At 35.0% G+C, this 144,179-nt stretch overlaps 1 pseudogene; it reads right to left on the bottom strand.

Annotated features, from left to right (window-relative positions):
• Window positions 1-45,398: 45,398 nt before the first annotated feature.
• LOC137765961 (ubiquitin-conjugating enzyme E2 J2 pseudogene) lies at window positions 45,399-112,695 on the bottom strand (annotated as a pseudogene).
• Window positions 112,696-144,179: the final 31,484 nt, after the last annotated feature.

Raw genomic sequence — 144,179 nt, forward strand, 5'->3', positions numbered from 1 at the left:
AGAAATTAAAATATATCTAAGGAACCACATAAATTCAAGGCCTTAGAGAAATACGTTGGGCTGACAGCACAAAATTTGATTGCTTTTTTATTAGGAGCTAGACTCTCACTAAAAGACAGTGAGTTTATGGTAAGTGTTACTACATCAGATTAATTGCAGAGGAACTCAATTCAAAACCACATATACTTGAGGATAATGTGCATACAGCAGTCAGAAATCATAGGAGGTTTACATATTTAGCAAAGACAAGGTCCAAATTCATTTAAAATGCCTTGTCAGTGCTCAGATGCAATAATCCCTCATGCACATTGTAGGGAAGGTCATTGAAAAGAGTAGCTCCAATTGCCTTATTAAAATGGCAATGAAACCAGTCAATATTGCCAGACAAATGAGAATTTGAAGAAGTGTTTAAACTTTCACTGGAGCATGTCCAGATGTTATGTGCCTACCTCAAATAGCTTGTGTTCTGATTTCATTTCATTGACCCCCGGGGGTATTTTCATTTCACCACAGCTCTTACATTTCAAATTGGCACAATGTTAATTTGTACTTGACTTCAGTTAATTGTGTGGTTTCTCTCTCTTAAATCTCTCTCTCTCTCATCTATTATCTCTAATTCCTGCTTATATTGTTATCATCTTATCCTTAATTTTTTTGATTCAGTGGATTATTTCTTGTCAAATATGTACTTTTTCAGGAAAAACATGCCACTTTGTGAAAAAATATATAGTTCTTCAGTATATGAAAGAGGATATTTTTTCTTTGCTACTTGCTCTTTAAAAATTAAGTCATTGTGGTTTTTCTTCTCTATTGAAGCTCACCTTGTTAATTTCTGTATTTAAATTTCTATATTTACAAGTAAGATAATCTAGGCAAAATGATTTGCTATGAAATCTTCTCAGTGGACTAATAATGAAAAGGCAAATTGAACATCTATCTGATTTCAGAAAGTTGAAGGATGAATGGAGCATAAAACGAATTAAAAATATATATTGGTAATCATACAATATAAATGTTTTAAAGTATTTTAGGAAACAGTAATATAAAATATAAACATTGTTTCTAAAATGAATCATTTTCATAATTGTATCATATAGTAAAAATTATAAAAACAAATAATTAGTAATAAATATTAGGCCTATAGTTAACAAGGAGAGACAACAAGTTATCAAGAAAATGAGAAGAGGTCATTCTAAAACAAATATGAGAAAAAGGAAAAATGGCTGATTATCTTCTGAAAACATATTTAACCTAACTAATAGTTTAAAAAATAAAATTATAACAACAGTGTCACCTAAACTTAGAGTCCCTTTGAAAATGATAACCCTCCACTTGGGTTTTTTACAGTAAAACAGTCATTTGTATGAAGCTAGTGGAAATTTAGATTTGCATAATCTACCTGGAATGATATTTGGCAAAGTATATTTTTTACTTCAAAGGCATGAAATAATTTATGGTACGTCTATTGGCTGCAGTATAATTCAGCCATAAATATTATCCTCTGTACAATGGTTGATTGACATGGGGAAATTATCACCACATAAAGTTTATTAAAAGAATAGCTACATTATAGTAAATATAACATCATAAATATATAAGAAGCCTTTGTTCATCTCTGTCTCCTCAGCCATCCATCCATTCATCTATCTATTTATCCTCCATCTGTCTGTCATCAAGATAGAAGAATTAACCCCAAGGCATTCTTTTTTTTTTCAGATGGTCATGCTGCATTCCTTTTGTTGCATTTGTCTTTTCTAGAAAGGCATGCATTTTTATAGCTTTTTTTTCAATTAAATTTTATTGTGGTAAAAACACTTAAAATGAGATCTACCTTCTTAGCTATGTTCAGTGCTGTTCAGCAGATCTGTAGAACTTACACATTTGTGTGATTGGACTTTGTCCATTGATTAGCAAGTTCCCATTTCCCCATCCCCAAAAGCCCCAAACCACCATCCTATTCTCTAATCCTATGAGTTTCACTGTTTTATATACCTCATATAAGTGGAACTATGCAGTGTTTGTCCTTTTGTGACTGGCTTATTTTACTTAGCATAATGTATTCAGGGTTCATACGTGTTGTCACATATTGCAGGATTGTATTCTTTTTGTAAGACTGAATAAATATATATATATATATATATATATATATATATATAAATATATATAAATCTCACTGTATTTTTATCCATTTAGCCGTTGATGTGCATTTACATTGTTTCCACATCTTGGCTATTGTGAATAGTGCTTAAATGAACATCTCTTTCAGATCCTGATTTCAATTCTTTTTGGATAAATACCAAGAAGTAGGATTATTGGATAATATGATAGATCCATTTTTAATACTTTGTAGGTATTTTTTAATTCAAAAAGAGATAACTGTACCCTAAATATGTTTAAAAGTTAAGCAGCAAAAATACATTTAAGAATCTTCCTCCGAAGCTAAAATTTCTAAAAGTGGAATTTCTGAAAAAAAGAGGTATTACAGTTTCAATTTAGAAAGATATTGGTTATTTGCCATCCAGTGAAGCTTCACTAATTTAAACTTGTACAGTGTGCGCTTGTATCTACCTCTTATTACCCATGCTAACATTATTTTCAAACTTTTGAACTTTTCTACTGTGGTAGGTAACATTTCTTAAATTCATTATGTCTTTAATAATGTATGAGGTTAAGCACTTCATGTTGTTAGGCTTTTAAATATATTTTTCTTACATAATGCCTATTCCTGTCTTTTACCACTTTCAAGTTGGCTGCTACTCTTTTAAAAAATTGATTTGTAAGAATTGACTTGAGGACTTCTTTCCAGCATGTGTTCTATCTCTGCTCAGTCATTAATTTCTCCTTCTCTACAGAATTAATACCACTGGCATCTAACGTACTTCGGTATTTCTCTTCAAAAATATTTTCTCAACTTCACATTCCATTAGATTTACTTTCCCGTCAGCCACCATGTTTATGGTGACATTTATAATAGGCATTTATAAATCCTGTCTTTGCCTTCCCATCACCCATTCTGTCCATATGTAATTCGATACTGTCTCTCATACCCTCCAGTCGACTGAAATATCCCCTGTCGATCAAACCAACTTTATCATGGCTTCTTTCTAGATATCTTATTCCAGTTTCAGACAGTCTTCTTCTTAGAGGACCACTCCTTCTTCCTAAACATTTTCTTAATTTGTGTTTAATGTCATATTTTGTTGGTTTGCTTCCTACTCCCAAACTTTTCAGTCTCCTTTATTGGGTCTTCCCTTTCAGACTAATCTCTAAATATTTCTTGATCAAGACTCAATTCTTATTTCATCTATTCTCTTTCTAGGTGATCCCTTCTACTGCCATGAGTTTAGTCTCCATCAATATGCTGATAATATCCAGGGTCTTCTGTCCATGCTGACTTGATATCTCCACTAAGATGTCTAAAAGGCACCTTAAATTTAGCATTTCTGAAATAAAACTGACGCTGCATCCAAACATGCCCTAGTCTTCCCAAGCTGAGTTAATAGAATTACCATATATTTGCTTGCTTAAGCTCCAGAGACAAAAAGCTATCCTTGAGTACTCTATTCATCCTCTAAGCCAAAATAATTACAATAACCTGAGAGTCCTAGCAGTATTTTTTCCAAAATATGATGTGACTTCAAGCCAAGCAACTACCATAGCTGACTGGTATCCTTGTGTTTTAGTCTGCTTGGGCTTCTGTAACAGAATGCCATAGACTGGGTCAAGTAAACAACAAATTTTTATTTCTCACAGTTCTGGAGGTTGAGAAGTCCAAGTTAATGTTAAGTGTCTGGTGACGGTATTGCTTCCTAGTTCATAGACATCTGCTTTCTCACTGTAACCTCACATGGCCAAGCAAGATAGGGATCATCTCTATCATATCTTTTTTTATAAGGACATTAATCCCTTTAAAATGTCTCCATACTTATGATTTAATTACCTATCAAGTGTTCTACCTCCCTTGGGTATTTGGAATTCAACATATGAATTTGGGGAGGACACAGATATTCAGTCCATAGTGCCTTGCTTCTACTTCTAAACCCTGTAATAAACTCTTCTTCATATAGCCTTTAAGTGGGTTTTGTACAACTTAAAAGAAGACAGCATAGCACAGTGATTATACATGCAGCATTTGGACACAGACTGTGGTGTTCACACCCTGGCCATTTACAGAGATGTGCAACTTTTGGTGAAATATCTTAATCTTTCAAAACCTCCATTTCTTCACCCAGAAGTGATAATAGTAACTTTTAATGGAGATTTTTGAGAAATACTTTAATGTGGGTCAAGGTCTTGGAACAGTGTTTGGTAAATGTTACAGGCTTAATTAAAGTTAACTTTTGGGGAAGTTTTGAAATATTTTTACTCCAGCAAAAATCCCTCCAAATGTCTTACCAATAATTTCCTACCGTAACCACATCCTGTATCACTCTCAGTCATACATATTCCCTTTGTGTGCCACAAATACTTTAGGAATCTTCCTACCTGAATACATTGCCCTTTCAGTTCCTTCTGTCAGGAACATTTTTCCATCAGTTCTTTGCATGGCTCTCTCCTTTCATTCAGGCCCCAGCTGAAATGTCATTTCCTCAAGTGGTTAAGTCTTGACCTCCATTTCTAATAGTCATATCCCATGACACACTATTATTTTACACAGTTTCATGTGTAAAATAAATCATATTACCATCTACAGTTAACGCTTATTAATCTGGTGATTGTTTTTTGCCTGTGTCCTGTAAGAGTCTAAACTCCAAAGACAGCAGGACTTGTCTACCATCTACGTCATCTGTTCCCTGGACTAGAGTGGTGCATGTCATATTGTACAGCCACCATGGATTTTTGTTGAAAGAATTGATATATGAATGAATAGCTTGATGAATAAATAGATGAATAAATCTCCTCTACTAAAACCTTGAAATGAGCCTTTATGACCACCTTGTCCAGTTCTCTGAGATCATATTCCTTTATTCAGGGGTTCTGCTACACCCCACAGTTTCCCTTTTTCAATTATTTAGAACCATGCCCACTTCTAAAGATGATTTACTGGATATATGAGAGATTTTATCTCTTTTGGTAAATTCCATGTTAGCAGTATACCTATAAAATTATGCTATATGAACTTTAGAAAAGTACTATTGATAAAATAACTAATTTACCAATCTATTTACTTGAACAGAAGTGTTTCAAATAATGGAAATAATTTTTAGATGAATTCTTTCTTCAGTTACTAATTTGTTGTTTACAGAAAAGAAAGCCATCTATTTATAAAAAGAAGAAAATAAAAATTCCAAGGAAAATACATCATGCTGTTGTAAATTAATCTTAATGTTTATTGGTACAAAAGGTCAGGTTTTACGCTGAGAGACAGTATACTTTTATATAGAAAACATTTAAATATTCTGCTTTCTAAAATATGCAGAAATGTCAACTTTTCATTCAACAGGAATAGAAGGCTAAATATTTCTACTGGTTATGGTATTTATTCAACTGCTAATCTGTTAAAAAATATCTGTGTTTATGCATATACAGTTGTGCAACAATTTGCTGTACAGGTTAGCCTTTTGAGGGTGGGATTCTTATGTGCTTTGCAGAGACTATTTTAGCATACCTAGGAGTTTCAAAGAGTGTAAACAAAGAAAGAAAATGTGTTCTCTCTAAAGAAATTAAAATTTCCATAATCAAGTAGCTTCAGAAATAGACATGAGATTAATTTTCCTTACCATGAGATTGCTTTGCCAGGGTTCCAAAGGACACGTGTCACTTTGCATAATAACTTAAGTTCAGAAGCACTACAGAAAAGGTAACACATTAGCAAACTTTCATGTTTACCTTTCTATAATGTTTCTCCATTTCTAACAGTAACTAGTTCTGGGCTCCTGTCATACGTTTAAGTTTTCAATAGAAATAATGCCCTGCAACTATGTCCTTTTCTGTTGTTCTCTATGCAGTATAACTTGCTTTACTAAGAAAAATAAGAGTTAATTATTTAGAAAGAATAACGTATTCCTTAGTATCTGGATTTGAAAACTAAAATATGATTATGTAATCTGTCAATATTCTTGGGAATCAATTTACTTAATAAGTTTCCAGTATTAAAAAATATAAAAGAATTACTGGCTTGCGAGAACAATATACTGAAGGTGTTGCTTAGTAATTTGAATTACTGAAATAGTGGGATGAGTTTTAAAATGGCATACTATGCTCTTGTGTTCACTAATTGTAGATATTCTGTTAAATTATTTTCTCTTTGTTTTAGGAATTTAAAAATCAGTAAAAGAAGTGTATTGAGGTTCTTTGTCGGGGTACTATATTTTAAGGTTATAAGTGCTATCAAATTACATAGAACAAAGGATTTGTTTTTATATGTTTATGATTTTTAGTGCTTGATTCATACTTTGAAAAATCATGAAATGTTTTTAAAAAGAAATGATTGTCCAAAATATCCACATTACTGCACTGTGACTATTTATGAAATAACAAACCAAATAGACCCTACTGTTTTTCTGAAGTGCTTAGTTGGAAAGGAAATCAACGGCAAAAAAGCACTCATTCTATACAAAATTCATATTAAGCATGGTAATTTCACAACAGTGTTGTGAGTTAGATGCCATTATTATACCCATGTAAACATAGGGAAACTGAGGTACAGTTACCTAACTTTACCAAGATGATATAGCTTGAGTTTAAATAGGGTTGGAATCTGAGCACAGTCCTCAATGTGTATCTGGTATAAGCATATGATATAGAATATTTATATTTTATCTATTTATTATATATATTTCTCTAAAATTGTACACATGCACATGCATTTTCTGGGATATATATATGTATATATATATAGAGAGAGAGAGAGAGAAACATAATTTTGAAATTATGTGTACATATTTAAAAATAAAGGCAAAAATAATTGTTACATTTTACAAAGTTTAAAATGATTATTTAGTTATTACTCTGCAATGGAAGATAGAATATTATGGTTATAAGCTTCAAATTTAATTTTCAAATGAACTACAATTTAAATCAATTATTCAACAATCTATTGATTAGCTTGTCAAATACTTTTAAATTTTAGCTGTCCATGATAATGCTATCTACCCTAGAGTAATGGCTTTTCAAATTACTGTATCAATCAGAAGTTAGCTGGCACAAATCATTTGGTGGGGCGTTCTAACTGCTACTTTTCTTTCTTCCTTTTTTTAGGATAGAAAGATTATTCAGCAAACCTATCTATACTGAATATGCTGGATGGAAAACTGAAAGGTTTTCTTTATATATGTATTATTTTATTACATAATTCAGCAATAATTATTAGTGATGGCAGGTAGAAAATAACAGATATTTTTTCTTTAAATACTTCACAGCCACATGTTCCTTTTAAGCTTTTTCTACTTATATGTTTAGATTTGTTAATATTTCCTCTCAATCCCTTCCTTCTTTTCTTCCTTCCTTCTTTTATTTCTTTCTATCCCTTTGTTTTGTTGTTTCTGCATACTTTGCATGTTTGGTTATAGTTCTTTGTTACAATTTGTTTTTAATTTAAAGAGAAGTATGTATTCTCTGAGTAGTATTTTAGATTTTGAAAGCACTGAAGCTTAGGGGCTAGTAATTTACAGGAAGAGAAGATACTGGAAATTATTTATCACATATATAGAGAATTAAAAAAAATACTCTGGGATCTTAGATATGATTCCAGTGAGTTTTTATTTTTTTATTATTTTTTATCCGAAGAAATAATAACAAACATATTTTTAAAAGGTGCACTATAAAATGTTACTTTTGAAGTTTGATGATTTAGGAAATCCTTACAAATAATGTTAGATAAGCATGCGGATACAAATGTAAATGTACAGATTATACACAGTTTTATAAAATTATTTTACTTGCTTTAATTCTTGTCCCCAACCTGCCCCTAACCCACTCTCCCACTACCAAACATGACCCATTCATTCTCTTAATCCATAGAGGAAAAAAATCTTGATATAAACTAAACTAAAGATGCTAACAAAGAGTGAATTTATTATAGGGATGATATTGAATTTAAATTTATTTTTTAATTTGCAATATGCTATCATTGTTAGCCATTACAATATGAAAGAAATTTAATGAAAATTAAGAAATGAGATATGATTGATTGACTTTAAACTGTGTTCTTATTCTAACTATATATTTAATGCTTCTCTCTTTATTAAGGTAGTTTGTATGGTTTAAATGCATAATCAACACTGATACTTTGTTACATAGTGTGTGTAATATCTAAGAACTCAAGCAAAATGATAAACAATCAAGTTACTGTTATCCTTATATAGTGCATTATTGTCAAACAAGATACAAACAAAGTAAAAATAATTGCTATCATTCTAAGGATTTCTATTTTGGAATACAGATAAAAATTATGGGTATATGAGAGTATTTTTTAAAATATATGTTACAGGAACCCTTAAATATGTTTGTTTCAGTAATGATTCATACACACACACACACACATGCATATATGTGTGTTTTGTTTCTTTCAAATCTGACCTCAATGGTATAAAGACTACCAGTATAAATCAGATATATTTTTGGAACTCAAAGAAATTATATCCTAGTAAGAAATCACACAATATATCTATGAAAAAGAACATTAAATGTGCACGCACTCACACACACACGTATGTTTTATTAACCACCTTGATGGTGCTTTCATGTTAAAAGCATGGTGTATCTCATGATTACACAGTAGGATCTTCTTCCATTATCACTCTCTTTAGGGCTGCTATGAGCTCGTATGTTATCTCTGGAGAAAAGTCTCATCCCTTGCTTCTAGGACAGCCAGAGGGACTCTTGGTTTGGAGAGGCCCTTACATTTAAAGAAAAGCCATAGCTCCATGCCATGCCCGGGCACAGGCTTCATTTCAGGCACCCTGCTTCCTGAGTGTGCTGATGATGGGTTATTACTCAATACTTCCAGGACCTACTGTACTCCTGATTCTAATACTTTGTGAGATTATTAACTCCATGTTAATAAAGATACAATTTTAATTTTAAAGAATTATTTTCAAAATGTTTCTTTGATATTATAGAAATAAGTAGGATGCAACTGCTTCATTTGGGTAAAATGATGTAACCACAGTATTTGACTTAGAAGCAACTGAAAAAGTTTCTTTATTTTGTTAATATGAATTTTAAAATGGAAGGGATAATTTAAAGTTAAAAAACAACTGTTTCATAATCCAGTTTCCTAGATTGTTTTTAATCAGAATTTTGAAGGGCATTGGTTACAGTGAATGCTTATGTCTGTTAGGATTTGCACTAGTATTTGTTCTAATTATACCTGAGGTTTCCTGTCATATCCTGAGCTTTCTCAGAGGAGAAAATTAGCAGATTGTCTTCTGGAACAGAAATTTGCTCAGCATTATTGTATTTTCCTAAATAATCATTAAGGAATATCCTAACAATAGTTGGAAGGAATGGTAAACACAACTACCCAGTAGCATTGTCAGTGTCAGTATTTAATTAATTATTACATTGGAAGTTTCATTGGTCTTATGAAAAATATGCCTTATTAAAAAATAGAAAACTTAAAGAAAGGATGCCATCATTCTTTCTCATCAAAATATCACCAATTTATTTTCTTATATTGGGTATTGTACTATGTTCTGTATAGTTTTTATAGGCTTAATGTTATTTAGATATAGTATATGAGTTTAACTTTAATGTATTATTTAAACCTTACAAGAAATTTTAATTTAAAAATCATTCATGGATCAAAGAAACTAAAGAAGTCAATCTTTTTTTAAGGAGTCACTTGTAGTCAGTTGCTAATTCACCTTTATTTCACTTTTTTATAAATACATAATTTTTAGAATTATCCACTTCAGATTTTCCTTTGAAAATCTTTTGTTAATTGTCAGAATTTGATTTACTGTAAAGAAGATGCCTATCAATTGGCATTGCTTGATTGATGAGACATAGGAATGATCTTAGATGTTGCTTAAGGTAGTGGTATAATTTTCAGACTCCCTTAAGATAACTAGAAAAAGAATAATGTAGCTCTCCACTTATACGAATGAGAAAGGATTGCTGGAATTGGTCTAGTATGTTGGCTTTTTTAGCATGTTTATGTGCTGGAATAATTTCACCATGATGTTACTTTTTCTTCCTGGAAAGGAAAATCATTGTATTTTAAACCTCAAGTGGCAGACTATAAAAATGGTTACTTCAAAAAGTAAGGGCTTAATGAAGGTGTAAATTCTGTTTTTGAGCATGGAAACCAAATTTAATATTAGGCATCAGGCATCTGTGAAATAAAATTTACTTTTATGTAATTTTACAAATGTACTTTGCCAGAGCTGTGCAGTCTACCTTCTGCCACTAACTCAGGCCCTGTGAAGGCATATTCAACGTTGGGCCAGCAATTGCTCTCTTGACCTTTTTGTGCAATTGCCCTTCCATCAGGAATCCTTCCCACCACCCCGTCCACCCCTGCTGTGTTCCTTCACTACCACCCACTCCTCAGAGGTGCATGTGCGTGATGTGCCAACCTGTTATCTAAGCAGGCAGGCAGCCCTGGTTCTCTTGGCAGCAGGCAGTTGAGTGAGGAGGTGGATGTGTCCTTTTCTTTGATAGTTAGCTGTTGTTCTACCAAGTTTTGGGGTGGGTGTGTTTTTTATTTCAAACTCAAATCATCATTTTACAAGTATATTCAATTTCCCCTGATATTAATATGTGTGAGTAAAAAATAGATCAAAATGAAATAGTAAACAGAATCAAGAATGGGAAATGGAAATTTAATTATGCAAAATTGTCATCTTTGATTTCTTAGCTACACTGTTAACTGGGCCTTTGTGATCCCAGCAGTCACAAAGATTGCACAGCTTTTTGATATTATGCTGAATAAATACCCGTAAATAATCAGCGTGTGATCTTGAAACACTGTTTCTGTTAGATTATAAATTGTTAGCACTTTGACACAAGAGGTACTTGATATTTCAGTCAATGACCGGTTCACTGAAGACTATATTTTTCATCTTCTCATCATGTTGTAAACTGTTTACTAACTCAGGCAATAGTTGATCTCAGTAATGCGGCTATACACTTAACCACTGAGCAGCAACCAGAACTGAGGGTATATTTCTGTAGAAACACTTGAATGTTGCTCATGGAGATCCACCCTTGATGTAACAAGTGCTCTTTGGTGAGCTGAACTCTTTTAATGAGATTATTTGTAAGCATAATGGGGAGTATGGAAATGTGCCAATTGAAGAGTCCGTGGGAGAGGAAAAATAGGGGTAATGAGTGACAGGGAGAGAAACAGGTAGGCCAAGCAAATCAGGCACATTGAAAACCTGTAACATCAAGTGGGTGAATTATAGCTGTAAGAGGATGTCTCATGGTAATTATTGATGTGTTTTATGCTCAAGAGTGTGAAAGTCACTTTATGCATTCTATTTTTGATAATGAAGAGATTACTCTTATAGGTTTGCCACCTTTCCTTTTGCAAATGCCAAGCCTCCAGATCCTTTCTGTACTATCACACTGTAGAGGGAAGTGGCAATAGAACAAGCTCTCAATAAGCATACTAAAATTCCTAAGTTATTGCTATTAAATAAATATTTTATAAAATAACTCTGTTATATTTTTTCCAAATTAACATAGTTCTTTTTAACAGAGACACTGAAGTTACATTTAAACAGAGTTGAAAGTGGTACAGGAGTGAATCATGTAGCTATCCAGATATAGAGAAGAGCAAGTACAAAAGCCCGGAGGAGTGGGAGAGTGGTTAGCAGGTTTGAGGAACATCAAGGAGACCAGTGTAGCCAGAGTGAATCAGTGAGCAAGGGGAAGAGTAGTGGAAAGCAAGTAGTCGCAAGGGGGCACAAAGCCAAGGCCTTCGTCATAAGAACTTTGTCTTATACCCCCAATACATTGTGAAGCCATATTTCTTTATGAAAATATAAAGAGAAATCTAACATTAAGAGAGCTGGGGAATGGATATCTGAAATAATAATTTTACAATATATATATATGTTTCTCTTCCTATCTCCTGGATGCCTATGCAAATATATTATTGAGAAATATTTATTGGAGCATCTCCTCAGCACTTGTATCTCTTCTAAATGATTTTTCTTTAATTGTTGTTTGTCAAACTATGATTCCTTTCCCTTCCTACAACTCCAAGTTATGGCATGTTTTAAGCTGTTGATAATTAATATAGTTTTATATTTTAAGCAGGAGACAGGAGGAGGTTTAATTGACAACAAAAATCAGGAATAAAACATGTTAGTTGACTGCTGTTGAGAAAATATGGAAGATGTGTCTAGGGTAGAGAAGCAATGCCGACGTGAAGGAAGATCTTGTTGTTTTTGTCAGTTTTTAAGCTTCTCTAAATATTTGATTACATTCAATGGAGTCAGATGTTAAAAAGTTAAAATCCTGCTTTTGATAGTATACTAGAAATTTAGATGAATGGCTTAATCTTCATGAACTTTACTTCCCTTTTCTTTAAGATGAACATTATACCTATATTACAGATTTGATACTTGAATATAAAATGAGGTCCTTGACTTCCATCCTTCTCCATATACTTCCTTCTCTCTTGCCCTGCTTCCTCTGTGACCCATCATGCAATGACCCTAAAGGAGGTTGCCCATAATAATTTGACAGATGTCATCATCATTACCTGTGTCCCATGCTCTTACTGAGTTTGATGCTCAATTTATAATAATGTATTTCTATCAACATGTAAAACATCACATTATAAAGGGATCAGCCAACATAGACACGCACACGCACACACACACACACACACACACACACACACATACATTCTCTTCTACATGTCTTTTTCAGAAAAAAAAGAAGTTTCTCTCTCTTTTTTTTTTTTTAGTTAAGACCATTTTCAACTTTATTTAAGTGGAGTTATAATCTATGTATTCTTTTGTGTTTGGCTTCTTTCTCCCAACATGCCATGTTTAAGATTCAGCCATTTTGTTGTGAGTAGCTATAGTTCATTTATTTTATTGCTGAATAGAATTTTATTATAGGAATATGCTCAAATTTATTTTTTTGAATTTTATTTTATTTATTCTTTTAATACAGAAGGTTCTTATTAATTATCTATTTTATACATATTAGTGTATATATGTCAATCCCAATCTCCCAATTCATCCCCTGAAGTGTTTCTCTTAGAGTATTTCACCTAATATCTTATTAAAAGCATAAGGGTGTGATGATAAAAATGGAACAATACAGAATATGTGGAGTGAATCTTACTCTAGGGTTCACAAGAACAATCTTGAAGTGAGGTGAGTCCCCATATACAAATGACTCTTGTATTTTTTTGGTGGGGCCCTTACATTTCTTGCTGCTGTTATTTAAATCAAGTGTAAAGGCAGACCTTCTCAATTTTAGTTACAGTTTTCATTTGGAAGCCACTTATGTAAAATAAGACTTTAGTTTCTTAAGTTAGTATTTGAAAATCGGAAGTGGTAGACACCTGGGGAAACTACGTTTACATCTAGGGAATTTCAGAAATGCGTCCCTTTAAAATATCCAAAATTATTAAAATACTCTATGCTATTCATGTTTGAAATACACTTCTCTAATTGGTTGCTTTTGAATAATCCCATTAAATATATGCTGGTTTCATTATAAATATTAATAATCTGTATATACCACCTTAAATGAAGTTAGTTTGTCCTGTTGCTGTTAAATTTGGATTACAGTTGCACTCTGTGTTTGTTTTTGTTTTTTTCCTCTTCTCTTTCAGTATTCAACCCTCTCAAAGAATGACTGTATGTCTGTTTGTTTTTAAAATGCCACCTGTAGACATTCATTTTCTTTCAAGATAGAGGTCAAATAGCCCAAAAGTATTTTAGCACAACAATTTAAGAAGTTTTTTAATTTAATAAAATTGGGAGGAGCACATGGCATCTTTATACGTATAATATGTCCTATGTTTTAAAGATTAATTTCACATGTTTTACCACAAATTCAGTGTTTTAAACCCTATAAAATGATTTGCAATATAAATTAAAAAATAGTTGAACTTTCAGCTTTTGAAATAATACAAAATACTGTTATTGACAATGAAATACAATGATAATTTAATTTTCCTGTCTATCCATACAACATTTCATCCATCTTTAAAAGTACTTGAAATCTGAATGTAATAGTTTTAATTCAAAGGGATAAAGCATATTATTAAGTCTGGAAGACTGATTTATCATATGCAGTTATAACAAGCATATCAGATCATTTCATTCTTTCAACCTGTTCAAAACAACATTTTTCATAAGTTCATTATGCTTCCTTACATATTATTTTTCTGAACAGCCAGTGTGAGCTTAAATCTCAAAACAAACAAACAAAGAAAAAAGAATGTGGTGCCACAAAAGGATGAAGGATATTTGAACTGTATCAGCTACATTATTTAAAAAGCCTTTAATTAAAATCATCTCTCAACTTTTGTAAAATTATCATTCTGAGCTTAAGTTAACATAAAATATGAGATCTTAATATTGAAAACTCTTTATCACATAAAAATGCCCTTTAAAACTTTTAAAGTGACATCAGAATCCTTATATATTTTCTGAGGAATAAAAAGGTCAGAACACCTGTATCTTTTTTTTCCATTGGCATATATTGCTATAAACTTTCCAATTAAATAAATCATTTATTTAAATATCACATAAAGTCCATTACCTAAATTGTGGAAGAAAATGAAATTTTATTAAGGATTGGCATGATTGCAATGACTGGAGATAATAATGAGACCATCAGAATAATTTGTCATGAAATGTCATCATCCACCTTCATGTTCCTATTTATTCCCCTTACCATTGCCTCTTGGTATATGTGGGAGGACAGTCCCTACATGTGGAAAATGCCAGTGTAGGTGGGCAATGGCTGCTTTACAGTTGCACAGAATCATTTCATCAAAGAAAATGATATAATCATTATATTTAAGTATAGTTAAATGTAATATCTAAAATGCCTGTGTTTGTTCTTTTCATTCATTTATTCAGATAACTTATTCAAAATTATTATTTTCCTGAGCACTCTTGTAGATGTTTGATAGATAATCAGTAAACTGAGGCAAAATATCCATTTATATGGAACATCTGGTTGACTGCTGTTTACATGTATGCTCACTCATGTTAGAAGAAGGAAAATCAATAAAATAGGTACTTTTTCTGGCTGTATAATAATATAACTTTTAAGGAGCATTAAATGAGTTTATTTAGATGAAGCATTTTAATTCCTTTCTTGGTACATGTTAGGTGTTAAAAAACAATGTTTTATATCATTATAAATATTCATCAAAGATTTCTTAGTGAAGATAATGAATTATTTGAAAATTTATTTTTGATAACCTGTTAATTTATTTCTACTATTTTTCTGCTTTTGATTTTCAAAAAGCAAAGTTGGTTACCAAACTTTAGTCTAATACTCACCTTTACCATCACTGTTATGTGGGCAATTTTCTAAAAAAGACTCTTTCTCATCACAAAGAAAAGAGCTAGGAGTTTCAGATTCTCTTAGAGTTAATTGGATAATAAAAAAAAATCATATCTACTCCAAAATGTTTAATCTTTTCTACTTTGAACCTGAACCAAAATTCAGGGCACACCCTCCCAAATATTTATTTTCTTAAATGACTTCCTCAATATTTTTTCAGTTGGTGTTTTTTCAAACTATTCAAAACCGAACAAGTAAATCATAAATTGAATTAAAAAAATAAACTCCAGCCACGGCAGCAACATCTTCACACGCACTCACTGACACACAAAGATTTGAAATGTAGAGATTCTACCATGATTGAATAACTTTATAGACATGCAATATCAATACTAAGAAATGATAAAACCTGTTCTTCCTTCCTCATACATTATGCATCTTAAAAATGAAGTGGAAAACCGAGTATTTAGTCAATCAATTTTATCAATAGCCTTAACCTAAGTAGATGACTCAGGCTTTAAAGACCTCTCTTCAATAACAGATGGCCAGTTGTAGTCTGGGTGAAACAGTTAAATTCCCCAAGCAGTGCTCTTGGCTTAGCCAGTGTATAAACTGTCTTAGTTTCTTTGGAAGAAAAATGTACCAAGTGCAATTTACAAGTCTACAGATAAGTGGATTTGCTAAGAGTACCATACTTTCCTGATTGGATCCAGAGCAAAGGAATCAGATATAGCTATAGGGATGTTGCATATATAGTCCTAGTCCTTTATACCTCAGTTATCACCCAGGAGTTGTGTGACTTTATTTGGTCAGATTTGGCAACTTTGTGAGAACTTATCCATGGATTTCTACATGAAAGCAAGAAAAGGGAATTATTGGAATCACTTTATAAAGTTGTGACTTTTCCATAAGCAATATTATTTAAAAGTAAGTGTAATTCTCCCTGGAGCCCTCATGAATCAATTATGGGTATGAAGGAGTTCAAATGAGAGCCAAGCATAAATGTACAAACCAAAGTATTAAGGTAAAGAAAAATTACCTGGGTCATAAAGAAAGGACAAGATTTAAGTTTGGGGATGTTTAAAATTTAAGAACAACTGTTAGAATGTTCAGAAACCATCTTGTCTTTAAATATAATATTTAATCTAGACATAATCCATGATAAATTTTAGCATTGTCTTTAAGGTGGATAATATTTATATTTTCTTCTATTAAATAACTTTTGTTTTAAGATTCAAATTATGAGTACTAGAAAGTATGATAGTATTGCTCATTTCATTCTATATAGCAATTCTAGATAGTTAGATAGAAAAGGTCAGGAAAGTTGATTTACAAAATGAAATACCTGGGAGACCAGGTGGAAGGATACATAAGTACAATATGGATTTTAATGTTTTATGATAAGTTTTGTAAAGTGAGCTATCAATATTTGTATTTAGTTTGTATTCTAAACAAATGCTATAGACAAAAGTGTAGGTTTCTACCAAAACGCTACTTATATTTTTGTTAAAGACCTGATAATATCAATTATTTTTTATGTTGGAAAGGAATTAAAACAAACTTCCAGAAAAATTTTTTTTGCTTAATTCCTCTGAGTGGATATGCATAAAACCACTGAATAACTGAATAACATGAGTGTGTTAGAATAACATATAGCATCTCAAGGTCTCATTCACAGATATCTTTCTGCCCTCCAGCAAGACTGCTGTTCTTCCCTAGGCATTGAGTTCAGCAAACTATATATTTATATGGATCAAGGAGCTAAAATCTGTCCTTTGTTGAGGACAGATTTCAATTTCTCTTATTTTCTGTGTATACTTTATTTTACCTCATTATAACAAAGAATATGGTCTTGGGCAACATATGAAGCTTTCTGACAATCTCACTATATAATCTATAGTACCATAATTTTTCCGCAGTGCTATTTCAATCTTTCTCTCATAGATTTTCTGGGAATGTAGTCACCTGTTTGAATGAGTACTTCAACAATAAACAAACACTGTGGTTCTAAATTTAGCCATGAATCAAAGAAAATAATAAGAATTTGAAGATTATTTGAAGATTTAATAATGATTCAATCATAGATATTAAATAATTAAAATTTAATAATAAATAAAGTATGCATGTGTAATAAACACGCAAACACACAAGTGTGTCCGTATGTATATAAACAGAAAAACAAGGCAAAATGTCCTTTTATATGGGACATCCCTGCCTACTGCCCACTTGTACGCTTACTCTCTCATGTCAGAAGCAGGAAAATCAGTAACATAAATACTTTTCATGACTTAATAATAATGTAATTTTGACTACATGTATTCTCCATTCCATTGTCCATATGTGGTTTATAGATTATGAAGAAAAAAGTCCATTCAATACTTAGGTTACTAACAATATAGTCATTATATCTGTGTTCGAACAGATGTTCTTGATTGTCAGCATGACCTTTGCAATGATATTACCTTTCCAATGATCTTGGTAATATTATCACACTGTGTATGGGAAGAGATTCAGGTGGCTTGAGATCTGCTCCTAGTTCAGACATATCACTTGTTCTCTTTAAGTATCAGGCTTAATTCACATCATCAGGCAAAGCATAAGGAAAAAAAATGACATGGAATTAAAGATCTGGGATCAAGACTAATGGCAGGGGACTTCCCTGGTGGCGCAGTGGTTAAGAATCTGCCTGCCAGTGCAGGGGGCACGGGCTCAATCCCTGGTCCGGGAAGATCCCACATGCTGCGGAGCAACTAAGCCCGTGCACCATAACTACTGAGCCTGCGCTCTAGCCCATGAGCCACAACTACTGAGCCCACATGCCACAACTACTGAAGCCTGTGCGCCTAGAGCCTGTGCTCCGCAACAAGAGAAGCCACTTCAATGAGAAGTCCGCGCACCGTAACAAAGAATAGCCCCCACTCACTGCACCTAGAGAGAGCCCGGGCACAGCAAAGAAGACACAGTGCAGCCAAAAATAAATGAATTTATTAAAAAAAAAAAAAAGACTAATGGCAGAAGTTAAATGGGGAGGGGTGAAACAGTGTGCCTATGTTCACACATGATAATATCTGAGAATAGTTGTGGACAAGACAAGCTAAACTGGTTGGTGGTGGTAGAGGGCAGTCAGTTCTGAATTAACCAGTTGTGATGGTTAACTCTATGTGTCAACTTGACTTGGCTAAGAGATGCCCAGACAGCTGGTAACACATTATTTCTGGATGTGTTTGTGAAGGTGTTTCTGGAAGAGATTAGCATTTGAATCAGTAGACAGAGTAAAGAAGATAGCTCTGCCAATATGGTAGGCATCATCCAACTTATAGAGGGCCTGAGTGAGTAAAAAGGTAAAGGAAGAGTGAAGTCTCACTTTCTCTTCTTAAGCTGAAACATCTACCTTCTCCTGCTCTTGGGCATTGGAGGTCCTGGTTCTCAGACTTTTGACTCAGACTGAATTATGCCACCAGCTTTTCTGGTTTCTCAGCTTGCAGGTGACATGTTGTAGCATATCTCAGCCTCCATAATTGCTTGAGCCAATTCCCATAATGAATCTCCTCTTATATGTTTCTCTATACCCTAATCATCCTGTTACTCTGGAAAACCTTGACTAATAAAGATATTGCTACTGAGAAGTGGGGGTGCTGCTGTAACAAACACCTAAAAGTGTGGAAGTGGTTTTAAAACTAGGTAATGAGTAGAAGCTGGAAGAGTTTTGAAGTACATGCTAGAAAGAGTCTATATTGCCGTGAATGGACCATTAAAAGCAGTTCTCGTGAGATATCAGGAGGAAGAGAGCTACAGAGAAAACCTACGTTTTAAAGAATGCTTAAGTGTTTGTGAATAGGATGTTAGTAGAAATATGAACTGTAGAGGCTCTTCGTACGAGATCTCAGGCAGAAATGAGGAACATGTTAATGAAAACTGGAGGAAAGGTGATCCTTTGCTATGAAATGTCAGAGCTTGGCTGAATTATGTTTGTGACCTAGTATTTTATGGAAGGTAGAGCTTGTGAGAGATGAAATTGGCTATGTGGCTGAGAAAATAACTAAGCAAAATGTTGAAGGAGCAGCTGACTTCTCCTGAATGCTTATAGTAATGTGAGAAGAGAAACGATTTTAAGATGGAATTGTTAATCAAAAAGGAAGCAGAACTTAAAATTTTGGAAACATCTTGGCCTATCCATAGTAAAAGGAATTAAAAAAAAAAGTTTGTGAGTGAACATGAAGGTTGTAGCCAAATTTGATAAGAATCTTCTGGATTGGCCATCTTAACAGCAACTAGGAGCTACCTCAAGAGAGTGGGAGAGATTGGTCAGCCATGTAAACAGAAGCCTGGGCCTATTGTCCAAGACAATGGAAAAATGGGCCCAAAGGCATTTCAGAGATCACTGGGCTGCCCTTCCTGTCACAAGCCTAGAGCGCTGCAGGGGTTTATGGACACAACGATTTTGAAGGAGGGGCTGCATCTGTTTGATGCTTGCTCACGTTGTGAACTCCACTCCCTGCATTCCAGGACCGCACTCCTTGGCCACTGCAGGTGCAGCTCCAGCGAGTCCTGGTGTGGCTTGTGCTGTATCAAGCAAAGTGGGGGGGACCTGACTGCCTTCACCTAGGTTTCAAAGGTTGGAGAGAATCCCCACTGGAGTAAAACTAGTGGAGCCTTGCAGATGGGGCCACCGCCTCAGCCCCAGACCAGTAGAGCCACCAGCTAGTGATTCCATCCTGGGATAGCTGCAGAAATTACACTCCAACCTGTGAGAGCTGAGGAGTGGACTGTACCCAGCAAAGCTGTGGGGGTGGGAATGCCCAACCCCTGCCCAGTGTGTCCAGAAGGTGGGTCATTGAGCCAAAGAGCATTGTTCTCAAGCCTTGGGATTTAGTGTGGTTTGTCCCGTTAGATTTTAGACTTACCTTAGACCTTTTACTCTTTTTTTTTTTTTTTCTTTCTGTTTCTCTTTTTTGGAATGAGAATGTGTATTCTCTGCCTGTCCCATCATTGTATTTTGGAAAGGCACAGCATGTTTGATTTCACAGGTTCACAGCTGGAGAGCAATTTGCCTTAGACTCAATCATACCTTGAGTCTCACCCATATCTGATCTAGACGATATTTGGATGAGGCTTTGGACTTTAGACTTTTGAGTTAATGCTGGAACAAATTAAGGCTTTGGGGGCTATTGACATGGAATGAATATATTTTGCATATAAAAAGCATGAATTTTGGGGGCTAGGGGTAAAATATTATGGTCTGAATGTTTGTGTTCCCTTAATTTTAATCCCCAAGGTGATGGTATTAAGAAGTGGGGCCTCTGGGAGCTAAATAGGTCATGAAGGGGGAGCCCCTCATGATTGAGATTAGTGCCCTTTAAAAGAGGCCCCACAGAGCTCCCTAGCCCTTTCTGCCATGTAAGGATACAGTAAGAAGTCTGCAACTTGAAGGATGGCCCTCACTGACCATGCTAACACCTTAACTTTAGACTTCCAGACTCCAGACTATGAGAAATGAATTTCTGTCATTTATAACCCACTAAGTCTGTGGTATTTTGTAATAGCAGCCCCGACTGACTAAGAAACCAATTGGATCCATGTTTGTCTTAATACACTCAGCCCTCCATATCTGCATATGCCAAACGCACAGGTACAAAGGACCTATATATGTTATTTTATATCAGGACTTGAGCATCCATGAATTTTGGTGTCTGTGGGAGGTCCAGGAACCAATCACCCCCTGCAGATACCAAGGGACTACTGTCCTACAATGTTTACCTATAATAAAGGGCCAAAATATCTCAACTTACTTTTAGGATATATCTCTAAAAGATCATCACTATACCTAAGGTCATCTAGATTTTATCCTATGTTATTCATAAAATAACTTGCCGGGATTTTTATTAGGATTGCATTGTATCTATAAATCAAATTGGGAACAACTTGACATCGTGACTATATTGAGTCTTCCCGTCCACGGACATGGAATATCTCTCCATTTATTTGAGTCTTCTTTGATTTAGTTCATTAGAGTTCTGTACTTTATACAGCATTTTATAAGAAAGTCCTGAATGTCATCAGTTTTATTTTGTATCATGCAGTGGCCAATTGAAAACATAATACCAATATATTGTTTGGTGTTTTATTGTTCTTACTTTTGTCTCTCCCCTTTCTCTCATTCATGCCAGGATTGCTTTGCCTAATAAAGTACTAGAACATACACATTTTTCTCAGGCTCTACTTTCTGGAGAACCCAAGCTCAGACAATTGATAACTAAGTATGGCCCTAGAAAGCAGACCCTCAGATTAAGAGCAAGGAGCTTAAATGCTCATAGTTCTGATAAAGACCACATTGCTGATAGTAAATATAGTGATTATAACTCCTGGCATTCAGTAGCACCAAAAGTATTAATAATGCTTTGAACGAGTTACAGGTGGAATCTAGGGCATTAGGATATGTGATGTTTGTGGTGTTAGGACTGCACCGGGCAATGGCAATTATATGAATGAGGGCACTCTCAACAGGTAACTCTTCCAGTACCTGGGCATCAAATAATACCTCATGGCATACTGTGAGTAGCTTCTATAAAATTTTTCAGAAGCTGCAGTATCAGGACAGAGCCTAATTGTAAGGCTCTGTATAACATAATTAAGTGTGAAATCTCAACAAGGCTCATTTGTCAATGTTAGGACTTTGATAGGAGAAGAGTAGAACTGTGAAATTTATGATGAGGAATATGGATGGACAAGTCTGATAAATTTGAATTCCCGAATTCCACTGAATGCATTATTTCAGCGGAAGCTGTCCCCATCCCCTTGTTAGAGGAAAACAGCCTCCCCTTGAATAGTGACTTTGAAATGACCTCACTTGAATCAGATGCTTACAGAGATGAAAATCGTTTCCATAAAATAAATTTCCCTGACTCCCTTCATTGACACTAAGACAATTACACACATCAGATTAAGCACGGTCCAAACAGGGAAATAAAATCCCTCTTCCATAAGGAAGAAATAAGGAAATAGTGTACACATTAAAGGAAGGAAAGAACCTAGCTAATTTTTGCTGGCAGGAATTATTGGACAATATTTAGGCATAGATCTTGAGTGTATGCATCAAAGGGTTGGAAAATATGGTTTAAAAGGAGACAACTTAATTACTTTTGAGAGTTTATTTCCACTGTAAAATATCCTAATAACCTGTTAATCTGGCTACTTAAATCCTGCACTCAATTACAGTAAATTGGAAATAAATGTTGTTACTTCTTTGACATAGTAGTGAGAATGAAATCGGAAGACTCAGAGAATATGGGAAGGTAAAATGGATTTAATACTTAAGAACCCAGAATAGCCTAGATACTACTCTCTTCAATAAAGCAATAAGAAATGAATTTAGAGGGGGTGTTATGCACCTAGTAAAGACTATTCTTTGCCCAGGGGGTAGGCACAAAGCATGTGGATCTTTATTTTCCATGACTGGAACTGTCCATTTTGAGGTGTGTTTTAGCGTATTCATTTTGGCATAATGCCAGGTAGAATAGGAAGGGTTTATTGTGAACTTAGAATGTCACAGTAGAGACTTGTCTCAGGCAGATAAAATACATATTTAAAATTACATGAACAGGTAACCCTGCTGCCCAAGTTACCTGTCTTTTTGTGCAAATGAATTTCCTTCAACTCATGCTATGAGTTGATGGGGTTCCCCTTGACCAACTGATGGAGTAGGATAAACCTCAGCTCATTCACAGATGGATTATTGCAGTATGTTTGTGTTAGGTGAAAAGGGACTGTTGCCTCACTACAGCTCTGTATTACAAAGGGGTGGTACTAAAGTACAGTTATGAGGGACATCATTCCAGTGGGCAAAGATGTGTGAGGTCACCTTGTTGTCACTTTCTGTGGATGAGAAGTGGCCAGAAGTACGGGTATACATGAAATCTGGGACAGCGGTAAAAGGTCTGATAGGTTGATCTGGATTTGGAAATTAAAAAAATAAAGAAAACTGGAAGGTAAAGATTTAGAGTTCTGGGGAAGAGACCTGTGGGTAGACACATGCGAGTGGGCACACAGCATAAGGATCTTTTTTTTCCATGTTAGTGCATACCAGAATGACTAATACTATGATTTTCATCAGCCTTTCTTATCCCACCCAAGTTTGGGCAGTAGTCCAGGAACAACAAAATTATGTGAATGATGAAATCAATGCATGGGAGTCATAATATATGCGCTAGTGCTTGTAGGCTGATCTAGCTAATTGCTACTGCTGCATAACCACACTGCCATTAGCAGAGACCAGTGATGGGTCTCAGGATGACATCATCCCTTGGAAAGACTAGTTACATGGTTAGTGCCATGTCACCTATCTTAAATACCTTCATGCTCTGAAAAGGGCAGCAGTACATACTCACTGGTATCTCTGCTTACTCTGGATATGTATTCATCTTCTTATCTCATAGTCTCTCTGTCAGCACCAGCACACAACCTGATTATTAAAGTGCCCTCTTATTGGCTCTCCTTCTTTCTCTCCTGTCCTCTTTTTTTCCCTCAACCCAGAACCCTAGGACTGCACTACCTATAAAGTAGTAGTGCATAGCTTTTACTCAGGTTCTGTGTCCTGGGGAACCTAGAGTAAGACAATGAGTACATAATAATTTTAATCGTTCTTTATCTGACATCCATATCAAAATCTTTTTTATGATATATATCAAAGTCTTTTATTTAAAGCCACCGTTTTTCTCTTTTATTTTGACAACCCTTCTCTGTAGTCTTTATTTTGCATTCAAATTTATCTTCCTCTAACTCAGATGTGACAGTTATCCTACTCAAAAACCTTAAAATCATTCTATGATTGCTCATCACTGCAGGTTAAAATCCAAAGTTCACAGCAGGGCATGCATAGTCATCCAGCCTTCAGAACAAGTGCAAGCTAACCTCACATACTCTTTTCCCCTGTCAGTGACTCTGAGCCTTACCCAGTTTTAAGCCTTGTCAGTGATACTTCCTTTGTCTAAAAAAGCCTTTATACTTACAATTCCTGGTTTCCTACTCTGTGATCTTCACAACTCAGATATAAGAAAAAAGAAGGAAGTGCTGAAAAGACCAAGTAACAAAATGTGACACAGACAAAGAGATTATAAATGAGGAAGATCACAGAAAATTGAGAAGTGTAATATATACACTTCTCAATATATCTTATTGCCTTACAGATATTTCAAGACTGGCCTAAGATTTGGAAGTACTTTAAATTAAGTATATCAAGGCTTACACTAGGGGGTATGTACTAATTATCTGTATAGGTCCCAGAGTGTTTAGCTCTGGTCTGATACATAAAATACTTTTTGAATGCCAAGATTTTAGTCAACTCAGTTTACAAAATAAAACTCAATGATAGTTATGTAAACTGTGTATTGGTTTCTGTAAAATTATATGTATAATTTAAATGTATTTATTGCCTCATATATATTTGTGTGTGTGTGTATATATATATATATATAAATAGAGAGAGAGAATATGGTGGAAGTTTTTGCAAATAGGAAGCTATGTAAGAAAAATATGCATTGCCTCTCCTGATAGATAGCTCTAGGAGACCAGATAATCTCTCCATCTTCTGTCATGATTTGTTTGTGGCAAGAAGCCTGAGACATTTCTTTTTCAGACATACCTTCTGAATCAGTCTAACAAATAGTCTCACAGATTATGTGTACCAACCACTGGTCACTCTCAAAGAAAAGGAACTTGACAATACACATTACTAGAAACATTTACATCTTTCCTTTTAAAACAAACAAAACCAAAAAGGCAAAACAAACAAACTCTTGAGCAAAATTTCAGAAATGAAGACCTGATTGAAATAAAGAGATGTTTATTTGGGGTTTGTTAGGACTGTATCTCGAGAGACAGATTCAAGAAACATTTGAATTGTGTTCTGCCAGACTATAAAATGAAGGAAGCTTACAAAGGCAAAAACTGAAAGGCCACAGTTAGTTACAAAAGTTGTTTGTCAAGAATTGTAATTGGAGCTGCCAAGAAGCAAGGGTGCTTGTTAAGCAAGGATTGGTTGGGGTCTGAAATGGTTGCATAGCTACAAGGGGGGGCCTTGAGACCATAAAGTTGCAGCTGACAGATGTTCCAAAACACTTGGTGTTGTCCTTGGGTTTGATATAGTTCAGAGAAAATTCGAGTTCTCACTGGTGCAGGAACATGTCTGAGACCAGATCCTCAATGGCTACCATTTTTGTATGCCTGAACTACAATTACTTTATTATAATTTCAGTTTGTCATTAAAACAAATGTCTATTTGAGCAATTCCAGTACTTCACTCAGGAAATAAAATAACAACAACAACAATAACAGTAACAGTAGTGTTAGTAGTAGTCTCAGTAGCAGAACCCACAAGAACAGTAGCATCTGAGGAGTGCTGCACCCACAGGCTGTGTGCTCAGGAGATAGGGCTTGGGGAGTTGGACAAGGGAAAGGCTGGCGCCACCACGTCGTCTGCCTGCTCCCCGCATGGAGGGCCCAGCCTGGTCAGCCACCCCGTGGTGGCCAGTGAGCATCGAGGTGAAAACCCGCCTGTTCTGCTGCTCCAGGCCTCGGTGTCTCCCCACCACCTGGAATGCAACCCGCCCCAACCTTGGCCTTGAGCCTCTGCAGCTCCCTAATGGCCCCCAATGCTCTTTAGCCCGCAGCTGCCTGCAGACCTGCACCTGGCCTGTTCCTCCCCTCCTGGGCGTCTTTCTCGCTCTCACCCTGGCTGGCCACCTGGCCTGGCCAACCCTCCCCACCCTTGGGAAGGCCCCCCTGACCATCCAGCCCTCACTGGGCGTCACAGCCCCCCTCGTCTTGGTCTCTTTGCTGGATGCTTGTTTGCTGCCCATGCCTTCCACTTCTTCTAGACTGAACCCCAAGGTGACAGCCAGAGCCGCCATGCTGACTGTTACTCTATCCAGTCTGTCTCCACGCGTGGCACACAGTAGGTGCCTAATAAATTTGTGTAGAAGAAGTAAAAAGAAAAAAAAAAAAAAGTAGTATTCATAGTAAGGATGTAGTTAGTGGCAGTAAATTACTTATATGTGGAAGACATTTTAGGTCTCTTACAAAATAGGAGATAATATTTCTTTCTGACCTTCAGCAGTCACCCATTTAGTGAGTGAGTGGGAGGAAAGGAATGATTATTTATAGTGGAGACATTTATTACAGAAGTTAATTGTCACAAATTAGTTCACAAAATGTATTAATGGATAAGTCCAAGAAATAAAAAGTCTCACAAATTATTAAGTCAGATGCTTCAAGAATCTTTCATCTCCATAGAATGAGTAGTTAGTGCTACAGTTAAAAAAAAAAAAAGGGAGAACAGTTAATCAGGTTATTAAGTGGAGAATTTGGCTCTATTCAGTTTATTCTGAACAATCTACACTACATTAAATACCTTAATCTTTGTCACTATTTAGCCCTGTTCCTGATTCTCCAGGCATCCTACAGATCCATCAGTCAAAAAGTTACCAAGATTGCAAGTAAAATTAACTGGCAAGTGTATTCAGTAGCTTCTTCCACATAATATCCAAATTGAATTCATAACTTGAAGAAACAATGCCCTGAGGTTTTCACTTCAATTTTAAGATTGAAGGGAACTTGGCTAACCTCTCTTTCTTTATGGGTAATCCATTCATACACTCTCATACTGTATTGAAGGAGTACTTATTTGTTTGCTTGTTTACTTATTTATATACTACTTCATGGGCTTTTTCAACAGGCTTCTGTTCCCAACCCATTGATTGGGACACTGTAGATATGAATTAAAGTATTTTTTTATAAATAGCTTAATCTGTAAAATACCTGTACTATCTGCATGACACGATGATACAGGAAGACTAAGGACACTCACAATGATCATTCCTGAACTCCCTGTGTCTCAGTCAGAGACCAGATCTCATTTCCTGAAGGTCAATTCATTTTTCTCAGCTTGGAGTGCTATTTCTCCATAATCACTTTCAGCTCTTTCAAGATCCTTTTAAATCCTGTTGATGTGGACTTAGAGAAACAAATTTCTTAGTGTCTACTCTTCAACCATAAGATTTTCCTTTTTGAGTGGTCATATCGCTTCGAATATTTAGGCTATGAAGTGAAATTATTCTATAAAGCAGCTGTACTATGGAGCTGTACTATCTACGCTGTTTGAAATTTTGAATGATTCTGGCCAACTTCAGTGGGCTGATGCCAGTTCACTGACTCTTAATTGTGTTGGGTGGAGAAAGAGGGTAGAGAAGAGAAAGGGTCAAAATGCAGTTTCCAGATTCGCTCAGAGGCTAAAATATAGCTCTCATTCTCACATTCTGGCAATTGTCAAAATAAATATCTGGAAGCATTTCTGGAGAGAACAGGGCATTTTGTCTCCTAATCCCAAAGCACCAGAGAAAGCAAGTTCTATTTGCAGTTCTTCAAGGTACTTATGAAAGGTACGTTTAAGAATAGCTCTGAGTTATCCAGGTGTGCTCCCATGAGGTATGATTGTGAGCAGATCACTAACTGATTCACAGGATGGGGTTAATACCTTACTAATGACTGAAAACTCTTAAACAACCCTCAGGGTGTTTCGAGTCTTTCATCTGGAAGCATTTAAACATGAGATGAAGTTTATTTGCAATTTTAGGTGACAAAAAATACATCAGTATTCTTTTGGGGAAGATGAGATACAGAAAGACTAATTATTAGAAGAAATGACAGGGGGGTGGGTAAGGGTGTTAGTAAGGGTAAGACCAAGGCCACCATAGTATGCATAGGCAGCCATATGTTTCAAATCACTTTTGATGCCCTTGCTCCATGTTAATGCTTCTTATCTCAATAAAACCATAATAATGATAAAACTCATAAAAATGTTTTATCCTTTTCTGAAAATTGTAAGTGAACTTTATTTAATGTCCATGTTCTTTTTGTTGTGAAGAGATTATTGGGTAGCTGTAGCATAATTCACTCAACCCAGCGTTTGAAGAGGTTTCTTTTCTTCACTTGGGCTGTAAAGTGAACATGGTGAAGGAACCTAGTGATATTCATTTGGAAAAGTGATGGGGATGTGCTCATTCCCTCTCTCAATGAAGTTTCAAATTTCAGGCTTCCTCAAAGATAGTTTAAAATAGCACTTCAATGAAATGATTTAGCAAACATTGCTGTAATATTTTATGGTTGACTAAAAATTTGAATTTGAAATGGAAATCAAGTTTATTCATGATATCCTCTTACAGTAATAATATATCATTTTAATAGCAAAGTGTCTAGACACCTAATGTCAGACGAGATGATGATAATTTCAGTGCTTTATATCTGTCATATCCATCAGTATAATTATACTTTTTCTGGCCATAATTGAGTATGTTAAAGAAGAAATCTGATGACTTAAAAGGAAATATTGGAAAGGGGCTCAGGTGAAAAGACCAGTTTATAACCTCTATTTTAAGGATATATTTTTAAAATCTGGAATAATACCTAAAATATTTTTACACACACTGATCTACCTAATATAATATAATTTTAACAAGTGTTAGTTCATTTGCCATACTTTCTTCAGAGTGTATTTCCTAGTAAATAAAATAAAACTAACACAGTTGGAAGTCACCTTTGCATCCCAGGCTGATCCTGTTCTTCCCTCTGCCTTAGAGTAACTGGTATTTAGATGTTGCTATTTATCTTTCCAGACCATTTATTTAAGTTCCACTATGTATGTATGTATGTATGTCAGTCAGAATATCAGAATCACCAGCAGGTGGTATGTGAGTGGACTTTAATACAGGAAACAAGACAGCTGTGTGGGAAGAGCTAAAGCCAGGGAATCAGTGAAATAACCATTCCATGGAACTTACCCTTGATTTTGGTGTGAACCTTAAACTGCTCTAAAAATAAAGTCTTTTTAAATTAAATTATTATTAAGTTAGCCTGAAGCACTGGAGTGAGAGTGGTGGTGGAGAGGTTGCCAGTCATGGGAAAGACCTAGGGCAGCCTGAGATGTTGCTGGCCCTCTGGTGGTCACTGGGAACTGTGTATCGACAATCTGAAGCTACTGGTTACCACTTTACTTCCAGCTTCTAAATCAGTGAGCTCCTTTCTTTGGTAGACTTATTAAGAGGACACATTAAGAAGGTTATTCTAGGAAATGTAGTCCCCAGGTTTCAATAACACGATGGTGGTGCCAAGTTGACAATGGAAAATACAGCACAAAGTGCATCCACAAAATAAATGCAACATGGTTTGTTTTAAAATTTTACATAATTGGTCTCATAATGTTCATCTTACTTTCTTTAGTTCTTTTTTAACATCTTCATTGGAGTATAATTGCTTTACAATGGTGTGTTAGTTTCTGCTTTATAACAAACTGAATCAGCTATACATATACATATATCCCCATATCTCCTCCCTCTTGCGTCTCCCTCCCACCCTCCCTATCCCACCCGTCTAGGTGGTCACAAAGCACTGAGCTGATCTCCCTGTGCTATGTGGCTGCTTCCCACTAACTAACTATTTTACATTTGGTAGTGTATATATGTCCATGCCACTTTGTTACTTCGTCCCAGCTTACCCTTCCCCCTCCCCGTGTCCTCAAGTCCATTCTCTACGTCTGCGTCTTTATTCCTGTCCTGCCCCTAGGTTCTTCAAAAACATTTTTTTTTTTGATTCCATATATATGTGTTAGCATACGGTATCTGTTTTTCTCTTTCTGACTTCACTCTGTATGACAGACTCTAGGTCCATCCACCTCACTACAAATAACTCGATTTCATTTCCTTTTATGGCTGAGTAATATTCCATTGTATACATGTGCCACATCTTCTTTATCCATTCATCTGTCGATGGACACTGAGGTTGCTTCCATGTCCTGGCTGTTGTAAATATTGCTGCAATGAACATTGTGGTACATGACTCTTTTTGAATTATGGTTTTCTCAAAGTATATGCCCAGTAGTGGAACTGCTGGTTCATATGGTAATTCTATTGTTAGTTTTTTAAGGAACCTCCATACTGTTCTCCATAATGGCTGTATCAATTTACATTCCAACCAACAGTGCAAGAGGGTTCCCTTTTCTCCACACCCTCTCCAGCATTTATTGTTTCTAGAATTTTTGATGATAGCCATTCTGAACAGTGTGAGGTGATGCTTTATTGTAGTTTTGATTTGCATTTCTCTCATGATCAGTGATGTTGAGCATTCTTTCATGTGTTTGTTGGCAATCTGTATCTTCTTTGGAGAAATGTCTATTTAGGTCTTCTGCGCATTTTTCGATTGGGTTGTTTGTTTTTTTGTTATTGAGCTGCATGAGCTGCTTGTAAATTTTGGAGATTAATCCTTTGTCATTGCTTCATTTGCAAGTATTTTCTCCCATTCTGAGGGTTGTCCTTTTGTCTTGTTTATGGTTTCCTTTGCTGTGCAAAAGCTTTTAAGTTTCATTAGGTCCCATTTGTTTATTTTTGTTTCCATTTTCATTTCTGTAGGAGGTGGGTCAAAAAGGATCTTGCTGTGATTTATGTCATAGAGTGTTCTGCCTATGTTTTCCTCTAAGAGATTTATAGTGTCTGGCCTTACATTTAGGTCTTTAATCCATTTTGAGTTTATTTTTGCGTATGGTGTTAGGGAGTGTTCTAATTTCATTGTTTTACATGTAGCTGTCCAGTTTTCCCAGCACCACTTATTGAAGAGGCTGTCTTTTATCCATTGTATATTCTTGCCTTCTGTATCAAATATAAGGTGACCATATGTGCGTGGGTTTATCTCTGGGCTTTCTATGCTGATCCATTGATCTATATTTCTGTTTTTGTGCCAGTACCGTACTGTCTTGATTACTGTAGCTTTGTATTATACTCTGAAGTCCAGGAGCCTGATTCCTCCAGGTCCGTTTTTCTTTCTCAAGATTGCTTTGGCTATTCAGGGTCTTTTGTGTTTCCATACAAATTGTGAAATTTTTGTTCTAGTTCTGTGAAAAATGCCATTGGTAGTTTGATAGGGATTGCATTGAATCTGTAGATTGCTTTGGGTAGTATAGTCATTTTCACAATGTTGATTCTTCCAATCCAAGAACATGGTATATCTCTCCATCTGTTTGTATCATCTTTAATTTCTATCAGCAGTGTCTTACAGTTTTCTGTTTACAGGTCTTTTGTCTCCTTAGGTTTATTCCTAGGTATTTTATTTATTCTTTTTGTTGCAGTGGTAAATGGGAGTGTTTCCTTAATTTCTCTTTCAGATTTTTCATCATTAGTGTATAGGAAAGCAAGAGACTTCTGTGCATTAATTTTGTATCCTGCTACTTTACCAAATTCATTGATTAGCTCTAGTAGTTTTCTGGTAGCATCTTTAGGGTTCTCTATGTATAGTATCATGTCATCTGCAAACAGTGACAGCTTTACTTCTTCTTTTCCAATTTGGATTCCTTTATTTCTTGTTCTTCTCTGATTGCTGTGGCTAATAGTTCCAGAACTATGTCAAATAATAGTGGTGAGAGTGGGCAACCTTGTCTTGTTCCTGATCTTAGTGGAAATGGTTTCAGTTTTTCACCATTGAGAACAACGTTGGCTGTGGGTTTGTCATATATGGCTTTTATTATGTTGAGGTAAGTTCCCTCTGTGCCTACTTTCTGGATGGTTTTTATCATAAATGGGTGTTGAATTTTGTTGAAAGCTTTTTCTGCATCTATTGAGATGATCATATGGTTTTTATCCTTCAATTTGTTAACATGGTTGATCACATTGATTGATTTACGTATATTGAAGAATCCTTGCGTTTCTGGGATAATCTCCACGTGATCATGGTGTATGATCCTTTTAACGTGCTGTTGGATTCTGTTTGCTAGTATTTTGTTGAGGATTTTTGCATCTATGTTCATCAGTGATTTTGGCCTGTAGTTTTCTTTCTTTGTGACAGCTTTGTCAGGTTTTGGTATCAGGGTGATGGTGGCTTCATAGAATGAGTTTGGGAGTGTTCCTCCCTCTGCTATATTTTGGAAGAGTTTAAGAAGGATAGGTGTTAGCTCTTCTCTAAATATTGGATACAATTCTGTGAAGCCATCTGGTCCTGGGCTTTTGTTTGTTGGAAGATTTTTAATCACAGTTTCAATTTCAGTGCTTGTGATTGGTCTGTTTATATTTTCTATTTCTTCCTGGTTCAGTCAAGGAAGGTTGTGCTTCTCTATGAATTTGTCCATTTCTTTGAGGTTGTCCATTTTATTGGCATATAGTTGCTTGTATTAGTCTCTCATGATCCTTTGTATTTCTGCAGTGTTATTTGTTACTTCTCCTTTTTCATTTCTAATTCTATTGATTTGAGTCATCTCCCTTTTTTTCTTGATGAGTCTGGCTAATGGTTTATCAATTTTGTTTATCTTCTCAAAGAACCAGCTTTTAGTTTTATTGATCTTTGCTCTTGTTTCCTTCATTTCTTTTTCATTTATTACTGATCTGATCTTTATGATTTCTTTCCTTCTGCTAACTTTGGGGTTTTTTTGTTCTTCTTTCTCTAATTGCTTTAGGTGTAAGGTTATGTTGTTTATTTGAGATGTTTCTTGTTTCTTGAGGTAGGATTGTATTGCTATAAACCTCCCTTTTAGAACTGCTTTTGCTGCATCCCATAGGTTTTGGGTCATCATGTTTTCATTGTTATTTGTTTGTAGGTATTTTTTGATTTCCTCTTTGATTTCTTCAGTGATCTCTTGATTACTAAGTAGTGTATTGTTAAGCCTCCATGTGCTTGTATTTTTTACAGATTTTTTTCCTGTAATTGATATGTAGTCTCATAGTGTTGGGGTCAGAAAAGATACTTGTTATGATTTCAATTTTCTTAAATTTACCCAGGCTTGATTTGTGACCCAAGATATGATCTATCCTGAAGAATGTTCCATGAGCACCTGAGAAGAAAGTGTATTCTGTTGTCTTCGTGTGGAATGTCCTATAAATATCAATAAATCCATCTTGTTTAATGTATCATTTAAAGCTTCTGTTTCCTTATTTATTTTCATTTTGGATGATCTGTCCATTGGTGAAAGTGGGGTGTTAAAGTCCCCTACTATGATTGTGTTACTGTCGATTTCCCCTTTTATGGCTGTTAGCATTTGCCTTATGTAATGAGGGGCTCCTGTGTTGGGTGCGTAAACGTTTACAATTGTTATATTTTCTTCTTGGATTGATCCCTTGATCGTTATGTAGTGTCCTTCTTTCTCTCTTGTGATAGTGTTTATTTTAAAGTCTATTTTGTCTGATATGAGAATTGCTACTCCAGCTTTCTTTTGATTTCCATTTGCATGGAATATCTTTTTCCATCCCCTCATTTTCAGTCTGTATGTGTCTCTAGGTCTGAAGTGGGTCTCTTGTAGACAGCATATATACGTGTCTTGTTTTTGTATCCATTCAGCCAGTCTATGTCTTTTGGTTGGAGCATTTAATCCTTTACATTTAAGGTAATTATCAATATGTATGTTCCTATTACCCTTTTCTTAATTGTTTTGGGTTTGTTACTGTAGGTCTTTTCCTTCCTCTATGTTTCCTGCCTAGAGAAGTTCCTTTAGCATTTGTTGTAAAGCTGGTTTTGTGGTGCTGAATTCTCTTAGCTTTTGCTTGTCTGTAAAGGTTTTAATTTCTCCATCAAATCTGAATGAGATCCTTGCTGGGTAGAGAAATCTTGGCTGTAGATTTTTCTCTTTCATCACTTTAAATATGTCCTGCCACTCCCTTCTGGCTTACAGAGTTTCTGCTGAAAGATCAGCTTTTAACCTTATGGGGATTCCCTTGTATGTGATTTGTTGTTTTTCCCTTGCTGCTTTTAATATTTTTTTCTTGTATTTAATTTTTGATAGTTCGGTGAACTTGTGTCTTGGCATGTTTCTCCTTGGTTTTATCCTGTATGAGACTCTCTGCGCTTCCTGGACTTGATTAACTATTTTCTTTCCCATATTAGGGAAGTTTTCAACTATAATCTCTTCAAATATTTTCTCAGTCCCTTTCCTTTTCTCTTCTTCTTCTGGGACCCCTGTAATTCAAATGTTGGTGTGTTTAATGTTGTCCCAGAGGTCTCTGAGACTGTCCTCAATTCTTTTCATTCTTTTTTCTTTATTCTGCTATGCAGTAATTTCCTCTCTTTTATTTTCCAGGTCACTTATCTGTTCTTCTGCCTCATTTATTCTGCTATTGATTCCTTCTAGAGAATTTTAAATTTCATTTATTGTGTTGTTCACCATTGTTTGTTTGTTCTTTAGTTCTTCTAGGTCCTTGTTAAACGTTTCTTGTATTTTCTCCATTCTGTTTCCAAGATTTTGGATCATCTTTACTATCAACACTCTGAATTCTTTTTCAAGTAGACTGCCTATTTCCTCTTCATTTGTTTGGTCTGGTGGGTATTTACCTTGCTCCTTCATCTGCTGTGTGTTTCTCTGTCTTCTCATTCTGCTTAACTTACTCTGTTTGGAGGTCTCCTTTTCACAGGCTGCAGGTTCGTAGTTCCCGTTGTTTTTAGTGTCTGCCCCCAGTGGCTAAGGTTGGTTCAGTGGGTTGTTTAGGTTTCCTGGTGGACGGGACTAGTGCCTGTGTTCTGGTGGATGAGGCTTGATCTTGTCTTTCTTGTGGCAGCACTGCATCCGGTGGTGTGTTTTGGTGTGTCTGTGACCTTATTATGACTTTAGGCAGCCTGTCTGCTAATGGGTGAGGTTGTGTTCCTGTCTTGCTAGTTGTTTGGCATAGGGTGTCCAGCACTGTAGCTTGCTGATCATTGAGTGGAGCTGGGTCTTAGCATTGAGATGGAGATCTCTGGGAGAGCTTTCACCGTTTGATATTACGTGGAGCCGGGAGGTCTCTGATGGACTAATGTCCTGAACTTGGCTCTCCCACCTCAGAGGCACAGGCCTGACACCCGGCCAGAGCACCAAGACCCTGTCAGCCATATTGCTCAGAAAAAAAGGGAGAAAAATAGAAAGAAAGAAAAAAGTAAAGTAAAATAAAGTTATTAAAATAAAAAAATTAGAAAGTAATGAAAAGAAAGAAGAGAGCAACCAAAGCAAAGATCCACCAATGATAACAAGCACTAAAAACTATACTAAAACATAAATAAATAATTAAAACGGACACTCAGAACCCTAGGACAAATGGTAAAAGCAAAGCTTTACAGACAGAGTCACACAAAGAAGCATACACATACACACTCATAAAAAGAGAAAAAGGAAAAAAATATATATATCGTTGCTCCCAAAATCCACCACTTTAATGTTGGGATGATTCGTTGTCTATTCAGATATTCCAGAGATGTAGGGTACATCGAATTGATTGTAGAGATTTAATCCGCTGCTCCTGAGGCTGCTGAGAGAGACTTCCCTTTCTCTTCTTTGTTTGCACAGCTCCTGGCTTTCAGCTTTGAATTTGGCCCTGCCTTTGCATGTAGGTCACCTGAGGGCATCTGTTCTTTGCTCAGACAAGAGGGGGTTAAAGTAGCAGCTGATTAGGGGCCTCTGTCTCACTCAGGCTGGGGGGGAGGGAGGGGTACAGATGTGGGGTGAGCCTGTGGTGGCAGAGGCCAGCGTGACATTGCACCAGCTTGATGCGTGCCTTGTGCTCTCCCGGGGAAGTTGTCCCTGGATCACGGGACCCTGGCAGTGGCGGGCTGCACAGGCTCCCGGGAGGGGAGGTGTGGAGAGTGACCTGTGCTTGCACACAGGCTTCTTGGTGGCTGCAGCAGCAGCCTTAGCATCTCATGCCCGTCTCTGGTGTCCGCGCTGATAGCCGCGGCTCGCGCCCGTCTCTGGAACTCGTTTAGGCAGTGCTCTGAATCCCCTCTCCTTGCGCACCCTGAAACAATGGTCTCTTGCCTCTTAGGCAGGTCCAGACTTTTTCCCAGACTCCCTCTCGGCTAGCTGTGGCGCACTAGCCCCCTTCAGGCTGTGTTCATGCAGCCAACCCCAGTCCTCTCCCTGGGATCTGACCTCCGAAGCCCGAGCCTCAGCTCCCAGCCCCCACCGCCCGGGCGGGTGAGCAGACAAGCCTCTCGGGCTGGTGAGTGCTGGTCGGCGGTGATCCTCTGTGCGGGAATCTCTCCACTTTGCCTTCTGCACCCCTGTTGCTGCGCTCTCCTCCATGGCTCTGAAGCTCCCCCCCCACCATCACCCTCGTCTCTGCCAGTGAAGGGGCTTCCTAGTGTGTGGAAACCTTTCCTCCTTCACAGCTCCCTCCCAGAGGTATAGGTTCCATCCCTATCTTTTGTCTCTGTTTTTTCTTTTTTCTTTTGTCCTACCCTGGTACGTGGGGAGTTTCTTGCCTTTTGGGAAGTCTGAGGTCTTCTGCCAGCATTCAGTAGGTATTCTGTAGAAGTTGTTCCACATGTAGATGTATTTCTGATGTATTTGCGGGGAGGAAGGTGATCTCCATTTCTTACTCTTCAGCCATCTTGAAGCTATCCTTATCTTACTTAAAATATTTTCTGTAGAGTCTCTTAAGAATTATCTGTATGCATTTTAACATTTGCCAACAAGAATGTTTTTGCTTCATTTCTTTCAGTTTTTCTGCTTTTTTATTACTCTTCTTTTGTACTACCTAGGGTCTATATTATACATTTGAATAAAGTACTTTATAGTAGCCCTTTTTTCATACATACTTATAAAGAAAATGCTTCTAATGTTTTTCTAGTGATTTTTTTATGGAATTTATTACTTACCCGTAGTAAAATGTTTAAAAATCTTTTAAAGTGATCTAAAATTATTTTATTATATATTAGAGTAGAATAATGTCAAGTGTACATTTGTATCTATTGAGATAATTATTTTCTCCTGTAATTTATGCAGTGCATTATGTTAACAGATGTTCTGATGATAAAACGTCATTGCTTTTTTTGGATAATCCTAATGATGAGAAGATATATGGCACATGCACACACACACTAGACATATACATGCACACATGTTGAATTTATGTTACACACACATGCACACATATATAATTTAATCATACGGATTTAGTTAGGGAGTATTTTTATCCAAGACATTTACGTTTTAATGAGATAGGTTTAAATTATATTTCTGAGTTCTTATACTATGTTGTTATTGTGAATGCTCTTATAGATTGCCCTCCTTTTCCATTTGGTAAGATAGACAGTATAAGATAGGTAATACACACTGCTTAAAGAGTTGTTAAAACAGTGCTTAAATTGCCTTCCGGTGGTGCCCTTACTGTGCCTGTATTGTGGGAAAATTATGGACTTAGATTTCATTTTCCTTAAATTTTTCAGGTATATATATTTTAAATAATTTTGGCAATTCATATTTTCCAAGATTGAGAATTTAGTATTTCTTTTAGAATATTGGAATAAATTTAGTGTATTACTTTATTCTCTTCCATATTGGCCATTTGTTCTCTTTTATAATTTCTTACATTATTTAAGTGTGTTTTCAATTTGCTGTTGAATATTCTTTCCTGAGGTTTTCCCTTGGTATTAATTTTTTTCAAAAAACTATTTCAAATTTTTCTTTATTATCGCCATTATATCTTGTTCTTCTCTTTTTTCTCCTATTTGTTCTTTTTGTTCAGTTTTGCCATTTTTCTATTTTTTTAACTGAAATACCTTTTTTTTGGAATTCAGAAAATATCTGGCTCCAAATTTTATATTGAACTTATAAATTTCCATCCATTTAGTGCATTAACTGCAAATCATAATTAGGGAATGAAGGATTTTATATGCTGTTTAGTTTTAAATATTTTATAAATATGCAATGTGATTATCTCTGACTATGGAGTAGCAGGCACTATATTTTCTAATTCTTGAAAAAATTAGATATCTTTTAGTGTTTTTGGTTTTGCTTTCTAATATTTTAATATGTTTAGAGAAATATGACCATATATTATCATTTTGTATTTTCCTCTTATATTTTACACATATATTTCTTGAGTATAGTTATTGATTAAGTTTTTTTAATGTATTATGTCTGCTAGAAAAAGTATGCTTTTAAGTGACTGTTGTACTAGACTAAGCTTATACTATGTTGTTTGAATCATATGTCTGTTCCTTAGCTGTCTCTCTACTCTTTCATTTTCTGCTTAATACATCAGTCTACAGACTAAGTGCAGTGTATAAACATTTATGGTGTTATTTTCTTAGTGATTTTTGTCCCTTTTATAATTAAACAATGACTATTTAGATCTCATAAAACATTTTTATTTTATAATCTATTTTCTCTGATATTAATATTTTGATACCATCTTTTTGTCAGTTTGGAGTTTGGTTGTTAATTTTTATGCATTCATATCCAGTTTTACTATATCATCATGTTTTTGGAGATGCTTATAGCTGCATTTAAAAATACCTAAATCAAGTCCTTACATATATTATAGTTACTGATCATTAGACTAATTACTGCAGACTTATTCTGAGTCTTCTAATTTTGTCGGTTTTTTCAGCTTCTACTTTCAATCATTTTTATATTTTGGAGGAGTCAATGTGGTTGTGGTTGTCTCTTCCCAATTTTTTAATTTCTTCCTGTTTGAATGGTTTACTTTTTACTTCTATATTTTTACACAGATTTCTGCCCTCCTGCCATCCCTAATGAAAAGAAGCTATTATTTTACTTCTACCTGTCTTTTATTTTCTGCACTTAAGTTAATGTATGTAATTGTCAACACTCAACACTTTTTTATCTTTATCACTCTGTTTGGCAGTGTCTTTGCTTACCTTTGCATCTTGCATCTCACTTCTCTTTTTCTCAGCTCAGTGTTCTTTTTACTGAAAGCTAAACTTCTGTTTCTTTCAGAAATTAAATTCTAGGTCCTTTCATGATTTATCTAATTAATGTGTTCTTATTTCATCTTCATGATTTTTAAATAATTTTTATGTATAGGACAATCTACTAACGCACTTGGCTCTGTGTATAATCTCTTTTCCAATTCCTAGCCTCTCCTAAATCATAGATCTTATCTTGTTTCTTTGACAGTATTAAATCCCCTGTCCTTTTTTCAAAGTTCATATTTTAATCTTTTACGTTCACTGAAAAACTGAGATTTGAATTCCTACTTGATATTTCCCTTTTATTTACATTTCTTGAAATGTAGCAAATTCCCTCATTTTAAGATTTAATATTAAATTTTGAAACCATAGTAACTTTTCCCATGTTTCTAGTTGTTTGAAAGGTAGAGAAATCCTAACATAACTTCATTTTCACCAGAGGTTTCAATTCCTCATTCTTTCACCCCTGCTCTTATACTTCCACCCAGTTCTTATATTAATTTTAAGACTTTCCACTTTAATTTTATAAGGCAGCAGTCCTTATCTTGAATTAACTTGGGAAATGAATAAATTATTTTTGTCCAATTATCAGAATGTAGTTGAATCTACCTTTTCTTTGTGGATAGTTGTCAACTAGAAATGATACATGGTTTATCTAATGTTAACTTCTACTCGATGTTCATCTTAAATTTTAACATCGGCATAGAAGATAACATATAAATGAAATACTTATGAAAATACTTTATTATTTGAATTTATTTTGTTAACTTTGTTTTTTTAAAATTATGAAATAAATATAAACCCCACCTAAACTACTTGTTGAATTAAGGGTTTAATTAATTAAACCCTTATTCACTACGTTTTAATGCAGTAAATACAAGAGCTCAAATTATAATCTTAAGATCTGGTTACTCTCTAACTCTTGGCTCTACTCTTATCCAAAGTGGTTTATTCTCAGGTCTGTGTAGTGGCCCAATAGCTGCCAGCAGACTCAGCCCCATATCTTCCAACATTCAAGTCCAGTTAAAAAAAAAAAAGTTATCCACCGAAAGCCATCCTTTTGCTTACCCAATATTTTTATCCTCATTTCATTCTATACATAGATTTTTTAAGATAGCCCAAATGAATGACTAAAGCACATTCTAGGCAATAGAGGTAGAAAGTACCAAGGATGTGAGGAACAAGTTTCCCTTGACTGTCAAGAGCTTGGAACAGAGGAAAGAGTAGGAAGTTGGAGGAAAGGACAGTGATGTAATGTAGGTCTAGAATATGTATGCTTTTGGAACCATTTAAATGGCATTGGTTTTTATCCAGAGTGAAACGTGAAGCTGCTGGAGGGATTTAAGTAATGTGATAATAGTATTCTAAAAGCGTTTTATTCTGGCTGCTTTCTTGAATATAGACCATTGGAAAGGGTAGGATCAGGGAGGTCAGTTAGGAGGCTTTGGCTTCTAGGCAGGAGAGAATGGTGTCTGTAATTGGAAAAGGTCTTAAATTCTGGATATTATTTAGGACTAAAATGACTTTGCAACATATTGAATGTGTGATGCAGGAGAAAAAAAAGAAAAAGAATTCTACTTCAGGACATTTTGAGTGAGTTGGAGTCACCATTAACTGAGATGGGAAAGACTGTCCGCAGGCAAGTTTTAAAGGAAGGTACTTCTGATATTCTAAGTATTATGCCATTTTGACTGTAGCTCAATCTGCTAACGGAAGCATGGTTAATTGAGTTTAGCAAGTTTATAAATTATCAGGAACAGCATCTTTGTAAGAGGCACTACAGTATTGAAAAGAGCCTTAGAGTAAGCAGAAAAATAATGGCAAAGCAGATGTATGGATTCAGACCACAACAAAAGAATGTTCTTTCTCTCCTACTTAAGAAAATAAATTTAAACTAGGAAACTGGATTTTAAGTGTCAATAAATGTGACAGCCTATTTCTTTAATTTTTTTTCTAGGTTTGATTTTGAATATTAGTAATGGGACTATCTTGTGGCTTAATTTTATAAAATAACTTTTTTTATATTTAACAGTGTGTAACACTTGCCTTTCCGCCTAAATCAGACACAAAATTTTCTATAATATTTTGTATAACTTCTATTTATAAAATCTCTCATAAAAATGATGATGATTATGTTAATGATAATACCCTTCTAGATACTTATCTAGTTAATTATTAATGTGAACTTAAACTAGCAATTTGTTAAATGTGTCTTCTTATGTTCTGATTTACTGGTAAATCCCACAATGTAGAAGGACTAACTATATAGCTTTTATAAGCCAATGATTGGCCCACTTATTTTAAGCCTAAATTCCCATGATGCACTTGGACTGGTCTGTCTCACCCCCTTGGGACAAATGGAACGTCTGAGAATACAAAGTTAATGCTGCTTCTATGTTATAACAAAGTTCTTTGTAGTTGAACCAGGAATGCCATGTTTTTTCTCCATATCCACGAATATTTGGCAGGCTAACTTGAAGCATAATATCTCGGATGCTTAAAACTTCTTGACATTGTATACATAATATTTCATCTAATACAAATACCCTTATTTTTCTCTGAGGAAAGACTTTTCCCCATCAATTTGTTTATATATTCTTCAGGTGAAAAAATTCTATGCAGCTAAACAGAAAACATACATCTCAGCTGTGGGCATGTAAAGTATTATTTAACATAGAAGTTAAACTAATGATAGAATTTTGACACAATTTGAACTGTTGAAAATGAGATTTAAGACTTCTGTTTAAATACTTTTGCAAGAATATAATTTTTTCTATTAGGTCTTTATTAATTGTAGCTATTATGAGGCACCTTAATATCTATGCATTTATTTCTTTATAAAATAAGGATACTATTAGTTTCTATTTCATGGAATAACTGCAAAAATGAAATGAGTTAATTCATGTAAATTCCTTACAGTGTTGTCTGGCACATTGAAAGCATTCAAAGATTGACTATTACAATTGTAATTGTACTTCTGAAAAATATGAGCCAAGAGTAGTTGGCAGCTACCATGATGCCACATGGATCTTGAGAATGAATCCAGAACAGAATAGGATTAGAGAAGAATTTGTCCTGGGGAAACTATCTGAATCTCAGATTTCACTTCTGCTTGAAGCTCATGGATTGTGAGTTATGTATATCAATAAATTCCACCCACTTTTTTTCAAAGTACTTTTGGCTTAGATTTTCTGTCACTTGAATCCAAAAAATTCAGTACTAAGGCCAAAAATGAAAATAACCATTCTAACAATTCAGAATAAACCGAGTAAAAGTAGGGTGAATTAAAGTAAGAACCCCTGTATCCTGGTCTGGAATAGTGAAACATGTGTAACTTCTCTGATTTTCATTTTAGCAGTTCTATCATCTATGATTCACCTAGTAAATGACTCCAAAATCGAAGTGGCTTATAATGACACATTTCTTGTTCACATTATAGATCGATGATCAAACATGAGCTTTGACTCAGTTTAGCTCAAATTGTCTCCATTCCAATATTCAACGTGAAGAACACCCCCTTTTTGTGGCAAAGGGAAAGAAGTTAAGAGGGTGAGTTGAACCGTGCAATTCCAGTGATATCTTCTGCTCTAATTTAACATATAACTATGGCATAAAGCTTAATGACTCAAATCTCATGGGCTAAAGCAAGTCACAAGACTGAGATGTCATCAGTTAGACAGAGCAGTATAATTATTCACCAAAAGCACAAGTAAGCCATTTATAGGTGGTGGCATGCATGATCCTTTAGAGCAGCGGTCCCCAACCTTTGTGGCACCAGGGTCTGGTTTCGTGGAAGACAATTTTTCCATGGACTGGGGATGGGGAGGATGGTTTTGGATGATTCAAGTGCACTACATTTATTGTGCACTTTATTTCTATTATTATTACATTGTAATATATAATGGAATAATTATACAACTCACCATAATGCAGAATCAGTGGGAGCCGTGAGCATTTTTCCTTCAACTAGATGGTCCCATCTGGGGGCGATGGGAGACAGTGACACCCGAAGTGTGTTGCTTAGGTCCAGTCCACTCCATGATCTCGTTTTGGTTGCTGTCACTGCAGAAAACCGTGCCTCACAAAGATAGGATGTTGGACATGGAAGCAGGTTTTTCAGTGCTTTTGTGGCAATCTCAGGATATTCCACCTTGACTTTAATCCAGAACGTATGGAGATTTGAAGTTGTCTCAAACATACGTCTAAGGCCACCGTCATATGCGATCTCAAGCAGTTGATCCTCTTCTAGCACGGACAAAGTTGATTCACCTGGCTTATTCACAAATGGGTCACGGACCCATTCCTTCCCAGTTCGGGGGTCTTTTGTGGTTGGGAAGTAATGCTCAAACTCTTGCAAGCTGAGATAGGTGATCATGCACCAGCTGTGAGAAAGAAGGCCCTGGCTCAGTCTCTTTCAAAATCTCTGCTAATGTTTGAAACATGTCAAAAATCCCAATGTTCACTCGTCACCCCCATAATTCCAGTTTGGCTTTGAATGCAGCCACTTTATCTGCTGACTTCAACACAGTTGTCATTCTCCCCTGAAGTGACAGATTGAGTTTGTTGAGCAGGTTGAATGTGTCACACGAGTAAGCAAGTTGTGCAACCCATTCTGTGTCACTGAAATGTGCTGCCAGTGGTGACTGCTTTTCTAAAAGAAATCTCTGGAGCGGCTCTCGTAACTCAAAAACTCTGGCCAGTGCTCTACCTTTAGAAAGCCATCTCATTTCTGTGTATGAGAGAAGACGTGTGTGCTCTGCGTCCATCTCCTCATAGAGCTGCGCAAACAGACGTGAGTTAAGGGCATGTACTTTAATGTGGTTGATAAGTTTAATCACATCCTGGAAAACGTTGTTAAGTTCAGCTGACATTTTTCGGCTAGCCGGCATTTCCCTATGGGTGACACAGTGCGTAGACTCACATTCAGAAGCGACCTCTTTGACCCGAGTAGTGAAACCAAAAAGCTGTCCAGTCATGGCAGCCGCTCCACCCAGGCATATACTGACACAAAGTGACCAATTCAGTTTTCCTGGTATGTAATCATTCAAAGACTTGAATAGTTCTGCAGCTGTGGTGTTGGTTCGCAACAAAAGTGCACATAACATATCCTCATGCACATCTTCCTGAAAAATATATCACACAAAAACAAGCATTGTTGCCTGTTGTCAACATCGGTAGATGTGTCAACCTGGATTGCGTACCACGGTGGCTCATTAATCCTCTCTAACAACTGTGCCTCAGTATCCTCTGCTGTTTAATCAATTCGTCTAGTAATGGTGCTAGCCGAAAGAGGAACATGCGCCACCTTTTGAACTGCACCCTCTCCTAAAAGTTCACAACAAATGTCCTTAGCAGCTGGCAGGATCAACTCTTCACCAATAGTAAAGGGCTGCTTAGCTTTAGCAATGCTGTTAGCCACTAAGAATGATGCTCTCAGTGCAGACACATTTGATGAAGTCGTGGCCTTCAGTAATTGCTTCTGTTCTTCGTGTTCACGTTTTTTCTTTTGAAAAACTCCAAAGGCTTGTCTTTTAATACAGGGTGCTTGGTCTCCACATGGCGAAGCAGTTTTGAAGGTTTCATGGCTTCGTTGGATAGCTGGTTGACACATATTATACAAAGTGGGCTTGGAGAATGCCAATCACTGGTTGCAATGAACTCGTAATTAAAAAGGACACAGTATTTTCTTTTAAATGCAGCTTCCTTTTTTGTTGGCAGTCTTAGAGTCTTCTGCTGCCTCGTCATTGGGTCTTTCCCCCTTTTTAAAGAAGCTCTCCAGCAACATTTGGTTTTTTACTCATTTTGTCTAGGGTTAGCTTGTGGGCTTACCAGAACTGTGACTGAGACAAGTGCATAGTGTGGGAAAGAGGCGTGGATGGAAGTGGTAAGTAAAATAATGGGTGGGCCACGCACGGACCAAAATAAGTGGGGCATTCTGACTTAAAGCCTGCCACCAGATGCAGCTGTACAATTGAAGTACATCAACTCACTTGCCACTATAAAGCCTGCCACCAGATGCAGCTTAATTGTCACTTGCCACTCACTGACAGGGTCTTGATAAGCGTCTGCAAGCAATTGATTTATTATGGTCTCTGTGCAGTCAAACCTCTCTGCTAATGATAATCTGTATTTGCAACTGCTTCCCAGCGTTAGCGTCACCCCCTCAGCTCCACCTCAGATCATCAGGCATCAGATTCTCGTAAGGAGCACGCAACCTAGATCCTGCACGTGCACAGTTCACAGAAGGGTTCGCGCTCCTATGAGAATCTAATGCCGCCGCTGATCTGACGGGTGGTGGAGCTCAGGCGGTAATGTGAGCTATGGGCAGCGGCTGTAAATACAGATGAAACTTCGTTCACTTGCCCGACGCTCACCTCCTGCTGTGTGTCCCGATTCGTGGCCCTGGGGTTAGGGACTCCTGCTCTAGAGAGGTATAGGGAATGAAAGTCTGGCTCAGTAACATCTGGAACATTAAAGTACTTATTAGGAAAGAAGATTTTTGGTGTAATGTTTTTTACTTTCAGTTTCAATAGCATTATATTAGAAAGATATTATATCAGACTTAAGGTATCCTATTTAGAAGCGGGTGGGTTTGGTGGGAATTCCTTTCTACCTATTGCCTGAAATTTAAAATGGATGGGAGAATGATTTTCTAGATGGAGTTTAGTTTGAACTGTAGTAAGGAAGTAAAACTGGGGTAGATTGGAACCTAGAAGAAATTTTTCCTTTTTTGTACTTTGCAGCTTCTCTTTTAAACACACTTTCTATGCTGAAAAAGGAATACTTTTCTCTATTTTAAGAAGCAGCCATGAGGCAAGGGCCAGATTGAATTTGCTTCCTCACAGTCATTTTTATGAATTATCCAGAGGTAGGAGCCAGGTAAGACCTAGTAGAATGATCAGTCTAATAGCTAATGGTTATTGGGCGTTTAATATTTGTTAGACAGTACACTGTTCTAAACACTTGATATGCATTAAATAATATATTTAGTACTGCAACTCCATAAGGTAGGCACTACTAATATCCTCCTTGCGTGGATAAGGAAAATTGGTACAGCTTGTTTAAGTAACTTGTTCAAATGTACCCAGCTAGTAAATGGTGGCGCTAAGATTCGAGCCTACAGGCCGGCTCCTAATCTAAGTTATTAACCAGTGAATGCACTACTATCTTTCGGGATGAAGGAAGTATCAGTAGCTTTTATTGTTGAGGAAGGAGAAATTTCCATTCTACCTCTCTTGAGTTCTTGTGGCTGGACTAGTAATAAAATTGACACAAGACAGATTAACAGGAGAAAAATAAACTTAAATAAATGTTACAAATAACACAGTTGAATTCAGGTTCACTTAGATGAAACAGATTAATTTACTTGTATAATAGGGAAAACATTAGTCCTAAAGCCTAGAGAATGAGAAGCATAATCTTCGTCTTTTAAAAAAATGTTATTACTATTTCAAGTCCTCATTTTACTGGAGTATTGAAATCTTAATTTGCCTAAAATCACTATTCCCATTTTTCTTACGGATCTTTTTTAGGGCCAGCATAGCTTTGCTCTCCATTGCGTTGCTTTTTTAATCTGATAGCTTTTCAGTTGCCCCTCGTCCTCTGGAGGACATGGGATTTACTGTGATCACTGAGGTCAGGATGTAGTTCAGGAAACCACCATCTCTCTAAGACTGCATATCTACATGTCATCTCTGTCCCCTTCCCCAACCTACTACTTCTCTGATTCATCCCTTCTCCCCTCAGATGTGGAGAGGATGGTGAGAGAGAGGAGAGCACACTGGGAGGCCTTTGCTCTTATTGATCATTTACCTTTCCACATCTTTTTAAAAAGTTTTTTGTTGTTGTTCTTCTGAAAGAATCTAGACCTCTGAAGAGTAAAATCCAGGCTACACCTGATTTTTCCCTCTTTAATATCTGCTGTCACATCATTTGTCTGAAAAAGGAAGCTCAGAATAGCCTAATGAAGATCAACAATGGAAACTAAATACTGGAGAAGGATAATTGTTAATGTTTCAAAATATACTTTCCTGCCACACACATTTGTTACAGTTTGAAAATCAAAGCAGCAGATTAAATAACAAATAAACAAAACCATGCCAAAATGGTCTGAGAAAAATATGGATGTTCTATTTTTTTTTTTTTTTGTGGACCATTTTTAAAGTCTTTATTGAATTTGTTACAATATTGCTTCTGTTTTATGTTTTGATTTTTTGGCCACGAGGCATGTGGGATCTTAACTTCCCGACCAGGGATCGAACCTGCAACCCCTGCATTGGAAGGCAGAGTCTTAACCACTGCACCGCCAGGGATGTCCCCTGGATGTTCTATTTTAGAGAAAGAAATATCTAAGAAATAAGTCTTAGAGTCACTGAATACACCTTCCTGTTGACACTGGGTATGGTATAGGGAATAAACTGTTCAAAATCACTACAAATTATTCTCTTAGAAGATTAGATGTGGGATAAAGACCAGAAAAGTAGAAATTTTTTGTAAAATCTGTATGTACTAGCATGAGAAAGTTTTCATAAAACATTAAATTAAAAACAAATTAAAAGAGGTTGAAAAACAATATAAATTTATCTCACTTTTATGTTACTGAAGTATTTTGCTATATAAGTTGTGAATTTTATTTTTAAAGAAAAAGTATTAGCTATGTGAGTTTTAAAACTTTGTGTAAAAACTTGCTAATGACATAAAAAGAGTTAACACGTGAAATCTAGTATAAATGTCAGCCCTGATCAATAACTTTGAGGTTATTAAGACTTTCTTACATAATATATTTGTAAGCATTTAATAAATATAAAATATTTTAGTACCTATAAAACTCCCTTAATCACTCCTGGCTAGACACACAGGTACCTTAGAGAATAGAGGAGAGTAGGAGTAGTCATGTAAGTTTTATAGTCTTTTGTTTTAGGTACCTCCTGGGTCTTTAATTTTTTATTAGCCTTTTACAATGAATCATTCAATGAAGCTGTTTTGGAATCTTGAAGCCTTTTGACAGCTTCTGCATGCCAATTAAAACAGGTATCCCATTCTGTTTGATTTGGAAGCCCTTGCTTTTAAGTATACTTCTTAAGTGAACAATCTTGTCTAATTGCAACATTCCCATAGTGGCTATTGTAATTCTAGGTTACTTTAGTAAGACTTTGCCATTTCTGTAGATATCTGCAGCTTCCACACCACAGTTCTTAGGCATAAGCAGGTGTTCCAGAAAATGGTGTACTCAGTTATTTGAAACTTGAGGATTCCATTTCTTTAGCTAAGCCTTGGGCCTCTGGAGCCAAATGAATACCTAAGAGGGATGTGCTGCTGGATTGGGGGTTTTGTGGGATTTTGCAGTGTACCTCCTTGCACAGACATTTTCTTGAGGTTGGCAGGTGACCTAGTGTGAAACTAACCTGTTCTGTGACCACCTTATCCTAGCAAGAGAGTCTTAGCATTAGATGGTGAGTGCTCTAACATTTTTTAAGTGCTTGATCCCTGCCCATCAATTTTGTGGCTCTGGTTTGCGAGATTCCCATTAGCAATAGATTGAAATATATACCTCCAAAGCGTTAAGAATCACTGTTTCATGGCTTGAAATTTAGTGTATTTCCCATTATTTATATGACAATCTACATTAAAAACTATTAGAAATTTAGTTAATTGGTCTGTTGCATGTATAGAGGTGCTCCTATAAAGGTGCTCCTATCATCTGGTGCTTTTAATTGAAACTACAGATGGTAGTGAATCAGCACCTCTTTTAGACTAATGGTGGGGCTTCCAGACTAAGAAAATCATTTCCAAGAGGGACTTGCAAAGTCCATTCAGGCATAAAGAAATCTAACAGCTATATATTTACAATTTGTTCTCTGAGAAATCTATATATTTGCAAATTTGTATCTACTATCCCTCTGAAAAAAGTAATGTATCTATATTGCGCATACAAGACTCTGTATCTCACAGAATTAAAGTAGTTTCCAAAGTCTGATAGCTAAGTGACATCAGATAGTTAATATAATTTATCCTATACTCCACTGATAAACTGGGGACTCAAATATAAGAGCTGGAGTGCAAATTCGATAAGAGAATATTAATTTTCTTCCTCTCTGAGGTAAAGTTTGTTACTACTAAAAGATAAGTTTAAACTGCATGTTAAGTTTTCTTATTTTCCCAGTACTACCCTCTTTTTCATGTTTCTTCCTAGAATACTTGACAGTCTCTGACGAACTATCCATCCAGTATCCAGGTCATTTTCTTAGAAATATTCTAAAAAAAAAAAGAATAGATGTCTCAGGTGAGAAATATATTCCTTTCTCATTGGGAGTGCCTCCCCTTTTTATCATATTAGATAAGAAATAGTTCCTTGCCATTTTTAAGAAATTGCTTAGTGCAGTTCCACTAAGACCTGTATTTATGCAGGGTTTGGATCTCAGACAGCTTTCTTCAGACTCTCATGCTTTTCCCTGAACAGTCTGGCTGGCACTGTATACTTCTGCCACAAACAAGGGTTCTCAAGACTCTTGCTCTGCCGCAATCACCCTTCTGAGCAATTGGCAGTGGCCACAGAAGAGTTAACTAGATATAAAAACAGCCTTTAATTATGAAACTTCCAGAGGTTTTAAACTGCTTTGTCTCCCCACACTTGGCTTATTCGAATTCATTAAAATATCAGCTGAAAAGAAAAGGAAATATAGAAATACACAGCACCTTCACAGTTTAAGACAAAACCATATGTTGATTTTAATTCATGGAATAAAATAGAATAGAATTAACATGTAATTTGCCTTAAATTATTAAGCCTTTCTATATGTCTTCACAGTATGTGTGGTATAAACTTGTTACTTTTTCGGTGAAAATATATTTGATCGTATCTTCTGAGGCAAAACATGACTTTGAAATGTATAAATCTCTAAGAAATCAAACATGAGTTAGCAGTTTTGTAGCTAACAGAAAGTTTGTTTTACGTATTACTGTTCTTACTGTATGTTAGTTGATTCTGTTCTCTTAAGCAAACTTCATAAATTCTGTGAGTTGTTTTTTTTTTTTAAATGCCATTGATAATTTTTTTTTAATTAATTAATTAATTAATTTATTTTTGGCTGTGTTGGGTCTTCGTTTCAGTGCGAGGGCTTCCTCTAGTTGCGGCAAGCGGGGGCCACTCTTCATCGCGGTGCGCGGGCCTCTCACTGTCGCGGCCTCTCTTGTTGCGGAGCACAGGCTCCAGACGCGCAGGCTCAGTAGTTGTGGCTCACGGGCCTAGTTGCTCCGCGGCATGTGGGATCCTCCCAGACCAGGGCTTGAACCCGTGTCCCCTGCGTTAGCAGGCAGATTCTCAACCACTGCGCCACCAGGGAAGCCCAATTCTGTGAGTTTTATCTCAAGGAAAATAGTTTATTTTGTCAGTGTTTAAAAAGATATTATTAGACTTGCTCTTTTCTTTTCATTTCCTTGTGTAAATAGGTGAGAGATGTGTTATAAAACTGTTGTATAATAAAACAGTCATCCTTATCCATTCTTATGAAAGGAAGAACTCTCTTTAGGAGTTCCATTGCCATATCTTTAAATGCTTAACATTATCCCTTCCAAATGTTGCTAATCAATTTGGAGATGTATAACAAAGAATTAGTTCAAATATCAAGCATTGGTGGATTTCTATTAAATCAATAGGAGCTTTGAGGATATAAGTATCTTGTCCTAAATGTGCAAATATGCCTCTCTTTCACCTTTAGCCTTCTGTGGATTATTAGTGGTAACATAAGTATTATTGTTAAGGATGAGTGTTAGATGCTATTAGTGATACTTTCTATGTTTATATGCTTTTATTATTCTCTTAAATTGTAACGCTGTTACTATCAGCTTGCAGTGGCAAGAGTGGCATCTCAGTTACTGCAGAGTTGTATCTGAACATGGATAATAAAGTAGAGTATAAGGTAAACAGGTTGCTATTCTTCAATGTGTTTAAAGCATTAGTTAATAAACACAAAAATTTTAATGCAATTCAGGTTCCTTTTATGAGTAGTCCCCTGAAGTAAACAATAACAAAAAGTTACATGGATGGCAATTGACAATAGTAATTATAATACTATTAAATACAGTTAAAAATTTCTACCACATTCATGATTTTATTTACTACATTTTGGATAATAAGTTCAGTTGATTGAGAATTACATTATGAAAGTAAATAGTGCTAGTTTTTCCATAATTGGAATTAATTTTGTCTTGTTGTCTTGATAGCTCCTTGAAAACATGAGACCAGAAATTAAGTGTACATAAGAAAGAACAGAATAAACATGAGGAGGCCATTTTTTTCTCTACCTTTACCATGTTAGTTTAAAAAAGTCATACCATGTTTTCCTTCACTGTATTTTCTCTGTGTTTGTTCTTCACTGTATTTGCTCTATCTGTTCTATGGTGATTGGTTTACTCTTTATTGGTGGACTACTTAGACTTTGTCTACCTGGTGTAGAGAACTCTGGGAACATTATTAGTGGCAGAGCTGGATACTGTAGATAGTTGAGTGCCCTTCAGAATGTGTCTGAAATACCTCATTGAAGAATCCTGGGCCCCACCTCACATTTTCTGAGTAAGCATTTACAGTGATGCATTTTTTAACAAAAAACAAGAAAATTATTTTAGATATATGTGTCTAATACTGGGTGCCTAGTGTACAATGAGCTGAGAGCAAGCTGGGGATGGATCAAGATGATAAATAGACATGAATAAGCTAACAAGGGGATATGTGGCTGTGATCTTATTTCTTTGGCGACAAGAGAGCACCTGTTACTTGTGTCCTTAGAATTTTAAGAGTAATTCTAAATAGTGCATTTGAGATCATTCAAGGAGGATACTGAAATGCCCCAAAAATCAATATTGGCCCCTCTTAGTTTAGAGAGTTACGTAGAACAAGGTGCTATTAAATGGCTAAATCCTTCATCTAATTTCCATTTGCAAATAAATAGAGATTTGTTTGAAGAAATACTAGAATATGACATTGTGGAAACTACACAGTGACCATCTATTACAACTAGTAGAGGGGAAAACAAATCGCAAAGTAGGTATGTGGCTAGAAAATATGTTAAGATTTTAAAAAAATTGAACAGATACAGTAACTACAGAATTTAAGAGAGACTTCTTTTGCATGTACTGATTGAGCTTGGTTAAAAAGATAATTTAGAAAAGTGATTGGGCTATTTTCTGTAATTTATTGTGAAGAAATATTACAATGGTTATTATTTTTCTTTATGATCATAATGTAGTAGCAACATAATATATGAGAAAAATAAATGCAATAAGAAATATAGATGAAAATATTACAGAATGACTTATTTTATAAGATAAACTCTATCTTTAGAAAAATATATGTAAAGAGAGAACTTTTTGAGAGGAAGTACTGAGTTGAAATTGGAATTTGAGAGCGGGAGCACTGATCTATGATAAAGGAGAGGATGGCACAAAAAGTTAAGTTAAATTTAAAAGAAACTGGAAAAGACATCCAGATTTTGATGAGAGAGAATTAGACGTCAACGGGGTGAGATAAAGAAAAAACAAAAAGAAAAAAGCATAGTTTTAGACTGGTTTTCATGTGTTTAAATATCCCGAGAGCAAATAAACCTATTATCACAGGATGAATCTGACCAAATGGAGTTAAGGTCTGTAAAAAAATTATACTATGACACTACTGTCTATAATGATGGCATTTTAATCTGAAAAACTACAGGCAACTGGTGTGACCTGTATCACATGATTAAGGAAAATCTAAGGAACTAGGGGAGTAGAGGATGAGTCAGAAAAAAAGGTAAGGAAATAAGAAAAACATAATTTGAGTTGTGTGTAAAATAGTATCCTTGCCCAGACTACTCCAAAGCTTTGCATCCCTGAATAAACGGTATTTTTATGATAATTTTCATGTCAAACTTTCTTGATTCGGAGCACCTTAGTGTTTCAGTAATTTTTTCACATGTCTCGTGGGCAAAAAAAAAAACTTATAACTGAAAGACGTTAGGTAACTTAAACACTGTAATATGTATAGTTTCAAAAAATATCACTGTGGTTCTCTCAAAAATTTAAAATAGCCTGTGAGTCTTCTGTGATGTCCTAGGGTGCCTTGGCACATAGTTTGAGAACCATGTGCGCAGTTACTTAATCTGGTAGTCATCTCTACATGTCGGCTTACCTATTTTATTCATTAGTATTGATGTCTCAAACAAACCATTGGTTGTAGCCCTCTGTGATTTGACCAGAGTTTGGAGCAATCCGGTAACTTGCCTTTTTTGAACTCTTGCTCTACCATCTCTCTAGTGTTTCAGCCTTAACACAGTATTGTATTCATGATTATGGTCAAGCCTTTAGGATATCTAGAGTTGATGATATGAAGTAATTTACGAGGAGATAAAGCGTTACAGAAAATGTTCATGACACTCATGTAATTCTTTGTTTTATAAGAGATACATGTTTGGATATAAGATGTAACATGAAAATAACACCTTAAACCTACATGGTGTTGCACTTTGTGATTGCGTTTTCTCATTGAATTCTTTAACTATTCAAAGAAGGTTATATCATTATTCCAATTTTTCAGATAAGAAAACTGTAGCTTAGAGAGGCTATGAAAACCTTGCAAAGTACGACAGGTGATATGAGATTTACATCAAAGTTTTTTGATTCCAAATTTCATAAGTTTTCTTTCCAAGTATATACATACACACACACACACACACACACACACACACAGAGTATATGTGTTAGTGTTATAAACAGTAAAGGTTAAGGTTAAGAATATAGTAACATTCTTTACAGAAATTTTGAAATTTCAGAAAGAACAGATAAGGTTATAAATTAAAGGAAAATATCAATAATTATATAATTATATGTGTATGTGGATAGAAATGTAGAAAACTATTGAGTTTTAAATTCTCAAGTGACCACATTTATCAATATTTGTGTTGAGTTTTGCTTTTCATAAATTGTCTAATAAATTCTTTCCAAATACAAATGCAGAAATAAGCTATATTATTTAATTTTTACTCTTATCTTTTATTTTAAATAGTTTTAAAACTTTGTTTTTCAAATATACAATTAAAATGCAGTTTGAATTTATGACTGTTAGACAGTAGGATCCCAACAGTAGGATCGTTGTCCCAATGTGATTTAATGTAGAGTCTGTTTTTCTCCCTCTACTGTGTAAGACTTACTATATCATATACTAAATTTCCATTTGTGCCTGAATCTTCTTAGAGGCATTTTATAATTAAATATAAAAATAAAGACTGAATAGCTATATGTAAAATTATTGATAGTAATTGTTTCTGGTAAGAAAAGAATGTAAAAGTTTGAGAGATTCAAGCAAAGTGGACATAAATTTTACCTGTAAAGATTGATCTGTTAATAGTTGAAGAGAGATAATGGAAACGTTATGAGTTAATACTGGATGGTTGTTCCACAGTTGTTGGAAACATTATTCTCCAGACATTTCTGCGTCATTTTTTTCACTATAAAATACTTTGTAATAAAAGCTTAGTATTTAATTTTCCTTTGTGTCATAATGGGAAAATTATTTGGCTCTTTACTTATAAGGAGGTTTTAGACAATAATAATTGCATTACTAAATTGAACTTGAGTGATTTCTATTAAATACATCCCTGAAAATGACTTCCAACTTCCAGTAACTGCTCTTGCTAACTTATGATCCATGCTTCATCTTATTATTAGGAGTGACCTTAATAAGTAGGCAGGACTCAGAAACCATCTATATGGTGCTATTTTATGGGCACCAGGAAGGCAAACTACCCAAAATTTATACCTTGCAGCATGTTATGGTTTCTGAACTCAATTAGTTGAGATGTATTCCTGTATTTCTCAGACCCTTTTCCGTCTTCTGAAACACTTTCAGAATGCGAATAGCCCTCAGATTGTAAACTCTGAAACCACAGCATTTACTTTAAAAAAAAAAAAACTGATTTAATTCAGAATTCTTAACTTTTCCAATTATGATAACTGAATGTAAGTGATGTAACTAGTGAATTGTATCTAGATCAAACCCAAGACTCCTGATTCTCAGTCTGGACCTCTTGTTTTACAATAAATCAATTTCTACCAGATATAGCCAAAGGATTTATACATTTTTCTGCAGGAACATCTGTTTTACATGATTCTCTCTCTAAAATCTACAAATCAACTCTCCTTGAATAGAAATAAAATTATGGAAATGAAACACAAATTTGTTTTAAATGTATTTTGCATTCTCTGCATGCTCTTATAATATCAAGGAGAAGGCTCACACAAGAATCTCTTTGACTTCTTAACCATCTTCTATTTCCTTTTGACAAAACCTACAAAACAAAACAAAAAACAACAAGAAAATATTTTTTTATTTATTAAAAGGTATTAAAATAACAGAAAACTGATGAAGCAATTATTTGCTATTTATCATTCATTTGCTAAGAAACAGCAAATAAATATATCCCTTAAATGTGGTACTTATTTCAGTTCCTCTTCACTTCAAACTTCCTATTTATTTAGTAATCTTATATAATAAAAATAAGATATGTTACATAACAAAAATCCTTATGTATGTTTAGCAGCCACTAATGACTTCAGAATAACGTGTCTTACAGTTTCAAGAGGGCATTTTTCCTTTTCTACCTCATACTGGCCTTTAGATTCATGACTATGGTCGTCTACCATGGTTCCTGATAACACCTCACCCCACTGCCTCATTCAAAAACGTCTGTCTCATGTCTTATTGCTTACAAGACATTAACCACTGATATTTATTTCCTCTTTTAAATGAATTGTCCATTGATAATATATTTTTACAATCAGGTTTCCAAGCAATTTTCACAAGTCTTCCCCATTACTTACTTAATATCTTGTAGTGGCTGGTACAGTCAGCCTTCATTTATTATGGCATCTTGGTGCTTTCAATCTACATTCCTCATGCTTCTCACTCTACAGGTGACAAAGAGATCATATCTTGCACATTTGATTCATTTGTGGGGAGAATGTGTTGGGACCTGGTCTGAGACCACATGTCTGAGGCAGCAGGGTGGACACTGGAAAGAGAAGGAATGGCACAAAGTTGTGATTCTGCTATCTCAGATTGAATCTTGCTTTAACCTTTACTCTTACTCCTTCTGCGGAAGACTCAATTCTCTCCTCCACTGTGTATCCATTGCACTTTGTGTTTATCTCTGATTCAAAATTTGATATTGTATCATAATTCATGGTTTGAGTGTCTGTTCTAGTAAATGTTTAGCTCACTAAGCAAATAGTTTTATTAATTTTTATATTTTCACCACCCAAGAAGGTGTATAGCATAAAGCATAGGCTCAATAAATATGTTGAAAGAAAGAATGAAAAAAATGGGATTATATTAAATTAATTTTTGTGTAGTAAAAAATCATTAATTTGAATGATAGAACTAAAGTGCAGCATCCATCTGAGGATCAGCAAATCTTAGGGTGTTCAGGTTGAGAATGCCTAGAAAATGCAAGTATATGTGGAAATTAAAAATGAGTCAAACACTAAAAAATTGTGTCTGTTCATATATTTTTAAGTAGAAATATTGTTCAAGTGACAGTTTCTGTGCCAAGAATCATTAGCAAAAGAAATGGATGGCTGAATTAATAGATGAACCTTTGAGATTATATATATCAGGTATGGAAAGGAGAAGAAGCTTTAGAATATTACCTCAGTTTGCAGTTTTTAGTGAATTCTTCATGCTAAGTGAATTTAACAATACAATTTGGTATGTTGTATTATTAATGATCCTAGAAAATAACATTTTGGCTTTAAAAAGTTAACAGTGTAGAAAGAGTAGTACCAATTACAGACATAATATGTAGCGAGAATCTATTTTCTGAAAGTCAGCTTTTTGCATTGAAATCAAGACTGTGAATTATAAATATAAGTGCATCTAAAATGCATTAAACATGATTTCTTTTTAAGGGCATAATTCTATATATTTAAATATTAAGTACTTTTTTGATTTTTATCCATCTGCTGTTGCTTCATTTTTTTTTCTTCACTCAGCTTTCTAGTTAGATTGTTGTTAGTATTTTGATAAGAAACACTGAACTGAGTATAATCTTTCTTAAAGTAAATATGATTTTACTTCTCCAATAAGAATGCTGAAAACTGAATAGTTATATCTAAATCCTTTAAGGGAACTCATTCAATGTGAAATTGAATAGATGTTCTGATAACTAACAAAACATATCCTCTCAGGAACTGAATTCAGTATATCCAAACTTGAACCTCTTCTCCAAATCTTCATCCCTGTCAATGGCAAGAGCATTTATCTGATACCATATAGACATTATTCTAGAAAACTTTTTTATTCCTTCTTTTCTTTTTCTTTGTGCTCTTGCATATCTGAGTCTCAGTTTCCTTATCTGAAGTAATAAGATACTAGAAATAAAGCACCATATAAAACCAACTCTAACATCTTTTGCATGTGGTAGATATTGATAAATGTCAATCTTCAATATCAATATCACTTTCACCATCATCAGCTAGAACCTTCCTATTCAACACATGTCCATTTACACAGACCGATTTTTCCAGCTTATTTTAATTTCCTGTCTGGATTTTTGCTACTATATGTGAGTTAATAAACTCTTACGTCTGTCTTTTTCATTTTCATTGTACATCAACTTTACAAGACAATATGTCTCGCACTTTTATATGTTTTATGTTTATATCATATAAGTCAGAAACCTAGCAGCAAAATCTAAATTTATAAACCTGACATTAAACACATTGCATTAATTCACCCACCATACCTACATTACCTTTTTTTATTCACAAAATTATTTTACCTTATTTTAATTGGAATTTACTTAGAAACTACTCTGAGATTGTTAAAACCTGATATAATTTACATTGAAATTGGAAATGAAAATATTATGACTAGAAATCAATTTGCCAATGCTTAGTAAAACTGAAAATTTGAACATCTGCATTTTACCTAAACCACTCCTAGGAAATGTGTTCTTGGCTATTCATTGGAGAATTGTTTGTAATAGGAAATAAATATGGATACATTCACACAATTACAGGTTATAAGGAGATATCATCACCATGTAGTATCTATACTGCAGCATTGTTTTGGGAAGTGCCTTGGAAGCTGCAGTGAGCTGCAAAATTGCCCCCGCCCCCACAAATTCATACGTTGAAACCCTAAACCTAATGTGATAGTATTTGGAGGTGGGACCTTTGGGAAATGAGTTAGGTCACGAAGGTGGAACTTCCATGAATAGTATTAATACCCTTACAAGAAAAGGCCAGAGAGCTAGCTAGCTCTTTCTGCCATGTGAGGATACAATGAGAAGTCAGCTATCTGCAACTCAGAAGAGGGCTTTCATCAGAACCTGAGCATGCTGGCACTCTAATCTTGGACTTTCAGCCTCCAGAGCTGTGAAAATTAAATTTCTGTATATAAGCCACTCAGAATATAGTTATATTATTTTAGTCATCCAAAATGACTATGTGAGGGATATAAGCAAACATGGTGTAGAGTCATCTACTCTGTGAGTCTGACTTTAGGATTATTGGAATGGAAAGAGAGAATTCCCACAGTGGACTAGAGTAGATTAGGAAGTAGCAGAAGTTGGATGGTCTTAGTGGCAACACGAAGGTTGAAGAGCCCATGACAGTTCACGAGTAAATTTTCTGGGCACTAGGGAAAGCATCAGACATGCAGATATACCATGAGCAGTCAGGGTACCTTGTATCAAATGAAGAAGTAAGATAAAGTGCCAGTTTTAGACACCCAAGGATTTATTCTTCAACCCTACAACCTGCCATGACAATAGTGCTACTTACTTCTTTTTCCAGCCCTACTGTACATCAGATATTGTCATTGAAGAAAGTTGTTGATATATGGTGACATATACAGTTGATATCATGATAAATAATAACAGAATTTATTAAATAATATATAAAAGTAATGACCAAATTTAAAAATAATGATAATATCACAAATTGCTAAAATTTGTTGAGAGTTGTTGCAGACTGAATATTTGTGTCCACCCCCCACCCAGATTTGTTTGTTGAAAACTAATTACCAATGTGGTGGTTTTAGAAGGTGACTTTTAGGAGGTCATTAGTTTATGAGAACAGAGCCCTCATGAAGGTGTTAGTGCCCTTATGAAAGAGACCCCAGAGGGATCCCTTGAGGGATCTGCCATATGAGGTTAAAGTGAAAAGATGGACATCTAGGAAGCGAGCTCTCACCAGATACCAAAACTGCCCACACATTGATATTGGACTTTGCAGCCTCCAGAACTATGAGAAATACATTTATATAAATCATTTATAAGTTACTCAGTTTATGGTATTTTTGTTATAGCAACCCAGACTGACTAAGGTGAGGGTTTACTATGTGTCAAACACTGTTCTTGTCTCATTTATTGAAATCAATACATTCAGTCCTCAAAACAACCATAAGAGAAAGGTATTCTAAAAATTACTGTTTTACAGGTGAGATAATGGAGGTTTAGAGAAGTTGAACAGTTCTTCCAAGATAATACAACTTGTTGGTGGTGGACTTAACCTGTAATTTCAAATCTGTCTGCCTTGAGACCATGGATTTAAATATGATTCAAATCAAGTTTCTATGTAATTCTACTTTCAGAAGCTATATATTTTTATGTATTTACTTATAAGTATTTATGTGTGTATGTTTTGTGTCACTTAAATTCAAAATAATGGTAATAATGATATTTGATTGTTTCATTAATAGTGAAGTGACAGAGATTAAGGAATAGCAAATTAGAGATGGGGGGATAGCATCAGATGAGTTCAATACCATTAAGATGTCTAAAGAAAAATTGAGTGCCAGTACTCTCCTTGCGTCTTACTTTCTACTCACATCAGGTTTTTTTTTATATATGTTAATGAGATGTACTTAAATTTTACATATGGATATTTGAAATGAGAATAGCAGTATTTAATGTACTTCTTGATTTTGAGATATCTGATATTACTATACCTTATATATAATTTAACTTAAATCTTTTTAAACTTTATGAGGTTGGTTATTTAATTTTTTAGTTTTTTTGTTTGTTTGTTTTCCTGCTAGATTAACTGTGAATGAATTGTCTATTCTGCCTAAAATATATCTTCTTATGTGTTCAGGTCTACTCTATGGGTCCATGTTTGAAACAGTTTACTTGTTTCTGGGGCAATGAGCACTTTTATCTCATGCCAAAGCCTACCTATATATTGGCCCCCGGTTTGTTCAGACTTACCTAAAAGTCTCAGTCAATCCTCATCCCTCATTTGTAAATGGTTTCTTTATTTTTGTTCATGTTTATTTACTTCTTAGTCTAAGCATATGAACCTAGCAGTGTAATCTATTTGCCTGTGTTTGTTCATCCCATTAAACTGCCTTTTAAGGGCAAGGAGCAAATAAAAACTGTAAATCTCAAACCACTTATTGCAATGTCAGGCACCTGGGAATGCACGATAAATATGAGTGGATGACAAATAGTGGAGAGTCAAGAAGCATAAATAAAGACAAGGAGAGTGGAAATCTAGTACCACGCAACTCTTAGGCAACTTGTCTTGCCCTGAAAAACCTTTAGAGATAAGGTGAAAACATCACCAAGTTTTGTGTAGATAAGCTCTATCCTATCCACTCTCCCTTTTACAGAGCAGGGAGCATAATGCTTAGTATTGACTTTACTCTGATGATTGCTTAACAAGCATAGTTTTGCCTAAGTGACTGATGAGACGAATGACCTGCCAAAGTGGCAATGGGAGAAAAAAAAAAAAAAAAAGTATCCACTGTAAAGGTAAAACAATTAGAATGAAATATACTGACCAGGCTTTGCCAGTGTTGACTTGCTGAGTTAAACTTTAAGTATGTCTTTTCTTAATAGGAGGAGGAAAATGAATTACATATGGATATAGGCATAGCTTTGCAGAGTATCTGTTTGATTTCTGAATTTGGTTCCAAAATAATTATGCTGAGTATTCTTGCATAGTGAGGTTGCAATCATTTACCTTATATGGCATGATCATCATTATGTTATTAAAAGTTCTGCCTTACTGAAACATTTTTTAGTAATTAAGAAAAATAGTCTCTGTATTAGACAAAAGAACAGTTATATTTTTGCCCCAGAGTGATATTTGAGCATTTACATCTATTTTTTTCTTAACAAATGTGACACACACAGCAGTGTCACTAACTCTGGTGACATACAAAAGCATTTGAGAAAGTTTCCGTTCTCTATAAGGAATAATCTTCAGTTATCTGAGTGTTTGCATATCAAGCTGTCCTTCACTACATCTTATTATATCCTGGAAACACATGTGAAAAGTGACTAAAATACCATATTCTTTTGCCTGGAATTTTTATGCCATTTCAATTTTATCTTGTGTTATCATTAAAGCATCTTTTCTATAAAGGCTCAAGCTAAAATTGAAAAATAATTAAAGTCCAAGTTCAGCTTACTTGGGTGATTAAATAAATTACATGGATAGAAAAAAATGACTAAAGTAAAGGATAACTGCAAAACTTAGCCCAAAGTGGAAGATTCATATTAGCAGTAGTCTCTACATTTTCTGAATTTCATTTTCAGACTTTAAAGTTCAAGTTGATATTATCCATTATTTCATCCATGATGCCTCTAAACATTTATTAATTTTAACCTACAGCCAGTTAACTTATGACCTGCAACTACTGAAATGACTTTTAGGGAAGTTTAATATTTACTTTAGAAAGTGCACAAGAGCAGGTTCAAATAAGAATACGGTTGATATTTTTCATTGTTTGGTATTATCAGAATTAATTGGGCTCAATCAAATTACCTTGATAACTGAGAAGAGCTAAAGTAGGTGCCAGTGTTTGTTACCTGTAGTTTCCATTACTTGCAGAAAGTTCTATGGTATGCCTGGCTAGAAAGAACATCCTGGTTACACAGAAAACAGAATGTGAAATTCAGGAGTTATAATTTTTTTAAAAAATAGTAATAATAATTAGACTTCCATGCTAAGGACAGGGGATAAGCAATGCGAGTGTCCAGTACTTCATTTGACAAATAAGCATTTTTAATTACTGTGCACCTGGCAATGGGCAAAAGAGAGAAAGTGAGATTCATGATCAGAAGAAGGAAACTAGTAAAACAAAAACAAGTAAACTGAGAAAAGAATGAGAAATTAAATGTTACAGCATTGAATTCATGAATGCAGGGCTTTCTTTCAGAGTTGAGTCCTACTGTGTGTAACGTGGAATAATGTTAAAAGAACAGAAAGGTGTTGAAAATCAGTCATGTCGATTACTCGTTTTCCCAGTTACTAACTCACCTTCATTTTTTCCCTCTTTCTTTGTTGCGAGTAGCTGGAGGGCATTTTCATTTGCAGAAAAAGAGATGATAAACATTAGAATAATCAATATGAGTTAATTATTATGTGTGTCAGGCAATCTGATATTCCTGAGATATGTTCAAACTGAGAAGGCAATGGGCAGATGCAATAGCCAGGAGACTTAAGTCAAGAATGTTCACTCTCCTCATCTCTCTTTACTGACAGCTCACTGATTTCCTTTTTTTTTTTTTTTTTTTTCATGAAACCAGGTGGAAATATTAGCAAAAACTATGGAGAAGTACAAATTTTTCACTTCTTTTCAAACAAAAATAGTGGCATTATTTTGGTTTTATCATATGTGTAGAGCACTGGTTAGAACCACAATATCATAAGATGGTGGTCAACTTTGGGTCAGTCAGCAGGAAAGGAGTAAAGCTCCTGTTACTTTAGGAAATGTTAGCAGCACTGACAGTTCATTTCTTCTAGGCCGTAGCCACTGAAATGGTGGAAAGCAAACATAAAAATGCTTCTCACATGAGAATGTTATCTATTATGTATGTTAAAAAACATTTGAGTGTGTTTATATAAGAAAAACAAACATACATAGCACCTGCATGCAGACACACCTATGCGCACACCACAACTCTGTACAAATTCATGTAAATTGCACAGCAAAATATCTTCAGATGATTTTTTGCTTTCCTTTTTTGCCCTTATAAAATAAACTGCATTTCCCGTTGCTCACTACTTCCCCACTTCTTGGTGATTTAAAACAAAAACAAAACTATATATATATATATATATATATATATATATATATATATATATATTTATATATATATATTTATATATTTATATATATATGTATTCACAAATGTGAAAGCATAGCAAAACAAACCTTATAGGATAACACATACGATGAACTGAAGTAGCTGGTAGACGTTTGAGTTGTGTGCATTTTTATTTTCCTACACAGTTTGGTTCAGCTGAGTGCAATTTTCTGTCTTCACCTAGTTATTTCTCACAAGTTAATTCATGCATAATCAAGCACAGAATTCCCATTGCATTCAGAGTTTTCACTAATATATCAATCATATGGGAAAAAAATTGTGGTTTCAAAAAAAGCATTTTTGTCAAACTGACTATTTATGTATCTCGATTCCTTCCATGTAGCCTCAAGTATGTGCATTTCTAAAGCAATTCTCAGTACATTTCTTATTTGCTTTTGAAATTCTCTTATTCATAACTCTTTTATGAGAGGTGGGAATTAATGGTGATGGAAACAGAATGAGAGAGAGATGGTTCTGGAATAATTACTACATATATTTCATTGTTTGTTCATGGAGCATCTATGCATGCAGTTGAAAATCTTCCCTCATTCTTGAATGCAGTTTAGAACATTACATTTTTATAATAAATGTATGAGCAATTCCTAGTTGGCAACATCCAGTTATTTAGAATTTAGGCAAAACACACATACACACACACACACACACAAACACATGCACGCATGCAGTAAAAGTCAGCATCCTTCCTAAAAGTATTCTCCATGACGCAAGTTCCTGGGTGACCCCCAAAATGTCCTTGATGTCAACAACCACAGACGATGAATCTCCACTTTGAAGTCAGTTCTGACAATGTCCATGGAAAAGGTTTAGGGTGTTGACCCAAAGGTTATTGGACCACTTCAAGCATGTTAGAGATTGAAAGCTGAAATACATTTTAAAAAAATTAAAATGAGGAAAGAAAAATAAAGAAAAATAGCAAAAAGAGAATGATGTACTGTTATAAATCTGAGGTATCAGAAGTAGAGACTTATAGAGTACCTCAAACTCAAAACTATTTGCATAGTGATGCTAAGACATTATTCACGCTCATTATCTCAAGAGAAAAAATAAGGTTTTCTAGAGGTTCTACATGACTTGTGACATTATAAAGTTAAAGTAGGATAGATTTGATAATCCTGTTGTTTGCTATTAAGCCAGACAATGTGAAAATGTAAAGTGATGTCACTCTGTTCATGAATATTTTTATTGGAAAATATAATAATTTGCATATATATACATTATTTATATTAACATGTAATAATTGTATTACTATTATTTGTTAAAGTAATATGTCAATATTTTATAAATTTTAATTTTTATATGGTAAATAGTGATAGATATAATCCATATAAAAAGTTATTCTATGCCTTCAAATTTTTAAAAATTAAAAATTATCTTGACCCACAAGTTTGATAGACAATGTTATTAATTAACCTAAAAAGTCTATTGTAGAAAATAAATAGCTAGAAAAATACTTTTGAAACAAAATTTCTAAAGGTAATTTGATTAATGTCTATATCATAAAGTTTATAATCTCATAAAGTGATCTATTTAGTAATGATGGGTGGATATTTCCTGCTTTTTATTTTAAAATTTACCTGTTAGTTCTGAGTCACAATTAAAATGAATTTCTCTAAAAATAAATGATAAAATCACGCACAGATTATTATCTATTGCTATTGTTAAATACGTCAGGTCAAACTGCTGGGTTCATAAACAATTTTAACTTTATCAAATCAGGAAACACTGTGAATTTAAATGAAAACTTCACAAAAGCAAAACACTTTAAAATCTGAAGTGATAACACGTATGGGTCACATTCTGAAAAATAAGATGTGTTAATTAAAGAACCACTAGTTGTTTAAAAACAACAATGGCTTCTCCCCTGAATTTCAGACTCATATATCCAACTATCCACTTAACTTCTCACGTTGTTCTTTACTAGGCATCCTTAACTTGACACAGACAAAATAAAGCTCTTTGCTTTTTCACAAACCTGGATGGCCTCTATGTAAAACAATCTAAATTTTACCACCATGAACTGAGTAGCTCAGGGGAAAAAAAATTTAGATGACAAGCTAGATTTGCCCTATAGGCTGCAGTATGCCAAATTTTCTATCTCCTAATGTTATATGATCTCAAAAACCACCCCCCAAAATTGAGGATCTGAATTATTAATCCATTATCACTAAGTAAATTCCATAGAAGTAACAAGTGTTTTGGAAGTGGTGTTTCTGGTTGTTTTTGAATCATCTTTTGTTTGTGCAGATACTGTAATCAATCGGTTCTTTGTTTTACTTGGTTTGTTTGAGTTGTTATATATGGGTTTCTTTGTTTTATTGGAGGCATTCATGGAAGTGATATCACCTTAGTTCTTTAATTCTTGAGAACATTTTTCATTTGATTACTGTATGAATGAGGATGCAAATTGAGTAAAAAATCATCTGGCATTTTAAAGTCTTCAGAAATGAGCTAAAATCAGAGATATTTCACCCCATTGATCCTTTCAATCTTGCTAAGCACTTGTGGATTTGATTTGGTCCATTGAACTTTCAAACCAAAAACTTTGGTTTAGTTGATGTTTTTCCTCCAGGATTTTGTTTGGAACAATTATTTCCAATATAAGATTAAATTCTCCTGTTGTTAACTTCTGTGATCTGCCACCCCCTTTCACACCTCCAAAACTGGGCTGGTTAGTCTATCGATCAGTGATTCTAACTGAAAACTCTTTGGCTCTTGCTTTATAGTAGATGAGCACAGTTTGTCTCATTGGCTTTCTCTACTCTTCTTAGAAGTTCTGGGTGTGGTCCTTTGATAAGATATAATAAAATAAAATAAAGAATTATAATCTACAGATCTTAATGTGTTCTGACATTGAATGTTATTTTTGAGAAATCTGAAGCTAGCATTTTACTTCATGGGTAATCCACCTATGAAGGTGATTTTATTTTCTTTCCCTATGCAGATGAGCAATATCAGTTCTTTAGAATTGTTATTAATATGTGTATCTTTTTAAAAAATATAATTGAGTGTTCCCTATAAATCTTTAATTCAGTCTTCCTTTCAAGAGTGTTTTCTTTTAATATTTCTTCAATATAAATTTTCTTATATTTGTAATCATTTCTTCTTCAGGGACAGCACTCCTTTTTCTCTTTTATTTCTTTCCCATATCTTTCAGCTTCTTTCAAATCAGTTGTTATTTACATTTTTCTATATTTTGATTTATACAGTTTTCTGTCAGATTACTGATTTTGTTACCAGTCAGCTTTCGTCTCATCTTCTGTGGCTTCCAATTAAATTTGGTTTCTGTAAAGGAAATTTGTTGTCTTCTATATTATCTTTCTTTCTGTAGCTCTATCACTTACTTTGCACTATCTCTATACTTTTATGCACTCATCTTTATTTTTGATATCATTTGACTAACATAAATTTTTTAGAGACTATGTACAAAATAGGAATGATAGCTCATATTTATTGAACACATGCACTATTTCGTCAAACATAAATGAAACCATTTCACTATTCTGGGAAAGTTTCTTTCTTTTTCTTTCTTTCTTTCTTTTGTTGCACAGAGTCTCAAGTTGCAGCAGGCGGGCTCCTTAATTGTGGCATGTGAACTCTTAGTTGCAGCATGCATGTGGGATCTAGTTCCCTGACCAGGGATAGAACCCAGGCCCCCTGCCTTGGGAGCACAGAGTCTTAACCACTGTGCCACCAAGGAAGTCCCTCTTGGACAGTTTGGGATTCATAAATATTAAGAGTGTATCTGGGATTTAATAACAAATACAATTATATACTAGCTACTCTGTTAGAAAATTTGTTTGTCTCATTCAATTCATAACACTGCTCTGAAATATTAATTTTATGTATATAGATGAGGAAACTAGGAATTATATAGTTGAAGAAAAATAATAAAAATTACAGTAAAGACATGGAAGATGAGATGCTAGATGCTAAAGTGTACATGATGGCTAATCCTCTTATGTGGGAGAGAAAGTAACTCTCCTTCTCCAGCCTGCCCAGAAGCTGGTATAATCATGTTCTAAACAAGTCAAGTCTCAGCTTTATAGGTCTGTGAGATACTTATATCTGCTTAGAAAAAATCAATTCTAATGTCAAAAAATGCTGAAGAATGTTGAAGAATAATAAAGGTATTTTCAGAATCTCAAAAGTGATAAGGACCTAGGTATATGATTCCCATGTGCCTCTGTGCTAGGAACAGTGAAGACCAGAACCAAATCTTAAAAGCTATTCTAGACCCCAGTGATCTCTCAGAAAAAATATATTTTTGGATAATTGATAACCTGTGAGACTGAGGAAAGAGAGAAGCTAATGTATATGCATGAAAAATGAAAAATAAATTGAGGAGGTTTTAGTGACATAAGCAGTCCTAGCATTAATGAGAAATTAGTTTCCTGTAAATTAGGTGATTTTCAGTGATGGAAACTGACTCTGAATTATTCAGAAAATGAATGTAAGGTTTTAAACCTACTTTTAGATTGTGTAATTAGCACTGGAAGACTTTTACAGCTTCCTGTCATTCATGCAAACTAGATATGATGTATGTGCACTATTTCAAACTATGTATCTTTGATCCAAAATGATACCTTCAAGTCCCCCCCATATCAGGGTTAGATAATACCATTACAGTTTGATTTACTACAAAAATCTTGTTTTCTTTCCTTAATTAATTTATACTGAATTCAGAGTTTTTATAGTATTTTAGTTAAAATAATACTGTTTTAAGAGACGATATGACTAATGAATACATTGATCTTTCAACAGGTCCTGTATAATGGGTAACATAAGAAAGAAAAGGCTAGTAGGGCAAAATGAATATTGAAATAAAGGCATGGAATTGTTGAATTTATGAATCAGGAAGAATTAATTATCACTTTTTTCAAGTGCTCAAAGTCGAAATGATGTGGATTGAGTTCATGGTCTTTACTATTATTTGTCCAAAGTCTCAGGGAATTACAGGAAGGCAGTTTAGCAGAGAGTGACAGAGGAATGGCTTTGAAAACAAGTGGGACCAAGTATGGGCATTGCAATTTATATCTGGGAGTACCAAGCAACTTGACTTATAATATGTATATTATAAATCATTATACATCATTTAAATATTATACATAATTTGGAGAGACCTTCAAGATGGCGGAGAAGTAAGACGTGGAGATCACCTTCCTCCCCACAAACACATAAAAAATACATCTACATGTGGAACAACTCCTACAGAATACCTACTGAAAGCTGGCAGAAGACTTCAGAGTTCCCAACAGCCAAGAAACTCCCGACGTACCTGGGTAGGGCAAAAGAAAGAAAAAACAGAGACAAGAGAATACAGGTGGGACCTGCACCTCTGGGAGATAGCTGTGAAGGAGGAAAAGTTACCACACGCTAGGAAGCCCCTTCATTGATGGGGACAGGGGGTGGGCGGGGGGGAAGCTAATTTATTATTTTATTTTTTAATTTTATTATTATTTACATTTTTTAAATTTACTTATTTGTTCCTTTTTTCTCTTTTTGTCAGTGTGTATGTGTATGTTTCTTTGTGTGATTTTGTCTGTTTCGGTTTTGTTTTTACCATTTGTCCTAGGGTTCTGACTGTTCATTTTTTTCTTTTTTGTTGTTGTTTCTTTGTTTTCTTTTTATGGGTGGGTATATGTTTATTTGTGTGATTTTGTCTGTTAAGTTTTGCTTTTACCATTTGTTTGGGGGTTCTATCTGTTCACTTTTTGTTTTTTTTCCTTCCTTTTCTTCTGAGCTGTGTGGCTGGCGGGGTCTTGTTGCTTGGCCAGGTGTCAGGCCTGAGCTTCTGAGGTGGGAGAGCTCAGTCCAGGACATTGGACCACCAGAGACCTCCTGGCCCCAGGAAATATCAGTCGGCAAGAGCTCTCCCAGATCTCCATCTCAAGACGAAGACCCAGCTCCGTTCAATGGCCAGCAGGCTCCAGTGCTGGACACCTTATGCCAAACAACTAGCAAGACAGGAACACAAACCCACCCATTAGTAGAGAGGCTTCCTAAAGTCATACTATGTTCACAGAGACTGCAAAACACACCACCGGTCGCAGCCCGCCCCACCAGAGGAAAAAGATCCAGCCCCACCCACCAGAACACAGGCACCAGTCCCCTCCACCAGGAAGCCTACACAAGCCACTGAACCAACCTCACCAACTGGGGGTACACCCAAAAATAACGGGAACTACGAACCTGCAGCCTGCACAAAGGAGACCCCAAACACAGTAAGTTAAACAAAATGAGAAGACAGAAATATGCAGCAGATGAAAGAGCAAGGTAAAAACCCACCAGACCAAACAAATGAAGAGGAAATAGGCAGTCTACCTGAAAAGAATTCAGAGTAATGACAGTAAAGATGACCCAAAATCTTGGAAATAGATTGGAGAAAATACAAGAAACGTTTCACAAGGACCTAGAAAAACTAAAGAGCAAACGAACAATGATGAACTATACAATAAATGAAATTACAATTTCTCTAGAAGGGATAAATAGCAGAATAACTGAGGCAGAAGAACGGATAAGTGACCTGGAAGATAAAATAGTGGAAATAACTACCACAGAGCAGAATAAAGAAAAAGAATGAAGACAATTGAGGACAGTCTCAGAGACCTCTCGGACTACGTGAAATGCACCAACATTCGAATTATAGGGGTCCAAGAAGAAGAAGAGAAAAATAAAGGGTTTGAGAAAATATTTGAAGAGATTATACTTGAAAACTTCCCTAACATGGGGAAGGAAATAGTCAGTGAAGTCCAGGAAGCGCAAGAGTCCCATACAGGATAAATCCAAGGAGAAACACGGCAAGACACATATTCATCAAACTATCAAAAATTATATACAAATAAAAAATATTAAAAGCAGCAAGAGAAAAGCAACAAATAACATACAAGGGAATCCCTGTAAGGTTAACAGCTGATCTTTCAGCAGAAACTCTGCAACCCAGAAGGGAGTGGCAACATATATTTAAAGTGATGAAAGGGAAAAACCTACAATCAAGATTACCCAGTACGGATCTCATTCAGATTCAATGGAGAAATTAAAACCTTTACAGACAAGCAAAAGCTAAGAGAATTCCACACCACCAAACCAGCTTTACAACAAATGCTAAAGGAACTTCTCTAGGTGTGAAACACAAGAGGAGGAAAAGACCTACATAACAAACCCGAAATGAATAAGAAAATAGTAATAGGAACATACATATCAATAATTACCTTAAATGTAAATGGATTAAATGTTCCAACCGAAAGACACAAACTAGCTGAATGGATACAAAAGCAAGACCTGTATATATGCTGTCTACAAGAGACCCTCTTCAGACATAGGGACACCGACTGAAAGTGAGGGAATGCAAAAAGATATTCCATGCAAATGGAAATCAAAAGAAAGCTGCAGTAGCAATTCTCATATCAGACAAAATAGACTTTAAAATAAAGACTACTACAGGACACAGGGAAGGACAATCCATAATGATCAAGGGATCAATCCAAGAAGAAGATACAACAATTGTAAATATTTATGCACCCAACATAGGAGCACCTCAATACGTAGGGCAAATGCTAACAGCCAAAAAGGGGAAATCGACAGTAACACAATCATAGCAGGAGACTTTAACACCCCACTTTCTCCAATGGGCAGATCATCTAAAATGAAAATAAATAAGAAAACAGAAGTTTTAAATGGCACATTAGGCCAGATGGACTTAATTGATATTTATAGGACATTCCAATCAAAAACAAGAGAATTCCTTTCTTCTCAAGTTCTCATGGAACATTCTCCAGGATATATCATATCTTGGGTCTCAAATCAAGCCTTGGTAAATTTTAAAAAATTGAAATCATATAAAGTATCTTTTCCGACCACAATGCTATGAGACTAGATATCAATTACAAGAAAAAAACTGTAAAAAATACAAACCTATGGTGGCTAAACAATATGCTACTAAATAACCAAGAGATCACTGAGGAAGTCAAAGAGGAAATCAAAAAATTACCTAGAAACAAATGACAATGAAAACACAGTGTCCCCAAACCTATGGGATGCCACAAAAGCTGTTCTAAGAGGGAAGTTTATAGTGATACAATCCTACCTCAAGAAGCAAGAAACATCTTAAATAAACAACTTAACCTTACATCTAAAGCAATTAGAGAAAGAAGAACAAAAAATCCCCAAAGTTAGCAGAAGGAAAGAAATCATAAAGATCAGATCAGAAATAAATGAAAAAGAAATGAAGGAAACGATAGCAAACATCAATAAAACTAAAAGCTGGTTCTTCGAGAAGATAAACAACATTGATAAACCATTAGCCAGACTCATCAAGAAAAAAAAAGGAGAAGACTCAAATCAATAGAATTAGAAATGAAAAAGGAGAAGTAACAACTGACACTGCAGAAATGCAAAGGATCATGAGAGACTAATACAAGCAACTATATGCCAATAAAATGGACAGCCTGGAAGAAATGGACAAATTCTTAGAAATGCACAACCTTCCGAGACTGAAGCAGGAAGAAATAGAAAATATGAACAGACCAATCACAAGCACTGAAATTGAAACTGTGATTAAAAATCTTCCAACAAACAAAAGCCCAGGACCGGATGGCTTTGCAGGCAAATTCTATCAAACATTTAGAGAAGAGCTAATTACCTATCCTTCTCAAACTCTTCCAAAATATAGCAGAGGGAGGAACACTCCCAAACTCATTCAACAAGGCCACCATCACCCTGATACCAAAACCAGACACAGATGTCACAAAGAAAGAAAACTACAGGCCAAAATCACTGATGAACATAGATGCAGAAATCCTCAACAAAATACTAGCAAACAGAATCCAAAAGCACATTAAAAGGATCATACACCATGATCAAGTGGGGTTTATCCCAGGAATTCAAGGATTCTTCAATATATGCAAATCAATCAATGTGATACACCATATTAACAAATCGAAGAATAAAAACCATATGATCATCTCAATAGATGCAGAGAAAGCTTTTGACAAAATTCAACACCCATTTATGATAAAAACCCTCCAGAAAGTAGGCATAGAGGGAACTTTCCTCAGCATAATAAAGGCCATATATGACAAACCCACAGCCAACATCGTCCTCAATGGTGAAAAACTGAAATCATTTCCACTAAGATCAGGAACAAGACAAGGTTGCCCATCCTCACCACTATTATTCAACATAGTTTTGGAAGTTTTAGCCACAGCAATCAGAGAAGAAAAAGAAATAAAAGGAATCCAAATCAGAAAAGAAGTAAAGCTGTCACTGTTTGCAGATGACATGATACTATACATAGAGAATCCTAAAGACACTGCCAGAAATGTACTAGAGCTAATCAATGAATTTGGTAATGTAGCAGGATACAAAATTAATGCACAGAAATCTCTTGCATCCCTATACACTAACGACGAAAAATCTGGAAGGGAAGTTAAGGAAACTCCCATTTACCATTGCAACAAAAAGAATAAAATACCTAGGAATAAACCTACCTAAGGAGACAAAAAACCTGTATGCAGATAACTATAAGATACTGATGAAAGAAATTAAAGATGATACAAACAGATGGAGAGATATACCACGTTCTTGGATTGGAAGAGTCAACATTGTGAAAATGACTCTACTGCCGAAAGCAATCTACAGATTCAATGCAATCCCTATCAAACTACCACTGGCATTTTTCACAGAACTAGAACAGAAAATTTCACAATTTGTATGGAAACACAAAAGACCCTGAATAGCCAAAGCAGTCTTGAAAAAGAAAAACGGACCTGGAGGAATCAGGCTCCCTGACTTCAGACTATACTACAAAGCTACAGTAATCAAGACAGTATGGTACTGGCACAAAAACAGAAATACAGATCAGTGGCACAGGATAGAAAGCCCACACACATATGGCCACCTTATTTTTGATAAAGGAGACAAGAATATACAATGGAGAAAATACAGCCTCTTCAGTAAGTGGTGCTGGGAAAACTGGACAGCTACATGTAAAAGAATGAAATTAGAACACTTCCTAACACCATACACAAAAATAAACTCAAAATGGATTGAAGACCTAAATGTAAGGCCAGACACTGTAAATCTCTTACAGGAAAACATAGGCAGAACACTCTATGACCTAAATCACAGCAAGACCCTTTTTGACCCACCTCCTAGAGAAATGGAAATAAAAACAAAAATAAACAAATGGGACCTAATGAAACTTAAAAGCTTTTGCACAACAAAGGAAACTATAAACAAGATGTAAAGACAACCCTCAGGATGGGAGAAAATACTTGCAAACGAAAAAACTGACAGAGGATTAATCTCCAAAATATAGAATCAACTCATGCAGCTCAATATCAGAAACACAAACAACCCAGTCCAAAAAGGGGTGGAAGACCTAAATAGACAGTTCTCCAAAGAAGACATACAGATTGCCAACAAACACATGAAAGGATGCTCAACATCACTAATCATTAGAGAAATGCAAATCAAAACCACAATGAGGTATCACCTAACGCCGGTCAGAATGGCCATCATCAAAAAATCTACAAACAGTAAATGCTGGAAAGGGTGTGGAGAAAAGGGAACCCTCTTGCACTGTCACTGGGAATGTAAATTGATACATGGAGAACAGTATGGAGGTTCCTTAAAAACTAAAAATAGAACTACCCTATGACCCCACAATCCCACTACTGGGCATATACCCTGAGAAACCATAATTCAAATAAAGTCATGTACCACAGTGTTCATTGCAGCACTATTTACAATAGCCAGGACATGGAACTAACCTAAATGTCAATGGACAAATGAGTGGATAAAGAAAATGTGGCATATATATACAATGGAATGTTACTCAGCCATAAAAAGAATCGAAATTGAGTTATTTGTAGTGAGGTGGATGGACCTCTAGTCTGTCATACAGAGTGAAGTAAGTCAGAAAGAGAAAAGCAAATATCATATGCTAATACATGTTTATGGAATCTAAAAAAAAAAAAAAAAGTGGTGTGATGAACCTAGGGGCAGGGCGAGAATAAAGGCACAGACATAGAGAATGGACTCGAGGACACGGGGGTGGGCAGGGGAAGCTGGACGAAGTGAGAGAGTAGCGTTGACATATATACACTACCAAATGTAAAATAGATAGCTAGTGGGAAGCAGCCACATGGCACAGGGAGATCAGCCTGGTGCTTTGTGACCACCTAGAGGCGTGGGATATGGAGGGTGGGAGGGAGGTGCAACAGGAAATGTATATGGAGGTATATGTATATACGTTGCTGATTCACTTTGTTATACAGCAGAAACTAACACACCATTGTAAAGCAATTATACTCCAATAAAGATGTTAAAAAAAAGAAAAAAAATAATATACATAATTTAAAGCTTTCTGTCAAAATTAAGTGAGATTACAAATGCAAGGTATTTAGGCTGGCACATAGTGTTCAGTATATATTAGTTTCCTTTTGTTGATTATTTGCATACTTTTCTATTATTTGCATGTTAATATTATATGGCTGATCATATTGGCAAACATTAAAAAGGTATTAAGGCTTTCATTTTACTTTAGTTAATGGCAAGCTCTGTGATACAAAAGAACAGCTTTGCATCATTTTTTAAGAGTTTATTCCTTGAGTATTTATGTCATTGTTTTGGAACATGCTTTCATTGCATTAGACTCATTCAGTTTTCTTTTCCTAGATTATGTATTGCACATTGCCTCCACATTTACTATCTAATGGAGAGATCTTATAGTGCAACTTCATTACTCAAAAAACTCACCCCAGTTTCTCGGAGCATATAATTTGAGGTTTAAACTTTTTTTAGATCGAATTTAATTATCTTCCCAACATGGCCCTCATTTAGCATGCCTTAGATTCTACTACAGCACTACGGCCCGCAGCTCTTCATAATAAGAATTTTATTTCTTCTCTTAACATATGGACAGTAGAATTTTAGTGGTTGAGTTGGGAAGATTTAATTTGTTCAATATAAAAATGTCAATGAACATGCTCAAAAGTAGAGCCTATGAATAAATATCCCTGATTGTTTAGAAAAATGTAATGTGTGTATCATATTTTGTAAGCTGTCGAAATATCAACTAAGTGTTACAAAAATTTTTTATCATTTTATTTCATGGATATTATCCTCTAAAATTATAATGAAAATCCATGCACTTAGTTATTAAATAGTTCTTAATCCCACTCAGAATCTTTCTATATTTATCATTTAAGGCTGGATTATAACTTAAAAAAATTGATTTAATGTGTGATTTAATGTATGTAATATGTCTTCAAAATATTAATATTTCAACCTAAATAATAATTGGCAACTTTGTATCCTAAAGTAGAGCCAATTTTATTAGTCCATAAGGTCTTTAGTTACTTAATTTTGTCAGCCAAGAGAAAGAAATTCATGGTGTCGTATAAGTTAAAATGGGAATCTTGAGTTTGATATTTACATAACAATCTCTCATTACTGTATCTCCTATAAATTATTGAAATTCCTAAAGATCTGGAAACTATATACTTTCTGAAAATTCTGGAAATTTTTGATATGTGTCATAAAATTACATTTATTCACATCAAAGATCCTACAGTCAGGACAGGATTATGAAAACCAATATCCAATTTATGTTAAAAAACATGAACAATAAAGCACAACTTGCTTGGAGAAAAATAAGTAAATTGATTAGCAGAATTTAAATAAAACACTCTGCCACTATGCAGAAATGGACTGAAGACAGCAATGGGGTAGAGAGCAAGTGATGGCACAAATATCCAGTGGTAGCCCCTGGAATTTGCACACACAGATAGATTTTGTACTATGGGAATATATTGTGGAGCCAGTGGGCTGCCCCTAGAGTAGACTGTGTGTTGAAAAGAATGAGAGAACCTCAGATGGAGCTTCCAGGGATGGTAATTATGCAAATAGAGATTGAGCCTCTACTCAAATAGCTCTCCCTATCACAGTAAGTCTAGAAAATAAATATCACTGGATAAGTGAGATACATCATTATTACAGGTGCATAAATATTTACATATACATACTTTCCCTAATAAATATACATGTCAAGTAATTTTAACTTAAGTATACTTACTTTAATAATAACTGTACATAGTTTATATCAATTAAATCATCTTGTATCAAAGATATTAAAATTTATAATATTTAATTTATATGTTGCTTTACAAGCTGACCGTTCCTATGTATATTATATACATAAAAATATACAAATAAGTGCATATTTAATATCTAGTATCACAAATATCTTTTTTCCTTCTTCCGAAATCAAAATGTCGAAATGTGCTCGTTCTGTAAATGAAAATACCCAAGAATGTATTGTATTCTAAAAATCAGTGATAAATTCTAGAGCTAAACTTTATGAATAATCTATTTCATAGAAGTTATTTCTTCCAGAAGTAACTGGAATTTTTTATCACAGAAAAGCTCTGAGTCAAGCAGCACTATCTGTAAACATCTTTCATTCTCTAAAGAGGAAATTTCTGAAATTTTAAGACCTCATTGTTTGGTATCCCTTTAAAAAGTGTTAGAAATTTAAAAAATAGCTTAACAATGATTTTAATTTATCGTTCTTTAAATTATGAATGTATTTTATTTTAAGTGTTATTTTCACAGTTCAGTATATGCTGAAAATAGTTCAACAAAGATGGGGAATGGCAGGGTAAAGGAAAAGAGTGCCCTCTCTGTAGCATTCCGCCAAAGGCAAAGGAAAGAGAGGGTGTTTTAGTTTAAAAAAAAAATCATTTGTGGTAGAAACCAACACAATCATCCTTCTATTATTAGGTGTTGAATTGATGACAATTTTCAAGTGTCAGTAAACATGAACACAAAGTCATCTATAGCCCTCTACAGTGCTTACAGGTACTGTAGTCTCTAGGGACTCCATAACTGAGCCTAAGGCTATTACTTCTTCCATAATGATTTTTCCTTTTTTTTATTATGTTTGGGCTTTGACTGAGTTTTCATCAAAGGTCAAAGTATAAGTTTATTGCCTGAAGGCCTGCTTTTTGAGTCCAAAGAAAGTGTCAGCTAAAATAAAGGATCTTCCACTAACATAGCCTCTTCTACCCTCAAGTTCACCAATACTTTTACAATGAAACTAAAGGTAAATACATTCCCTAGATGGGAAGAGTAAAATACAAGGCTAAATTGATTATTCCTATGTTTACAATGATATAATAATTGATTAAAATGCTTTTAAACCACTACCATATGTACAAATCATTACCTGAAGAACCTTAAGCTCTGTTGCCGTAAGAATTTATGTTACTTCCCTTTCAAACATAGTAAATTTTGTTGCAACATACTGCCTATTATTCAGTCTCAACTCAAACCAGATAGTTTTAAAGGCAGGGCTGGTGCAGTTTGATCAAGATAGCAGGGGTACCATCTTCTCTCTCCAGGTTGAGGAAATGCTTCAAATCTAAGTCCACAGAAACAAAGAAACAAAAGGAACTAAAGTTACAAGCAATGTGCTCGTCAATTTCCATACACATTCCCCTTTTTTTTTTTATTGTGGTAAGAACATTTAAGATGATATCCACCTTCATAATAATTTTTAATTGCATGATATTGTTAACAATAGACATAATGTACAGCAGATTTCTAGGTCTTATTCTTCTTGCATAATTGAAACATACAGTTGAACAGCAACTCAATTCCCCCTTTCTCCATCCCTCCAGCCTCTGGCAACCACCATTCTACTCTCTGATTCTAGGAGTTTGATTATTTTAGACCCTCATATAAGTAGAATCATGCACTATTTGTCCTTCTGTGACTGGCTTATTTTGCTTAGCATAATGTCCTCAAGGTCCAACCATGTTGTTGCATATTATTATATTATAAGGCTTTATAATATTCCACTGTATGTGTATGTATATACCACAGTTTTTATCCGATTATTCGTTGATGGACATTTAGGTTGTTTCCACATCTTAGCTAACATGAATAGTGCTTTACACTATAAGGCTTTATAATATTCCGCTCTATGTATATGTATATACCACATTTTTTATCCAGTTATTCGTTGATGGACATTTAGGTTGTTTCCACATCTTAGCTAACATGAATAGTGCCTCAGAAAGTGGGACCAGAAACACTTGTTGACTGAGTCAGTCCTCCCAAGATTATCAACTGAGGTTCAGAAATAAGCCAGAATCCTCATGAAAAAATTATCATAAGAAATAAATGTAGAGTTACAGAAAGATAGAGAAGATGAAAAGGCAGAGGGCTATGTACCAGATGAAGGAACAAGAAAAAACCCCAGAAAAACAACTAAATGAAGTGGAGATAGGCAACCTTCCAGAAAAAGAATTCAGAATAATGATAGTGAAGATGATCCAGGACCTCGGAATAAGAATGGAGGCAAAGATTGAGAAGATGCAAGAAATGATTAACAAAGACCTAGAAGAATTAAAGAACAAACAAACAGAGATGACCAATACAATAACTGAAATGAAAACTACACTAGAAGGAATCAATAGCAGAATAATTGAGGCAGAAGAACGGATAAGTGACCTGGAAGACAGAATGGTGGAATTCACTGCTGCGGAACAGACTAAAGAAAAAAGAATGAAAAGAAATGAAGACAGCCTAAGAGACCTCTGGGACAACATTAAACGCAACAACATTCGCATTATAGGGGTCCCAGAAGGAGAAGAGAGAGAGAAAGGACCCGAGAAAATATTTGAAGAGATTATAGTCGAAAACTTCCCTAACGTGGGAAAGGAAATAGCCACCCAAGTCCAGGAAGCGCAGAGAGTCCCATACAGAATAAACCCAAGGAGAAACACGCCAAGACACATAGTAATCAAAGTGGCAAAAATTAAAGACAAAGAAAAATTATTGAAAGCAGCAAGGGAAAAACGACAAATAACATACAAGGGAACTCCCATAAGGTTAACAGCTGATTTCTCAGCAGAAACTCTGCAAGCCAGAAGGGATTGGCATGATATACTTAAAGTGATGAAAGGGAAGAACCTACAACCAAGATTACTCTACCCGGCAAGGATCTCATTTAGATTTGATGGAGAAATCAAAAGCTTTACAGACAAGCAAAAGCTAAGAGAATTCAGCACCACCAAACCAGCTCTACAACAAATGCTAAAGGAACTTCTCTACGTGGGAAACACAAGAGAAGAAAAGGACCTACAAAAACAAACCCAAAACAATTAAGAAAATGGTCATAGGAACATACATATCGATAATTACCTTAAACGTGAATGGATTAAATGCCCCAACCAAAAGACATAGACTGGCTGAACGGATACAAAAACAAGACCCATATATATGCTGTCTACAAGAGACCCGCTTTAGACCTAGGGACACATACAGACTGAAAGTGAGGGGATGGAAAAAGATATTCCATGCAAATGGAAATCAAAAGAAAGCTGGAGGAGCTATACTCATATCAGATAAAATAGACTTTAAAATAAAGAATGTTACAAGAGACAAGGAAGGACACTACATAATGATCCAGGGATCAATCCAAGAAGAAGATATAACAATTATAAATATATATGCACCCAACATAGGAGCACCTCAATACATAAGGCAACTGCTAACAGCTATAAAAGAGGAAATCGACAGTAACACAATCATAGTGGGGGACTTTAACACCTCACTTACACCAATGGACAGGTCATCCAAAATGAAAATATATAAGGAAACAGAAGCTTTAAATGACACAATAGACCAGATAGATTTAATTGATATATATAGGACATTCCATCCAAAAACAGCAGATTACACGTTCTTCTCAAGTGCGCATGGAACATTCTCCAGGATAGATCACATCTTGGGTCACGAATCGAGCCTCAGTAAATTCAAGAAAATTGAAATCATATCAAGCATCTTTTCTGACCACAACGCTATGAGATTAGAAATGAATTACAGGGAAAACAACGTGAAAAAGACAAACACATGGAGGCTAAACAATACGTTACTAAATAACCAAGAGATCACTGAAGAAATCAAAGAGGAAATCAAAAAATACCTAGAGACAAATGACAATGAAAACACGACGACCCAAAACCTATGGGATGCAGCAAAAGCGGTTCTAAGAGGGAAGTTTATAGCTATACAAGCCTACCTAAAGAAACAAGAAAAATCTCAAGTAAACAATCTAACCTTACACCTAAAGAAACTAGAGAAAGAAGAACAAACAAAACCCAAAGTTAGCAGAAGGAAAGAAATCATAAAGATCAGAGCAGAAATAAATGAAATAGAAACAAAGAAAACAATAGCAAAGATCAATAAAACTAAAAGTTGGTTCTTTGAGAAGATAAACAAAATTGATAAGCCATTAGCCAGACTCATCAAGAAAAAGAGGGAGAGGACTCAAATCAATAAAATCAGAAATGAAAAAGAAGTTACAACAGACACTGCAGAAATACAAAGCATCCTAAGAGACTACTACAAGCAGCTCTATGCCAATAAAATGGACAACCTGGAAGAAATGGACAAATTCTTAGAAAGGTATAACCTTCCAAGACTGAACCAGGAAGAAACAGAGAATATGAATAGAACAGTCACAAGTAATGAAATTGAAACTGTGATTAAAAATCTTCCAGCAAACAGAAGTCCAGGACCAGATGGCTTCACAAGTGAATTCTATCACACATTTAGAGAAGAGCTAACACCCATCCTTCTTCCAAAAAACTGCAGAGGAAGGAACACTCCCTAACTCATTCTATGAGGCCACCATCACCCTGATACCAAAACCAGACAAAGATACTACAAAAAAAGAAAATTACAGACCAATATCACTGATGAACATAGATGCAAAAATCCTCAACAAAATACTAGCAGACAGAATCCAACAACACATTAAATGGATCATACACCACGATCAAGTGGGATTTATCCCAGGGATGCAAGGATTCTTCAATATACGCAAATCAATCAATGTGATACACCATATTAACAAATTGAAGAATAAAAACCGTATGATCATCTCAATAGATGCAGAAAAAGCTTTTGACAAAATTCAACACCCATTTCTGATAAAAACTCTCCAGAAAGTGGGCATAGAGGGAACCTACCTCAACATAATAAAGGCCATATATGACAAACCCACAGCAAACATCATTCTCAATGGTGAAAAACTGAAAGCATTTCCTCTAAGATCAGGAACGAGACAAGGATGTCCACTCTCACCACTATTATTCAACATAGTTCTGGAAGTCCTAGCCACGGCAATCAGAGAAGAAAAAGAAATAAAAGGACTACAAATTGGAAAAGAAGAAGTAAAACTGTCACTGTTTGTGGATGACATGATACTATACATAGAGAATCCTAAAACTGCCACCAGAAAACTGCTAGAGCTAATTCTTGAATCTGGTAAAGTTGCAGGATACAAAATTAATGCACAGAAATCTCTTGCATTCCTATACACTAATGATGAAAAATCTGAAAGAGAAATTATGGAAACACTCCCATTTACCATTGCAACAAAAAGAATAAAATACCTAGGAATAAACCTACCTAGGGAGACAAAAGACCTGTATGCAGAAAACTATAAGACACTGATGAAAGAAATTAAAGATGATACCAACAGATGGAGAGATATACCATGTTCTTGGATTGGAAGAATCAACATTGTGAAAATGAGTATACTACCCAAAGCAATCTACAGATTCAATGCAATCCCTATCAAATTACCAATGGCATTTTTTACGGAGCTAGAACAAATCATCTTAAAATTTGTATGGAGACACAAAAGACCCCGAATAGCCAAAGCAGTCTTGAGGCAAAAAAATGGAGCTGGTGGAATCAGACTCCCTGACTTCAGACTATACTACCCACTATACTGGCACAAAAACGGAAACATAGATCAATGGAACAAGATAGAAAGCCCAGAGATTAACCCACGCACCTATGGTCAACTAATCTATGACAAAGGAGGCAAAGACATACAATGGAGAAAGGAAAGTCTCTTCAGTAAGTGGTGCTGGGAAAACTGGACAGCTACATGTAAAAGAATGAAATTAGAATACTCCCTAACACCATACACAAAAATAAACTCAAAATGGATTAGAGACCTAAATATAAGACTGGACACTATAAAACTCTTAGAGGAAAACATAGGACGAACACTCTTTGACATAAATCACAGCAAGATCTTTTTTGATCCACCTCCTAGAGTAATGGAAATAAAAACAAAAATAAACAAGTGGGACCTAATGAAACTTCAAAGCTTTTGCACAGCAAAGGAAACCATAAACAAGACGAAAAGACAACCCTCAGAATGGGAGAAAATATTTGCAAACGAATCAACGGACAAAGGATTAATCTCCAAAATATATAAACAGCTCATTCAGCTCAATATCAAAGAAACAAACACCCCAATCCAAAAATGGGCAGAAGACCTAAATAGACATTTCTCCAAAGAAGACATACAGACGGCCACGAAGCACATGAAAAGATGCTCAACATCACTAATTATTAGAGAAATGCAAATCAAAACTACAATGAGGTATCACCTCACTCCTGTTAGAATGGGCATCATCAGAAAATCTACAAACAACAAATGCTGGAGAGGGTGTGGAGAAAAGGGAACCCTCTTGCACTGTTGGTGGGAATGTAAATTGATACAGCCACTCTGGAGAACAGTATGGAGGTTCCTTAAAGAACTAAAAATAGAATTACCATAGGACCCAGCAATCCCACTACTGGGCATATACCCAGAGAAAACCGTAATTCAAAAAGACACATGCACCCGAATGTTCATTGCAGCACTATTTACAATAGCCAGGTCATGGAAGCAACCTAAATGCCCATCAACAGACGAATGGATAAAGAAGTTGTGGTACATATATACAATGGAATATTACTCAGCCATAAAAAGGAACGAAATTGAGTCATTTGTTGAGACGTGGATGGATCTAGAGACTGTCATACAGAGTGAAGTAAGTCAGAAAGAGAAAAACAAATATCGTATATTAATGCATGTATGCGGAACCTAGAAAAATGGTACAGATGAGCCAGTTTGCAGGGCAGAAGTTGAGACACAGATGTAGAGAATGGACATATGGACACCAAGGGGGGAAAACTGCGGTGAGGTGGGGATGGTGGTGTGCTGAATTGGGCGATTGGGATTGACATGTATACCCTGATGTGTATAAAATCGATGCCTAATAAGAACCTGCAATATAAAAAAAAAACAAAACAACTAAAAAAATAATAATAATAAATGTAAGAGAGTGGAGCAGAGAAGCCAGTCAGACAGCTTGGACACCATCAGTTTGGGTAACATAGAGAGGTTGTTCCCTGATGATCATAAAAGCATCCCAGGGAGATAAATGTTTCTGAAAGACTTATAGGCACTATTGTGGGGGAAAGTATGAACAACAAAATCAGTAACAACAACAGCAGCAACAACCATAAGCAATCCACATTGCCCAAATTCCTGGAGATTTAGAGAAAACACAAAACTGAAATGAAAAGACCTCAACTAAAATTTTGCTCCATCTCTTAGTAGCAATGTCATATGAAACATAGGTCTATAACAGTTATAATTATTATGTGCTATTATGGCTAGTAGTCTACAGTTTGCTAAGTCATGTTGTAGAAGATAGTAAACAAGAGGAAAACTGTTAGGAGACAAAGTTGGAAAGACATGGTGATAGAATCTTTCTCAAATACTTCAAACTCTTACATATCCTACTGCCTTCTCCACATTTCCATTTGGATGTGTGATGGTCATATCAACTATAACATCTGCAAACTGGAGCTCCAGAACTCCTCCCTGAAACCTGCTCCTTGACAGACTTTCTCAACTCAATTATTGGTAACCCCACATTTCCAGGTGCTCAGGCCAAAAACCCTGAGGTCCACCGGAATTTAAATGTATGTCCTTAGAAAGATTTCAGGTGATGGCAGACACTTTTTACTTGAAAGTGAAAAATTGCAAGATCTCTTAAGAACTAGGCTGAAAACTGGCACCCTGTCAGACCTGTCTCATTTTAATAGCCCAAGCTGCATACCAAGTTGAACTGCCCTTTTCTAAGGAGGGTCTACATGGTATCATGGCAAAGAGTGGTTACAGGAAGATAAATAAGTGAAGATAATAATGCAGTCCACTAAAGGAATAATTTCACTTTCCCCTTGTGTACTTGTGTTTATTCATGGAACAGGATATACCAAGTGTCTACTCTGTGCCAGATTCATGTATAGGCAGTGGGGAGATACTCTTCCTCCCTTCTTTTATAAAGATATGTTTAGGTGGAAAAGTTGAATCAAACAATAAGTAAGGATAATATAAGAAAAGTACAGTTCATGATGAGTATTATGAAAAAATAGGAAGGATGTTGTGATTTTGTTTAGCCTGGTAGGTGACATTTAAGTTGAGATATATAAAGAGAGGATGTGTAAGAAAGACCCAGAGATAATTTGAGGCAGAACAGTACAAGTATGTGTGTACTTGTATACAAATGTGGCCGTGTATGTATTGGCTATGGCATGAAATACTGAATTCAAATTCTAACCCCAACTCGCCAAATGTGTGACATGGGGAATTTATTTCAGCTCTTTGTTGATGCCTAACAGATACATAATAAAGTAAAATAACACTGAGAGCAGACACCTACTTGGGCAGTAAAGGACAACTTCAAATGAATTTTTAAAATGATAATAGGCTTCAACATTCAGAATTGTACTTTATATATTACAATGTTAACATATTGAATACTTATTTACATGAAAATTTATACATTATAAATAACAATAACTAACATTTTTGAATATTTGTTTTATATTATATTCTTCCCATGATTTACTGATTTAATATCCAGGTCATCTGAGAAAAGTGTGATTATTATCTTTATTCTATAGTTGAGAAAACAAAGATTTAAAGATGCTGTTTGCCTACAGCAACAAGGCTAAGACAGTTGAAACTGGAATTTATGTCTATTCAGTCTAAAACTGTATGCTTAGCTACTGTAGTCAATGCCATTGTGCAATGCGTTAGAATATTTTAAAACCCTTTTGTATTTGTGTAATTTGTGTTACACAAGTAGCAGGTAAATTTAAAAAGAAAAACATACAGAATCATTGTTCTTAGTTTTGTTTCTCCACATTTAAAATATTCCCTTACACACCCCCACTTCCATTTCCCTACTCAGAGGTAACAACCCATAACAGCTCAGTGTATACCTTTAAAATTTTTTGTTTTAATTTTTAAGACTTTATTTTTAAAGCAGTTTTAGGTTTACTATAAAATTGAGAGTAAGGCACAGAGATTTACCATATACCTCCTTCCCCCACACATGCAAAGCTTCCCGTTACCAGCATCACTCACCAGAAAGGTTCATTTTTTTACCAAGGAATAATCCTATATTGACATCGTAATCACCCAAAGTCCATATTTTCCCAAAGTCAGGGTTCACTCTTGGTGTTGTACATTCTAAGGGTTTAACTAAGTGTAAAATGACATATACTTTTCATTATAATATCATACAGGGTATTTTCACTGCCCTAAAGCACCTCTGTGCTCTGCCTATTCATCCATCCCCCAACCGCTGGCGACCACTGATCTTTTTATTGTCTCCTCCATAGTTTCGCCTTTCCTAGATGATGATCTACAGTAACTTCAACAAGGCTAACAGAGTGGCAGTCCCTTTTCCTACTAAAAACTGTTCTTAATTCTCAATTTTCTATCCAGTTAAAAATATTAGTGCTGATCCTATTATCCAATTTTAGAGTTATCAACTCACAATTATTCTTTTCTATCTATAATGCCATTTTCTGCCTGACAATTTCCTACTGATAGCAATTTGTCATTTATTATTTTGAACACTTATTAATATTGCCATATTCGTAGGCCTTTCTTCCATTTTTTTCTGACTCCTGTTTCTTCCACAGATGGTACCCTTGCCACAGATCTGATCATTTTATTTCTATGGTTAATGTTTTTTGATGATATCCACTTTTAAATGCTTACTGGTCAGCAAACAAATAAAACACCCTAATATATGATACATGACTCCCAAACTTTCTTTCCTGAAAATTCATACCGTGTATTTTCTAGTTTAACACTAAAATCAATTGCTATTAATTGTCCTAGTGAATTATTACACACATCAAATTCTTTTATTCTTCCAACCATTTATACAGCTTGTTAGAAATTAACCTTTCAAAAATGAGTGTATATTTTTGATTTTATTTACTAGACGTCAAAATTTTTCTATCAATAAAATATTTTTTGTAAAATTGAGCTTTTTCCTAATATTATTGAACATCTTCAAGAGAGGCTTCAAATTACCTGGCTCACATTTCAAGTCAAGTTTTGTTTAGATATTTTCATTTGTATGAATATTTTCTCAATTTTGTTCTGCTTTGCATTCTGTTATTTCAATAAATAATGTAGCTATCTAAGGGGATGATTAACAGCATTTAAGAGTAAATGTCATGGCATTAACTAAACTATATCTTTTCGAAACTCTTTGAATGGCTATGTTAATATTTACATGTTTATATTCATACATTTTAGTTATTTCTGTGCATAAAGTATGTGTGTGTATGTATGTGACATAATTGGTCATTATGTTTTATGTATGAGACATCAGTCTAGTGGTAAATGTTCTGGTACAAGTCCTTTGCTGGCCAGTTTTACTTTAACTTTTCATATATTGGTATGAATATTCATAATATGTAGCAATTTTACAAATGTGCTTGAGTAGGCAGCAATAATTGCTGCAATATGTTGAGAGCTAAATTAACTGAAGGAAACAAAAGTGGCAGAACTAATTAAAAACCTGGAACAGAATGAATGGGGATTTTTTTCCAGTGGCTTATAAAATGTTTTGTAGCCAATTCATTTGTGGAAAAAAAACCATATTCTAATTAAGAGATTATTTTTGTTCAGGATGCATTGAATATTTGTTATATTTTTACTAATTATTTTGTCATTAACAAACATACAAAAATAATTAATTGAAACAAAGATCTCTCTGATATGCCTGGAAAAATTCTGCTTCTAGGGAAGAATAATTAATAATTAATCAATAAGCATTTTTATTGTATACCTACCATGTATAAATAAATATAGTAAATAATGTGTGAGATTAACAACTAGCTAAAATACAATACTTGACCTAAGGAATAATACAATTTATTAGGAAAGATCTGATGCATACAAAAATAAATTTCAGTTAATCTGTTAGAAGTATCAAGTTCGATTTATGAAAGTGATGAGGTTGGATATTGAATCATAGAGAATATAAGGGGAAGATTTAGGAGGAAGCATATTTTATGGAGAGAACATATGAACATGGCACTGTGGTACAAATGCAGTGTGTTCACAGAAATCACATTCTTATTCTTCCTTGGTACCCAACAAGAGGAAACCACACTTCAGCCTCCTTGGCAGTTGACTGTATCCATATTACTGAGTTTTAGCCTGGGGAACATATCCAGGCCCTTGCATAAAACTGTCCTTCTACTTTCCTTCAAGTTCTTGCTGGAAGCAAAAGATTCAAAGCCGTAGAGACTGTGGAACCGTGTAATGGAAAGATCCTGATTGCATGATGCTTCTGCTTGGAAAACACCATTTAGTGAATATCCATGACAGACAGTTATATGAGTGAGACATAATCTGTGTGTGTGTTAAACCTTTGATATTTGAGATTTAATCTGTTATAGCATCAGATGTTGTCCAACTCTAGTAAAGGGAGCATATTCAATTTTACTCCAATTTGCACACATCATAGGTAAGATGGAGGAGTATAGTGAAAAGTAAAAGTAGGAAAATGGGAAAGCAGGTTGAAAGCTGATTATGAAGAGAACCAAATTCAGGAAAAGATAATTTTTGAATTTATTTTGCAGAGGACAAGATAAGGTGAGATGAGGTAGGATAAGATGAGATAAACAGAACTGGTGTAAGCAAGATTACTCTGGCAACAAAATAAATGATAGAAGATGAAGGAAGGGGAGATCACCAAGCAGATCACTGTTAGAAGAACTAACCTACTTTAATTCCACACAATGGAAGGATAGGTATAAAGTAATTTTAAGGGTAAAATTCACAGGCTTTTATAAAGGAACTTCGTAAGTTAGACAAAAAGAAAATCAGTCTGGCAAAGACTCAAGGCAGAACTTGAGAAAAAGGTAGAGAAGCTTGATGTAATAAATCACATTCAAGGTTGAAATCTAGTTTTGCTAAGGAATGGCCTAATGAAGACATTGACCTTTGATTCTCCCAGGCTCATTGTAGACGCTCAGAAATATTTTCATAGTGACAAAATTATGTCCATTGAATAGTCCAATGTCAATCTTGCTTCAGTGTTTTGTATAAAATAACTATTGATAAATATTTGCCAATGATAACTATCTTGTTTGCCTTAAAAAAAAAAAAGAAATGTGTTAGGGTCATTTTTGGCCAGTTACTTGTGTATGATGAATAGGTAACATGTGGCCAGAATCTCAAGTGTAGGGTGACTAAGAGAATGACCCTGGCTAGAATACCATGCATGGGACATCTCTATTTTGAAAAATGGGCTTTTTCTGATGGGAACCATTGAATCTGGATAGCGTGGAACATTTGAATTCTGATTATCTAAAGTCTGGTTTGAGTCAAAATCTTTAAATATTCATATAACTTAGCATTAAAAACATATCGTGTCTTTTGACAGTTCCCTCCCTATCAATCTCATCATCATGTGGTAGGAAATCTGCATAGAGAAAAGGATAAACAGAAATTAGGACAATAAAGATGTTCGTGAGAAACAATGGAAAATCTATTATTAGTTCTGTTTTCTGGTTTAATTGAAGATACTAGGACAGACAAGTTTTGTCTTCTACTTGGAATATATAATTCATTGACATACATTGTTATCTTTCTTATATTTGGATTTATGTCTACTGTCTTACGTTTTATTTTCCATTTGTCTCGACTTTTTGCATTCTTTCTCCGCTATATTAACTCCTTTGGGATTAATCAAGATTTTTAAAACTCTTATTTTCCCCTCTACTAGTACTAAGGTACACTCTTTACTCTTTGAGTGTTACCCTAGCAATGCGAATTCTTGACATATTAGATCCTCATTTAAATGAGGAATTTTACCACTTTTCAGATAATATTATTACCTTAAAACATTTTACCCCCTCAACATTTATGTGATTGTTTTAATTAATTCTATATCTCTGTATATTTAAACTGTATACAACATTACTTGGTTTTAAGTGAATATTAACTGTGTAGTTACATCCCTGTTGCTCTTCATTTATTTCTACATTACTGTGTTTCCCTCTGGGACCATATTTCTTATGCCTGAAGCACTACTTTAATATATTTTTAAAACAGGTCTGCTAGAGCATTGCTCAACATTGTACTCTTCTATACTACAAGATTTATGAAGGGGCAGGGTTCTTTCCTCTTTTGGGGAGAGACCAACATTTAACAGATTACAGGTGAATATTGAAAATTAAACAGGAAACATAATTGCTAGTACCTTACTTTTTTTCTTCAGTGTTGTGTCTCCTCAAACAACCAAGAGCTCCTCTCTTATACCACTCTTGGTTGATAAACTTGTTTTTAATTTACTGATGAAAAGTTAAGCAACAAGAGGAAAAATAGTAGAAATAATTTAATCATAACTGTGCATTTACTAGCATCTACCCATAAAGGTAAAAATTTAACATAAAGGTGTTACACTTTGACCTTGGTTGTTCTTAGAGAATTCTTTGGCCTTCTTTGGATTGCTGTCATATAGAGAGGTGACTAAGTTTTAACATAGTATGGGTCTTGATCTTGGTCTGCTATAGAGAGGGACCTATTCCCAAGTCATGTAGGCCTTAGCAATGGCTTGAAGGCCAGATGAGTGACTGTAGTAGATGATGGCTGTGTAGAGTATACGAAGCTAACATTCTTGACATCGTTTTGTTCTTGGAAGCAAGCTATTTGCAGAGAAAATACATTCTGCTGATCCTTTCAGGAAAATTCTTCCTCTGAAGCGTTGGGAGTTGAAGAGTATAGAGGTTGAATTACATCCAGGTCCAGTGTTGTATTTCCTGGGGAAAAAAGTCTTTCTTTTATAATAAACTACATAGACAAATTAGGTAATTATCAGTAATAAAGGTAATACCTTGGACTATTTTTGCAACGTAGGCTGCAAAGGAATGGAGAGTCAACCAATGTTTGCCTTATTTCTCAGTTAATTCAGAACCTGACCAGTTACAGTTACAAAATATATGTTATGTGTTGGTGGATACATATAACAGAGTGAAAAGGAGAACTAGTAAGGGATGAGATTCATTTTATTTGAAGTGTTAAGATAGGGGAAAAAGATTTTCAGAGGAGATTATGTCTTATTGCTATTTTATAAAATAAATAGGAGTTTTTAAGGAGGAAAAGGATAAATGCGGAGGAATTATGGCCGAAGAAATAAAAATATGAAACAGACCTAGATGAAATTTGGTGTTATGTGTATCTCAAGGCAGCTATGCCTTCTCTCTGCAAGAAAGTCCATTTTCTACCCCCATTCTCAAATCAGAAAGTGTATACTTTTTCAAAAAAATATATTCAATGATTTTATTTCTGAAAAGTCTTTTTTTCTTTTTTTTAATGGTAAGAAATCTCTTGTCCCCTCTTATATATACCTGAAGCACTTTCTCTTCTCATTTCTAACAGGACCTTTCTCCAAATGTCAGTTTACATTTGTCTTGTGTCTTGAACTTCATTCTCTGTATGGTCACTTTAGTCATTTAAATTATGCAGGAGTATCACTTTTCACAATACATACGTACAAACAGATAAGCCACCCTCTCCTTAGTCTGGCAACTTGTCTACCTCCCTGCTTACCCTCACACTCACACTTCTAGAAAGACTACTTTATACTTGCCGCCTCTACTTCCTCAGATACGGAAACTGGTCAGTGCATTGTTTTTTGTATCTTTTTGTTCTATTAAATTGCTCTGCAAATATATCCAATATCATGCCAGTAGCAAAATAAAAATGGAGATTTTCCTGTCCTTCTATAATTGTACTCTTCTAGAATTAAACACTATTAGCCATTTGTAGAACTTTATTTAATGTGTCTATTTCCTTTCCAGGTATCCTGCCCTTCTCCCTTCACTTGCTATGTTTTATATATTTTTTAATAATAGTGTTCTCTTTTACAGCTTTTCAAATGCTGTAATTTTCAATATTCTATCTTTAGTCAATCTACATCCCCAATACCCATTCCACTTCACTCTTATAATGGTAACTACAACATAAGCCTTATGAATCAAAATCAATTTTAAGGCCTTTTATCTTTTGTGAATTTTGTGTCCATGAAATTAACTCAAATTCATATGGGTATTTATGCTTGGATTTGTTGTATACATATCCAAAATTAAACTTGTTGTCTACCTGATTTGCCTTGCTTTTCCTACTTCTATATCTGTAAATGGCACAAATTTCTTACCTGTTGTGACAACTTCATTCAAATAGTTTCTCTACACAAGGGGGAAGAGATATGGGGACATATGTATATGTATAACTGATTCACTTTGTTAGAAAGCAGAAAGTAACACACCATTGTAAAGCAATTATACTCCAATAAAGATGTTAAAAAAAATAGTTTCTATATATAAAATATGTAGATATATAGTATTATAATGTGTGTATATATATAATGTGTAGATGTATATATAATATAATTTTATATATATGTGTGTGTGTGTGTGTATATATATATATATATATATATATATATATATATATATATATAATGTGTATATAACACACACACACATATATCAGTAACACGTTGGGTCCATTCCTGTGTCTATATTTATTATGGAGAGATCAAGTACTATCAGGATGTACTGGTTCATTTTCACTCTATTCTCTCTTACCTTCCACAAACTCCATTCAGTACACACATGTTACTGTCATATAGAAATTCTTGATATTGTTAGGGACAAGGAAATAGGAAAAGAATAAGCACATTGCATTAAAATATTCCCTGGTAATAGTGTTGTAATAAAGTTTATCTGTTGTTAGATATAGAAACGTAATGCAGAATAAAAGCAAAATTCTCGTATTAACAGTCACATTGTCTTACATTGTGTAATAGTTTTAATTGATGCTCTTGAGACTGAAAAACAAATACTGCCTTTTAACTGTAACTAAAATAATTTAGTTGTGTTTGCAAGTTAATTTTCCTTTTTTCTTATAATTTGAAATAGTCCATTAGAATAAGAACTTCCAACTGAGGAAAGGAATGTACACATTGTCCATTGGAATACAGTTGTACATTCAGCCATCTCTAGACGTAAAATGCTGGAAAATGAAGATCTAAGAACCTCATAGACATAAGACCTATCACCTTCCAGAATGCTGTAAAATTTAGTCAGTCATTATGTTTATTATTATTTTATGTTCTCTTGCAATAATGTAAGCTCTATGACTTTGAGAATTTCTGTTTTGTTCTCTGATGTAAAACTACTGTTTTACAGAACAGTGGTGGATACGTAGCGTATGTGTAACTTTTTCGAAAATTATTCGGTTATTGCAAACTGTACTTTTTAAATAGTTTGTTGATAAAAAAGGATAATTTACAAAGTAGACATAAATTTTTCTTAAATATATCTCAGGATTTTTCATTTACAGTTATTTAATGTTAAGACTCATTCTGACAATCTTATTTTAAATTTTCCATTTTACCATCTAAACAGAAATTTACAAATGTTAAATCAACCATTCGTGTATCAGTCCACACTTCATTTTTATCTATATGTGTGTATTGCTAATTCAAAAAAGCTAAAACCATCAATGGTATTCTATGAAAATAGAAATTCTATTACTAAAGCAGCTTGAAGTCCATGATTCTAAAAAAAAATGAATTTTCAAGACATGTGTTACCTTCGAACTTGGGAGAATCTGTCTTTTAATCTCAAGCGGAACAGCATGGTGAAAAGATACTAAAGAAAGATTCACTAGATGATTATTTTACTGTATACTTCAGAGACTTTAACAAGGAAACAGCTTAGAGTTTGGTTAGCACTTACACAGCCAGGATTATTTAAAAATATAAAATAACATAAATTCCTTTATAATTAGATGGACTGAAATATATCAGTTTTTAGTAACTTCTTTAGTTATTAAAAACTAGACACCAAAATTTATCATTAGCTATACAACCATATATAAGAACAATAACTATGTCATAGTGATGTGTACAAATTTCAAAATTTTTATTTTGAATATACCTTAATATATGTGAGTGTGCACACACACAGGTAGGTACTTATTTTCTTCCTTTAAAATTTATTCTACGTTTTGGAAAAGTTTTAGGTTCACAGAAAATTTGAGCAGAATGTAAAGAGAATTCCCATGTACTTTCTGTTCCCCTCTTCACATACACAGCCTCTCCCACTATCAACATCCTGCACCAGAGTGGTACACTTGTTACAATCCATGAACCTACATTAACACATCTTTTTCACCTAAAGTCAGTAGTTACGTTAGGGTTCACTTTTGGTGTTGTACATTCTATGGGTTTTGATAAATGTATTGACATTATCCATCATTATAGTAGAATAGTTTCACTGCCCTAAATCCTCTGTGCTTCCGTCTATTTATCTCTCCCTCCTCCCAACCCCTGGCAATCACTGATCTTTTTATGGTCTCCATAGTTTTATCTTTTTCAGAATGCCATGGAGTTGGAATCACACAATATGTAGAATTTTCAGATTTGCTTCCTTCACTTAGTAACATGTGTTTAAGTTTTCACCATGTCTTTTCATGGCTTGATAACTCCTTTCTTTTTAGCACTGAATAATGTTCTGGTGTCTGGACATGTCACAGTTTACTTATTCATTCACCTACTGAAGGACATCTCGTTTGCTTCCAAGTTTTAACAATTCTGAATAAAGCTGTTATACACATCCGTGTGTAGATTTAAGTTGCAACCCTTTTGTGTAAATATCACAGAGTGCAGTTGCTGGATTATATGATCACGAGCATGTTTAGTTTGGTAAGACTTCCAAACTGTCTTCCAAAGTGACTTTACCATTTTGAGTCCTTACCAGCAATGAATGAGAGCTTTTGTTGCTCCAAATCCTTGCCAACGTTTGATGATGTCAGTGATTTGGATTTTGGCTATTTTAATAGACGTGTAATGGTATCTTATTTCTGTTTTAATTTGCATTTCCTAGTGACATATGATGTGAAGTATCTTTTTATATGCTTAGTTGCCATTTAGATAGATAGACAGATAGGTAGGTAGATGATAGATAGATAGATAGGTAGATGTATATGTATATCTTCTATAGTGAGGTAGGTCTGTTCATGTCTTTTACCCACTTTTTAATAAGGTCATTCATTTTCTTATGGTTGATTTTTAAGAGTTCTTTGTATATTTTGGGTAACAATCCTTTACTACTTATGTCTTTTGAATGTATTTTCTTGTAGTATGTGGTTTGTCTTCTCATTCTCTTTGTCTTTCACAGAGCAAAAAATTTTCATTTTAATAAAGTCCAACCTATCAATTCTTTCATTCATGGATAATGCCTTTGAGGTTGTAACTAAAAGTTATCATCATGCTCAAGATTGTTTATATTTTCTTCTGTGTGTTATTTTCTAGGAGTTTTACAGTTTTGTGTTATACAGTTAGGTCTGTGATCCATTTTGAGTTAATTTTTGAGGAGAATGTAAAGTCTGTGTTTAGACTCTGTTTATATTGACCATTTCTTTATTGAGAAGAAATACATAAATTAATAGATTTTAAATAGTCTTTAAGACAGTAACTGCTTAATTTAGGGGAAACATTTTTAGTCAAATAAAGTCCTGGCATGTAGGGTGGCTGTAGTAGAAAACTAAATAAAACTTCCTTGTTTAACTGTTTTGCCACATGTTATATTTATACAGAATGATCTACAATATTGAAAATGAGCATTTGGGACAAATGTTTAATAAACCAACACACTGTCAAAGTAAAAATTATAATGTTATTTGATTAAATTCTAACCTTTTAAAGTGACATTTATATAAGTGACTAAATAAAAAGATAGTATTTTCATGTGACTTTAAGGCCTAGCAATTGTTTTACTTTGTTAGGGCTGCCATGACCAAGTATCACACAATGGGTGACTTAAATAACCAAAATTTATTTTCTCACTATTTTGGAGGCTAGAAATCTCAGATTAAGGTGTTGGCAGGATTGTTTCCTTCTGAGGACTGTGATAAAAATTTTGTTCCATGCCTCTCCTTAGCTTCTGGTGGTTTTCTGACAGTTTTTGGTATTCCTTGGCTTCTGCTACATCAGATCAGTCTATGCCTTCATCTTCACATGGCATTGTGTGAAGCCTAATGTCCCCTTTTTATAAAGACACCATGTACACAGGATTAAAGTCACATCCTAATCCCGTATGACCTCATCTTTACTTAGCTAACCATATCTGCAGCAACCCAATTCCTAAGTAAGTTCCCATTCTGGGGTATAGGACTTCAACATCTTGAATTTTTGAAGGACACAATTCAACTCATTGTGACAATAAGGACAACTTTGCCCCAGATACTCTCCTTACAAATCCCTGTGTAAAGTTGTGGTTAGAATATGAAATGGGGCTAAAACATATCTTGTGAAAATGATAAACTGAAAAGGTCTGCGGTTCATCACATTACTTCTTTAAGGAGAAAATAAAGATGTTAAGGCATTAAAGAGCAAAAAATACAAAATACTTTGTTTCATTCAATTGAATATATTTCTTTTAAAATTAATAGTGTATTTAAAATATATTGTGTCAGTGTACCACCTGAAAACCGAAGAGCGCTGAAGAGTTTGTATTTCTTGCTGATAATAGCCAATGATAATAAGTATTAAAAAAGCAATATAGGGGAAATGGTGCTTTGTGCTAGAAGTGAAAGAGGAATAATGCAGAGGACTTCTGTAGACAGAGTTGAATTAAGAATGTCTCCCAGGAAAGTAGTTTCAACCTCAAAGTGAAGGAAGAAACTAGCAATTGAATGAAAATGACATTTTATCCCAGATATCTACTGCTAAATGATGGCTTAGTTTTTATAGAGAAAGAGTACAAATCATCAAAACAGTTATCAAAAGTGGCTGCTGGAATAGAACTTAATAAAAGTAGAGTGAAAGAGGAATTTGGAAAGAGAAACTTAATGTCTCAAAATTCTACAAAGTTAATGTAATGACTATTAAGTAAGATATTATTATCACATTTAAATTCAACATTAAGAAATTTGATTTTCCAGTTAAATTTAGTAATCTGCAGTTAGGTACCTTGTCTAAGTTTTCTTGAATTCACTACTTGCAAGTCTATCTAAAACCATTTCTGAAAACAGAATTAAACTTTTCAAAAAGTTGTTTTTATTTTAGAGTAATATTTCAATATGTAAAAACATTTTATATAAATGTTTTATTGTTTATTTTATTTGTATTTACAGTTTCTAGGTAAATTATTTGCTCTATATTCTCTCCATATCAAATATATTCAAACACAGGACAGTATTTCCATAAAAATAAAAATGCTGGTGAAAAATGTGTCTATTTTTATAGTCTATTCATTCAGCATTGTTGTTTATTCATATTCATTTATATGTTATTTTCCTGCATTTTCTGGGGTGGTTATCATGTCTCAAACCAACAGCTTCCAAAATTAATACTGAGTCCAATTCTTTTTTGTGGACTTAGGTGGAATTGATTATCATCCCCTTCAATACTCAGGGGTTTTTTTCCTGAATAAAATGCACATAAGCAAAATATTTAATGCCTCTGCATATAGGGCTAAATAAAGAATAGACGCTTAAGAAGTTTATAAGATAAATGAGTGTGGCATGGAATGAATTAAGAATTTTAAGAATTAAGAAATAAGAGAGGGCTTCCCTGGTGGCTCAGTGGTTGAGAGTCTGCCTGCTAATGCAGGGGACACGGGTTCGAGCCCTGGTCTGGGAGGATCCCACATGCCGCGGAGCAACTGGGCCCGCGAGCCACAACTACTGAGCCTGCGCGTCTGGAGCCTATGCTCCGCAACAAGAGAGGCCACGATAGTGAGAGGCCCGCACACTGCGATGAAGAGTGGCCCCCACTTGCCACAACTAGAGAAAGCCCTAGCACAGAAACGAAGACCCAACATAGCAATCAATCAATCAATCAATAAGTAAATCTTTAAAAAAAAAAAAGAAATAAGAGCAAATGGAAGAATGAATGTAGGAATCAGTGAATAACATATACAAGGCCACCTAACCACAAATTATGAATATTTTCATGTGGATCTACCAATTTTTATCGACTGGAATCATTACAATGTATACTAATGAGGTGATCTTTAATGTGTGTATTGTTTAATTACTCAGAATATTACTCTTGAAGAAGTTAACATAAAGGATAATATCAGGAGAGCAAGACCATTTTCAAATATGAAAACGCAGAGATCATTGTGATCTATCCCTCACTCAAAATATGAAAAAGAAAATTATACAGGAACGAGTTTATTTTATTTGAAAGATAAAAAAGATTTATATTTAATTAGCTTTTTGAATCACACCTAAGAAATGTTTGATTCTTGCCTAAGATCAAGTCTCCAGTTTTTTTAATTCTTCCTAATACTTTCCGTTTTGTAAACTTTTCAACAAGTAGACACACATTATAAAATGTGTTGTAATTCAAATTCTTTACAGCTTGATAGAGCCATCCTTTCTAAACAACTTCAAAGGTGAATTATTAGAGATTTACATATTTCAATGGTATCTGATGCATATTTCAGTAAAAATTATATGGCCCTTTTATTTTGTCTGATATAACTGTTTGTTTGGGGTTTTTTTTGTATATTGTGGATGACTTCTAGTTTAATTCTTGAGCAAATGCCTTTTATTTCCTGGTTGTTTTTCTTTGTTATTTCTGCTTTACTTGTTTATTTTTCAAATTTTATCTTGATAACTTACCTGAAAAGAATCACACTTGAATAAAATGTTATTTAATTGGTAAATGAAATATGAAGTTTCCTAATTGCCTTATGCAAAACAATGTTTACAAACAAATTTAATAGTTTTCATTAAGAAATAGCCACTTTTGGGCTTCCCTGGTGACGCAGTGATTGAGAATCTGCCTGCTAATGCAGGGGACACGGGTTCGAGCCCTGGTCTGGGAAGATCCCACATGCCGCGGAGCAACTGGTCCCGTGAGCCACAACTACTGAGCCTGCGCGTCTGGAGCCTGTGCTCCGCAACAAGAGAGGCCACGACAGTGAGAGGCCCGCGTGCCGCGATGAAGAGTGGCCCCCGCTCGCCGCAAATAGAGAAAGCCCTCGCACAGAAACGAAGACCCAACACAGTCAAAAACAATATAAAAAATAAATAAATAAATATTAAAAAAAAAAAAAAAAGAAATAGCCACTTTTCTTTTTTGGTTCATTTTTACAGTATTACTTATAGTTAATGGTTTTATGATGTGTGGATTACAGAACCTTCTTAATTCCTTAAATATCGCCCTTCGTAGTATGTATGTATGTATTTATTTATTTATTTATTTATTTATTTCCCTGAAAAGAAATCAACCTGATGTTGGAGAGAGAGCTCTATGGGAAAAAAAAGGGAAACCCTAAGTTTTATCACGTGACAATTTTTAATGTTTATTTTTTTTTATTCTGGGAAATAACATTCAACTGGAAAACATTAGTGAGTAAAAGAAGAAATAGAAGCAGAAAAACACCAGAATGCAGAATTTTATTATCTAATGTTAGAATAATTAAGGACATGTGTAACCATGTTGTTAATGATTTTGAAGATTTTTTAATACTTTGAATCCTACTGTAAAGACTTTTTCCATTATATACTATTTGTTTTATTAAATCATGATGATATTACTGATTTCATTTTAATTCTTCTTATTATTCACAATAGATAAATTATACCCTTGAGTGGTCAAAATGATGTTATAATATTAAATCATTTAGAGATAATTTTAAATCACCAAATTTTATATATGTAACCAATATTAAGTATTAAGTTCCATAGGCAAAGTTAGATTTTTACTTGCACAAAATGTGGAATGTTAGTGAATTAGAAAATTATCTTATTATGAAAAATATAATGATGGTTTCAAGAAAAGAAGTATATTAATGGCAATTCAAGCATTTTATTTTTTACAATTTTTGCGAGTAATGACTCTAAGGCTCTCTTTCAAGTATGAGTATATTTATAATAGACTATTTGTATGAAAATTATTTTCCCTATTCTGATGTTTCCTGAATGATATTTCAATGGCTTGGCTGAGTCAAATATAAAACTCAAAAATATTTATCTATATCTTTTCCTACTTATGTTTATGTTGCCTTAGGCTAGAATTTGTCAGTGTTGTTGTGAGTCAGAGACAACTAAGTGAACTCTAATAAAGGTGTTCCCCTTTATATGGTAAGAGAACTCTTTAGCTGTAAATATAACCACCAAAGATTAGAAATATATAGTATTCAGTCTGTCTTCATGAGATCTGGCCTGTTCTAGCAAATGAGAAGTGATAGAAAGTGTCACAAGGAAATTTCTGAGAACACTCCATGAAAGACAGTTCAAATGAAGACTTTATTTTCCTTTCTTCCTATTGCCTGGAGCTGTGGACAACATCTTTAATGAGGGATGAATTGTTGAGCACAAAGGAACCTCAGTCTCTAAAGGCTTCTGGACTTAGACACTTTATCACCATTAGGCTGTCTAGGTCTTGCCTATTATGAGGGAAAAATAACTCTGTCTTGTTGATGTCACATATTTTAGATATATGCAACTGAGGAAAAAACCTAACTTTAGCTTCTACACACTTGGAGTACACAATCTTTGTTATAGTTTACTATAATATATCTAACAAATATAACAGTAATCTCTGTTTCTAATTTATAAAAAAATGTTAACAATTAGAATCTTAGATGAAACAATCATGGCAGATACTGGATAGTGGATACGGGGTATTTCTATTAATGGCTCTTCTCTATAGATAGCCTCAGGGTACTTCACCATTCCTGCCTATACTTTTATAAACCATCTCTTCATTAAGGTATTTTAAATTACTCCTTCTGAGTATACTGCCTGTTTCTTATCAGATACTTGTCTAGCACACATGGATAACCTCTATGCCAGGAGCAAATGGAACACTGATAGTGGCAGCATTGATACAAAAAACATCACTACCGTTGGCATGGAATGGAGTGTAGGTGGAGGCAAGGAGTTAAAAGAAGCAGTAGTTGTGGCAGTTACAAACATTCTACATGGTCTAGCTTATTTTAACTTTCCTAAAGGGAGTGGAAGAGAATCAGTATAAAGGTCTTGAATACAAAATTTAGAACACATATGAAAAATCAGAAAACTTGTTAATTGCAGCTATGAACCAAACCAAGAGACTTATTTTCAGCGATGCAGAATTGAAAGTCCATTAAACTCACATTTGAAGATAAATAGGGGAAAGAGTAGAATACTGAGATATTGGATAAAAACATTTGGGCAGACACAGATGAAGGTGATAATTTTGATCTCCAAAATAACTCAGTGTTTCTTGTCTTAGAAATAGTTTACCCTTCTCTGTCTGAGGAAATTGACTTTCTCTTCATAAAATCCTTCCAGTGGCTTCACAAGAGAGAGTTTCTTCATGAGGAGTTGCTTAGTCTACTCAAAATTCACAACTATAATTATTCATTCTGCCGTCGGCCTTTAAGACCTTTAAGAATTGGAACCCCAGCATAGCCCAAATGGAAAAGTACAAGAAGTGGTCTGGGACAAAGTAGACTACACACTAAAAGAATAACATGGCCTTGCCAATTTGTACCAGCAGGAGTTACGGGAACATATATGGGGGTGGGCTAAGAGATGTTTGACCAAAGAGGACAAAATATGAGACTAGGCAGGCTGAATGTATTGATATGGATACACCAAATCAGGATTAGGGATGGGTTTAAGCAGCAGGTAATTGTGTGAACTAAGTTGGTTTACATCCTGAACTCCAATATGACCTTTAGTCAATGAGAAAGATACTATAAAATATTTCTGGAGTACTGAAGAAGAAATCCAAAGACTCAGGGAGAATAGAAATTTTATAGTGGTCATTTATGAGTAATCTGTGGACATCTGTGTGCCCTTTTCCGTAGGTGCTCTAATTTTTACACTGTGGGTCCATGTACAAACTGACCATGGTGGCAAAGACAGAGGCAATTCATTAGCACTAAAACATGGATTTCTCCTTGCCATGAATGATCTGTTTACCATCACTAATAAGTGCCTAAACTACTAACATCCAGCCACAATAGAGGATCTTTCCTCAGGGGTAATAGCCAGCCACCTGCAAGAAAGCTGAATATATTGGACTATTTTATCATGAAGGGAGTACAGGTTTGTTCTCATGGGTTTAGATATATTCTGAATATTAAATCCCCTTCCTGTCTGCAATGCTTCGGCCGTCATCATCATTCATGATCTTACAAAGAGCTTTATCCATCAACGTGTAATCCCATAGAATATCTCTGCTTAGTTATGGTAAAGTGAGTACAACAATGGGGTCAACCTGTACAGGATTCATTAGTTTGAACACAGAGTTAGAAGAAGCAGGTTTAATAGAATAATGGAATACACTAAATACTTAGTAATAGGACCCATGCCTAATAGGTTAGATGTGATGACGTCTACTCCTTAGCCAAACAACATGGGTCCAAGAACCAGGCAGAAGACAGAGATGTGGTCCCTTTCACTGTTACAACTAATTATCTACTTAAGATATTTTTCTTCCAAATCCTGAATCAAATTGATTGGACTGTTTGGATGTTTTGGTGCTCAATGAACAACTATTTCCCTTAGGAAAAGTTTCATATCTCCAGTGCTTTGGAAACTGATGCTGACTACTCACTCACTCACTAACATTTTTGAAATCTCACACCACTGAACCCACAGGCAGAAAAAGGGGTCATTGTACTTTCTAGCCAAGGTGAATAATTCTGATTACCAAGCATGAATTGGGATGCTGCTTGTTGAGAAAGGTCATCAAAAAGACATGACCGCCAGTTTGACCTGCAAGCTGGACCAGAGCATTTGGAGGCTGTTCATACCACCATCCCCACCCCCCCCCACCTTGAAATGTGTGCTCTGCTTGTCTTCCCCAAGCTGGAAGCTACCCAAAGACACAGCTTTGAGATAATGGTAATATGGTGTTGAGACCATCTGGACTGTGTACATGATTGAACCCAGTTAAAGCGTCTGTATTAACTTTTAAGATTTGGTGGGTAGCTGCAAAAGTTACTGGTCTTGCAGCTGCCCAAGACAAGCCTTGAAAGTTCCCTTGCTTCTTGAAGCCGCCACCTACCAATCTAGAGTGGGCTGCCTCTTTCTTAGGTCTCTCCCTGCCTTTCATGTACAGGGCAGGTTTCAGATTACACAAGGGAAGCTCCTGAAGAGGTTACAAAATGGGAGCAAAGAGGACCAGTAGGGATCCACTGGAATTCTTAATATTCCTTTGCTCAGTAGACTTGGCCAATGGAAAATTACTTCTATTAAGGCAGTAATGAATTAAACCTAGATAATTCAGAAAAACATAATTTTTGATTAGTTGACCATAGGTGCGTGGGTTAATCTCTGGGCTTTCTATCTTGTTCCATTGATCTATGTTTCTGTTTTTGTGCCAGTACCATATTGTCTTGATTACTGTAGCTTTGTAGTATAGTCTGAAGTCAGGGAGTCTGATTCCTCCAGCTCCGTTTTTTTCCCTCAAGACTGCTTTGGCAATTCGGGGTCTTTTGTGTCTCCATACAAATTTTAAGATGATTTGTTCTAGCTCCGTAAAAAATGCCATTGGTAATTTGATAGGGATTGCATTGAATCTGTAGATTGCTTTGGGTAGTATAGTCATTTTTACAATGTTGATTCTTCCAATCCAAGAACATGGTATATCTCTCCATCTGTTGGTATCATCTTTAATTTCTTTCATCAGTGTCTTATAGTTTTCTGCATACAGGTCTTTTGTCTCCCTAGGTAGGTTTATTCCTAGGTATTTTATTCTTTCTGTTGCAATGGTAAATGGGACTGTTTCCATAATTTCTCTTTCAGATTTTTCATCATTAGTGTATAGGAATGCAAGAGATTTCTGTGCATTAATTTTGTATCCTGCAACTTTACCATATTCCTTAATTAGCTCTAGCAGTTTTCTGGTGGCAGTTTTAGGATTCTCTATGTATAGTATCATGTCATCCACAAACAGTGACAGTTTTACTTCTTCTTTTCCAATTTGTATTCCTTTTATTTCTTTTTCTTCTCTGATTGCCGTGGCTAGGACTTCCAGAACTGCGTTGAATAATAGTGGTGAGAGTGGACATCCTTGTCTCGTTCCTGATCTTAGAGGAAATGCTTTCAGTTTTTCACCATTGAGAATGATGTTTGCTGTGGGTTTGTCATATATGGCCTTTATTATGTTGAGGTAGGTTCCCTCTATGCCCACTTTCTGGAGAGTTTTTATCAGAAATGGGTGTTGAATTTTGTCAAAAGCTTTTTCTGCATCTATTGAGATGATCATATGGTTTTTATTCTTCAATTTGTTAATATGGTGTATCACATTGATTGATTTGCGTATATTGAAGAATCCTTGCATCCCTGGGATAAATCCCACTTGATCGTGGTGTATGATCCTTTTAATGTGTTGTTGGATTCTGTTTGCTAGTATTTTGTTGAGGATTTTTGCATCTATATTCATCAGTGATACTGGTCTGTAATTTTCTTTTTTTGTAGTGTCTTTGTCTGGTTTTGGTATCAGGGTGATGGTGGCCTCATAGAATGAGTTTGGGAGTGTTCCTTCCTCTGCAATCTTTTGGAAGAGTTTGAGAAGGATGGGTGTTAGCTCTTCTCTAAATGTTTGATAGAATTCACCTGTGAAGCCATCTGGTCCTGGACTTTTGTTTGTTGGAAGATTTTTAATCACAGTTTCAATTTCATTCCTTGTGATTGGTCTGTTCATATTTTCTATTTCTTCCTGGTTCAGTCTTGGAAGGTTATACCTTTCTAAGAATTTGTCCATTTCTTCCAGGTTGTCCATTTTATTGGCATAAAGTTGCTTGTAGTAGTCTCTTAGGATGCTTTGTATTTCTGCGGTGTCTGTTGTAACTTCTCCTTTTTCATTTCTGATTTTATTGATTTGAGTCCTCTCCCTCTTTTTCTTGATGAGTCTGGCTAATGGCTTATCAATTTTGTTTATCTTCTCAAAGAACCAACTTTTAGTTTTATTGATCTTTGCTATTGTTTTCTTTGTTTCTATTTCATTTATTTCTGCTCTGATCTTTATGATTTCTTTCCTTCTGCTAACTTTGGGTTTTGTTTGTTCTTCTTTCTCTAGTTTCTTTAGGTGTAAGGTTAGATTGTTTACTTGAGATTTTTCTTGTTTCTTTAGGTAGGCTTGTGTAGCTATAAACTTCCCTCTTAGAACTGCTTTTGCTGCATCCCATAGGTTTTGGGTCATCGTGTTTTCATTGTCATTTGTCTCTAGGTATTTTTTGATTTCCTCTTTGATTTCTTCAGTGATCTCTTGGTTATTTAGTAACGTATTGTCTAACCTCCATGTGTTTGTCTTTTTTATGTTTTTTTTCCCTGTAATTCATTTCTAATATCATAGCGTTGTGGTCAGAAAAGATGCTTGATATGATTTCAGTTTTCTTGAATTTACTGAGGCTTGATTCGTGACCCAAGATGTGATCTATCCTGGAGAATGTTCCATGCGCACTTGAGAAGAACGTGTAATCTGCTGTTTTTGGATGGAATGTCCTATATATATCAATTAAATCTATCTGGTCTATTGTGTCATTTAAAGCTTCTGTTTCCTTATATATTTTCATTTTGGATGATCTGTCCATTGGTGTAAGTGAGGTGTTAAAGTCCCCCACTATTATTGTGTTACTGTCAATTTCCTCTTTTAGAGCTGTTAGCAGTTGCCTTATGTATTGAGGTGCTCCTATGTTGGGTGCATATATATTTATAATTGTTATATCTTCTTCTTGGATTGATCCCTTGATCATTACGTAGTGTCCTTCCTTGTCTCTTGTAACATTCTTTATTTTAAAGTCTATTTTATCTGATATGAGTATAGCTACTCCAGCTTTCTTTTGATTTCCATTTGCATGGAATATCTTTTTCCATCCCCTCACTTTCAGTCTGTATGTGTCCCTAGGTCTAAAGTGGGTCTCTTGTAGACAGCATATATATGGGTCTTGTTTTTTGTATCCATTCAGCCAGTCTGTGTCTTTTGGTTGGGGCATTTAATCCATGGCAAAGGAGGCAAAGATATACAATGGAGAAAAGACAGTCTCTTCAATAAGTGGTGCTGGGAAAACTGGACAGCTACATGTAAAAGAATGAAATTAGAATACTCCCTAACACCATACACAAAAATAAACTCAAAACGGATTAGAGACCTAAATATAAGACTGGACACTATAAAACTCGTTGAGGAAAACATAGGAAGAACACTCTTTGACATAAATCACAGCAAGATCTTTTTTGATCCACCTCCTAGAGTAATGGAAATAAAAACAAAAATAAACAAATGGGACCTAATGAAACTTCAAAGCTTTTGCACAGCAGAGGAAACCATAAACAAGACGAAAAGACAACCCTCAGAATGGGAGAAAATATTTGCAAACGAATCAACGGACAAAGGATTAATCTCCAAAATATATAAACAGCTCATTCAGCTCAATATCAAAGAAACAAACACCCCAATCCAAAAATGGGCAGAAGACCTAAATAGACATTTCTCCAAAGAAGAGATACAGACGGCCACGAAGCACATGAAAAGATGCTCAACATCACTAATTATTAGAGAAATGCAAATCAAAACTACAATGAGGTATCACCTCACTCCTGTTAGAATGGGCATCATCAGAAAATCTACAAACAACAAATGCTGGAGAGGGTGTGGAGAAAAGGGAACCCTCTTGCACTGTTGGTGGGAATGTAAATTGATACAGCCACTCTGGAGAACAGTATGGAGGTTCCTTAAAGAACTAAAAATAGAATTACCATAGGACCCAGCAATCCCACTACTGGGCATATACCCAGAGAAAACCGTAATTCAAAAAGACACATGCACCCGAATGTTCATTGCAGCACTATTTACAATAGCCAGGTCATGGAAGCAACCTAAATGCCCATCAACAGACGAATGGATAAAGAAGTTGTGGTACATATATACAATGGAATATTACTCAGCCTTAAAAAGGAACAAAATTGAGTCATTTGTTGAGACGTGGATGGATCTAGAGACTGTCATACAGAGTGAAGTAAGTCAGAAAGAGAAAAACAAATATATTAACGCATGTAGGTGGAACCTAGAAAAATGGTACAGATGAGCCGGTTTGCAGGGCAGAAGTTGAGACACAGTTGTAGAGAATGGACATATGGACATCAAGGGGGGAAAACTGTGGTGGCGTGGGGATGGTGGTGTGCTGAATTGGGCGATTGGGATTGACATGTATACACTGATGTGTATAAAATTGATGCCTAATAAGAACCTGCAGTATAAAAAAACAAACAAACAAAACAACTAATACTAAACTTTCATAGGGTTACTTGTATGGAAATATGTTAATATAAATGTTTCAGACATTACATGAAATTCCTAAAAATCTTATATATTCTGGTATAATGTTATAAGTAATAATCCTAGTTATTACTTTAAAATGTATATCTCAGAAATAACTAATTTTCTTGTCAACTGCATTATTATGAACTTTCATCAAATCTTTAACTGTGGTCATTTTTAAGTCTTTTGCCATTTACAGACAGTTCTGGGTGTACTCTGATGCTTTTGCAAATATGTTCCTATAAAAGGGTTTCATCTTCAAGAAATTCATGGAAAAGACTCTGACAAGTACAGGTTTCTGGTAACTGACTGTACTGCTGAACTGAATGAATAAGCATTTTCAGAACTCTAATGAAAAACTGATGAACTCATAAAAGTGCTAAAAAAAGATCAAGATAAAAAAAAATTAATTACATGGGACTGAGTGAACTGATGAGGATGAGTATAATTTTTGTGACTTTCTGTCTGAATTAAAAAAAAAAAAAAAATCCCACAAGGTCTCAGAGGCAAAGAATATACAAATCAATTTTCAATGCAAAGTAAAGGAGCTGTTACAGTGCAGGATTACTGGACTGAATGTCAATATTATGACATAGTATGAGTGTGTTTCATGTTTGGTAATTGCAATCATTGTTGCTTTTGTTGTGGTCATCCATGTACAATGCTTGGTGTCAGTCTATTTATCTCTTGTAAAAATAAAATACAGTGTGTGTGTGTGAAAAAAAAAAAAAAGATTGTTACTCTGTGACACAAGTCTGAAATGTGTCACAACCATCTCCAACCCTCAAGTCGATTTTTCCTTCCGAAAAAAAAAAAAAAAAAAACATAATTTTTGGTCACCTTCGCCTCAAGAAATAACTCATTTTATCAGGTTTCCAGCAAAGAATTTTAAAAATGGATAGATGGTTAAAAAAAATAAAACTATAGTTATCAAATTAAGTCAGGTTAAGCTACAGATGTGTGGTTATGAGGAGTGGAAGAGTTAAAAACGCCAGCTGTATTTTAAGTTAATTGTCTTTGTTCTTACTTTTCCCAACGATTTAGAAGTCTTTGGAAACATGACAAAATTGTATCAGCTTCACAAGGATAAGTAAGCTATGGTGCTTTATGCATCCTATTTTGAATATAGACACATATACAATATATTATATATAATATATGTTTCTATATACAGGTGATATATAGCATAAATGTATGTGTATATATATATTCCATATATATTTATATAATATTTTAGTTCAATGTTTAACCTAAACTCTAAAATACAACAATAAAATGAGGGCTCTGGCTACCTGATTTTCTTTCTTCACTAAGAAATGTTTTATAACATGCACTTTAGATAAAAAGTATAATACTAAGAGAGATTTTAACCAGAAGAATAAAACAACACATATACACTATTATATTTTACTGAAATTAAAATAAAACTGTTAAAACAATATTTATCAAAGTTCTCTTAAGTTCAAATGAATAAGGTTTTCATCTAAATGCCAACTCTGAATTTTTTATATTTCTATCTATAGTATTATGTTAAGAAAACTTTTGAAATTACAACTAGGCTTATCATCAAAATATGAAAATTAGTCATAGGTGATGGAGAAAGCAAAGGTATTTACATTTTTACAGGTATTTTTGATTCCTGTCTTTAAGTTTATTTAAATATTCATAGTTATGTGATATTTTTTACCCAAAACTAAATCTAAGTATAAATATCCTAATGTACAAACAGATTTGAATATACTTTCTGTTGTCCCAAATAGTGGGAACAACAGAAATGGCTTAAACAACTTTCAAATAAAACATGTTAAAGATACAATAGGGGGTTAAAAGGTAAAAAAGGTTAAAAATTTCTAAAAATAAACAACAAAACCTCATCAATGAGTCCAGAAATTGGATTTGAAACCTAAGCATATTTCCCATAATCTTAGAACCACAGGGAAGTTCTCAGTGGGTATATATAGAGAGTACATGCGCTGAGATCAAAAACATACTTTTAGTAAATGAATGTATGTCAGTTTCCCAATATTTAAAAGCACTGTTTCTTTGTAGCCAAAAAGTGAATTCATTAAAAAAATGATACAAGATAAAGGAGTGAAAAAATTTGAAGAATTCATGTGTGAAATTGTATGTTTTTTATTCCAGTGTTTCTTGCAATTAAAGCACAAAAATTATTTAAAAAGAAACATCATATTTTGTTTTACATGTTTGTTCATCTTTTTATTAAAAACAAGTTAATTCATTTTAAACACAGATTTATTCTTCAACCAAATATATAGGAATATGTCATTTATCCTGTGATTCTTTTGTAAGTGATTTTGGATATTACAGTAGATAGTAACTTTCCATTATTTTAAGTAATTCTTATTGAAATATAACATTAATACAGAAACTGAACAAAAATCATAAATATACAGGTGGATGGATTTTTATAAAGTGAATTCTCTATATAACCAGCAGTTCGTTCATGAAATAACACATCATGAGCTCCCAGAAGCCACTCCCAGGCTCCCTCCCAATCACTAACAATTCTCCACCAAGATAATAACCTCTCTGATGTTTAACACCATAAATAGCTTGGTCTGTTTTTGTATGTTGTACAAATGGAATTTTACTGTATATATTCTTTTGTGTCTGGCATCTTTTACTCAAACTTGTTTGTGAGATGCATCCAAACAATATTTATTTATCTCCTTATTATGATATACTTCTTTATATAAATCTACAAAAACATATATAAATATGCGAATATGTATACATATATAAATACACACACACAATCACACTTAATGGTTTTTTTTAAGTTTTTATCTATTTCAAGCAGTGCTGCTACAACACATACTGGGGAATGGAATTGTCGAACACTTAGTTCTAGTAGAGGATGCCAAAGAGTTTTCCAAACCAGTTGGACTGACTTAAACTACCATCATCAGCATATAAGACTTCCAATCTGATATCAATATTATCAGTCTTTTCCATTTCATCTATTTTAGTGGTGGTATACTGAAATTTAATTTTATTTTGCAGGTTCCTGCTGACTAAAAAGTTGAGTACTTTTTCACATGTTTATTAGCTGACTCATTTTATAAGAATCTCTTCCAGTGTTTACATGTTTTGATCTATTGGGTTGTCTGTTTTGCTTTGAATTGTGTCCCGCAGAAATTCATATGTTGAAGACCTAACTCCTAGTACCTCAGAATGTGTCCTTGTTTGGAAACAGAATTCTTGCAGATATAATTAGGTGAGATGAGGTCCTACTGGTTTAGGGTGGACCTTAATCTAATATGCCTGCTGTCCTTATAAAAAGGGGGAAATTTGGACATACATACAAGGGAAAATTGTCATGTGAAGATGAAGATTGACAGCAAAGCATCAGAAGCTAGGAGAATGATATGGAACAGAATTCTCCCTCACAGCCCTTAGGAAGAACCAGCCGTACTGACACCTAGATCTAGGATTTCTAGCCTCCAGAACTGAGACGATATTTTTCTGTTATTTAGGCTATCAGTTTATGGTACTTTGTTTCAGCAGCCCTAGCAAATTAATACACTGTCTCATTGATTTGAAAGAGTACAATATATACTCTGGGTTTTAGTTGTCAGTAATACGAACTGTAAGTTAACTTGCCTATTCATTCTCTTAGTATCTTTTGATGAATAAAAGTTGGTTAGATTAATGTAGGTCAAATTATCTTTTTTATCCCATATAATGCATATTTCCTTATATTTCCTTACCTCAATATCATGAAGATCTTAAATATCAAGGTATATATTCTTCTAGATAATATGTTATATCTTTAAATCTACAGTGCACCTAGAATTGATTTTTGTGAATGTAGTGAGTAATTAGGTATACATTATCCAGGTTATGAAAGTGATCTTATTTATTTTATATACTTCTCTAATTCAGAATACTCTTTATTACATTTTACTATATTGAAAATTTGGTATGTATGCATCTATTTCAGTGCCTTAAAATATTTTGAAAGCAATATTTTGCTAATGGTTAATGAACTTCTTTTTTTTTGGCCACGCCACAGGGCATGTGGGATCTTATTTCCCCGACTAGGGGTCGAACCCGTGCCCCCTGCATTGGAAGCACAGAGTCTTAACCACTGGACCACCAGGGAAGTCCCAGACTTTCTCTTAAGGATGAAATATTTAAAAGGATCTTTGAAATAACTTACACTTGTTTGTTATAAAATAGTTACATACAGGTGCATTTGTCATTTTAGTTTGGCAAAGTCATTCAGTTTGAGAAGCAACAAACATTATTAGGTGCCTTTAGTTTGCTAGGTACTTTAACCAATGTTACTTTCATTTAATACTCAGAAATGTTTATATCTGATATTTTGATAGGCACCAAGTTTTATATTTTTTTAAAGATATTTTTGATGTGGACCATTGCACCCCCTGCATTGGAAGGTGAATTCCCAACCACTGGACCACCAGGGAAGTCCCAAGTTTTATATTTTTAAGTGACTAAATCTGATACAATGAAACAGGTTTACTAAAACAGGTCAAAAGATAATACAGGAGATGAGGTATAAAACTAAATCACGAGGAATGCTCATCATTTACACCTGATAATGTACACCCAAGGGCTGAGAATCTTGCATCTCCTTCACATTCAAACTGCACACTTTGTTTTTGCTTTTGTTGCTGTTGTTGTTTAAGGTTTTTAATAAGCTAACCCCAGGAGTCTGGTGGGTCTGCCCTGCACTGGGTAGTGCGTGCCGCCAGTCTGTGTCAAGCTGGGACCCAGCATCGCCAGCCATCTCTGCCACATCTGGGCTCCTCCTGCGCTGTCCCTTCTCAGCATGTAGTTAACTTACTTGACAGTGTAGGCAAGGCTGCAAACTCAACGATAACAAACAAGGTCACCAGGGTGCCTTCCAGGACCTTGGTGCAGATTGGCCTGCTTTAGCCCAGCAAGGTTAGGCCCACCCAACCACATGGAAGAGCTGAAGCCCCTTCTGGCCATGGTGTGTGTCCCTGTCTGGAACCATGTCTTGGAAGGGGAAAGTCTGGGGTCTGCTGCTGAGTTCGTCTTGTGCATTATGTTTTTAATTTCCTACATGACTTCAGCAATAATTCACAAAAGACTTTGTCTTTTAGTTAAACATTAAACTTTGTGCTGCCGGTTGTCTTTTGCTGAAGTCCCACATTTCTGTACTGCCCAGACTGGATGGTGGAGATGGACTAGGCTAGGTTGTCTGTGGGGAAATCCATGATGAAAAGACTCAGCTTTGTATTGCACTTAAATTTTCCATTGGGAGTTGTATAAATACTAGGAGGTTTACAAGAAAATTCTCTGGAAAAAAATTAGTTGTCCATGATAATAGCTACTTTCACAAGGAGTCATCTCAGGACTTTGACGCATATACAGTAGTCCTTTGGTATCTGCCAAGGATTGGTTCCAAAACCCCACAGAATCAGGGGATGCTCAAGTTCCTTATTTAAAACGGGGTAGTGTTTGCATATAACCTATGAACACCCTCCCCTATACTTCAAGTCATCCCTAGATTATTTATAATACCTAATATGATATAAATACTGTGTAAATACTTGTAAATACAATGTAAATACTATGTAAATAGTTGCCCCCATGGTGGCAAATTCAAGTTCTGCTTTTTGGAATTTTCTGGAATTTTTTCCCCAGCATTTTTCATTTGTAGTTGTTTGAATCTGCCATGCATAACCTTATGGATGCAGCTGAACTGTAGTGCCATTCAAGAATATTGGAAAGGAGGAGCTCAGCACACATGTAAGGTACCAGTCTTTCTAAATTGGAAGATAGTCTTGTTTCAGTCTCTGGGTTGCTGTTGTTGGAGCTCTCTTATTGCTGTATTGCTGTCTTTGCTCATCTCTCTCCATTGCCACTGTGCTCAGGCTGTCAGTGGTAGGGCTTGGAACAGGGCCCCAGCTGGAGAGCCTCACAGTGCTGGGAGCAAGTCCAAAGCATCACTGCAGTGCTGCCACCTCCAGATTCATAGTTTGCAAATGGGTATCCAATGGACCCACTACACTACCAAAGCCAAATTCTTCCCCATTTCACTGTATATCAAATTTTTAATGTCAGATTTCTGGGCACTTTATTGTATTCTTCTTGTCTATTTCTGAGCTAATTGTGTTACAGAACCAAATTTGGTTCTCATGCCTGCACGCAATAAAGTCAATCTACTGACACTGGGTTGTGCTGAAGGAAATTGCAGCATTTATTACAGGGTGCCAGTCAAGGAGTCCAGGCAGCTAGTGCTTAAAAGACCAGAATTCCCTGATGGCTTTCAGGGAAAGGTTTTTAACCAGGGTGAGGGAGGGGTTTGTGGGGCACACGATCAGCTTGTGGACATTTTTCTGATTGGTTGGTGGTGAGGTAGTCAGGAACCAACATCATCAACCTTCTGATTCCAGCCAGTCTGGGGTCTTTGTGCTTGTGGTCAGAATACAGTTAACTTCTTCCACCTGGTGGGGGTTTCAGTATCTGTAAAACAGCTCAAAGGCTATGGCTCAGAATATTATCTATAGCCCTTGAGGAGGAACTAAAGGCCCTTGACTTTGTAGAGTGGCTACACTATTATTATTTTGTCTTGCTTGACTGTTTTCCTTTGCTTCTGCATTTTCTCACTTCTCCAATTAAATTTATTCTTTGGAACTTGAGGAACGCCTAGGGGGCTAAAGTTTTTCTACAAATAAGAGGCAGGCGGAGGACATGGGTTGGGGGGTGGGATCTGTCCTGGGAGGGCCCCATAGGGTCCTGCTTGTTTACAATTGTATTCTGTCATATTTATCATATATTTATAATTCATCTGTATATCTGAGAACAAAAGTTCCTCAGATTGTTTTAATACTTTTGCAAGATTGCCTAAGCTCTTCTTGACTCTTTTATTTTTCATGTAATTTTAGAAACAGCTAACCAAGTTTTGCTAAGACACCTGTGGGGATTTTTATTGGGGTTGCTTTGAGTCAATATATTAATTGGGAGAGAATTTACATGTCTACAGTATTGTTTTTTCCAAACCTTGAACCTGGAATATCTCTATTTTTGTTGTTCTTAGGGGAGGGCTAATGTTCCTCTTCTGCTAGATTTATTGCTGTGCATCTTATCTTTCTTATTCTCTCGGAAATGTTATCTTTTATTTCCTGATTGCTTTTCCTGATACTTAGAACTTGGTTTTTATAAATTGCATTGCTAAATTCTGTTATTTTGATTTGTCTAATTGTAGTTCATATATATATTAGTTGTAAAAGAAATACACTTTTATTTGTTATTTGTAAAAGAAATACACTTTTATTTATTACCTTCCAAGTCTCCAATTTTTATATCACATTTTTAAAAAATGTCTTTCCTTATTGCACTGGCTGTGACCTCCAGTATGATAACGACAGATCACAGTATCATTTGTTAAATACCCATAACATGTTCTCAAATGAAAAATCCGTGTAATTATTTTTAATAAGCATTCTCTCATTTTCTTTCTTTCGTAGTGGAGTCACTCAAAATAGCACACTTATTATCCCTTGTTCCTCACTTCTCTGTCATTTTACAACTGAACACATACTGATTTCCTCCATCCTCCTTCTATGACACTGTATATGCCATCCGTCACTCCCTCAAATTGTATAATTTTCACTTCACTCCTCTGTTGTATCTATAATTCTTTTGAGAGTCTTTGTTCATTGCCTTTTGTGAAGCCACACTTTTATAATGCTTATCAAGTTATTAGAGAGGAATTTTAAAATCAGGAAAGTCTTATTTGTGTCTATCAAGAGTAACTTATTTTACCATTTTAAATTCTCTAAGCCTAATTTCTTTATCTTGACATGAGATAATATCTATTTATAATAATTTTGTAGGAAAAAAAATACGTGTGAAAGGCCTAGTACATAGCCAGGCACAGGATAAATGAGTGTGTACTTTTTTATTCTTTGAAGTGTCTACTTCTGTTCTTGTACTCCTTAAAATTAGGTTTTCCTACAGGTGTCATTTAGAGCTTTGTTCTCATTCCAATCACTGGTCTTGAGTGATGTGATCTTATTGTCTTTTAAAATTCAGCTTGAGCTTTACCTCCTTCAGTCTTCCCGACCAAATCTAACATATTTTCTTTGTGTTCTGATGATATTCTTACATATCACTTGCTGTACTCTAATAACAAACACTTCCTATTATCTCTAGCTTGAATGTTACTTTGTTTTTTGAAGGAAATTTGTGTTTCATTTCTTTATCTGAGAATTTGGGGACTTGAGGTTTCATGAAGCCATTCAGCTTTTCATTTGTAGATAAATTTTTCAGATTATTACCTATGTATATGGCTTCTTAAATTCATTACAAGATGTTCACTATTATTATTTACTTTTAAGTATATTATGAAATACATAAATTATCCAGAAAAGTATAAAGGTAGAATAGTGTACACACAGATTATGGGATTCTCATTTATGTATATTTCCTATCCATTCTTCTCCATTTCTAACAAGAATTCTTCCAAACTTGCCTTTTCAAGCAATACTACATGGAATCTTTGTTTCCTTATGACACTCTTGATGAGTGTAGAGAACGAACACTAAATCTTACCGTATATTAAAGAAATGGTCTCTTAAATAAATAGAAAATTTACAATCCCACCAGCAGTTTATTATTACTTCTTTTCTGTTTTCCCACATCCTGGCCAATGCATGGGATTTTGAGATTGTCTAATATTTACTAACTTAATAGAATAAAATATTTTCAGGATTATAGATAAATTAATATGTTCATTAGCCTTTGGTTTCCTCTTATGTTGATTATCGTTTTTGATATTGGTTTTTTGTTGTTTTTTGTCTACTGGCATGTTTGTCTTTTGGGGGCAGGGAGGTACATAGTTATTGTTTTTTAATTTTGTAGTTAAATTAGCCATTTTTTGTCCTATATGTGAATATCTTTCCCAGTTCTTTTTAACAGTTTTAGATTACTCATTATGCTTTTGACATCACAGAGACTTTAAAATTTTGAGTCAAAATTTTATATGCAATGAGATTTAGCAAATTTCTCCATTAACTTGAGAAAACTTTATGTAGCTTCATATAATATATTGATTTGCTTGTCAGGTTCAATGATACTTTTTCTTGTTTTTTTTGTATATATTAATTCTTTGTTATTGCTGATTCGTTTGAATGCTATTACTTTCATATTTTGATACTTACTCTGCTAAGTACATCTTAGCTATGGAGGAGTTAATATTTATTTTCTTAGATTTTTAGCATCATTATGTGATTTTTAAGAAAGTTACATTTTTTTCCTTTTCCGCTTTTTTCTCTCAACTTTTTGGTTATATTTCTTTGGCTAGGACTTCCAGTACCCTACTGATTATGAGCTATATAAGTGAGCAAGCTGGCATTTTGCTTATAGTAAAGAAAATGACTGTGTTCTTCCCTCTCAAGTATGATATTGCTTTGATTTCTTGGCAGAGCGGTTTATCAAGTTGCTAGGATTTATCATAATTGTTATTTTTATTAGATACATTTTCAGGATCTACTGAGAGTTTTTCTTTTTGTCTTTAATCGGTTAATGTGGTGATTTATAGTGATAATTTTTTTTAAAAACCAACCCATTCTTGCATTCCTAGGGCAAATTATACTAGGTAATGAGTTTAACAGCTTTCAATTTTTACTCTTTGTCCAAATTTGTATAATATGTGGGATTATCACTATTCCAGATATTTTTCTAAAATTATACTTTAATAATACGTGAAACACCTATGTTTTCAGAGGGAAAATGTTTGACTTTTTGATTTGGTTTGTAAAAGGCATTTATTTATTAGGGTTTTCTATTATTCTTAAAGCACTCCTGCACTCTTGGGTAATTGTATTAGTTTTCTATTGCTGCATAACAAATTACCACAAATTTACTGGGTTAAAATGTCTCATATTTTTATCTCAGTTTCCATTGGTCAAGAATCTGGGTATAGCTCACCTGGGTCCTCTGCCATGGCATCCAAAGGCTGCAGTCAAGGTGTCTGCAGAGGTACATTCTCCTCAGAGGTTCTACTGGGTAAAGGTTAGCTTTCAAGCTTCCTTGGGTTGTTGGCCAAAGCCATTTCCTTGTTGATGAAGAATTTACGGCAGTGTCTTCTTCATTGTCAGTTGGAGAGTCTCCCATCTCAGTGAGGTTCCCAGTCCTTTCTTCAAGGACTTTAACCTGTTTTAAATCAGGCTTATCCACTATAATCTCCTTTTGATTAACTCAGAGTCAACAAATTTGGGACTTTAATGACATCTGCAAAATCCTTTTACTGTTTCCATTGTCAGGAACTGTCAAGGCAAGTTTTCCCTATGTTTTCTTTTAGGAGCTTTACAGTTTTATGTCTTACCAGATCCATTTAAAATTAATATTTATACATGCTTATAATGTTAAAAAATGCCAATTCCTAAGGGAAATCAAAAGTACTGTACCCTATAAATACTGTGTTTTCTCCTATACACACATTCCCATGATAAAGTTTAATTTATAAATTAAGCACAGTAAGAGATTAACAATGGTAACTAATATTAAAATAAAACAATTGTAACAGTATACTGTAATGAAAGTTATGTGAATGTGATCGTGCTCTCTCTCTCTCTCTCTCTCTCTCTCACTCTCACTCTGTCTCTCTGCCTTTCTCAGAATATCTTATTGTACAAATTTAATTCCTTTTCCATCTTAACTATGTACTTATGCACTGTGGCCATACCTTTGCATTTTGAGGTGTGACAGCAAAACTAGTACAAATTTCTTTTTCTGTTTTTACAATTTCATGGATAGAAGATTCATTCTTACTGTAGGTCTTAGCAACCTCAGCATATGATTATTTCTTTCCTTATTAAGTCAAGAACTTTCACCTTTTCGCTTAATGGAAGCACTTTACAGCTTCTCTTTGGCATATCCGAATTGCCACCATTACTACTTTAGCATTTTGGGGCTATTATTAAGTAAAATAAGGTTACTTGAACACAAGCATTGTGATACTGTGGCAGTCAACCTGATAATCAAGACGGCTACTAGGTAACTAAGGGGCATGATACACTGGACAAAGGGAAGATTCACATCCATGAAGGGACTGAGCAGGAGTCCTGGAGATTTCATCACACAGAACTGAATGCAATTTTAAACTTATGAATTTTTCTTTCTAGAATGTTCCATTTAGTATTTTTGGACCACTGTTGACTGTGGGTAACTAAAACTCAGAAAGCAAAACCACAAATAAGCAGGGACTACTGTACTTTCTGCTTCATTTTCTGAAGTCTATGACTAAATACCATAAAATAGCAGTTCTACTTACCTTGTACAACCTATCTCTGTTTTCTTGCTTTATCTTTTCTCCATAGCAGTTATCTGTTACTGTTTCTTTGCTGTTGTTCTGTGGGTTAGTCTGGTTCCTCTGAGATACAGACATCAGGACAGAATTAGTCATTCAGGAGCTCTGTAAGGGGCAATGCCTGTGAGGAAAAATAGAAGGGATCTGGGGGAGTCTGAAAAGTTGTCAGATCTTAATGTTAGTTGGCTCTGGGTAAAGGAGAGAGAGAAGGAAGGAAGGAGGGAGGGAAGGAGAGAAGGAGGGAGGGGGGAAGGGAGGGGCGGGGAGGGGAAGGGAGGGGTGAAATACCTGAGATTTCTATACAGACCTAAGATAATTTGGCAAGGCTACTATAGAGTCCTTGAGCCAAAGCGTCCCATGAGAGCAGTACCAAATCTCCCAGGAATGGACGAGCCTGAATATCCCAGCTGCACTCAGTCATTGGCAGGGAAATACACACAGAAAGCATGTCCTCATATATCACAAATCTAGTGATAGATTTTATAATGCAACAGCTGTACTGGTTGTTAATTACACTCTTGGCAGATAGAGTCCTGAGTGAGATCTGAGAAGCATATTTCAAGGATGCCACAGACTGTCTCTACCTATTCAGGCACAGGTTTTCTTCCCTATCCGCATCACCTACAACAGTACCTGGGTCATAGTAGTAGTCAATAAATGCATATGAATAATTGAATTGTCTCTGGAAAAAAATAGATGTTTATATTTCCTGAAGTATCTTCCTGCACATTAACCTTCTGCTAAGTGCTACTGGCAATCTTGCACTAAAGACTAATGACCTGGGAAGATACCTGAATCCTCATTCAAACTTCACAAAAGGGCAAGTAAAAACTTTTAAAGGCACCATTTGTCAGTGAACCAGAGAAGTGCCCTTGCAGTAAGTACACACATTATCCTTATCCCTAGTTACTGAAAAGTAATTTCATGGGATTTCAATGACCAATGAAACAGGATCAGTACTGTTGAACTTCAGAATGAGGTGTGGATTATCTGGAGTTCAGAATCCTCACGGTGCCTAAGTTCTCTTTCATTAAATGTAACCATAGTTTCAAACAATTATATTACTGAAGTGCAATGTTTGTTTTCTCTATCATTGAAGAACATTCAATTCTGCTGAAGATGCTAAAAAATATTTAGAAAAGTTAAAACTTATATAGGATGTGTTTAGCATAGAGAGAGAGTAAGCAAGTAGCTTGTAAGACAAAGAATTCATGAAGTGTGTGTGAATAGAAAGTAATGTGAAGTGAAAGAGAATAATGGTCTATATAAAGGCAAAAATAAGAGTGGCATAAATAGAAAAGGATGAAAAGAACAAGTAAATCGGAAATATGCATAAGCACAAATCCTACAACCTCCAGTTTGACAGTCAGTCATCCCTAAATTAGACACCCATAGGTGACATTCCTTATGGCTCCATTTGGATTCATGTGTGGTCTACCCCAGGAATGCAGTTAATATATTAGCACAGCTCAGCAACTCATAGAAAAACTGTAGTTATTGGCCAGGTATACTTGCTCCGAATCTCTTCAGTAGAGCTAGACTTCCAGGTGTCTTCCTTCTGCTGAGTCTCCTTGCTCAAACTGCAACTTTGATTCTCATAAGCATATCATTATCAAGGAAGAATGTTGTGGCAGAGAGAGTGATGTGGTTATATAAATTCCTAATGAAACTCTGTATCTTTGAATGATGAAGTAGTTCATTAACTTGGAGGTAAAAGAGAAAATTATATAAAGTAGTTTATAGAATAGAGGTTCTTGACCCGAGAAAAGTTGATAATGATAGTGAGTGTGTTAAAGGTGTGCGTTGATTTCCTCAGCAGACAGGTGAACTGGATTGGGCCTGAGTGACCCAGAGCTCTTTATTCTGTCACCTCAGACCATGAGCAACCTTTGACGCACCAGTTTCTGTAAAATGTCATTGTCTATGTGAGATGTGATATAAAAAGTTTGAGAATCACTAGGTTTTGATAATACATTAGAAGATGTCCATGGCAGTAAAAGGTCAATGTGTCACCAAAGAGCCCGTGGTATCCATGTGGAGTAGAGCATCATGCTGTGGGGAACCCTCTTAGTTACCATATTACTCTACAATATCCCCAAAATGATAGCTGGCATTATTTCACCTATCTCTGATAATAACTTTTAGAGCTATATAATATTATATTACTTATTTTGCAAATGGGTGAATAGAGGTCTTTCAAAGACTGATGAATATCCTTTCTTTCCTTCTTCTTAGAGCAGCCAAACCATAATTTTCGTAGGGGTAAAATGCACCCAGATAAAGGATCAGATTTTCAGCAATTCAGTTATAAAGACAGGTGATTGAATTTTCCAAAGATGACTTAAAACAATATCTCTCACAACAAACGGTTTTATATAATACAAATGAGCCACTAGCCCCATTAAGAGTGGAGTCTAATAATTCTCCTCTTTACTATAAGAAGGAAGGTTTTAGTATGCTTGCAGGAAAAGACTGTATCCAAATGACACTGTGTGCTACTCAAATCTAGATTAGAAAAGAGCACACAGCTTCTGCCTGTTTTATGTTGAATGCTTACTCTTGGAATCCCCATCTTCTAGGGAAGCCCAGGGACCTTGTGGAGGTAACACAGATGTCATCTTGACGTTGTCTAGATGTCTTAGTTGGGGTCTCAATCAACAGTGATTATCAGCTTCCAGGCATGTCGGTGAGTTGCCTTCAAATTATACAAGCCCAGAGTCATCAAGTTATTCCTGGGTTTTGAGTCTTCCTAACTGAGGCACCAAACATCATGGAACCAGAGACAAGCCATTCTTCCTATGGCTTTTCTAAATTCCTAACTGATGAAAACTATCAGTGTAATAAAATAGTTGTTCCTTTATTCCAGTTAGTTTGAGGTGGCCAGTCAGTGATACTAAATGGAATAGTAGCTGACTATATAGTTAAGTGAATAAGTTTGGGCCAATGAGATGTAAGTGGGAATTGGAAATCACATAAAGGCTCATTAAAGGAAACAAACTCCTGGGCTAGGTTGTACTGTTTGTCCTTCTCTTTATCTACCCTTCTACTTCCTGAAATAAGGATGTAAATGCTGGAGCTCCAACAACTACCATGTAGCCTTGAGGATGGCAGTAGAGATAGATAGAAGGTACCTGCTTCCCTGATGTTTTAATGGAGTCATCCTAGCAATTCAAGACCTTTGGAATTAAACTATAAGAGAGAAAAGTAGCTACTTAGGCATTTAAGACATTAAGATATCTAATGGGTTTACTTGTATGTGTTACCAATCCTAAATGTGATTCATGCATAGTAAAGAAACAAAAAAAAACAAAAACAAAAACTAAGTCACTTGCCCAAATTAGTAAGTGGAAGAGCAGGGATTTATACGCCAATTGTCTGATTTCAGGACCTACAGTTTAATCACCACAGCATACTGCCTCAAGGGCAAAAGTGCAATTGTCAAAAATGGGGAAAGAACAAAAATTTTTACAGACCAAAAATTATAAAATACATCATAATCATAGAAGTCTAAAAATATAGAGGCTATGGAATACCATCTGTAGCATATTGGATTCCCTTCCGCCTGCACCTGCCATGGTCAAAACCACGAAAGAAAATCTTTAACACACCTCAAAACTTTAGATTGGACATAACCTTCTGTTATCCTAGTCCGTGGGCACTCAGTAAAGTTTTATATGTTGAGGTAACACTATTTATAGGAAATACCTTAAAACATTTAAAAGGAGTGATGTATTTTTTGGTCAAGTTTTTCTTTCTGTTTTTTCTGATCCAAACTCATTAAATATAGTACAGGCATATAAACAAAAAAAATCCTGGTTGTAAAATCTAATTCTGAAATGAGAAACTTCCTTATAGCCCGGGGTTGCAAATAATTAAGGAAACATCTGATTACGTGTAAGTGAAAAATACATTCTTTCTGATTTTCTGTGCACTTGCACATTTGTAGCTCGCTAGTTTTATTTGCAGCAGGGATATTGAAAACACATTTCAAGGGCTCCTACTGATTTGAGAAATTTATTGTACCTTAAGGGCTGTCAGAGGAAATTTGCAAATTGCTAGTCCAAATTATTTCAACAAGAAAACATACTGATATGTTCAGGTAATGGAAAAGGGAAAATAACATAAGTGTCATAAGAAAGCTATTGTGCCGCCTAAATCACAGGTAGTCAAAGATGTTTTGTAAGAAAGATGCTGTGCTAAAATGCAAGAAAGAGTATCTCTTATACTTCCTTTCTTATTCAACAGAGAATACCCCTTTGATTTTAATTTTAAAATATACACTTCCCTTCTTCTATACCATGAGCAAGACGTTAAGCCATTTCTTTATTCCTTGAAATACTATTTGGTGAATGAAAAAACATTATCTTTAACCTAAGTACCTATGGATATATCTCTATACACATGACAATTGTAATTAAAAATATTTGAAGATTCAATACACCTATAAAATCTCTTAAATTAGGCATCCTATGTAACCACTAACAGCAGGGATTAAATTCAGTTACATTTTAAAGAAATGAGTTATGTGATTAATACATTCTTTATAAATCCCTATAGAAACAATATACTTAATTTACCATTAATATGGTTACATATAAAATGTACTCTTCACTACATACAATTGAGAAAATATATGTTTAGAAAGCTGGCACCTGTTAGTGGAGAAACATGAATTAATTAGGAAAACACCTGCTGGCCTATTTAGATATTGAAATGATTGGACCTAGGCAGGGTCTGAAAGGGGAGGGTCAAGGCAAAGCATGTCTATTAAGAGCTGAAGTGCTTTGCTTGCAGAAGTAGGAAGCTTTCCCTTCATTTCTATTTAATTTACCAGTAGCATCTTTTTAAAGAAATTTCCTGAGGGAGTGGCACTGGCGGTGGTGATAGTGGAGGCGTCGGGGTTGTGCTCGTGGTTGGGGAGGCACTGGTGTGATTTGAAGACACAGGAGCTGGAGTGTAGGAGGAGGATGGAAACAGCAGAGTGGAAAGAATTGTGGAGTGTCAGAATACCCCGTTTCAGTTTATGTTTTCTGTTGTGTTGTAATTCAAATTCCCATCGTCCATGATTTCAGTAACGTTTCCACAGAACAAAACCTTGACTATTTATTACATGTTGCAAGGTAAAGGCTGCGTCCATTCACCTTTTACATAATACATTTCATTTTAAAGAATCCATGCAAAATGACTGAGTTCCGTATGTAAGTAGAAGCAAGGAGCAAGATACCAATCAAATAGAACAACAACAGCAAAAAAAGGCGTACAGACTCGAGGATAATTTAAACAGCTTTAAAGATATTATGGTTGCCAACTTTCTCCAGATAAGCATGGATGTAGTACTCCCATTAAACATTAAATAGTCTCTGAGTCGTATGCATTTCAAAGGATGTATTATTATCTGGGTTACAAAAGCACCTTCTAATGGAGATATTCTCAAATCTGTGTGTGTGTGTGTGTGTGTGTGTGTGTGTGTGTGTGTGTATTTACCTAAAGAACCTTGAACTTTGGCAAATGTTTGATTACTCCAAAATAAATATTTAAAAAAATAATAGATTGTATTAATCTGGCATATTTAAAGCAATCATTTGAGTTTCTTAATATTTTGTGAGCAAACTTTTTTTAATCAGAAAAAATGTCTATATCTTTTGTTTCCAATTCAGGATAATGATGAAGGTGTGTAACACATTTCATTCTAATATATTTAAATAATTTTTTGTAGTGCCTGGAAACATGTATGTAACAATTTAGAATGAACTATCTGTTAAAATCTTGATGAGGCAGGCTGAATAACTTCAACTAGCTACTTAAAATGATCTTGGGGAAAATCTATTCATAGGCAGGTGTTTCTGAATTACAGAACTGATTTGTTGAAGATAATTTTAATGGTTCTTCTGTGACAGATTATTTGCACTAGATGAAAGTTGCTCATAACTTGTGCTCTTCACAATCTTTAAGCAAAGAACACTGGCAAGATAACATCTATTAAAATATTCTTAATTTCTTATAATTAATAATATTATTACAGTGGTTAAAATAAATATTGAACACATTTTAAAGAATACAAAACAGCACATTAGAGCATACTTAATCTAAATAAGTCCTTTAAATAATATCAAAGATTAATATAATTGAACAAATATATTTTGCTCTTGGGGTAATTGTTTTGTTTCCAGAAACTACTGTACAGTATGCTTGAAACAGTTTTTGTTAGTTTAAACTGACAATTTAAGATTGCTTTAATTTCCATGTTAGTTTGCATTAATAAACTTCCATATAAAGGTACACTCGTAAGTGCTGTATAGTAATATTGACCCAACTCTTTTTTTTTTTCTTTTTTGTACCATTTGATCTATTTATACCCTTCGCTTATTTCACCCATCCCCTACTTCACACTTCAGGCAATCACCGATCTGCTCTGTACATCCATAAACTCATTTGTTTGTTTGTTTTTCAGATTCCACGTATAAGTGAGATAGTACAGTATTTATGTTTTTCTGTCTGACCAATTTCACTTAGCATAGTGCCCTCGAGTTTCATCCATATTGTTGCAAATGGCATGATTTCATTCTTTTTCATGGCTGAATAATATTCCATTGTATCTATATATAGCACATTTTCTTTACCCATTCATCAATCAGTGGACATTTAAATTCTTTTCATGTCTTGGCCATTGTAAATAATATTGCAAGTAACATGGGGGTGCATGTATCTTTTCAGATTAGTGTTTTTGTTTTTCTTGGATAAGTATCCAGGGTGGAATTGCTGACTCATATGGCAGTTCTATTTTTAAAGTTTTAAGAAACTTCCATACTGTTTTCCATAGTGGCTGCACCAGTTTACATTCCCACAAACAGTTCACAAATTCCCTTTTCTCCACATCCTTTACAACACTTGTCCTTTCTTTCTTTTTTTTTTTTTAAACATCTTTATTGGAGTATAATTGCTTTACAATGGTATGTTAGTTTCTGCTTTATAACAAAGTGAATCAGCTATACATATACATATATCCCCATCTCTCCTCCCTCTTGCCTCTCCCTCCCACCCTCCCTATCCCACCCCTCTATGTGGTCACAAAGCACCGAGCTGATCTCCCTGTGCTATGCGGCTGCTTCCCACTAGCTATCTATTTTACATTTGGTATCTTTTCGGTAATAGTCATTCTAACAGGTGTGAGGTGATATCTCATTGTGGTTTTGATTTGTGTTTCCCTGATGATTAGTGATGTTGAGCATCTTTTCATGTACCTGTTGGCCATCTGTATATCTTCTTTGAAAAAAATATTTCCATATCTTCTTGAAAGTACCAAATTAACAAAAGTGATGCTACCATGATAATTAATTGGTATAATACATACCAAGCTACTGCAAATACACTATTGGGTCTTAACATGAATAAGTGCTCTAGGAAGTCACTTTTATGTGAAGTAACATAAAAAAGATCTGTGGAGTAGACAGGTAATAAATAATTTATGCAGAGGTTGTGAAAGGAGTTGCAATAGGAATTCCAAATGAATGTTGTATTATGACAAAGTGAAAAGCTGAGAGTGTCACATCATGGGAGAAATGAGACCTGAGTTCTAGTTGTGGCCCATGGTTCAAGATGTGTGCACTTAGTAATTTTTTAAACTTCTTGAGCTTCAGAATCCTCATTTTTATGCTATCTACTTGATTTTTTTAATATCTGAATATAAGAAAAGTCACATCTCTTTATTTATCCAAATAAAATTATAATAAGGCTTTAAACTGGTTATCTACTAGTTTGGTAGAAGGTCTGCAATCAGGCATTTTTTAAAATTTCCGCACTTTGGAATAACATAGATTTAAATCTGATTTCTTCTTCTGTCCTTACTGATATACTGTACCAGTTAAGTTACTTAAACCCTAAGTCTCAGTAATATTATCTAGAAAACGGAGATAATAATAGCTGGCTCCTAGGTTTTTTGTGACTTTTAATATGGACTGGAAAAATGAACTGCTTATGTAGGAACTGTTATATGGTAAATGTTTGATATATTTTAATTAAATTTTTGGAGAGTAAGGTTTTTATTAAATCATTTCAATAAGAAAGGAGATTTTTTTTTCTAATTTATTCCCAACTTGAAGTTTTGAAAAAAAAAATCACTAAAAGTTCTATTTAACATTGTCCTTTTTTTCATTTTCTTTGTTAAGGAGATTGATTTTATTATAATATAAAAGTATGATATTGGATACTTCATTTTTCTTTAAAAGAGCAGAATAATAGTTCTGTATCAACATTACCTCAAATGAATTACCTTGTCTATAGATTATCCAAATGTGTAACAATCTTGACATTTCAAAAGAGAAGATTATATAGATAGTTTTGAGTCATATTTTGTATATTTAATGCTATTTTAAATAATTGTCCTTTGACTTGTGCTGTTAAAAGTTCTGTTATAGCAGACTTTTATTTCCTGGTGATTTGCTCTCATAAACCAAGAGTTCTATGACCTTGGTAAAACATTTACCACAGTGTGTAGCTATAAGCATTCCAGGAAGGCTTTCAAGAAACATCAGACAGATTCCCTCTATCAGGGGAAGCCATAAAATTCGTCCACTCCATTTCTTACTACCCTTTCCTGTTCCTGTCTAACTCAGTGCTGGTCACTGACTCATGAATTAAGTGGCCTTATGTTAAAATGGCGCTTGGCCATTCATATACTCTCTCAAAAAGACAGGAAAGGATAATTTCTCTTATTGTAGGTAGTATGTCCTATGTTACGATGTTGAATGACCATTGGTAGTCATTTGTGCTACATTCAAGAAGAAAAGGAAGCTGGTTGAGAAAATGGATGAGGAGAGAGTTGGAGCAGATATTCAGAGAGAAGCAGCAAGTTACAGACCTTGTGGTTCCAGAAAAGGAAAAAGATAGTGGTAGAAACTGATAGCTAATCAGAGAGGATAGTTAGATGTGTATGTTTTGAAAAATGACAGCAAAGTCTTTGATAATCTTCCCATTGAGAGAATCAATGCCCCTTCCCGCTGGACCTGGATCAACTTTTTACTGCTGTTGACTGTAGTGGGGCATGGGAGAAGTGAGGCCGTGTGACCTCTCAGATCGGGTAGTGAAAGCAAGGCAGGTTTTTCCTTGGCCACTGGAATATTCGAACTGGGAGCCATGAGATATCATGTAGGAAGTCTGAGTATCCTAAGACCACCATGCTTGAGGATCCAGACACAGATTGGCCAACTTTAGATTCTCTGGTTGGCAGTGTTTGTCCTTAGGTCATTCCAGTTCAGGTACCAGACAGATGAGTGAAGCAGCCTCTAGTTAATATCAAACTCCAACCATTGTGTTAAACTTAGTCTTCAAGTCTTACAAGCTGAAGTCCCAGACACTAAGGAGCAAGGACAGTCAACCTCTGCTGTACACTGTCTTAAGTTTCTTATCCATAGAATCCAGGAATATTAAAAAAAAAAAAAAAAAAAAAAAGATGGCTGTAGTTTTAAACCACTACATTTTGGAGTAGTTTGCTTCTGAGGATAATATTAGTTAGTTGCTTTGGAATAATCAGTACCCAGTTTCATTAGTATGTGTTCCTATTTTAGAATCATGGGCTCTCTACAAGCTTACAGATTATCACTTTCTAAAATTGAGTGTCTACAATACATGAGGCACTTCCTTTTAACACATCTTATATTGCAGTCTGCTATTGATGAATTCTCTTCATGTTTATTTTGGGTGTAAAGGATTTCATTTTGCCTTTATTCTTGGAAAAATATTTTATCTGATATAGGATTTTTATGTTTTTACTTGTTTATTTGCTTTCCATGATTTTAAAGAGTCACTTCATTGTCTTCTGGCATGCATAATGTTTGATTAGCAGCTGGCTAAAATCCTTTTTTGAAATTCCTATGTGTGATGTGTCATTTTTCTGTGGCTGCTTTTAATACTTTTTATTTTTGTTTTTCAGAAATCTGATTATGATGTTTCTTGTATTGCTCTATTCATATTTCTTCTGCTTGGGAATCATTGAGATTTTGGATATGTAATAAAATTTAAGATTTTTCTCTTTATCACTATTTTTCAGAAATATGTTTATGTTATACCTGGGAATTTTTTTTCTTCATGTTAATTTTGTGTTTGCTAAGGGGTTTAAGTTTTCTGGGTTTTTTTTTTTTTTAGGTGTAAGAGCTTATATTTTTTCTCAAAATTGGAAAACGTTTTGGCTATTATTCTTCAAATATATTTTCTTTCTACTGTTACTTTTCTACTTCTCACTTATATATTAGACCACTTGATATTGTCCAACTGGTCATTTAGTGTAAGGATCTGGATTAATCGGGCTAGGAGGTGGGCTGTGTTTAATGTTTGCTGTATCTATAGCTGTTAGAGACATCAAATCCCTCCAGTGTCCTCCTTTTTGTCCTTTTGCTTTTGGTCTTGCCTGAGCTCTCCTCCCAGGGGACAGTTTGTGTCTTGCAGCTCTTTGAGCTGTAATCCACTGTCATCATACAATCCATTCTTATTATCCCCACCATAGTTTGTGTTCTATAAAGTCACCAGAGACACTGAATGAACTAACACTGAACTATTGTTGCTAGGGTACATACAGGGAGAGGTTCCTGTAAGTCTGATCAGAACCTTTTCACCAACTGAAATGCTCTTTGGGTTATGTAGGTCCATTTGCCAACATCCTTAAAACCAAGCCAGTCACAAAACATAGAAAACCTGCTCTTTTACAAAACCCTTTTCCTGTACACCATTTAGGAGACATTTTTGAACAATTTTTCTGCAGCCTCTGGTCTGCAGAAACTGTCTTGCCTGTAAGTTTAGCATTTTTATGCCACATTGCCTTTTGAAACATGCGAGCTAGCCAGCACTAGCCAAGAAGGCTTTTTAGCACTTTCCTGACCCTGGGTAACGTGACCCTAAATTTCTTGAGCTTTCAGCCTCACAACAGTGCTGTCCACTATGCTTTTTGTTTTATTGTTCTTCTTTTTCTTAAGAATCCAAAAATTTAGGCGCTTTTTGATATCTCCAGTAGTTTTATCACACACTATAGATGTTGCTTTAGCACTTTCCAGAGCAGCCTCAGATACAGATCAGTGAAATTCCTCCTCTGTTTTATGAAGGTATCATATTGTGATTCATTTACATTGAACTCACAAGGAGCAGCGCTGTAACTCATGCCTGGATGAGGCTGCTCTCACGCACGTTATTTTGTCGGAAAGGCACGTCCCATCCTTCTTGCTCCAGAAACACTAGACAGCATTTCAGCACTTCACTTGGGGGCCATTTTAAGCAGCAACATCATCAAAACCAGCACAAAATTTTTTTTAAATGTAACACTAAATAGACCCTAAAAAAGGATGCGTTTCCAGTATGAGAGCTGAAACAAGAAGGCAGAGCGTCTCCTAATTCCATCTCAGCTGGGGCATGCATGTCAGGAAACTAAAATTTCTCGCCACTCTGTCCTTATCTGCGAATGATTGCAAAATCTCCACAAGTGTTGATTTGAGAGTTGCAAATAAATTTTAGGAAGTAGGTGAATTCACAAATACAGAATCTGCAAATAAGGAGAATTGACTATATTTTACCCTGCTGCTGTTAGTATGGTAGTAAGATGTATGGGAGGAGAAGCTTATGATCAAATTTCAGTCTGTTGATGGGCCTGCATCTCTGTGGTGTGACCTTCACAAGTCTTTCTCCAGTGGTATAGCTTTTTTCACACTTGAGGTGAGATAAGAGGGTAAAAGGGGGCTGTAGTTGGTGGAATGCCTCTCCCTCAGAGGGAAAAGACTCTGCTAACATCTTTTCCCCTGAAAAGTAGGCTTCTGTTATGCAGAAATTTCTGAAGGAGTTTCAAAATGATTATTTCCTCTGCCAGAACCAAGAGGGAATCTTTCTGGGATCTTCATCTTGAAAACCTGGTGGAATTCCTGGAGGTAAAGCCCATGAAAGAGTGGGGGCTTTAGTGATAGTTAATTTTATGTGTCAACTTGACGGACTGCGGGGCGCTCAGATTAAACATTATTTGTGACGATGTTTCTGAATGAGATTGGCCTTGAATCAGCTGCCTCACTAAAGTAGATTTGTGGTAGGGGTGAGTACAATTCCTTTATTTCTCAGCTTATGACCCCCATACTTGGACCCCTTATAGCCCCCATGAGGCTACCACTGAGGCCCCCCACCCAGGAAGAGACCCGCCTTTTAAGGCCTCACCCCCTTGAAAAGGGCTAAAACAGAGGTACAGAGCCTGTCAGGCCACCACAAAATCATCTGCATGACATCATAACAGAAGTGAGCCAGGGACAATGAAATCACCTTTATGAAAGATCCTGTGGGAGCCATTGGGACACAGCACACCAGATCTAGCCTGGGAGGAAATACCTATTCTCCAGCTTTGGTGCTCACCTGCCCATCCCAGAGTCCACCTGCCCCCAGGTCAGGAACCAAGACTGCCTTGGAACACTGCCCTGGGCTGGGCCCGGGAACCAAGAGGCCAGTGGTCCTCAGAGGCCAATGGATGCCACCCCAAGCTGCTTTTGCATTTGGTAGTCACCACAGGCAGGAGAAAGAAGGAAGTCACAGATGACACCTGGGGTCCCCGCATTCTGAGAAGATCTGCCTTCCCTATTGCTGTGCATACAGACTGTTTGTTTGAACTCCAGCTCCAGAGGGCTCAGATGACAGAGGCCTGGCTGGACTAAAGGGTTCAGGCCACAGGGTGTGGGCACCCATGGGTGGTTCTTGCCTCTCTTTGGCCAAGACCTTGGCACAGAGCTCCTCATCCCCATCCTCTGGGTCTGCAGTCAGCTAAGTCAGGGTGCAGACCGTGGGGTGCGTGTGGCGATTCTGGGAGAACAGCTGGGTTACTTAATGGAGCCCCCTCTGGAGACTGCTCTCAGGGGCTCTCCTGCTCCCTCAAGCCCTCCTCTCTATGTGTCCAGTGGGGCCTTTGCCCAGGAGAGGTCCCTGCTGCACAGGCCCATCACCTCATGGCTGCAGACTGCACTGAGCTGAAGGCTGAGGGGGACAAGGCCAGAGGCCTTGGCTGCAGCCTCCACATTGCCCAGGCCTCCAGCTGGTGACGCACAGTCAGAGTGGTCCTGCCTGGAGATGCCCCCAGCGTACAGGGAGCACAGAGCAGAGCCAGGGCCCAGCCCTGGGAGCCTGTGGCACTCTCACTTATGGGCCCAAGCTCGCTCACTCTGTCTCAAACATTCATGCCCACACACACACATATATTTATATGTGTGTGTGTGTGTGTGTGTGTGTGTGTGTGTGTGTGTGTATATATATATATATATATATATATATATATATTACTGTGGAAGTATTTAAATTTAAGAGGTTAACCTCAGCCTACAGGCATGCCAGAGTAAGTAAAACAGCTATGACAGTGCTTATAATAGCATTTTAAACCTAATAATACAAATAGGACACTTTTTTATAAATTTGGTACGATAAAACAGGTATGCATCATAGTTAACTTAATTAGTGGAAAATAATGATTCATAACCAAAGATGAATAATAGGTAAGGGAATGTATTAATAACTTAAAATCACAATATCTTTTTCATAACATTCCAGCAAACTTCATCTAAGCATAGTAGCAGATGGTTATCTATTCTTAAATGACAGATCATCAGTAAGAGATATTAAAACTTGATTTAGTAAAACTTTAAAGAATATAATCATAATGAATGAACTTATCTTGCATATGATTTTTATCTGCCCTGTATACCAAAAGAAGTTAATTGTTTCAAATTCATATATTGCATATAATGAAATACATTAACGTGTAAATTTGTGCAACCACTTTGAAAAGCGGGTTGGCACTATCCATTAAAATAAAATATTCATGTAACTGCCCTAGAAATCATGCTCCTAAATAATAGCAAAGTATATGTGTGTATATGTGTAACAACATATTCAGGAATGATCAGCAGTATTGAAACAGATTAAAAACTGGCAGGGGGGGAATAAACTGCCACTGAATAGGAAAAAGTATTTGGTTATAGTATCTCTAGGCAGTAGAATACTATATAACAAGGAAAATAGAAACATTACTGCTATATACAATAGCATGCATAAATCTCAAAATAAATGACTGAATGAATGAGTCAGACATAAAATAATAAATGATGAGTGATGGCACTTATATAAATTACAAAAATGAGCAATAGTATTCAAAGGTTGCAGTAGTATAATGTAGTCAGTATGATGGTTACCTTTGAGGAGAAAGGATAGCATAGTGATTGGGAGGGGGAAATGGGGCTACTTCTGGAGTACTGTTCGTATTCTATGACTTCATCTAGGCCATGGTTACGCAAATATAATTACTTTGTAATTATTCATTCAGTTATACGTTCATAATATGTGTTTTGTATGGAGCGCTAATAAATTAGTTTATTAAGGAATATTGTGAGACTTCCAGGTTCACCTCTGTTGTGTAAAGATCTTGAAACACATCGCTCTCACTCTCAATTGTAAAGAATAAAAAGCTGAACAAACTGGAAATAAATGTTTTTCTCAATTTCTTCAGAGAATTGAGGTTGCAGGGCAAACAACTACCCCAAAATCTGGCTTTAAGATCTGGAGCAGGCAGAGAGACACTGCCAAGATCTGATTGCCTGGAGCAGAAGCTGCCGAAACCATAAAGTTAGAGGAATACTTAAATGATAATTTTAATAAATTTATGGAGAATGAACTGTGAGCTAGCTTGCAGATGAGAATCTCCTGGTGACCACAGTCTTAGGAGGATGTAATAGTCATGATTCTCCAGAGAAATAGAATCAATAGGACATATTATAGGAAAAGATTAGTAGAATTGGCTTATGAAATTATGGAGGCAGAGAAGTCCTACAACCTGCCATCTGTAAGCTGAAGACCCACAAAAGACAGTAGTGTAATGCAGTCCAGATTGGAAGACCTGAGGACCAGGAGCCCCAAGGGCAGAAGAGCAATGTCCTAGTTCAAGCAATCAGGCAGGAAGGAAAAGGGGGCTAATTCCACTATATAAATGTACACATGTTTATATGTAGATATATATATATCTACATATATACACACACATATATTTCTTTGATGGTCAATGATTATGTGAGGTTTCTACAGGTGCGTTCTCCAACAAACTTCACATACTCAGTCTTTGATCGTCATATACTAATTATCTATAGAACATGAAGTCTATTGCTAGTAAGATTTCTCTGATGGAAAAGGTCATGTTAAAAGTACATTTACATGCCTAGTTAAATACCAGCCAGCCTAAAGTTTTTATATAACCTTTGTTCTAAATGAGCAATATGTTTGCATGCTTATTTCTTTAGAATGAGTTTACAATAAGTTTCCTACATATGAATGAGCTCCGTTCTGAGAGCGTGTTCGTAAGTCCAGTTTGAAAGTCCAACGGAGTTAGCCTAGGTACCCAACTGACACAATCGGCCATATAGTACTGTACTGTCATAGGTTTATAATACTTTTCACACAAATAATACATTAAAAAAACAAAAAATGAAGAAAACATTTTTAATCTTATGGTACAGTACCTTGAAAAGTACAGTAGTACAGTACAATAGCTGGTATCCAGGGGCTGGCATCGAGTGAACAGGCAAGAAGAGTTACTGACTGGAGGAGGGAGAGGAGGTGGGAGATGGTAGAGCTGAAGGATCGTCCGCATTAGGAGACAGAGGGCAGGCTGCAATTTCGCTCATGCCTGACATTGATGACACAGAATCTGGCTCCTTGCTGGATTCAGTTCTACCATTCTGAAAAAGCAATCCAGTGATGTCTGGGTAGTAGCTCATTCACATCTTTGAAAGTTCACGACTTGAATGTTCGTATATAGGACTTCTGTATTTTCATAGTTCAAATTTTAACATTCATGGAAGGCATATAAATGCTAAAAACATTGCATTACATAGATCATGTAGATTAATCACAATTAAATACATATTATTAGCTTATTAGTTTGGCAACATTTCCAAAGCTTGACAATACCTTTGACTGTCAAGACTGTGAGAAAACAGGCGTTCTGATACATTCATTGCCTGTGGCAATGCAGAGTGATAGAATCTCCTCTGGAGGGGAATTAGGCAGTATTATTAGTATCTATGCCCTTACCCTGCAACTCAGAAATCTTATTTCTAGAAACTTGCCAAGATAATAAACCTCAAAAGTTACAATAATATATATGTATGATCTGATTAATTGTGCTATTATTTATTGTTGCATAACAGAGAGAAAATAAAAACCTTACTTGCTCGTATAGAAAATTGGTTAAATAAATTATGGTTGAATGAACTGTGAACAGATATGGAGTGACTTTTAGGATATATTAATATTAAGTAAAATAATGAAAGAGAAAAAAAAAAACAACCACAGCATGAATAGTTTTGTGCTTTTGAGTAATTATAAAAAACAGAAAAAGTAACCAGGAACTTATGCAATAGGTAGAGGAGTGGATGAGTGGGAGCGGAGAGGATGGCATGGAAGAAAGCATGACAATTTTCTCAGTATGTGTGTGTGTGTGTGTGTGTGTGTGTATATATATATATATATATATATAAAATAATTTTCACTTTTATAAACATGTTAATATTTCATATATTCAAAAATGAAATTTAATTTAACAAGGATGGAGAGAAGTATTGCTCAAATGGAATACAAACAGACATAAACAAATTTATCTGTACTATAAATAAATAAGCATATAAAACATCTAAATTAATTTAAACTCAATACTTTGCTTATATATCCTTGGTCAAATAAAAATAAAAGGAACTGTATACTAATTTTGAATTCTACTTAGTATTTTTGTTTGTTGTAGTGATATGGGCACAGATATCTGAAACTATTTTTGTGTTCATGTGTGTATTGTGGAATTGAACAAATGATTAAATGTACTGATATTGTAGGAGCCAGGGTTTTTGCAATCAAAAAGGAGACATGCAAATAAGAAGCTTAGGGAAGCAAGGAAAGAACCCTTTTTTGTTGAATTGTAATAATAATATGCATATATACACATATGAGAAAGCAAGAGAGAGATAAAGCAAGTGTGACAAAATGTTGTATTTGGTGAATCTAGACAAAGGATACTGAGTAGTGTGCGGTATTTTTTCTCAACTTGTCCATCAGGAGATCAGTTTCAATCTATTATCTATGTAATTATCTATTATATATATATATTTATCTAGTATAGATAGATGTAGATGAACAGAGCTATCTCATACATACATAAACTGATGTTGTGTTAGTAAACCCTCTATACACCCACAGAAATTCAACAAGACAATAATCAACAACAACAAAAACCTGGATCTTTAGCTGCTGCCAATATCTATAGTGTAAATACTATCACAATGGCAGATATAAGCCATCAAAGTGACCTCGAATAGCTCATATATTTCCTAAAAATGTAAAAATTTGTTGCAGTAAGCAGAATTCTGAGACAGCTGCCCGATTTTCTGATAGTAATGACCTCCATAATTACCACCGCTATGAGCATTATGGATTTTAATCCTGTAATTAGGTTATTTATATGATACAGTTAAATTTAAGATAAAGAGATTATCTGGGTGGACCTGACCTAATCACATGAGCCTTTTAAAGTTAGAGTCTTAGGCTAACTGAAAAGGAAAAGTAGTCAGATTTGAAGCACAAAAAGGATTCCATGCAATGTGGCTCCTTTGAGGATGGGAGTCAAGGAATGCAGGTGGCATCAACCAGCTAAGAGTAACCCCTGCTGACAGCTGTTAAGGAAATGGAGATCTCAGTCCTAAAACTACAAGGAAATGAATTCTGCCAAAAACAAGATTAATTTTGGAAGGACATTATTGAAAAGTGCTTCCAGAAGAAAAGAGAGCCTGTCCAACAACTTATTTTCAGCCTTGTTATGGCCTGAGAAAAGAATCCAATCCAGTCATGCTGTGCCAGACTCCTGATTTACAGAACTGTGAGTTAATAAATGGGTGTTTTTTAAGGCAGTAAATCTGTGGTAATTTGTTACAAAACAAGAGGAAATTAACACAGATGTTGGTACCTAAAGTAGGGTGCTTCCTTAGCAAGACCCTAAAACAGGTGAATGGCTTTGGAACTGGACAGTGGGAGAAGGCCAGAAGAATTTGAAAGCACATGATAGAAAAAACCTAGATTTTCTTGAGCAGATTTTTAGTAAAAATATAGATTTTTAAAGATATTATAGCTGAGGGTTCATAAAAAAGTAAAGAGCATTATAAAGAAATTCTAAATAGCCCTAGAGAAAGCCTAAATCACTATAAATAGAATGTTAGTAGAAATATGAACTTCATAAACACTGCTGAAGAAGGCTCCAAGGGAAGTGAAAAAAAAGTGTTGTTGGAAACTGAAAGGTGTTTCTTGTTTTGTTGTGGCAGGAAACTTAGCAAAATCATGTCCTGTAGTTATAGGTAAAGCAGAAATCGTAAGTGATGAAACTGGGTATATAGCTAAGAAGATTTCTAAGCAACATTTTGAAGATGTGCCCTGGTTTCTTCTTTCTTTTTTAGTAAAGTGTAAGAGGAAGAAGGTAAATTGAAGAAAGAACTTTTAAACAGAATGAATGAAGTCTTGGTGAATTGGGAAGTTCTCAGCCTATCCAAATTGCAAAGATGCTAACATTCAGAAATTGTTTCTGGCAACATTACATAGGGAGAAAATGCTAAGGACCTGCTTCCAGGGGAAAAGGGGAAAAAAATAAAAGGTTCATCATGAGAGTCTTGATTAAGCCATAGGACATGTAGGAGATTTAAAAGAATTGCTCCTAATTCGTATCTGTAGAAACCAAAGCGATTATCTCAGATCTGTAGACATGGCTTTGTTCTACTAATGAAAACCAGTGAAATCCACAAAGGCCCATAAGGCTTTTAAGAAAATTATATAAGCAACAACACTGGCAACTTGGACTGAAAGGAACTGAGAAAGTACAAAATAAAAGAAGGTTATTAAAACACCAAGATTCTACCTACAGTGACCAGGCTGATAAAACAACTCAGATTCAAAAAAAGTTGCTACCATTTATGCACAACCAAAATTCCGGATGGCAGAGCCAAGAGCTCAGAGGGTGGATCCAAAAGCTATAGAGGATTATTCCCAGGATTTGACTCCTAATCAAGGAAATACAGGTTGAGTTCCTGTCTGGATTTCAAAACTACTTTGATCTGATGACCCTTTTTAACCATTCATTTTTTTCCTTCTTTTTGAACCAGAATGTCAAAAAATATTACTCTATTCTCATCATTCCACTGGATATTGGAAATGTTCAGCTCAGATTATTTGTGTCATTAGTTTCATAGATTGAATTATATGTAGGTGTTATACTTAATAATAGGTTACACTCAGCAGCCTCATCTGTTTCTGACTGAGATGGTTTAGAAAATGAAATTGTGGACCTTTTACAATGAAGAGATTTAAATGTATATTTTGGACTTTGAACTGATGTTGTAATGGATGAGAACCTTGGACACATTGGGAGTGTGTGAATGTATGCTGCACCTGTAAGGATATAGGGGGAGGATGGTAGTAGGCAGAGTTCTAAAATGGCCACAATAAAATATGTGTGTGTGCGTGTGTGTGTGTGTATGTGTGTTTGTAAAACTGAACCACTCTGCTGTACACCAGAAACTAACACAACATTGTAAATCACCTGTACTTCAATTTAAAAAAAAGAAAAGAAAACGGCTTCCAAGATTTCTCACCCCTACCCTATGTAAAAATTATGTACAATCTCTAGAGTAATGAATATGATGGGTTTTGCTATCATGATTTAGGTTATGTTAAATGGTACAGGTCATTTTATGATATGTGTATTATCTGGATAGGCTCGATCTAATCACATGAGCCCTTTATTAGCACAGAGTTTACTTACGCTGATCAAATGAGAAGTCAGATATTTGAAGTAGAAGGAGTCTAAGCAGAGTCTAAGCAGTGTTGCTGCTTAAAGATGGAGGGGGCCACCTGTCAAAGAACAAGAACGGCCTCAAGCAGCTGAGAGTGGCACCTGGTGACAAGTAGCAAGGAAATGTGGGCCTCAGTCCTACAGCCTCAAGGAAATAGAATTTTAACTGCATCCAAACAAAGGGGAAATATCTATCTTCTGCAGAGACCATCTTATAAAACATTTTGACTTAGGGGGATTAGTTTATCCTTTTGACTTACTAGATCATAACACCAACGATAAGAATGGGCATGAAAGCCAATTTGCCCCTGAAGCCTCAGGACAAGAACTTAGTCTAGCCAACATGCTGATTTTAACCGTAAGAAGAGAATCCAACCATAACATGCCAGACTTCTGATCTATAGAACTGTTTGCTAAAAAATGAGTATCTTTTTAAGATGTTAAGTTTGGGGTAGTTTGTTGTTATGCACCATTAACAAACTAATACAATTAATTCTTGCAAGCTGGTAGGAAGAGCTATCAATAACAAACACATTTTATGTTTAACACATTTTTTAATGTTTTTAATTGAAACATTTTTTGCCTTTACTTCTTTATCATTATTTTAAAACCCTTTGCTTTTTAATGGCAAAAAAAAAGTCACACTGGGCAAAAGGATAAAATTATAAAAGAACAGCTTTCTTCAAATGCAAGTAAAAAAAAAGCATGTATGATCTGAAAAAAATTATTTTACTTATAATTCCTCCTATAATTCCTTATAATTCCTCATAATCCCTCTTGTAATTCCTCAAAATACAAAATGTCCAATTAAAATAAACTTTTCACTTTATGACCTAAAGTTCTGATTCTCTCTGATCATTAGGCAAACTAGTAAGTTTACAATATTTCCTGAATTATATTTATTGACATGTACATACCAGGTCATACTGCACTATATATATATATATATATATATATATATATATATATATATATATATATATATATAGTGCAGTATGTCTATATAGACCATGGTGATGTAGAGAGCAAACTTGCCACATAGTTTTAAAGGGCAAACACATAAACCATTAAAAAAATGAAAAGAGTAAAAACAAAAATTTATTTCAACTGCCGCAAAAGAAAGAGAAAATATTTTTTTGTGCAGAGACCTTATAAAACATTTTGACTTAGATTGGTTAGTTTATCCTTTTCACTTAACAGTTATCAGATTGTTTAAAAATGCATAGAAATAACCCCCTCTGGTTAGCTGCCCAAATAGCTATCTTACTGTTTTCAAAGTAACTGAACACTAGAAAATCTGGAGATATTAAAGTGAATCAGAGTAAAACCTTAGTGATATTACAAAAATCTCCTAAAACGTCTTGCAGTACTATATTTCAGATTTCAGAATCTTAAATTTATGCTACAAATTTTACCAAATAAAAGGTATACAATTTGATATGTAAAATTCATACCAAAATTCCTGAAAAATCAAAAAAATTTGTCCATATATTTCAAGGGTATAATTTTAAGAAAGATCGTATTTAGGAACCAAAGTGAGTATTTCTTGATATATTGTCAAGAGTATAATTCTTTGCACAAGAGAGAAAAATAAGAAACATGGGACTGAATGCACCAAAATCCTACATGTATTTTCATACAGTATGTAAAAGCAATGATCTCATAATATGATTACTTTTCTCTTGTTTTCTAAAAAGATGTATCTATTTCCAGCAAAAAAAAAAAAAAAAAAAAGTGCTGCTAAATTATGGTCTTTGGGAAATATGATTTGCCTTTGTATAGCTTAAAATGGAAGTTTGCTTAGTACAGTTAAGGACATTTTGAAATTATGTTCCTAAAATTATAACCATATCCTGATTTAAGAACTCCATCTTTGAACCTAGTTATAAATTTAGAAGTTTTTTTAAGAAAAATCCTTGTCTTCTGCATGGAAGATATTTTTTTCTTCAGCTGTGCTTTGGTGAGACACAAAGACAAAGATTTGATCTAAAGAAAATATATTCTAAAATATACTAAACTAAAGCTAAGGAGGTTGACTTAAAACTCAAATCCTTAATATCTTTTCTCAGTTTTTTTCCTTTTGCTACAAAAATAAACCTACCCCCTTTCTGAATGGCTATATCTGCTCAGTAATGTATAGAAATACAGACTTTTCACACAGGTATACACTATTAGAAAATGTTTGTTATTTACTATTTTTTAGCTGATAGGTAAACAAAGAATTCTTAAAATACTACCATGTTTTGTTCTTTAATAATGCTTACAGGTTTATAAATCAATATTAAAGAGGTTTTAACACACTAGGCTGTAACAGCTTGTTTGAACCTGTTATGATTCATCAGTAATGTTTTATGAGCTCTTTGAGCCTGTGCTTATGTGGCTATATGGGTATACACATTATACCCGTATTTTGAATTAATGTTTACAACATATAGGGGAAAAAGAAAAAGAAAGTCACTCCTTTCTCCACAGTCTTTCAAGACAATTCATCTTAATGTGCCAAATGTGCTAATAACATTATTATTTTTAATAGTATGAAAATGAGTTAGTAAACATACCTTATTCTCTGAATCTTAATACTTTAAGTATAGTTTCTAGCATACGGCATGCTATTAAAATAGCATCTTCACTCTAGAAATATCATGCTCCCTTGTAATCAGAGAACTTAAATCTGTTTTTTGAAATTTTAATTAGGTATTTTCAGTGCTTAAGGGCAATGTACAATGTGAATTTAAAGGCTATTTGTAGATAACATGCAGGCATAACATACATGCACTTTAAAGCTGAAGGAAACAAGGACTCAAGAGTTAAGGGATGAAACAAAAATGAAAGTCCAAGTTTTATGCTTCCTGGTCTAATTTCTTGCTGTATCTTCTTTAAAAATTGATAATTTATTTCTTTTAGAATAGATTATTAACATATTGGGTGTCTTTATGAAATCTTAAATTAATATAAACACCTTATTACACTTATATGTGGCTGACATATTACATAATAATATCAAATGACTTTTATTCATGCAATCATTAATTTCTTCATCTATAAAATAAATACTTTTTTGACACCCAGTACTTGCAAAATATTGTGCTAGGCAGATGAGAATAAAGACCAATAAGAACTGACTTTTTATTTTCTTCTCTATGTAGCACATTATTTTGTAGATGAGGTAAACATGGAAGCAAATAATTACAGTGGAAAGATTGCCTGGCTGATTGCCTCAGCCAGGATTAAAAAGACAGTAGAGAGGGTAAAAGAAGTCTTCATAAAGTAAGCAATACCTGATTTGGAAATTTAAAAACATTAAACTTCATGAAGACAGGGAGCAAAAGTATTCTATGCCAAAGACTTGATTAATCTCTGGTGTTATTTGCATGGAAACATTAAAAATTTAACTGGATTGCTTGATAATCAGGGATAACTTGCATTCTACTACTCTTGTATACATAAGACATTATTTGTATTGGCTTTTTTGGAATGCGAGCACTACATTTGCTTAAATTTCATTGAATTAGAATAACGACAAAGTGGTTGAAATAACATCTGAGTTGAATGTGAGTAGTTGAAAAAAATCTAGTAGAAGAAATTATTTAGATGCTGAAGTTGACTGCATATCCTGTCTTCCAAGGCATTGCCCATTTGCTGGAACACCAGAAGTGTAGGCATCTAAATTTCACATAAGCAAAGTAATTTCTTTTTGGCTACTAGAAAATTCTTCCAAACTCTGTTTTCCCATTGAGTCCATTTACTTTTCTAAGTTTACACTTAGAACAATAGTGTAAAATAAAGTCAGTTTTATCTTCTATATGTCCATTTTGACATATTCCATATGATTTTAAAAGATAGCTTATGACTCTGGAGATCTTAATTCGGTGTTCAGGTGATTTCATCATTTTATCATCCATCCAGTTTATATGTTCTCAAAGGCATATTCAACTGTAAAATTATGTGATTCAATTTACAATATTAAACAATAGAGTATATTAAGAGCTTGTTTAGGTGGCTGTGTTAGAATTTAGGATAGGCTATAAGAAAATGATAAAAGCAGAGAGAGGATGGCATCAGGAAAACAGGTTTTGAGCAAGTGTTTTGATCCTTAAACTTTAGTTTCCATGTATGCGAAGTAAAGAAAAGACTATCTACTTCACACAGATTTTACTTAAATTAAGGGAGTTTGAATTAATTGAGGTAAAGTTTGAGTATATGCAATGAGTGACATGCATAGAAAAAATAAGCTGAGTCAAGGCAGTCTTCTGAAAGAGAAGTGCTTGCCTGGCAGTGTTTTTATTATTATTATAATTATTATTATTGAGATGTAATTGACATATAACATTGAGTAAGTTTAAGGTGTGCAAGATATTGATTTGATACATTTACATACTGCAATATGATTATTACCATAGCAATAGCTAACACCTCTATCATGTCACATAATTATCATTTCTTTTCCATGGTGAGAACAATTAAAATCTAGTCTCTTAGCAACTTTGAAGTGTTTGTATGTGTTAGTTTGGGTGTCTCTATATTCTTAGATTTTGGTGATCCTGAGCCATTTGTCTCTACATTCTGCTAGAGCTCTCCACAAAGGGTGAATTACTTAAGCCAGTTTACTGTGTAGAGCAAGTATTTGATTGGGATGTTCTTTGAAACCAACTCCTTCATTGGGTGGAGTGGAAAAAATGCCGTTTATCTTACAAAGCTTTTCCAGTGTTTCTTGTCTGCTTCCAGCATGTTAAAGGCAGTTGTGCCAATGGCTCAATGATTAGTATTTCTGCTTGTGACTTCCTCAGAATCCTATACAATAACTTAGAAAAACCTCTGTTGCAGGTTTGTAGAAAAACTTTTTCCACATGTTTTTAGATACTTGTACTGCTTTTGGCTGCAAAGTCTAGAAGGCAGAAATTATTGGCATAGTTGAGTATCTGTGAAAAGTTGTTGACACAATGGCTGATGTAAGTTTGAATACATTTTTTTGATGGTTCCCTTTGATTAACCTCACTTTAGTTAGTAATTCAATACCACATTAACATCTAGTAGTGATAGAGAAGTATAGCACTGTAGGACTTGTGAGTACCCCACACTTGAAACATATTACTTTTCATATAGTAGTGCTTTGAACTTTAGGAGATCAGTTCATCTCTTTAAGCTTATGTTTTCCAAACAATAAAATGCATGTAATAATAGTTCCTACTTCACTAGGTTTTTGGGAAGATTTAAAGAAACATGAGATCTCATGGAAAGTACTCAGCCCAGCATTGAGTATTCAGTGAGTTATCAGTAAGTATTACCTATTAAGTATTGCAGAAAATGATATTTGTTATCTTTGTCGTATTGCAGAGCAAGTGAAAATAATGACAAGTATTGAGGAATCATTCTCTAAATTTTTTGGAACAAAATTATGTTAGATTCAGAGATGTACCTATTGGTCAATTGCATACTAGTTAAGCACTTGTGTACTATAAATTAGGTAACATTTTTTTCCTTCTATTTCACTAAACACTATTCCATCATAGTTAATTTTACCAAAAACAGTTCATCATAAGCTATATTTACATCTCTAGACAAGGGAAATTTTATATTTTGGAAAGCTGAGGGAAAGAAAATAATACTCTGATAATTCCTTCTCTTAGAAAAGAGCTCATGACCACTTAGACACTCTCTTTTCTCTAGAATTATATAACTTCCAGAGGGGTTGAGAGAGGTCAGTGAAATCTAGATCAAGAAACCCTGATTTGGACAGTATATTTCACCCATAAACCCCAGTGCTTTGTTCTTCTCTCTGTTTCTCTCCGTCTCTTTCTCTGTCTCTCTCCCTTTCTCTCTTACACACATGCACGGTCTTTTTCCTAAACGCAGTGTTCATTTCTCAAGCCTAGAGTGTGGTGGAAAGACACTTTTTTTCATCTTTGACTGTTGCTAATGGCTTCCCTTGATATCTTCTCCTTTGACATCAGGAAATATATTTAAATGAGAGACATCTAGGGAACAGTTACACTCTTGCTGATATTAGTTAATCAATACAGTAGCATTAATCAGACTGTGGTTACATTTCTTTTTTAAACTAATGGCACTTTTATTTTAATCTAATGACATTAAGATTCAATATATTGCCCCAAAAGGAAATATTTTAAAAGTCTTATGGATAATTTAGGTTAAGA

The sequence above is a fragment of the Eschrichtius robustus genome, chromosome 6 (assembly GCF_028021215.1).
Source record: "Eschrichtius robustus isolate mEscRob2 chromosome 6, mEscRob2.pri, whole genome shotgun sequence".
Classification (NCBI taxonomy): domain Eukaryota; kingdom Metazoa; phylum Chordata; class Mammalia; order Artiodactyla; family Eschrichtiidae; genus Eschrichtius; species Eschrichtius robustus.